This window comes from Marmota monax, unplaced genomic scaffold (assembly GCF_021218885.2).
Source record: "Marmota monax isolate L192 unplaced genomic scaffold, Marmota_monax_Labrador192_F-V1.1 WCK01_AAM20220418_F8-fsc00035, whole genome shotgun sequence".
NCBI classification, from domain to species: Eukaryota; Metazoa; Chordata; class Mammalia; order Rodentia; family Sciuridae; genus Marmota; species Marmota monax.
In genome coordinates this window covers 9,882,496-10,000,000 of record NW_026691961.1, presented here as the reverse complement: position 1 = coordinate 10,000,000, position 117,505 = coordinate 9,882,496, and the positions used below count along the sequence as shown (strand labels likewise).

Sequence of the window (117,505 nt, the reverse complement as noted above, 5' to 3'; positions counted from 1 at the left end):
TAACCCTCGGCCCTCAGGGTGGGACAACTTCATTCTTGCATCTGGTTTGTCTTTTCAGAATATCCAGCACAAGACAGTGGCACCGACACATCCACAGCGTCTTCTCCTGGAGAAAATAAGCTCAAGAGCCAGAAGGAACCAGATGGCCCAGAAGGTGATGGGCAGCAGCAAAATGGTGGGGGGGCAGCCAGCCTGCCGTCCAGCCAGCATGAGGCAGGGAGGGGGCCCCAGAAGAAGTCTCAGAGCAAACGGAGGGATCAGAAGGGCCCTGAGATCCTGGACGTGCAGGGAAAACTTCTGGCCAGGAGCACAGGGCTGCCCTCCAAAAGAAGCCTGGCCCTTGCCCAGCTGCCAGGAGAAAAGGAGATTAGGAAGAGTGCCCAGCTCCGCAGGAATGCCAGCTCTGCAGGAAGACTCCAGGGGTTATCCAGCGGGGCTCCAGGAAGGAAAGAATCCAAGAAATCTGAAGTATATCTACATTCAGTGAAGCCGCGACCCAGAAGTTTTGAATTTATCATTCCTTCAGAAGACAGAGAATCCTCAAATGCAGAAACTATTCTGACTTCTCTTGAGAAAATGAAAAATGCAAAACCAGACTCAGCAGCCAGCCCCAGGGGAAGAGTCATTCTGGATGGAGAGGCTACTATGGCTCTGGAGAAGGGCTCCACAAACCCAGAGCATTCCAGGGTCCTAGAAGAGAAAACAGTCATGAACACACTATGCAATGCATTATTGGCAGGAGAGGAGAAATCCATATCACCTTGGGAGGAGCATGGAGTTGGAGGACCAGCAACCCATGAGACCCTGGAGAAGATGAAAGACCGTGTGTTCCATGAGTCCTCAAATCCAGAAGTACCTTCGTCTTCAGGTAAAAAGGGATCCCTGGGAAGATCTGACATCCTTAGGAATGGTGGCCTATAAAGGTATTCCTCCTGAATTTCTTTTTATTCCTCCTACAGTGATATCACTAGAGGATTCATGGATACCTTCTGGGGTATCTTTGCAGTTCATAAACCCTGAAAATGCACATGTATATGCACACATCATCACAAAATGTTGCATCAAATTTCAACTTGTTCTTGGACCCTCACAAATTCTTCTTTAGCATGTACAGGCTTCATGGGCCCCAGATTGAGGATCCAGAGAAAATTGGATAAAAATATTCCCTTCCCACAAATACCCAGGGCTGTTTGTGATGTGACTTGATTCTACCATTTCTCTTTCACTGGGCAAGAAGGAGAGCAGTTGACCAAAACCATAGGTCTCTCTTTTTGAGGAGTTAGTCATCAGGATTATGTTTATTCATGAGTAACAGAAAACCCCAAATCATGGTAGCTTAAGCAACACAAACTTTGTTCTTGTTTCGCACAAATGACACACAGTAACATACATTTGTCTGTGACAGATACATGGGCCAGACCCCCAAACTTTACCAGCTTTGCTCTGAAATTCATGGTTTCAGATGGTGACATCCTCATTCTAAGCAGCAGGATGGAAGGGCCCAGGGGAATAGCATCACTTAGGGAAGGTTTCTAGAAATTTCTAGAGGTTGCTCAGGACACCTCCTTTTCATCCCTTTGGCTAGAATATGTTCAGATCATCACTCCTGACTGCAAGGGAGGCTAAGAATCTGGGGTTATTAGGGTTGGAGGAAGTCATCAATTCTATCACAAGGGAGGAGGGGATGTGTTTCCTGAGGGTCACTAGAAGTCTTGTTTACAGATATGATGTGAATTCCTGGGACAGTGAGTGGGGGGAGAGACAGACTTATGTATTGCATATGTTCCTATTTCTTCTTGTGTCTCCTGTCATTTCTGCTTTTATGGAGTTACTGCTACTGTCTCAGAGCTACTCATAACTTATTCTTCATGGTGAAATATATGCCCTAAAGCCTTAAAAAGTCCCCTTCTTTGCTTTCATTTAGTACTTCTTGAACTTGAGTGTGAGCAGTGATCTGTTTGCTCCTTCACACAACACATTCCAGCCTCCAGGCACTCTGCAGCAGATGTGGAGTCTGTCCACAAGAAAGGCACCACATCCCCCACAAGTTACAGGCAGCTGGAGAGGTTTCAAGTAGCAAAGCAAATACTGTCCAGGATTTCTTGCTCTCTCTTGTTTCACCCACTAGACCCATATCTGTGCAGAAAAATCTGTAGCAGAGGGATGTGGGGCTTTCTTAGAATGAATGCCCAAGAATCCCAAGAACCAGAAAGAACCTAAGGCCTAGCCCTTGTTCTCAGTTCCAGGGGTCTGTTGGTTGCCTCACTGAATGGAAGGCAGGGAAAGATGTGCAAGGAAGTGGACAGATCTGAGAACTCAGGTGTCCTCGGCACAGGTTCACTCTCTCATAAACTTGGATTGACCACTCAGGAGATTTTTCCATTGCCATGTCCCCAGGGAGGCCACAGGACAAGGCTGCATTTCCCCTTTGCCACACACCAAAAGGAGATCTGCTTGCTGGTACCTGTGTGCTGGATTCCTGCAGCTGCCCAGTTGCTTCAGGGGAGCCTAAGACCCCTAGAAGTCACTTGCCTAGCTGCCAGCAGTGCCAGGCCTCACTCAACAAGAACAGCTCTGGAGGCCTGAGCCCTGAGCCCCTGCCACAGTGCCAGCGCCACATGAAGCAGGTGCAGCTGCTCTTCTGTGAGGATCACAGGGAGCCCATCTGCCTCATCTGCAGGCTGAGTCAGGAGCACCAAGGTCACCGGGTACGCCCCATTGAGGAGGCTGCCTTGGAATACAGGGTAGGTGCTTTGTACCTGGAACTTGGACATCTTGGGCCTTGCTTCATTTTCCTAACCACTCAGGGATATGGGTGCATAAGCCAGTACTCTTGGGCTGTGTGTGGCGAAAACTATACAAATCAGGACAGCAAAGAAGGAATCGGCCTGTTTATGTTGCTGGGAAGTCCAAGGGGATCTTTTGGGATTCAGGTGTGATTGGATCCAGGGGCTTTCTCAGGGAGTCACTGGGACTCTCTGTCACCACCTCTTGGCTCTGTTTTCCTTGGCAACAGGTTCAGTCTTCCACTTTCCTGAGCACCCTTCTTCATGTTCTTGATTGCAGCACCCTTAGCTTTGCCCCTGGAAGCAAAGTTGGCACCCTGCTAGAGTTGGCACCAGCTAAGGATGACGGGAGACAAGTGTAAGTATCTCAAGAAGTACTCTTTCTCCAGGAGAAAATTCAGAAGCAGCTGGAGCATCTGAAGGAGTTGAGGAAATCTGGAGAGGAGCAGAGATCCCAGGGGGATAAGAAGACAGAGAGCCTCCTGGTAAGCCAGGTGCATCCTATGGTCAGCCCTTGCCTCTTCATGTCTGCAGAAGGAGGTAGGGGACAAGGAGTGAGCAGGGGTCCCCAAGATTCTGTTCTGGTTCACAGGGCAGCAAAAGTGCGCAGTCCTGGGCTGCAGTTGTGGCTCAGCGGTAGAATGCTCGCCTAGTACGTGAGAGGCCCTGAGTTTGATCCTCAGCACCACATATAAATAAATAAAATAAAGGTATTGTGTCCACCTACAACTGAAAAAAAAATACTTTTAAAAAAATAAGTAAATAAAATAAAGGTATTGTGTCCATCTACAACTAAAAAACACATAAAAATAAATGTAAAAGGATGGGGGCTGGGGATGTGGCTCAAGCAGTAGCGCGCTCGCCTGGCATGCGTGCGGCCCAGGTTCGATCCTCAGCACCATATACAAAGAAAGATGTTGTGTCTGCCGAGAACTAAAAAAATATATATATATTAAAATTCTCAAAAAAAAAAGTAAAAGGATGGGCACTCCTCGGGGGCAGGAAGGTAATGGTATTCAAGGGAAAGTTTGTCCCTAGAGAGATAAACTACCTCGACAGAGAGGGGCTGTCTCCACGGACCCTGTGCAACAGTCATGGAAGCCAAATTCACCTACATCCAAACAGATGGATAACCACATTCAGAACCACTGTTGAGACTGCCTATGCTCCAGCACTTTGGAGGAGGGGAGAGGCCCCTACCCTGGAACATGGTATGGGGGTCAGTGCCTTGACCATTTATGACCCCACAGCCTGTGCCATTTTTGTGCTGGCTTTCAAGGCAGTGGTGTCCGAGTTTCCCATGGCCACTATACACAGGTATTTATTGCCTCATGCAGTTGTAGAGGTCAGAAGTCTGGAATCAAGGTTGGTTGGGAACATTGGTTCCCTCCCTCCTCAGCTTGTAGATGGCCATCTTCCCACCTGGTGTTCTATCTATGTGTGTGTCTGTGTCTGAGTGTTCCCATTTTATAAGGACATAATCATACTGGATTAGGGGCCCACCCTAGTCCATATGATTACATTTTAATTAAGTACATCTGCAAGGACCCTACCTACAAATAAAATCATTCTTTAGTACTTTAGGGTTAGGATAAATTTATATATAAATTTAGAGGGGAAACAATTGAACCTATAATGTTCGATATAAGAGCACTTTACAAGAGCTAGCCCTTGTTCTAGAAGGTTCTGGAAGGTTCCAGATAATATTCCTGCTCTGGTCCCCAAGGTGGGCTTCTAGGGACTCTCTGAATACACATGTTCACCCATAATATAGATCTCTATACCTCCCTCTTCTCTGTTCCCCAGAAACAAACTGAAACCCAGAAGCAGAGGATCCGGTGCCAAATGAAGCAGCTGTGCCAGTTTCTGGAGCAGCAGGAGCAGCTATTTGTGACCTGGACGGAGGAGCTGGGCCAGACCATTGGCCAGGTCAGAGAGACCTTTGGCACTCGGGTGTCCCAGCACATCTCCCGCCTCAATGAGCTGATTGGGGAGTTGGAAGCCAAGCAAAGCCAGTCAGAATGGGAGATCATGCAAGTGAGTGCATCTGGGCCTGGCCTTCCCCTGTCCAGTGTCCAATAGGAATGCAGGCTCCCATCACTCCCATCTGCTCTGCCCAAGCCAGGGAGTAAGGCCCTTGAGGCCTGGGTGGGACATGGTCTTGGTGACCCATGTTTGCCACGGGCTCCCCTCTGTCAAGGTCTCTAAGGAGCCCAGAGTAACCCTGGCATTGCCCAGAAGAGATGAGAAAGGCTTAAGTGCAATTCCACTGCATTGCAGTGGGGCTGCCACCAAGTGATTAGAATTATGACTGAGGAGAAATATTCCAGCTTACTGATACTCCGGAGCTGAGAGTCTGGTAAGGATAGGGAGCAGCTTAAAATCTAGGAGTCCAGAAACAGAGGCTAGGAGTCAGCACAGCCTCTAGGAGACTGGTAATGGAGAGCTTCCCTCTTTTCTCTCCTAGGACATCGGAGTCACCTTGCACAGGTACAGACAGGTTCTGTGGAGTCCCCTGGGGTATCTTGCAGGAAGCATTCGGGCAAGACAACTCTAGGTGGGACCTGGGAAGCCTGCAGATTCCTGGGGCCTTCCTGGATTTGCACAGGGGCTACCAGAGCCTGGACAGGAGGGAAGGAATGGAATGGAAGACTGAGGAGATTAATTGAGCCTAGTCCTGATGAACCAAGATGGTGGCTTCCTGAGAAAACTCCCGGATGAACTGTGTCCCATGAAATCCACCTTACATAAACTGCCCCTGCAGAGCCACCTATGACCTCAAGGAGGGAAGCACTTTCCAAGAGTCTCTGAGGAGCCACTTTAGAGGTGGGCAAAGCCCATCAGGCAGGGAAGGGGAGAGGAACAAGGAGGAGCCTGCATTTTGGAGCCAGCCTGGGAGCTTTATGAGATCCTGGTATCCACAGCCACACCACATAGATCCAGGTGTCTGAGAGTGGGACCAAGGCATTAGAAGGGTTTTAAAAAATCTTTTGTGGTACATAAAATTTACCATCTTAACCGCTTCTAAGTGTACAGTTCAGTGGCATTAAGTGCATTTGCATTTGCACACACAGCACACCATCTATCTCCACAATTTTTCACCTCCCCACACAGAAATGCCATGCCATTAAACACTAACTCCTCACTCTCCTCCTTAAGCCCTGGACAACTACCATTCTGCTTTCTGTCTTTATGAATTTGACTACTCTAGAAATCTCATGTGAATGGGATCATATGGTATTTGACCTTTGGTGTTTGGCTTCTCCCCCTTGACATAGGGCCTTCCAGGTCAATCCATATTGTGGCATTTGTCAGAATTTTATCCCTTTTAATGCCAGAATAATACAGCATTATATTCGGGTATCACACCCTGTTTCCCCACTTGTCAGTTGGTGGTCATCCTATTTAAAATTTCTCCACATCCTCGCCAATACTTGTTATTTGCAATTGTTGATGTTTCTATAACAGCCATCCTAATAGCTATGAGATGGTATTACATTATAGTTGGGTTTTTATCTATTATTTCTATTTCAATACAAAACATATAGAAATATAATTAATTTGACTTAGCAGTCTGAATTCTGGTAATATCAATACCACTTTAAGGCCTCTATTTACACTTGTGATTTTGATATCAGTGGTTCTTAAACTTTCCAGTAGATGTCAATTTGCAGCCAAAATTGAGGACCAATATCAGAAATCTAAGTCCAAGGAGGATTCTGCATAGCACAGATTGGGCTGGGTGTGCCCCATGAAGATTGCACCTCACTTCCAGCTCATGGGGACCAAGGCCACCCCCTTGCTTCAGTCCTCTCTGCCCAACAATCTCTTGTCTCTAGGGCCAAGATGATGACTGTCCCTGAGCCATGGGCTGCTCCTCCAGAAGTGAAAGAAAAGATACAACTGCTCTATCAGAAAGCAGAGTTTATGGAGAGGAGCACACGGTACTTCATAGGTAGGTGGGCTTGGAGGAAGATGAAAGGGGCTCCACTTCCTTCCCAGGATCCTCTCTTCTCCATTTCCCAAGGCCTTTCTGACTCTGCCTTCAATTTCTCCTCATCTGTTCCTAGACAGCAGACCTAACTGAAACCTTTCTCTACTCCCATTCCCCCTTTTTAGAAACACTGCGATCAGAAATGGAAATGTTCGATGGTGAGTGTGGTGGTGGAAGTGTGTGCTGACCAGGGATTATTGTGATAGTTCCTTATGGGCTTAGGGGCATTGTTTAGAAGAGAGAAAAACACCTGAAACAAAGGTGGGAGAAAAGTTGTGGTAGGCCTCACAGCTCTGCACAGTCCTTTGTACCTGCCTCATAGTCAAATTAGCCCACCAGACCAGTCTCCCAGGTGGGTATGGGTGTCTGGGAGGCCTCGGGTTATACCCAAGAATAGGATTCAGAGCTTGGAGCAAGGGGATACTTGTCTTTCCTGTGGAAACAGTGTAATTCAGGCCCCCTGAATGGGGAGACTCAGAACGCTTTCTCCTCTTTCTCCTCTGTAGTTACAGAACTGATGGCTGCTCAGGCACATGCTGGTAAGTGTCCAAAGTCAAAGCCAGTGGCCTTGGCCTGCTGAGTCCCTGTCTGTCCTCCACGACAATCTAGAAAAGCAGCCCTGTCCCTGTTTCCTGGAGTTGTGGAGAACCTGAGGGGATGTTGCCTACACACCCCCAGCTTAGTATTCTCTCCACAGCTAGTGTAATCCTGGATCCAGCAACTGCCCACCCTAACCTTGTCTTCTCTGATGACATGAAGAGTGTGAGACTTGGAAACAAAGATGAGCGGCAATCTGACAGCCCAGAAAGATTCGATAACTGCATCACCCTGGGTTCTCCCAGTTTCTTCTCTGGCTGCCATTACTGGGAGGTGGAGGTTGGAGATAAGACAGCATGGATCCTGGGAGTGTGCGAGGCATCCGTGTGCAGGAAGGGAAGCATGACTCTGTCACCAGAGAATGGCTACTGGGTAGTGATGATGAAGCAAAATGAGTACCTGGCCTCTACCTGTCCTCCAACCCGTCTGCAACTGAGAAAGCCCCCCAGGCGTGTGGGCATCTTCCTGGACTGGAAGAAGGGAGATATTTCTTTTTATAATGTAACAGCTAGATCGCACATCTACATATTTACTGGTTTCTCTTCCTCTGGACCCCTTCAACCTATCTTCTGCCCTGGGAAACATGATGGAGGGAAGAATATGGGTCCTCTGACTATCTGCCCAGTGAGTGGCCAGGGGCCCCACTGACTGCCCAACACTGCATTTCAATTCCAGCTCTTTGCCTGTGTTTGCACTCATGCACTCAATAGTCACTAATGATATACCCACTGGGTGCCAGTTACTGCAGGGAATGTAATGAATTTAAAAAAATAGTCCTCTTGTCCAAGTTGCTTGCCAAATCACAGCAGAACTAAACTAGGAATGCAAATACTGGCAAATCAAGGATGAAGATATCAAAGTACCAATGATGTACAGAGGGTATCAGAGAAGAAAGTACATGGCCATTGTATGTTAAGTCCTTGGATGAATTTGCACTCTAATATTCTTCTCTCCTTTTCCTCCTCATGGCAAGGATATGTCCCTCTTTCAGTCTTCCCCTGTCTTGAGAACATAGAAAACCAAGCAGACTGGATTGTTACAAAAGTACATGTGTACCTGGGTTAATGAACTATGTATGATTCTTAAAAGAGTATTGAGTGGACCTAATAAATTAATTAGATCATAATTGCATCTGATACTCAGATGATCACAGTGGGGTCCCATTCCCCTACTGCTTACCATAAAAGAGATGATGCTGTTACAGTAGAAAAACACTTAATACATATTCCAAGTGCTAAATTATTCTGACTGGTTTCTATCAGAAAATCTGTGAGCTTATGTAATAGTAGATGTTCTGGTTACATATGTCCCCCAACTCACCCCCCCATTTAGAGAGATGTAAAGAAAAAGGATTAATAAGAAAAATGGTGGCTCACACTTGTAGAACCAGCTTTTGGAAAACTAAGGCAGGAGGATCACTTGAGCCCAGGAGTTCGAGGCCTGGCTGCTAACAATTTGACCTTGTCTTAAAATAAATAAATATTTTTTCTTTTTAAAAATTTGTTTAAATAAATAGTTTTAAAAGAAGAAAAACTCAAATGAAGATCAAACTTCAAACTCCTCTTATCTCAACTCCTCTATCTTCACCCTTACAGTCTAGACTGGACCCACAGGTTCTCCATCATTAGGACCCCAGCCTGCAAGCACATCCTCTGCTTTCCGCTTGGAGTTTATTCCACCTATGGAATCCACGTGCCCACACACCTCACGAGCACTGTGCTGTTCCCCATGATTGATATAATTTGTCACTGTTTCTTTCACTTAGGATAGCATTTTCAACATCCATCCTTTTGTAACATGTATCAGTGCTTTATTCCTCTTTATTGACAAATTAAAATCCGCTATATGTATATACCACATTTGGGTCATTCCCACTCTTCAGCTATGATATAAATTATGCTGGTATTTGTTTACATTTTTGTGTGGACACATGTGTTCATTTCTCTTGAATTTATATTGATATTGACAGATGAAACTGCTTGTTCTGCCAAAGTGTTTTCCAAACCTCTGGACCATTTTACATACCTGCCATGTATGTAACATACATATGATGCAACATACATAATCTACAGGCTGTGAAATAAAACAGACCCCATTATAAACATTGTTTTCTTTTTTTCTGTTGCAAAAAAAAATGTATTTGATTATTTGAGTAAAATTACAGTGTCTCTGCTGTTAGTAAGTATTAAATGTTAAAGAAAATTGGTTCCTCTTTCTTTTCAACTTTCCAGGAAAGTGCATGTAGTGGTCCAATTTTTTTTCCATACCTGATACAAAATAAACAAACACTATACCTGCTCTCTTGATCAAGAATCGGCATTTGCTCTTCTAATGAAAGTGATATTTCTTATTGTATATAAAGAGCATCATCATTTTCTCCACTGAAGGTTGTTCAGATGCCATACTTGGCAGCACTGTGAAATTTCAGCACATATTTTCTATGGTGAATATACCTACAAGGCAAAATGTTATGTCTCAGTTTCAACTACCAAAACAACACTCCATTTTTTTTTCCATAAAGAATTCTGCATGAGGGCTGGGGATGTGGCTCAAGCGGTAGCGCGCTTGCCTGGCATGCATGCAGCCCGGGTTCGATCCTCAGCACCACATACAAACAAAGATGTTGTGTCTGCCGAAAACTAAAAAATAAATATTAAAAATTCCTCCCCCTCTCTTTAAAAAAAAAGAATTCTGCATGCTATTACATTACAGAAACTTGTATTAACACTGAAGAGACTCAAGTAAAAAGCACAATACAAAGAGCAGTTCAAAATGGAAATGATTAAATCTACAAACCAAAAAAAAAGGAGGTTGAATTTTAGAATAAAAAATGAATCAAAACAAAACCCAAACCTTTTGAAGAACCAGACTGTTCAGTCTGTACTTCCAGTTCTTTCCTTAAATTTGTTTTAAAAGATTGGACAATGTGTTTGCTGATAAAATTTTGCAGCAGGATCAAAATGTACATTTATATACAGACTTTTGAAAAGACCTAATGCATCACAGGCATGGCAGGTTCATAGTAAACTAGATACATAAAATAGGTTAATGCCAGATTAAGACGGTCTAGCAGGGAAACTTGCAATTGCTATAAATGTTACAGCAAGTTTATAGCACTCTTGTCAATTAGTATTTAGTTCAAAATACAAAGGACCAAAGTTAATGCTTGCATTCTGTTCTCAAAGCAATGTTATATCACTAATAAATAAGACTTCTTAGAACTCTAGAAGTTGAACAAGGCCCCAAAGTACGTCTTCATAATGTTGTAGTTCATAATCCTCGGGGACCAAAAGGTAGGGAGACAAAACAAGGGGTAGGAGGCCACCATAGGTCGCATTCTGAAAAGGAACCCTATGTCTCTAGTACACAGCTGCTTTAACTTGTGACAGCGTCTTTGCTGTCCTTCCCAAAGCCGGTGAAGCAGAAGCTGGTTCGGTTCTTGTTGCTTGCCATCTTCTCTAGGGAGGCCAGGGGAGCACTGGTCTCTGAGTTCTGGAACTTCTCCAGATCTCCCTTCAGTCCCCTAATAAGTGAGCGGCTCCTGATGCCACCTTTCTGAATGACAGCTTTTGTCATTCAGAACAGTGGTAGAAGAGAGCGCTGCATACAGATTCTAGAAATCGGAAGGATCTCCGCTTCCTGACCTCACTGCCAGATCTGGAAAGTTTCTGGGAGCTGACAAGATTACCTGCTAGAACTGTCAGGGGCCATGCACAGAGAGCGGCGACCTGACGCACAGGGGTGACGCTCCACCTGTGTGCGCCCAGGTGTGCCTTCTCGCAGCAGGGCGAGTCCACTTCGGGTCGGATTGGAAATGTGGAGGCTTCGCCTGCTTCCTCCGCAACGTGCTAGCTCAAACATCAGCTGGGGCAGAATAAAAAATCACTAAGAATAAATCTCAAGATTTATTCGGCGGCAGCTCCCCCGCCCTCCCAGGCTCCCCAGCCGCTATGCAGCGTCCAGGTGTTCTGCTGTAATTCTGTTCTTTTTAAAATCACAATCATTCTAGTATGTGTGAAGTGGTATTATTGTGTTTCCGGTTCTCTTCTCGGTTCAGCATTTAAAATATTTTAAATGGAATTTCCTTTCTTCACTTTTATTGCTGGATGATTAAATATTAATTAAATATTAACTCACCTTCAGATATCTGGGGTTTTCCAATGACAAAAGTAATAATTTTTAAAAATATTTTAATTTTTTAGTTGGAGTTGGACACAATACTTTTATTTTTATGTGGTGCTGAGGATCGAACCCAGGGCCTCACACTTCCTAGGCGAGTGTTCTACTGCTGAGCCACAACCCCAGCCCCCCAAAAGTAATGCTTGTTATTTGGAAACTTACAGATTTATAAAACAAAAAGTAAAAAAAACAAAAAAAAAACTCTAAATTGGGCACAGTGGTGCACACCTGTAATCCCAGTGACTCGGGAGGCTGAGGCAAGAGGATCACAAGTTCAAGACCAGCCTCAACAACTTAGCGAGGTCCTAAGCAATTTAGTGAGACCCTGTCTCAAAATAAACATAAATAAATAAAAATGACTGAGAATGTAGCTCAGTGGTAGTGAGCCTCTGGGTTCAATTCCCAGTAATGGGGGAAAAAAATCCCCTCTAATCCTACCCTTTGGGAATGACCACTATTAATTCTTACTCTATATTCTTTCAGTTTAAAAAATGCATTTTTAAATTTTATTTTGGTGCTGGGGATTGAACCCAGGGCCTTGTGTGAGGCAAACGCTCTACCAACTAAGCTATATCCTCAGCCCATTTTATTTTTAAATGACATTATGTTTTACACAGTTGGCCTTTTTTTTTTTTTTAAATTTCTTTCTTTTAAATGGTTGTATTTGATTCCACAGACTAAGCATATAATAATTTAACCAACATTTTGACATTTTAAACAAGGTTTTATCATCTCTATAGGCTTCTTTTTTTAATATTTATTTTTTAGTTGTAGCTGGACACACTACCTTTATTTTATTTATTTTTATGTGGTGCTGAGGATCAAACTCAGGGCCTCGCATGTGCTAGGCGAGGGCTCTACCGCTGAACCACAACCCCAGCCCCCTATAGGTTTCTTATTCTGAGAATTGAATATTTGACAAAAATTATGGACATGCTACTTTTAAGAAAGGGCCATATTTTCCTCTTAAATAATTGTATTAGTTTGCTTTCAGAACACTGAATATTATTATTGTTGAGAATCGAATATTTGACAAAAATTATGGACATGCTACTTTTAAGAATAGAAAGGGCCATATTTTCCTCTTAAATAATTGTATTAGTTTGCTTTCAGAACACTGAATATTATTATTGTTGCTATTTGGCCCTTTTCTTTTTTCCTTTTTGAAGATGTCCTCTCTAAATTGCTTGAGGCTGGTCTCAAACTTCCAATCCTCCTGCCTCAGCTTTTGAATTGCTGGAATTACAGATGTACACCAACACATCCAGCCTGAATGTTATTTTTTATGAGGAAATGTGACTTAAAATAATAAAATACAAGATTACCAAAAAAATTAAATAATTCATTTTATTTTTAAAAAAAGATTTTTCCATTTATTATTTTAACTTTAATTTCTTTAATTGTATATGACAATGAGCATCTTTTCATGTTAAAAGGTTAAGATCTGGTGTTATTTCAAAACCATTGATGGTATCTATTTTACTGATCAGTTTTTAAGAACAGGATGCCATTGAATTTAAAAATATTTATCATTCTATTTATCTTTTTTCATTTTCAGATTTTTTTTATTTTTAGTTACTGAATTGATAGTCATTAAATGAAATGAGACAATTTTGAAAAGTTTATTCCCCTCTATTTCTACCTTCTACTTACTAGTAACCATATTAATAATAGTCCAATGTGTATCCTGCCATACAAACATACACAGGGTATTTTCTGTTTGTTCCAAAAATGTAAATATGTGTTATATACATATTTCTGAACTTGCTGTTTTTCATTTAATATTCTTTTATTTGGGGTACTGAACCTAGAGGCACTTTACCACTGAATTATACCCCCATTCCTTTTATTTTTTGTTTTAAGACAAGGTCTCACTAAATTGCCCAGGCTGGCCTCGAACTTGTGATCTTCCTGACTCAGCCTCCTGAGTTACTGGAATTTCAAGTGTGTCCCTCATTTAATGTCCCGTGGCCACTCCTCCAGGTCTATATGAAGTTCTGGTCCATTCTTATTCATAGCTATAGTTTCTGGGGTATGAATACTCCACTTTATCCAACTATATCCTTGCTGATGAACTTGCATGTTGTTCTAGTTTCTGTCACTACCAAGAATTCTACATGAAATTTCTTGAGACTAGATTCACAGATGAGATTGCCAGAGTCATAGGGCACATATCTGTACTTTTAGTTTTAATATATACTACAAGATGACTTCTCACATCTCACAACCAACAGAGTGTCTATTTTTTCATCTTCTTCATTGCTTGACAGGTGAAAATGGCAGTCCCTTTTTAAAGTGATAATCTTGACTACTAGTGAGATAGGGAAATAGAGGAAAATAGGTGTGGAGAAACAATTCAGGCAGACAGCTTATGAGCTAGGCTCACACAGAGGATGCTTCTGATTCAATCACAAGTATTCTTTCATCGTCTGACTGGGCAAACCAACAGTCCACCTAACCACAAGGTGTCCACACTCTTGAGGCAGGTCCAGCTGGTTTCTCTCACAGGCACACTAGAATCTCCTGACTTTTATTTATTTTTTTTAGTTTTCGGCGGACACAACATCTTTGTTTGTATGTGGTGCTGAGAATCGAACCCGGGCCGTATGCCAGGCGAGCGCGCTACCGCTTGAGCCACATCCCCAGCCCCTCTCCTGACCTTTTTTATTTTGGGCTCATTAAGATGGATTAGCATGTATATTCACACACCCCTTAAATGCTAACAAAGCTGAGCAGGGTTCTACTAAGGGACCTCCCAATTCCAGAGAACTGATCCATATTCAATCCCTGCTTAATTTCTTTCTTTTAAATGGTTGTATTTATATTATTTCCCTTAAACAACATAAACCACAACCCACATGTGGCACCACTTGTCTCTTGAGTATTCCCACACTCCCCCTAATGTGTCTTTTGCAATAACCTCTTCCTCTGTTACTGAAACCTGACATGTCCTGAAATTCCTTTCCATGAAGACCATTAAGAGAAGTTCAGTTCTACTCTGCTCCAAGACTTGCTCAGACTCTTGACTGGTGACAATTTGGTGGTTAAACATCTTTTCAAATGTTAATAACTTGAGTTTTCCTCCTCAATTAAATGGTTGTGAATAGAATTTGCCTTTGTCTTTTGTCAGTTGGCAGGGACTCATTTCCTGTTGGGAAAGTCCAACTCTTTGGCTTTTGTTTTACAATTATTTTGCAGTCTATTAAGGTGTTTGACTTTGTTAGCAGTTTTTTTTTTTTTTTTTACTGTTTAACAATATACTCACAATCAGACAAAGATATTAAAACACAAGTGCAGTAACAGGGATGGGCCAGAGAGGTACTATACTATATTCTCAGTGCACTAGGACACTGAGAATCCAGAAACAAAGCAGCCATTGTTTCCTATGCATCTCAGTGCAAAGACAGGCAAAGTTTGGGATGTGTGGTGTTGAACAAGAAACAGAGGAAGGGGAGGTACCACTTCTATTTGTACTATATATAGAAGAAAATGGACTAATGTTCAAGGAGATCTAAGTAGGCAGTGGGAACTCAGTCCAGGTAGGTCCTTGACCTACATTACTGGAAAGAATTTCAGAATTCATCAAAAGCAGGCATAAGCTAATATTTATTAAAGGACAGCAAAGGTACACACCTCACAAAGGCAGGTTGCAGATGCCCTTCACCTCTCAGAGAGGATAAGTGATGCACCCAAGGTTGAGCTCGCTAACTACATACATAATTTTCCTGAGAAGAAAAGAGCAGGTTCCCAGGCAAACTTTTGTGACCATCAAATATCATGTCAATCATTTGATACTTGAGTTTCATAATGTTTATTCTTGGTCAAACAGTTTAGCCATAAATCAGTTATGGGTACATTGTGTAGGTTTTTAAATTTGGTGACATTTAATTTTTTTCTAGTTGATTTGGGTACAAGCATATGCTCAGGTTTTGTTCATCCAACTCAAGAGACAAGCATGGCTGGTCATGCTCATAGACTTGGGGTCTCTACCTAGTGAGGGCCTCTTTTTCTATCTCCCTCAGAGCCCACATATAAAGATACTCCCATACACTGGGGAAAGAAAAATATGCACAAGATTACATTTTACTTATACTCTAGTTTCTAGGTTTGCCTCACATTGAACTCTACTGTTCTCATCAGTGTTCTTTTATAGAATTTCATTTTTTTAAGTATTTATTTTTTAGTTTTAGGTGGACACAATATCTTTATTTTTATGTGATGCTGAGAATTGAACCCAGTGCCTCATGCATGCTAGGTGAGTGCACTACCACTTGAGCAACATCCCCAGCCCTAGAATTTCATTTTTTATATGTAGTATAACAGAACCCCTTTGAAATTAAAAACCCTTAATGTTTTTGCTTTCCGTCTTCCTGATAACTGCTTTTGAAACTGAGAAGCTAGGGGCTGGGATTGTGGCTCAGCTGTAGAGCACTCACCTAGCATGGGCAAGACCTGGGTTCCATCCTCAGCACCACATAAAAATAAAGGCATTTTGTTGTGTCCATCTACACCTAAAAAAAAAAAATTAAAAAAAAAAGAAACTTGAGAAGCTAACCCCTGTTCCAAATGCATACCGAGGAAACTAAAAATGAGACATATTTCTGACTAGCACAGCCCAGTTACATATGCATATATGTATGTATGTGTGGGTATGTCTCTGTGTATGCCTTTTGTCCCACTATACCCCCTCCCCTCTTTATAAAGATAATCTTGAGACACTGAGGAACTCCCCCCACTCCCAGAAGAGATTTAAGACAGAAAATGTTTTTATATCTTCCTCACATACCAGCTTTGAATAAACCTGTTTTCCTACACTAACCTCTGCCTCTCCAGCTTTAGTGAAATGCTTTTTTTTTTTATCTCTGGCAATATATCAATGGGGGTGGGGTATCTTTCTTTATTCTTAGGATAGACAAGTTTTGCTAGCATCATTTATCTCCCAATAAGTTAAAATGCTACCCTACCCTATGTGTGTGTGTGTGTGTATTCAATTTTTGCACATGCAAGTCTTTCCTGCTATTCCATTGGTTTACTCATAGTTTAAACCATACTGTTTTGATCAAAGGTTTTGTTATTGTTTGATAAATTTTGATGTCTGAAAAGCAGGTTATTTATTTTTCACAATTTATTTAGTGCCACGTGGTTTTCATCCTTTTCTTCATAACATTTTAAGCCATGAGTGAGTGTAAGGATGGCCTTAGCCTAAGCAACTCCATTTTAAATAAACCTGCAGTCTCACCGGGAAAGTCATAGAGCCCTCTGATATGTCATCAGGCATAGCCTGATAAAACAAGCACTTTCCACAACTCTGATAAGAGTCAGAGTGAAGTCACTCGATATAAACATGTCATTTGCCTTAACCCTAATGAGAGTCAGAAGGATAATATCAGGGCAGAAACCACCAGACCATATGTCCTCTCTAAGATGTAAGATGTCACTAATAAACCTGGTAACAGCTGACAGGAACCAAAAGGGCATGCAGAAGCCCCAAAATTGAGTATAAATAATGGAACAAATGAACAAACATTCAAGCCAGCTGATACCCATATGCCCACATCCCAGAGAGCATGAAGAGGACCTGGACTGGCATCCCCACTCTTCTCATCATTTGCCTGATCCTCTGCATCCTGCTCACCGCACTCAAACTCTACAGCAGCCTCTTGACCCTGGTGAGAAAGGCGACTTCTCCTTACCACCGTCTCCTCATCCAGCAGTCAATTCCACACCAGAAGCCTCCATCTGTTCCTGACCTGATCACTGCGATCTGAGTGAGTGTGCATCTGTTGGACTTAAGGCCTAAGACTTTAAATCTAGCACTTAATCTTAACATGCAGAGGGAGTGTCTGTAATAGGTCTGTCATGATTAAGTGTTTGCAGTGCTTAGAGTTAGCACTAGAATTGTTTGCTTTTAATTGATCATGTATATTGAAGTGCCCAGCATTAAAGACAACCATTTCCTTGATTAAGAACCTATACAAACAAAACAAAACAAAACAAAAGAACCTATACAGGGCTGGGGTTGTGGCTCAGCGGTAAAGCACTCCCGTAGTACATATGAGGCCCTGGGTTTAATCCTAAGCAACAAGTAAAAATAAATAAATAAAACAAAGCTATATATAAATTATAACTACTATACAGTAAAATTGTATTGAGTGATTTGAGTTTTGAGTAAATAAAACACTGAAAAGGGCAGAAGCACGTGGCGATTCTTTCTCGCTCTCCTCAACTGCAGATGTCACACTTTTGCCCTTGGCGACAGTGAGTCAGCTATAGCTAGCTAAGAAAAGCACTGGTTTTTATTTTTATCTTCATCATCCTGCTGAAGGCTTGATGTGACATGGAAGTTGTCCTGACTCTGCCCGGTGCCTCACTGGGAATGAAATGATTACGGAAAAATGCAGAAAGAAAAGTTGCTATTCCACCTCTACGGAGGCTGAAATTGAGAAAGGAAACGGAAACGGCTTGAGAAGGTGGGGCTAAGATTTCTCAAAAGGTGCAGGTCCAAATGCAGGGTAAAAGTTGGCAAGCCAGGGGCTGGGGATGTGGCTCAAGCGGTAACGCGCATGAGCGCGGGGCGCTGGGTTCGATCCTCAGCACATTAAAAGAATAAAATAAAGATGTTGTGTCCACTTAAAAAAATAAATATTAAAAAAAAAATCTCTCTTGAAAAAAAAAAAAAAAGTTGGCAAGCCGGGCTTGGGGAGGGACGTCCAGCTCTGCTCTACGGGCCGCACAGCACCAAGACACGGCCAACCCACACCCGCCACAGTCCGACCGGCTCGGCAGTTCCCGGCCTGCCCGGAAGCTGCGGTGCCCCCGCCCACACCTTCCGGTGCAGAAGTCAACCGGCTTCCGGTAGGACCTCCGCCCTGTCCCGCCCCAAACACCGCCTCCTTGTGGTCTCCCATTGGCTGTGTGGCGCAAAACTACGTTTCCCAGTAGGCCGTGGAGTCATGCTGGCTGAAACGGGAGGGGTGTACCCCGTCATGGTGGATCGGAGCTAGCCCCCTCCTTTCCGTCTTCTGAGCGGAACAGCGGAGAGAGCGGCGCTCGCCGGCCTGGCTCTGCCTCGCGCCCTGAGGGCTCTGGCGGCTGACCTCGAGCCTCGCCTTACCGGGCGCAGACTGCGCGCTCCGAGCGGGGAGACCAGGCTTCCCCGCCGGAAGCGAGTCACCGGACGTGGCGTCACAGATCAGGAGGCAGCCGGCCTCCCAGAAGGCACCGGCACTGGGCTGTCCTCCCAACTGAAGGCGGCGCGTTCCAATAGTTGCCGGCGTCTCCTCTTCTCTTGCTGGTTTCCTGGTCTGTCAGCCGTGCTCAGCAAGCTCCTGGGGGCGAAAGGGTCCGAGAGGTGAGGGCTCTGAGGGGCGGGAGGCAGGCGGAAGCGCCAGGTGCGATCCATTGCAAAGATCTAGGCGTGTAGGAAGCCGGTGCGCGCCCCCGGCAGTGCCGCCGGCCGAACTTGGCCATCGAGCTGTTCCTCGACCGGTGGGAGAGACCCCAGAGTGGGCCTGGCCCTGTCGGCCCCGGGGTGATGTTCCTCGTCACTCTCAACAGGGATTTGGCAGAGCAGTCATGTGGCCTTTCGTTTGCTCCCTGGGAGACATCAGCCACCTCCAAAGGGTACCTGAGCTGCGGCCTGAGGGGCCAACCACCAACCTGCTTCTAATCATTCGCCCTCGGGGTTGGACTCCAGATTTTTCTGTCTTCCAGCCCATTTCTCTCTGTACAAGCATAAGTTAAACTACTTCCCAATGGATTTTGCACTTCATATTTCTGGGGAAGATGTCCCTTGGCCTGCCGGCCGCCTTTACCCACTTCTCTTTGGTTCTTGAGTTTTGATTTTTAATTTTGGAGTCTTCCTTTCAGACCGTCTTTAAAAATATGCTATTCAGGGACCTTCTGTTTCAGATACGACTTCCCTTTCCCGCTGTCTTTGCTTTCTGGTTTAGATCTCGTGTGTCCTCACCACCCAACCTGTATATTGGAGCATCATCATGCCCTGCTTTGTCTTGTGGGTAATCCATGGTTTCTCTGTCTGCAGCTTTGCTCTCTGGCAGATTTTCTTCCGTAAGAGGTGGCTCTAGAATCCCCCAGAAACGAGTGTGGTCTTTTATTGCAAGGCATGATGACTGCAAAAGTGGTTCCCATATCCCCAAAGCCAAAGCAGTCCTTTATACTGAGAGTTCCTCCAGACTCCAAGCTGGGCCAAGACCTCCTTCAAGATGCCACTAGTGGGCCCAAGACCATCCACCAGCTGGTGCTGGAGCACTTCCTTACCTTCTTGCCCAAGCCAAGCCTGGTCCAGCCCAGTGAGAAAGTCAAGGAGACCTTGGTTATTATGAAGGATGTGAGTTCAAGCCTTCAGAACAGAGGTGAGGAGTATGTGCTTGTTTCACTAGAAGAGACGGTGGGTGGTACTGGGGGCTGAGACAGACTTCTATGTTAGTCAGAATTAAGAAGAGGATGATGGGTGTTAAAAAGGGAGCTAATTTTAATATGTTGGGGGTACTTGCTTTCTTCTCAAGCTAGAGATTAAGTGATATGACACGTGTGTGTAAAACCACAGAGTATGAGGTGTGTATATCTTTCTGTATTGTCAATTTCATCCAAACATTCTGGGGGGAATATCTTTTTAAGAATAAGGAAATAAGATGAATTATCAACTTGACTTTAGTTTATGTGTGATTTTAGAGATTTTGTGCTTTCTTAGGGCATCTTTTCACTTTGCTGAAAACCCCAATCTCTTCTGTAGTGACTCTCTCTTGGAGATTTTGAAAGGTGTTTAAGGGAATTCTTTTCATAATGAGAAGACACCAAAGGTTCAAGACCTGGGGTTTATGGCTTAACTTTTTCAGGGCTCACTGGAGAAGAGAAGGCTGTGGATTGCCTGCCAAAGGAACAAGGACAGCTTGGCTTGAATGTGTAGGCCACATGTCTGTATTAGAGTCACTGAGTTTTTCACTAACTATAGCTTCCTTTTTTCCCAGTGCAACCTCGTCCCTTAGTGAAGCTTCTGCCCAGAGAAGGAGTCCAGCAGAAACAGGAGACAGTGTCTCTGTGTTTTAAAGCTGACTCTGAGGTGGGTTTAGTTCTACCACTCACTGTCTGAGTGCATCACATTCTCTGCTATTGCAGCCTTCCCTTCTTGGCCGACCCATGCATAACCTTCTTGGGAGCCAGTTTTCTTGGATGTTTCTTTTCTGCTTTCTTCTGGCTCCTCTTAGCCTGGCTGTCCTATCTCTACTGCTCTGTGTGGAGTTTATAGATCTCTTTTGCCATCCTTTTCTTTGATCTTTGTACCTAAGTCTTCCTTGCCACAGGGCTGCTAAGGAGCCTCAGTTACTAAGAAGAAGGGGGCTTCTTGTTCTTTCAGGAGCTGGTGGTCTTTGAGGATTTGAATGTATTTCACTCCCAAGAGGAATGTGTGAGCATGGATCCTGCTCAACAGCCCACATCAGAGAAGGACAGTGTTGGAGAGATGATGTTACTAAGTAAGAAATCAAGTATTTTGCGTATTCAGATTGTGTGCTATAGCAAAAGTGTGTCCTTCATTTCAGGAACCTTTGAGGTACTATTCACACTTGCTAAAGCACAAGCACATTTGTGTTTTGTTTTATTCCTTGTGGCAGATCCTAGCCACAAAATTCCAGCTGTGGGTGGCCATTTTCCCTGTACTTGAAGGCACTGAGGGAAGAAAGGACTTCTTTTAGTAAGCAAGATCTGCAAACCAATGGAAAATGTGGGCAGACTGTTTTTGAACCCTTTTTCTGGAGTTTGTTCTCCCAAGTATATTTTGAATTAGTGTTTTCATTGGACACATCACTATTTTACGTCCCTCTCTTCTCTCTCTTTTTTTTTATGTTTAGTAGGTGTGATGTCCACTAGTGTAAGTGAAAGTATAGCTCACTTTCAATAAAAATAATACCTAACACTGTACTGAACACTTATATGCTAGGCATTGATCCATATACTTTGCATGCATTTATTGTTTTATGTACTTCTCACTTTATTACTATGGGAATTGTTATTACTATATAGATGACAAACTGGAGTAAAGAAGAGGTTAAGAAACTTTCCAGAGGCTCATAGAGCTATATCTCCCACCCTTTTTAAATTTTTTATTTTGAGACATTCTCACTAAGTTGCTTTGGTCCTCACTAAGTTACTGAGGCTGGCCTTGAACTTGCAATCCTCCTTCCTCAGCCTCCCATGTGGTCGGGATTACAGGCATGTGCCACCACCCACAGCTGAAGCAGGGATGTGGACTAGGGGAATCTAGTATCAGAGTTTGTAGTCATGACCCAGAGCTGTGTGGCCTCTTGGCCACATTCTCATAATTTTATCAGTTTCCTGTAAGGTCTGTTAATGGGACTGCCTTTATTTGTCCTTATTTTCCAAATATCCCCAGTGCTACATGTGAACTGATTTGGAAGCAGCCTTGCTGTAACCTGCTTAGACATGCTTCAACTTTCCTATAGAAATATGTTGCCACCCTAGAAGCAGATGCCTTCTGTTTTCCTGAGTGCCTAATACTTTTAACTTTTCCCTCATCTGAGGCTGAAGTTGAGCAGAGAGTAAGATGGGGGAGTTGCCTGGAGTCACACAAATCAATTATTACTGTAGAACCCTCAGCTGCATTGAACTGTCTGCTCAGGGCCAGTGATGTATAATGGCCTCCCACTGGATGCTTTCTCAAATATATTCTTTATTGTAGAGATAAGTATAAAAATATTAGATTTATTACTCTGGGTTTTTCCTGGGTCTTGGGCAAAGCTAATATTATTTTGTATGACTGATTATCAGGTATGTTGACAATCCTTTAGCCGTGTACTTTGGAGCCCTAAAACCTAATCTTCATCTTTCCCACCTCCCTTTCTCTGCCCATACCTTGAAGGTTTAAACTTAGAGTCATTCACCAACATTTCATAAATGCTACGTGCTTTTTCCTTAGGCAGGGTTGGAGTTGAAATTCAGCATGTTACAAAGATATGTAATGCTCCATTCCTGCCTTCTACCACCCTCCTCCAATGTGGTTTGTCAGACAAGTTGATTACTTTAAAAGATAAGCAGTGTGGAATTTGTGTAGATATGAAGAGCTGTCAAAAGGTTAAGGTAGGATTTAGATCTGGTGACGGAATTTGGAAGATGGATTTGATTTTAGATGAGATTAAATCTATGGCAAGAAATAAAATTATTGTCTTCTGTATCTTTGTAAATTGGAAACTGGAAGACAGAAGGATATAGAGAATTGGAAATCAATCAGCATATAAGTGATGGTTGAGTCATATTTAATCATTTGCAAAGGGAAAAGTATAATGGTTGAATCTCATGGAGACAGGAGCCAAAGGAGAGTCCTTAACATAGGGAATCAGAGAATATGTGTATCAGTCCAAATGAACTGCATAAAGCGGGTTGGGGAAATAGCTCAGTTAGTAGAGTGCTTGCCTAGCATGCACAAAGCCCTGAGTTCATTCCCCAGCACCACCAAAAAAACAAAAACCACTAACCCCAAATGAACCGCATAAAAATAGGTGAAAAAGGTAGGACATTTAAACAGATCTCAGTAAGAGTTCTTAGTTCTTATGGGTCCTCTCCACTATGGTAAGAGAATAATACACCTTTTCCATATTGACACGTTGGCTAAATACTATGGAACAAAAGAAGACTGAGTATGTTCCAAAAAGTAGAAATAGTACATTAGAATCCATTACAATTTAGTATAACTTACAACTAGAAATTAATAATGAAATCTGAAAATAAAAGTTTCTTCTGCCAGAAATTTTAAAACTGTTAAGCAAACTTGGGTTAAAGAGAGAAATACAAATAAGAATTGCATAATTTTTCTAAAAGACACTATCAGAATCTATGATGTAACCTAAAATGATGTTCAAAAGAAAAATCATGGCCACTAAATGTGTATTAATTTAGAAAAAAGACAGTAGATGAACCTCGGATTCAAAGTTATAACAACAGTAGGGTAGATTTAAAAAGAATATAAGATTAGAAATTAATGAGTTAAAATGAGGGAAAAGCCTGGGAAAATAGAGTAAGTAGAAAAATGTAAGGGGCTGGGGATGTGGCTCAAGCGGTAGTGCGCTTGTCTGGCATGCGTGCGGCCCGGGTTCGATCCTCAGCACCACATACAAAAACAAAAGATGTTGTGTCCGCCGAAAACTGAAAAATAAATATTAAAAAATTCTCTCTCTCTCACTCTCACTCTCTCTTAAAAAGAAAAATGTAAAATTTTCAGAGGAAATTAGAATTATCAAAAAATTAGCCCCCGACTCAAGAAAGAACACCAACTTCCAACAGTTTCACAGAAGATTTCAGGCAGTTCAGTTTCACTAAAACTCCCAGAGTACAGAAAAAGAAGGAAGATTTACAAATTCTATAAAATTAGTAGAACAAAAATACCAAAACTTGATTTAAAAAATTGCTATAACCAAGTAATATTTAGTCTGGGAATGCAAAAGTAACTTAATAAACTATTAAGAATTGAAGAAACAGCTGAGTATTGTGGAGAATATTTGTAATCTCAGCAACTCAGGAAGCTGAGGTGGGAGGATTGCAGTTTGAGGTCAGTTTCAGCAATTTAGCAAGATCCTAAGCAACTGTCTCAAAAAAAAAAAAAAAAAAAAAGCTAGGTTCAATCCCCAGTACCATAATTAATTAATTAATTTTTAAAAACTACCTCTATTTATATGGTATAATTATGTAACTGGAAACCTCCAATGAATGTCTAAAAACTTACTACAAATAATAAGAGCATTCAGTAAGCAAAGGAATGTGAAATAAATGAACAAAAATCATCAGATTTTGTAATGCAAAAGAAAAAAATCATTTGAAAGGTGTGGTGGGAGACTCTACTAAAATAGTAACATTAACTACCTAGGAATAAAGTTATTTGCAAAATATATGAGGAAACTTGGAAAGGACACAAAAGTAGAAGAAAAATAGGTTCATTTTGGCTTGTGGTTTCAGAAGTTTCAGTCCATGGTTAGCTCTTCTCACTGTTCTTGGCCCTGTGGCAAGGCAGCACATTGGACAGGGAGTAGAAGCTGGAACACAGCTGCTCACCTCCGGGCAGCAGGAAGCAGAGAGGAAGAGGCTGGGGTGTCAATATTCCCTTCAAGGGGACACTCCCAATCATCTAAGGTACTTCCACTAGCCCCCCTCCCAAAGGTTCTGCCACTTCCCATATCACCACAGGCTGGAAACCAAATCTTTAGCATATGGGCCTTTGAAGGACAGTTAAGACCCAAACCATATCACTCTGTCAGATATTAAAACAGCCCACAAAGTCTCCATAATTCAAACAGTGTGATATTGGCACATGAGTAGATGGATTCCAATGGGATGGAATACAAAGTCCAGAAATGACTGCAAATACATATAAAGTCAGATCTCATGTCAGCAAAGTAAACACAGAATTTTATTTTATAATTTTTTTATTTATGAGTTTGTTTGTTTGTTTGTTTGGTAGTATCTGGGATTGAACCCAGCTTCACTTTACCTCTAAGCTATATCCCAAGCCCTTTTTTATTATTTTGAGACAGGGTCTCGCTAAATTGTAAGCTACCCTTGAACTTGCAACCCCCTTTCCTCAGCCTCCCAAGTAGCTGAGATCATAAGCATGCACCACTGCCCCCAGCAAAGAGGGACTTTTGGGCAAAAGGTGTTGCGACAGGTGAGAAGCCACTAGTGAATCATTACCTTACTTAACATTACCAAGAACTCCAAAGGGATCAAAGGTCTTTCAAGCAAACTAACACAAAAAACAAAACCACAGTTAGAAAATATGGGTGAATTCTTTTGTAACCTTGGGATAGTAAGGCTTTTGTAATTAAGGTTCAGAAGTCTAGCAGCTTTGAAAGAAAAATAATAAAATACATAAAAATTAAAACTTGTGCATGGCAGAATAAGAAAAATATATAAATAAAATACAATATATTGGAGACAGTGTTTGCAACTGAGGCAGAAAAAAAAAAGTCATAGAAGAATAGCCAGCAAACAAAACTTTGTGAAATCTTGAAAGACTGATGTATTTTTTTTTCTGGTTTTAATGTGGAGTTATAGAGGAATAGTTCAATTTTTTAAAATATTAATTAATGATGATTGACAAATTAATGATGATTAAGTTCTATAATAATTAATTAATGATTAAGTTCTATAATATATAAAATTTATATATTTATGAAATTAATAATAAATTATTTTGCATAATTAAAATTACAGTGATGCATTGCTTTATACCTGTTAAACATTTTTAAATTTCATATTGGCAAGATGAAGTAAAACTGATAACTCACACAGTAATGGTTATATTGACATTGATACAGTGCTGGAAAGTAGTATGGTAATTCATCTCAAGAGCAGTGATGAGCTAGATCCTGTGGGTGCATGCCATAATCCCAGTGACTTTGGATGCTGAGGCAGGAGGATCACAAATTTAAGGCCAATCTCAAAAACTTAGCAAGACCCTGTCTCAAATTTTTTTTTAAAAAAGAGCTGGAGCCAAAGCGTGGAGCAGGTGGAGTGGGCAGCGCAGGCCAGAGGCAGGGAGTGCGGGTGGTCATAGGGAGTTTTTTGGGAGGGGGGCTGGGGATGTGGCTTGGAGTTGGAAAAGAAAGAAAGAAAGGGTGGGGGAGAGAAGGAGGGAAGTAAGGGAGGAAGGAAGGAAAGAAGGAGAAAAAACAGTGTTAAAAATTGGCATATGCAGGACTGGGGTTGTGGCTCATCGGTAGAGCACTCACTGTACGTAAGGCATTGGGTTCGCTCCTCAGCACCACATAAAAATAAATAAAATAAAGTATTTTTAATTTTTTTTAAAAATTGGCATATGCTTTAACCCAGCATTTTCATTATTCTAAGATAGTAATCTAAAAATAATTAAAAAGAAAAAATCTATTGAAGTGAAACTGCTATAATGTAGCAGAGATTTACATCCCATCTTGTGGATCAGTCACATGAAGGGGTTGGTTTCAACCTTTTACTTTATCCTCCATCTGTTCTCCAGAATTTAGAGCTTACTTGTCACCCCACCTATTCACAATAGACTTTTCCCACTTTGCTACCTGCTTTTTATAATCTATTATTTTATACAGACATTATTTTGAGCTATAATATAAAAAAAGAGAAGGCTATATATCATAAGTATACAGCTCAGGTTTTCACAAAATGTACACAGTTATCTAACACCCATAATTATTGTTCTTAGCACCCCAGAAATTTCTCTTGTCTCCTCCCAGTCATTACTCCCCTTCCTTCCCAAAGAAAAACTGCTGATTTCTAATGCCATAGTTGCATTTTATTGGTTGTAGTAAATTCTTTAATAGCCAAATACCAATCACTTGTGTGAATATGCAGTGCCTTCTTTAATTTTGGCCATTTTGAATTGTTTCCAGTTTTTTCTTTCTTTCCTTTTTTTTTTGGTGGTGGTGCTGGGGATTGAACCCAGGGCCTTGGGCATGTGAAGCAAGTGCTCTATTAACTAAGCTATATCCCTAGTCCTCCAGTTTTTTTCTTGTATATGATATTGTAAAATTGGTATAATATTGCACTGTTTAGCACAGTAAAAACCTAAAGCACTTCATTCTATCACTAGACTCCAAAGATTATGAACCGTGCCCTTTATTATGCATATCCTTTACCCCTGCCCCACCCCCCCCGTGTCCTTAGCCGAGTGCTCCTACACAGAATATAAGATCAGTATGAACTTTGTGCCAGTTGAGAAACAAATATGTGAAATCTTTTAGTGCATTCCCACTCACTTTTTAAGAAAAGTGAAAAGAGGACTGTGGGAGACAGACTGACAGTCATCTATCATGTGCTCAATAAGAGTAGAAAAAGAGGGTTAATGATGGTTATCTGCCAGACTTCAAATATCAGACTTTCAAGGTTATTGTTTCATAGGATACCCAGCTTGTCTTTTCCTGCCTAGTATTGTTCTGTCCCTCAAATTTATTACAGTTTCTGTTTCCACAGCCAATGACAGTCCTACAAGTGAAGATCTTCAGAAGGGAAATTGCCGAGAAAAGTCTTTGGATGGCGATGGAGTGGATTGTTCCTTGGTCTCTGAGCAACCTCCAGGTAGCCAAGAAGAAAGACTAAATACATCCATTCTACAGCAAAGGAAAGTGAGAAATCTTTTAGTTACCATTGAAAATGATACTCCACTAGAGGAGCTCTCGAAATTTGTGGACATCAATGTTATTGCACTTACTCGAAGTCGGAGAACAAGGAGATGGTACACTTGTCCACTGTGTGGGAAGCAGTTTAATGAAAGCTCTTACCTTATTTCCCACCAGAGGACTCACACTGGAGAGAAACCCTATGACTGTAGCCACTGTGGGAAAAGCTTCAATCATAAAACAAACCTCAATAAACATGAGCGAATCCACACAGGAGAGAAGCCTTATTCCTGTTCTCAGTGTGGGAAAAACTTTCGCCAGAATTCTCATCGGAGTCGCCATGAAGGAATCCATGTAAGGGAGAAGGTATTTAAGTGTCCAGAATGTGGGAAAACCTTCCCAAAAAACGAAGAATTTGTGCTTCACCTGCAGAGTCATGAGACTGAGAGGCCATACGGTTGCAAAAAATGTGGGAGAAGATTTGGTCGGCTGTCAAACTGTACCCGGCATGAGAGGACCCACTCTGCATGTAAGATCCGAAAGCAGAAATGAGATTGGGAATCATCCTTCCTCAGCCTGAGAAGTTTCACAAGGCTGCCTAAAAACACACAGATATGTGAAAAACCTCATTATAGCCAAATTTGGATAAATACCCATGTTGGCTAAACCTCAGTTGTTAGAAAATTCACAGAGAGGGAAATATCTTCAAGGGCTATACCTCAGTTAGCATTCAGACTTCCTGGACTAAGGAGCTTTCTTTGTGAAGTTGTACAACAATATGTAGGTCACAGATCCCTTTCCCAAGAATTTAAATTTGAAAGAGTCTGGGGCTGCTTACATGCAAGGTGAGCTGGACAGTCACATCTATTGAAATAGATCTCTTTTCCCTTGCATGGGAATTCACACCTGAGAAAAGAGAACACAAAAGTCTATCTGGAATTGATCTCCCAGAAAGAACCAAACTACTGGTTTGTTAAGTCAACAGCTTCTAATAACAGTTCCTATAACGCTTGCATAACATCCTGATATGGCTTGAGTGTTGAATTGTTTACTCTTTGATATAAGAAAACTAAAGCATTTGAATGTCAAAAGACTTACCCTTATTTGTAATAGTGATCTAAAATAATTATTAATTTCAAAAACATTTGCAATTTGGGGCTAAAATGGGCTGTTTTATAGAAATCCTTTTCACACCATAATTTGAAGGTCTCTCTACTATTCTTGATTCTTTACAGCTGTTAATCTCAGACAGCTGTCTCATGCCTCTCCCTTGCCAAAAGAGGTTCAGATCACTCAGGTCTGACCAACCAGCACCACTGCTGTCTGGGAAAACTCTTCAGGATCTTTTCCCTTTGTGATCCAAGGTCTTAACTGCTAGGAAGGAAAACCTGGATGCCGCAGTCTGGCTGGGCACAATCAGGAGCCACTTGTCAAAAGAAACTAACTTTATTTTTAGAACCACACACGACAAACAAAATAGTCTCTCAGGAAAAACCCTCAGAGCCTCAACTGCCACCACCGGCTTTCCCCAAGCCTCTCTCTCCCACCCAAGCTTCTCTCCACCTCCCACAATCCTCCTGCTCTTGAGGCCGATTGGCTGGGTCACATGGGCGGAGCCAAAAAAGTCCCCCAATGAGCAGCTCCGTGGTCTGAAAGGGCAGGGAAACAGCCCAATGAGCATCACCGCAGAGGAGCCAATCAGCTAGATGTTGCTGGGGCCGAGGAGCCAATCAGCTAGATGTTGCTGGGGCTGCTGTGAGCCAATCATCAGCCAGCAGCTGGAAGTTTGCTGGCAGCTGGAAGTTTGCTGGGGCCCCTTTGGCTGTGGCTCTCAACATCTCCCCCTCTCTGTTTAAACAACAAGCATGTGGCTTAGGGACCGTGCCTGTTAGGCAGTCCAATTCAACATATGGTCCTTACCCGTCATCGGATGAACTGACCTCTAGGCGTCAGCCTCCTGTCTTAGGTTGGTACCACTGCAATTGGATCATACCCGTCACTGACTACCGGTCCAGCATACAGCCATACTTGTGGATAGGCCTTTGCACCTGTGGGGGGGTGAGGTTCTTTGCCTCACCTCTGTTGGCCCCCAAATTTTAGACCATCACTAGTAGAGGAGGATGCAAAATGCCATGACATTAAGCCAATTGAGGGCTCCTTTGAAAAATTGTACCACCGGTGACACCATCAGCAAAAATACTCCAGCACTACCACAATTCGCTGTACCAACAGATAGTTCACAATGCATACAGGTGAGCTCACAATGTGTCCAGGCAAGTTCTGCAAGCAGTTCAGTGATGGCTATTGTAGAAGCTGTAGATTGGTTTTATCTTTGACTTCACTAGCACTGGGATGAAGATAGGAATTCTGGCAATAATGGCTAAAGAAAAAATTATGTAACATTACAGAAGGCACTAAAAGAAAACAATTTTCTTAACAATTTACATTGTCTTCACCGGCACTGGGATGAAGATAGGAATTCTGGCAATAATGGCTAAAGAAAAAATTATGTAACATTACAGAAGGCACTAAAAGAAAACAATTTTCTTAACAATTTACATTATCTTTAAGAGAATTATTAAATATAATGAAAAGGAAAGGTAAAAGTAAACAAACAGATCTGTTAACCTTCTTTTTTGTTTACATATTAAAACAATCCTCAACAGTTGTTTACCCAATTTAAATTAAACCATATAAATCACGTGAAAAAAAAATATTTGGATCTATTTTATCATGAGCGCTCATCATATATGATATATGGACATACATACATTCAAACATATAACACAAAACACAAGTGTGCACACATAATATAATACATACAACACATAACATTATAGTAAAGGCCTTATAACTTTTTACAGGTGAAATCTCCATTGCAATGTTTAAAAACTCTATACTCAAAAAATAGAACTGATCAGCAAAACATTAACCTAGGTCTGTATGAGCTCAAAAAACAAAATAGAACTTCATGATATGACAAAGGGCAATAATAAAATAGATATTGAAAAAAGCGTCCTGGTTCTGTTGCAGATGTAAGAATAGCCAAACTGGAGTTTTGGATATCAGTTGTTATGGATTTGAGCCAAATCATCTTCTTTTTGGTCTGTAGAAATCGCTTTAGTTAATCTTTCTGGAATCCAAATCGGCTGCTGTTCTCCCTGTGGAAACACATAAACAGACCCCCGACTCCAGACAATCACTGGGTCAGGACCTTGGTTAATCTCTCTGGAATCCAAATCGGCTGCTGTTCTCCCTGTGGAAACACACAAACAGACCCCCGACTCCAGACAATTACTGGGTCAGGACCTTTCCATTGTCCTGTTAGAATATCCTTCCAAAGTACCTTGGGCTTATGTACATTTTTTGGACACATATGCCTTTCCGCAGCACTAAGTCCTGATGAATCCAAATTTAAAAAGTTGAGAGTAAAAAGGGTTATTTTAAGTTTATCTTTGGGGAATATATACCCCTTCCCAATTCCTTCTTTTTGCTTTAATAAGTACATTTTAATAGTTTGATGAGCTCTTTCAACTATGCCTTGTCCCTGTGGATTGTATGGGATTCCTGTTATATGAGTAATGCCAAATGTTGAGCAAAATTGTTTAAAAGAGGTAGAAGTATAACCAGGGGCATTATCTGTTTTTAACTGTTTTGGAACACCCACAGTGGCAAAATTTTGTAAGCAATGAGCTATAACATCTTTAGTTTTTTCTCCGGCATGAAGGGAGCCCATCAAAAATCCAGAAGAAGTATCAACTGTAACATGCAAATATTTTAATTTTCCAAATTCTGGCAAGTGTGTGACGTCCATCTGTCAAATATGGTTAGGTATCAATCCTCTAGGATTGACTCCAAGATTAACTTGTGGTAAAAAGGTCACACAATTTTGACATTGTTTTATAATTTGTCTAGTTTGTTCCTTAGTTATTTTAAAACGCTTTTGTAAAGTATTAGCATTGACATGGAACTTTTTATGAAAATTTATAGCTTCTTCTAGTGTAGAGAAAATATGTATGTCATGTGTAGTTTTATCTGCTAAATCATTGCCCAAACTAAGGGCTCCAGGCAATCCTGTATGTGCCCTGATATGTCCTATAAAGAATGGATCTTTTCTGTCCCAGATTAGACTTTGTATAGTGGAAAGCAAAGAGAAAACAGTAGAAGAAGGGGAAATCCTACCAGCATCTTCAAGAGATACTATAGCATTAACTACATACTGACTATCAGAAAATAAATTAAATACAGAATCTTTAAACATCACAAAAGCTTGTAAAACTGCATTAAGCTCTACCTTTTGAGCTGATTGTTTGGGTACTAAAAATGTAAAAGTTTGATCAGGGGTAACTACTGCTGCTGTACCATTATTTGACCCATCAGTGAATATATTTGGAGCATTCATGATAGGTGTTTTTCTTGTCATTTTTGGAAAAATTACAGGATGCAATGACCAAAAAGACAATAAAGGATTAGATGGTAAGTGGTTATCAAATGAAACATTAGATTTGCACATGATTATTGCCCAAGTATTTAACTCATTAGCTAACTCATCAATTTGATTCATAGTATATGGAGTAATAATTTTATTGGGAGAAATTCCAAACACTCCCTTTGCTGCTTTTATTCCTTTGAGTATTAATTGTCCTACAGCCTCAGGATACCTAGTAAGAATAGTGTTAGGAGAATAAGATAAATGTATCCATAATAATGGACCTTCTTGCCAAAATACTCCTGTAGGAATATTTTTTGTTGGTAGTACAATAAATAATAAAGGCAAACTTATATCAATTCTATCCAAATGCATATTTTCCATATATGTTTCAATGATTTTTAATGCCTTTCTTGCTTCAGGCGTTAACATTCGGGGTGAATTTGGATCTGATGGACCTTTTAGGATATCAAATAAAGGTCCCAACTCTCCTGTTGGTATACCTAAATAAGGCCTTATCCAATTTATGTCTCCTAATAACTTTTGAAAGTCATTAAGTGATTTGAGTTGATCTACTCGTATTTGAATTTTTGGTGGACGGACCATGGTTGAGGATAATAGAACTCCTAAATAATTAATTGGAAAATTTAATTGTACTTTATCTATTGCTATCTCTAGATTATAATTTTTTAATAAGTTTGTAAGTGTGGCATAACATTCTAGCAATGTGTTTTTATCTTTGTGTGCTAATAATACATCATCCATATAGTGAAATATTTGTAGTTCAGGATTTTGATTTCTAAGTGGCTGGATTACTTTGTTAACATAAGTTTGACACATAGTTGGGCTGTTAGCCATCCCTTGAGGGAGTACTTTCCATTCATATCTCTGATCAGGACCTTCATGATTCAGTGCAGGGATAGTAAATGCAAAACGTGGACTATCCTCAGGATGAATTGGAATTGAAAAAAAACAATCTTTAATATCTATAACTAAAACATACCAGGTTTTTGGCAAAGCAGACAACTGAGGAATCCCTGATTGAGCAGGTCCCATAATAACCATCTCATTATTAATGGCTCTTAAATCTTGCAATAATCTCCATTTACCAGATTTCTTTTTGATGACAAAAATGGGAGTATTATGGGGAGATACAGAAGGTTGTATATGTCCTTCTGCTAATTGTTGTTTGACCAAGTCATGGGCTGCTTGTATCTTTTCTTTAGTCAGGGGCCACTGAGGAACCCATACTGGTCTTTCTGATTTCCAAGTACTTTTATTGTCTCAGTGGCCCTTTCTGAAAATCCAACCCATGTCTGTCTGTTCCTTGATCTATTTGTATTGGTGCTGCTATACCTTGTTCTTGTTTTTCTAATCTTTTTCCTTTCCTAAAACCTTGTCTAGTCATAATAGTGGGTGCATTTTGGTTGATGTTATTTGTTAATGTCAAACCTAATTGATCTAGGACATCTCGTCCCCATAAATTTACGGGAAGATGATCCAATACATATGGCTGTATAGTTCCTTCACATCCTTCAGGATCCTTCCAATCTAATACCATTGCACTTCTATGGGGATTAGTCGCCACTCCTAGGCCTTGAAGCGTTTGAGTGGCTTGTTGTAACGGCCAATGTTTTGGCCATTCTTGACGAGAGATGATGCTAAGGTCTGCACCTGTATCCAGTAGCCCATTAAATTCATGTCCTTGAATATTTAGTTTTAGCATGGGGCGAGAATCTAAATTTAAAGAAAGCATAGCCCAATCTACACCTGTGGAGCCTAATCCCTTGGAACCTCTTTCTACAGTACGACTGGAAAATTTATCATGTAGGCTGGGTATTATTAGTAACTGTGCTATTCTATCTCCTGGTGAAATTACTGATATACCCTTTGGAGAACTGGCTATAATTTTTATTTCACCTTCATAATCGGGATCAATTACCCCAGGACTTATCATAAGTCCTTTTAGAGTAGAAGAGCTGCGTCCCAATAATAAGCCTACTGTTCCTTTGGGAAGAGGTCCTTTCACCCCTGTGGGAATGATTTGAACTCCCATCTCTGGAGTTAGTACTGCTCTGGCGGAGGCGCAGATGTCCAACCCTGCGCTCCCTCTGGTTTGTCTGATGAGGGATCTGATGGACAGTGTGTCCTGGGCACTACCCTGATGGGGTTGCTGGGTTCCTCCAGTGCTCCGTATATTTGTGGTTTGGGGCCCCGGAGCATTGGGCCCCCCTGTCCATTTTTTGGCAATGGAGCCCGATGCCTTTCTCCACGATATCGTGGATAAACACCTGGTCCTTGTTCGTTTTTTGATAATGGAGTACCCTCTATGGTGGTTTGAGAACGGCATTCATTAGCCCAATGTCTCCCTCTACGGCATCGTGGGCAAATACCTGGTATTCTACTCCTTTGATACCTAGTTTTGTTAAACCCTCCTCCAATGGGGCAATTTCTTTTAAAATGTCCTGTTTGTTCACAATTGTAGCATGTTCTTGGCCTGGCATCTAAAGCCTGTTTTACTGCAGCTGCCACAATTTGCCCTTGTTCATTAATGTCTCTGGCATCTAAAGCCTGTTTTACTGCAGCTGCCACGACTTGCTCTTGTTCATTAATGTCTCTACATAATTTAATATACGTGTTTAAATCTTCATGTTTCCATGGTCTAATGATATCTCTGCACCAACGATTCGCTTGCTCATAAGCCAGGTGTTTTAGTAATGGCATTGCTTGTTCTGTATTCCCAAAAACTCTGGTAGCTGTTTGAATAAGCCTATCTACAAATTCAGCATAACGTTCATTAGCTCCTTGTATTACCTTAGATAATTGACCTTGTAAACCTCCATGTCCTTGTAAAGTCTTCCATGCCTTAATTGCATCTGCAGCAATTTGTGCGTATACGCCAGGATCATATGCAATTTGTTGCTGCTGATCCTCATAAGGTCCCTTTCCTAACAACATATCTAGATTTCTCTGAGGATAACCAGCTGCTGCATTTCGCCTAGCCGTCTCCTTGCAAAATTCCTCATTGGCAACCTTCCATAACAGGTATTGTCCTCCATTTAGCACAGCTTTACACATATTAGCCCAATCTGCTGGCGTCATGTTCAAGTTGTTAATGGATTCGACCAAGCTTACAGTGAAGGGTGCTTGAGGACCATAGGTTGTTACAGCCTCTTTTAGCTGCTTCACTGTTTTGAAATTTAAAACTTGGTAAAATCGCTGCCCTCCTGCCTCAAATACAGGGCATGTTAATATTTGAGACCTTGTCTCAGGATCCCAACTATCAACTGCGGGGGTTGGGGGCCTCCCAGCATATGGAGGTGGCGCTGTTGGTTGGACACTTACGCCCTCTGGTGATAGAAAGGTGTTAGTAGCAGTCTCCTGTAGAGGTGGTGCTGTTGGTTGGACACTTACACCCTCTGGTGATAGAAAGGTGTTAGTAGCAGTCTCCTGTTGTAACTTTCCCCCTGATGGCTTTTTCTGTTTTACACTTTCTTTCTCTGTCTGACTAGCTTGAGAGACCTTCTCTTTTACTTGAATCATTATGTCTTCTTCTTCCTCTACCATTGTCTGAACTGAAGGCTTTGGACTAAGCAAACAAGATATGAATGTCCACAATGGCAATGTGCCAACTGGCAGAGTCCCTGGGCTTTTCTTTTCTATTCTTTTTAAATCTTCACCATGATGGTTCCATTGTGATATATTCAACAACTCCTCCTTAAAAAGCCATGGGCTACATTTTTGTATTGTATCAACGTATGCCCTGACTGCTCTTGATTTTACTGGGATGCCTCCTTCCTCTAACAATTTACTTAACACTCTTTCAGTTTGTTTTTTACTAATTTCTGATCCCATATTTCTACTATAATACAACCCAACAAGATGACGCCAAACAAAACCGAGACAGAATGAAATAAAAAGGGAACAACAAAAAGTCATTATAGCCTTTCTATCCTCCTGACATGTGCATCCGTCCTTTCTCCCTATCTGTTCCTCAGACGTAAATAGTTTTTCCTCAGATGTGAGCGGTTTTTCTTCCGTCTCACTCATCTCCAGGGACAGGCAACTTAAAACAAAAGTGAAGCAAAATAAAAGAGGAATCTTAAAATGGCTACCCATCCTCTCGCCCTGCCCTCAGGGGTGAGCAGTTTCACTTACCCTCAGTCGCTCCCCGTACGGGCCACCAAATGCCGCAGTCTGGCTGGGCACAATCAGGAGCCACTTGTCAAAAGAAACTAACTTTATTTTTAGAACCACACACGACAAACAAAATAGTCTCTCAGGAAAAACCCTCAGAGCCTCAACTGCCACCACCGGCTTTCCCCAAGCCTCTCTCTCCCACCCAAGCTTCTCTCCACCTCCCACAATCCTCCTGCTCTTGAGGCCGATTGGCTGGGTCACATGGGCGGAGCCAAAAAAGTCCCCCAATGAGCAGCTCCGTGGTCTGAAAGGGCAGGGAAACAGCCCAATGAGCATCACCGCAGAGGAGCCAATCAGCTAGATGTTGCTGGGGCCGAGGAGCCAATCAGCTAGATGTTGCTGGGGCTGCTGTGAGCCAATCATCAGCCAGCAGGTGCTGGCAGCTGGAAGCTAAAGAAAAGTAACAGACCTACAGACAGGAAAAAGTTGGCTTGGATCCACAGCTAGGCATAACCTCCCTTAGGCTTAATTCCCCTTTACACAGTCAACAGACCTTTGAATGGTCACTACTTCACAAGGCAAAGTGTTTAGAGACTATGCCTTTAGTGGTTAGCTCCATTGTCCCTCAAGAAATGGGATTCTATGGGTCTTCTTGTAGTGGATGGTCATCATCCTTCCTCCTGATAGCCAGGCCCTCCTGTGCGATCTGCCTGGAGTCAAGAACAGTGGTGCCTCAATGGGACTCGTCCTGCATTTTGATTAGGGATTCTTGGTCGGTTTTGGTTTTTTTTTCCCAAAGTTTTACTTGGTTATTCTGTCTGGAATGGGTTCAGCCTATAAGCCATTTGGGAAGATTTATTAATTTTCACAGATTTTTGTTTTATACCCAGAAACATGCCTTCTTACTTAGTTACAGTATTCCTGTGCAAATTTTTCTATTTTTTTCACTTAAATTCTATCCAGTTTTGTTATTTTTCATTTTTCAAATTGGTTAATTCTCTTATATAGGAAAGTTTTTAAAAAATATTTGTGTGCCACCTCACTGAATGGTTTTTTTCAATAATTTCTCAGGAAAAGTTGTCTAGTTCTGTTTGTGGTAAACATTTACCATCTACAAATAATAGTTTGTTCCTTTCTGCCTATTGGTATTTTTTTGTTTCTGTTTTTATTTTTTTAACATGATTCTAAGGTTTGTTGGTACAAATTATTCTGAAAAAAAAAGGACACTTTATGATTCAGTTCATCATAGGAAATCATAATTTCAAAACAAAACAAAAATCCTAAACACTTAAAAACAGAAAAATTGCCCTTTATATACTTCCTATATCAAGTCAACAGTGATCTTTAAAAGAAGGGACAAAACTGGCTACCCACACATTCTAGTGATTCTTTGGAAATCCCCACACACTAGGATGGGGTCTCCAGGCTGGTTCTGCCTGGGCCATTGTTGCCTGGTGCTGATGGGGCAGGCCTGCTGAACCTGGGGCTCCTCCAAGGGTACCTGGCCTGACACCTTCCAGTGTTGGCCTGGGTCCCTGGAAATCAAGCAAATTAGCTCAGTAAGGAGCTCATTAACACTTGAGTAAAAAAGATGAACACAGCCATGACAAGTTTCCCAATATAGCTGCAAGCACAAGCACTAGAGAGTGTGAAGAAACAAAGATCCAATTCCAAACACAACTACAAATGGAAAACATCCATTCCCAAAGATGCTGTGCTGGAGTGTCCTGTAAGGCAGAGGTGGGAGGACAGACCAGGAGATCTAACAGTGCATAGGTAGCTACAAACTGATGAGCACTAGATTCTAGCAGTTACAGGTGGGTTTTCCAAGAGGAAAACATAGCTACAAGACATGAAAAAAATGTTCAGGCTTACAAGTAGCCTAAGAATTACAAATTGAAGAAGACAAGATGTCTTGGGGGGGTGGTTTTGGCAAAATATAGCTGACAGCTGAATCCACCCACACTATGATAATGTTAAAAACCATTATTCCTTTTCTCAGCCATTTATCATCTATGTCATCTAAGAAAAATCATGACATATAACTCTAAAAAATTAGAAACCTAAATGGTTGGATAAATATAAAAAGTTACAAAGCTAATAAAATTTTCGCTAACCTTAGTTGACAGGGTGGGTCTCCACTTTTTCCATTCTCTCTTGAGTTCACATCAGTTTTACCTCCAACCCACCATTCCCTGAACTGCTTTTGTCAGGGTCACCAAAGATATCCGATTTCCCCAAGTACAACATCCAAATATCAGTTTATTTTAGACTGGCATTTGACATTCTTAATCATACCCTTTCTGAAACTTCCCCCACTAGTTTCACAGGACCCTATTCTCCCCTGGCTTTGTTTTTTTGTTTGTTTTTGTTTTTTCTTGACTAGGGATCAAACTCAGGGGTGCTCTACCATTAAGCTACATCCCTAGCCCTTTTATTTTTTATCTTGAGAGGCAGGGTATTTCTAGTGGCTGAAGTTGGCCTTGAACTTGTAATTCTCCTCCCTCAGTCTTCCAAGTGGCTAGCATTACAGGCCTGTGCCACCACACTCGGATTTGTTCTGCATTTACTGAAGCCTTTAATCTGTGGTTTCAAACTTTGCTGCCCATTGAAACTACCTGGAGGGCTTTTAAAAAATATATGAAAGCTCAGAGAACACACTAGACCAATTAAATTGGAATTTGATGGGCACAGACATTGATATTTTTTAAGACTATTTGTAAAAATTAATGATACTTGCCAAAGCATAGTAAGGAAGGCTATTAAGGACCATCATGATAGGGGAGAGAAATGGCGTTCAACTCCAAATACAGCACAAACAAGTGGAGATTTATAGCCAAGTAGTATGGTCAGGTTCAGTAGATGAAAATTCGCTAAGAGGAAGTGTCAGGGGCAAGGGACATTCTGACTAGACTGACTTGACAGGATTCTTGCCAAAAACAAACCAGGGTGATCAGACATCTCCTGGGGATGGTGTAGAATGAGGGACCTGATCACATTCAGGATAGGATATTCTTGGTAAACTGACCTAGTAGAGTTCTTTTGTTAAAACAATTTTACCAAAAAAAAAAAAAAAAAATAGATGGGCCTAGGAGAAGTCTGACTAAAGTTTGGCTAAGCAGAGAGTCATTGTCAGCTTCCAGGTGATACCAGTGGTCAACCAGGAGACACAATTCTAAATTTTGAAGGGCCCCAGGGCTCAGTCCTTAGCCCACTTAGTGTCTTTTCTGTGAGGTTTTCAACACTAAGAGCACAATAGAATTATCAAGATAGTTTCCAAAATTACCAATGTCTGGGTCAAAGCCCAGAGGATATTATTCCATTTGTCTGGAACCAGATGGAGAATTGCTGTCAGTTATCTCACCCAATTTCATGGTGCCAAGGACTGTACATATAATTAACATTCGGAATACTTCATCTAAGAACAGCAGAACACACAGTCTTCTCAGGCTTACGTGGAACATTCACCAGGACAGACCACATTATAGGCTGTAAAACACACCTTAGCTAATCTAAAAGAATAGAGGTCATCCAAAGCATACATTCAGGTCACAATGCAATCAAACTAAAAAATCAATAAGGGAAAGATAACTGAAAATCCCAAAATGTCTAAAGATTAAACATCATTCTTCCAAATAACGGGTCAAAGACAAAGTGTCAAGAAAATTTAAAGATATTTTGAACAAAGTCCACATGAAAGTTGTGAGATACAGCAAAAGCAGTGGTAATAGGGAAATTTATAACAAAGAATGTACATATTAGAAATTCAAAGTTCTAAATTTTGTTTGTATGGTTTTACATTAAAGCTTTTGTCTGTGACAAAAGACCAAGAAAATCAACTTAAAAGTGAGAAAGGTTTATTTTGGCTCACTTTATTCCATGGTCATTTGGCCCTGTTTCTTTGGGCTTGTGGCTGCACAGTATATCATGGTGGGAGGAGTATATCGTGTATATCATGTGCTGGAGGAGACCTGTTCGTGTCATGACAGCCAGGAGGCAAAGAGGAAGGGACTGAGATCCCAATACTTTAACTTTCTTCTGCCAGGCCCCACCTCCTAAAGGTTCTGCCGTCTCCCAATAGCACCACAGGCTAGTGGCCAAGTCTTTGGGGTACACTCCAGATCCGAACTATAGCAGAAAGCGTCCACCTTAGGAAACTAGATAAAGAATGGCAAATTAAAACCAAAATAAGTAGAAAAAATAACTAGTAAAAGGGCAGAAATAAATGAATTAAAAACAATAGAGGAGGATCTGGGACTGTAGCTCAGTGGTAGAGCACTTGCCTAGTATGCATGAGGCACTGGGGTTCGATCCTCAGTACCACGTTAAAAAATAAAATAACGGCATTGTGTCCATCTACAACTACAAAAAAAAATTTAATAAAAAAAGAAGAAAGTAAATAAAAATGAAAGCTTGTTCTTTCACAATAAAATCAGATGGTATAGAAAAAGAAAAGAGGGAAGATTCAAATCACAACTATCAGAAATGAACTAGAGACAACTACTGATCCTTTGGAAAGGATGAAAAGAGAATATTATCAAAAACTTGATGGCTATAAACTTGATAACCTAAATGAAATGGAGTAATTCCTTGGAACACAACCTACCAAAACTCAATAGGAGAAATAGATAATAGGCTTATATCTATAAAATAAATTTAACAACTAATAGCCTTACAAAACAAAGCACAAGGCCCAGATGGTTATACTGATGAACTTTACAAAACATTTAAGGAAAAAAATCATGCCAATTCTTTACAATCTCTTCTAGAAAGTAGAAGTAGAAGGAATGCTTCCTGTCTCATTCTATGAGGCTAGTATTACCAAATACCAAAAACAGATGCAGACCAATGTCTTCCACAAACGTGCAAAAAAAATTCTCAACAAAATATTAGCAAATTAAACCTAACAATGTTTAAAAATAATTGCATACCAAGACAAAGGATTTAGTCCATGTTTGCAAGATTTATTCAATATTCAGAATCAATTTTATCGGGCTGGGGATATAGCTCAGTTGGTAGAGTGCTTGCCTTGCATGCACAAAGCCCTGGATTCAATCCCCAGCACCACACACACACAAAAAAACATCATAACAGAATGTTATCCATCCCCTGAACAGGCTAGTGAAGAAAAATATTTTTATTAGTTAACAAAGTTTCAAAAAGAGTTTTAAAGAGAGTCCTGTAGTTATCCAGGCTAATGAAGAAAAATCGCATGATAATATTAATAGATGTAGAAAAACATTTAATAAAACTCAACATTCATTTGCAATTTTAAAAAATGCAATCCAGACACAGGGAAACTTAAATGGATAAATAACATGCACAAGAACTTAATTCTGACATGATACTGTGCAAAGATCGGGAATGAGGATATGCCTCTCACCACCCCTATTCAACTGAATATAGGAAGACCTATAGACATGCAAGGACAGTGAACCCTTAGTGAATTCAGGAGACTTAGCCTTAAGCATCAGTGCTTGCTAACATTGGAAAAGACAGGACCACCAGACATTATGTGCCTTCTAGTTGAAGAACACACCAGCCTCTGTGATGTGGTCTTGTCAAAAAATTACAGTTGAATCTGATCAAGCCTCTAGATCCAAATCCCATTTAAAGGAAATAGAGTGGACAGAGAGGAAAGATTTATGATGAAGATGCATTTATTAAAATCCAGACTGTGGGAGATTATACAGAACAAATAGATCAGTTTCTTCAATGAATGTATTGCAAGGATAAAAGATATAGAAGGGTAACTTATAGTTTAAATGAGAATCTAAATAATAGTTAAGGGACATAACAACTGATTGTATTGTGCAGGCTCAAAATCTGGATTCAAAAATCTGGAAGAAGACTTTCGTGAGAAAAATTGGAAGTTTTTGATAAGGTTAAATAGTTGCTATTATTTTCTAAGGCTTGATAAGGATATCTTTTTTTTTTTTTGGTGTAGATGGACACAACACAATGCCTTTATTTTTATATGGTGCTGAGGATCAAACCTGGGTCCCGCCCATGCCAGGGGAGCGCTCTACCACTGAGCCACAATCCCAGCCCCTGGTTGTTTTTTTAAAGAGAGTCCTGTAGTTACGGATGTAGTAGTAGAGGACTTGCCCACTCTGTGCATGACCCTGGATTTAAACATCAGCCCTGCAAGAAGACTGGAAGGGAGAGAGATACACAGAGAAATAATTATAATTATTAAAGATACACAGATAAATAATTATAAATGAAATGATGCCTGAGATTTAAAAAATGGGGGGAAATATTAGCAAATTAAACATAGAGGTAGAAAGTAAACAGTATTTCTGTGAGTGGATAATTACTGCACTTAAGTAATGTGTATGTGTGTAGATCAACTTATCTATGCTGTCTTGTGTATATTTTAAATTTTCCACAATGAAGTATTTTTGTTGAAAATTCAGTACTTAGCTAGGAATGTAGCTCAGTGTTAGTGGCTTGCCTAGCATAAATAGGGCTCTGGGTCCTGTCTCCAGCACTGCAAAAATAATCAGTACTGTTTTATTAGTTGACAAAGTTTCAAAAAACTTAAAATGCCCAGGAGTTAAGAAAGCAACCTCACTCCCTGATAGAAAACAATTGATCAAAACTTTTTGGAAGGCATTGTAAATATGTATTAGTGTCAACTATCATCCAGACTAAGAATTTATCTCCAAGAAATAATCAAGGACGCCTGCAGGAATATATTTTGAAGACTGGACTAAGGACATATTATTTATAAATGTTGAGAATGAATGGGAGGTTGACAGCCTGACGTGTGAGGAGCTCTGCTGGCCCACTACCCAGTGAAATTGGTGCAAATTAGCTTAAAAAGCAGCCATAGCCTCTGAAAATGGTCCTAGTGGAAAACAGCAGCAAAAGAAAACATCTATCCAAAAAAAAACTATGAAAATTCAATGAGAAAGGTGAGACTGGTATTGAACCAAGACCATTCCAGCCGTCTACATTAACAGCTCCGGGAGTCAGAAACTCCATCTTGAGCCGCAGCATCTAACAAAGCAGGACAATCTCTCCTGCCATCTCCAAGCTACAGGGTTTCATTCTCAGAATGAGCTCTGCACTATAGCATTCCTCCTGCTGCCCCCAGCTGCCTGCTGCTAAGTCCCTGGGGAGCACAGTAAACAGTTCCCTCCTTCCACTCAACTCCCACAGGCACATGGCATGCTGAGAATACTGTAGCCCCAAAGGCCCTTCCTTTGGATCAAGGGACTGGGTTTCAAGCAATGAGAGGCAAACTAAGAAGACCCCAGGCTGCTGCATCTCTCTCTACCCACCAAATTCTCAGTGCCCAGAGGGAGTGTCACTCAGAAAGCATCTTGTCATTGTTCCCACCTCCAGCTCCAGAGTTCTGACTTGGAGATTTTTGACTGGAAGGAAAAACAGGTCATAAACAGCTCCTAATCTCTTTCCAAAGAAACTATCTTAATTTACAACAGTGCATGAAGTTTAAACCTAAGGGCACTCTCAAGAGCAGTGGAGGTTTTGTTGAAAGAATTAGGAGGACATTCTTGGATCTAATGGTACAGCCCAGACTGTATAGGCTAGCTAGTTTGCCAGGGAAAGCTAGAGAATAAGATAGCTGGGAGGAGCCTTCCCCAGGGTTAGAACAAATATCAAAAAAGACCACAGAAACTATTCCTTTAAAGGAGTCTAATTTGGTTAAACTCTTTTGTAGAGGAATTTATGCTCTATTAAAATAGTAGTGCAATTATCTGTAAATTACTGCATTTAACAACTAGTGTGGTCATCAAGAATGTAAGAGAGCCCCACCCAACTCTAGGTCATCCCAGGGTGATTGGCATGCCCAAACTTGCACTTCCATGAGGAGTAACATCAGAGGCTCAGTGCTGTCAATTTAGAGGTTGGAGGATTAGATTTCATAAAATAACCTAGCTGTTGCTAAATAAACAAACAAGCAAATAACAAGAACAAATCCCTGAGGAGAAGGGAGAAGTACCCAGAGATGCTACAACATATCTTTTAAAATGTCTAGTTCCAACAACAACAACAACAAAAAAGTAGAAAATATGCCAACAAACAAACACCCCAGAAGATTATGACCCACACACCAAAAGAGCAGGACCAGAAATTGCCTGTGAGAGTGACCTGGTATCAGATTTACCAAAAATATTTCAAAGTGATAGTTATTAAAATGTTCACAAAACTAAAGGGTAGTGTGATTAAATAAGTAAATAAAAGTACAATGACAATACCACATGAAATAGGGGATAAGGAAATAGAAAAGGTGAAAAAAAGAGCCAAATGGAAATTCTGGAGGTGGAAAGTATAATAAATTAAAAATTCAATGCAGGGCTCGACAGATTTGGACTATGTATTGGATGGTTTTCCATCACTGTGACAAAATACCTGAAAAAAATCACCTTAAAGGAGGAAAGATTTATTTTGGCTCATTTTCATTGGCTTCAGTTCATAGTTGTCTGGTCCCATTGCTGTGGGCTTGTGGTAAGACAGAACATCGAGGTAGGGAGCACATGGTGGCGCAGAGTTGCTCACCTCATGGCAGCCAGCAGAGGGAGAGAAAAGAAAGGGGCCTAGGACAAAATAAACTCTTCCCAGGTGTGTTCCCAGTTACCTGCTTTCTCTAGCTAGGCCCACCTACAGTCTCTACCACCTCCTAATAGTGTCATGAGCTGGGGACCAAACCCTCAACATATGAGCCTTTGGGGGACATTCCACATCCAAACCATAATAAACTGATGGAAGGAAGAATTAGCAAACTTGAAGGTGAAGTAATTAAAGATTATGCAAGATGAAGAACAGAGAAAAATGAACAGAACCTCAAAGAAATGAAGACAACATTAAATGCACCAAATACGCATAGGAGTACTAGAAGGAGGGGGAAAATATTTAAAGAAATAACTACTGAAGCTGGGCATGATGGTGCACGCCTAATCCCAACAGCTTGGGAGGCTGAGGCAGGAAGATGAAGAGTTCAAATCCAGCCTCAGAAACTTAGAAAAACCCTGTCTCAAAAAATAAGAAGGGCTGGGGCTCTAGTTCCATGGTGGAGCACTTGCTGAGCACTCATGAGGCCCTGGATTTCATCCAGTATTGAAAAAAAAAGAAAAAAGTCTAAATCAAGGCTTTTATTCTTCCAAGACAGTTAATGTTTCACTTACAAAAGACAAACACTAAGTTTCCCACAGTAGAAAAAAATGGAAAGGATTTTCTTAACAAGTTTGTTCCCTCCATGATTTTTGAAGCTCTTATTTTTTTTTCAACCAAGAGATTTATTGGGGGGGGGGGTGCCCAAAGGGGAAGAAAAGGAGAGGAAGAGAGCAGCCTGAAGTTCTTATTTTTGAGTAGATAAAAGTTTCATGGTAAGCACTTTTTTAAGGGCCCCTTTCAAGTCTCTGTTCCTCAGGCTGTAGATGAAAGGGTTCAACATGGGGGTCACCACTGTGTACATCACAGCAGCTGCAGGGTCTTTCTCAGCTGAGTGGGAGGAGGAAGGGATGAAATACAAAGATATGATGGTGCCATAGAAGAGAAAAACTACAGCCAAGTGGGAGCTGCAGGTAGAGAAGGCTTTCCACATTCCCCTTGTGGAGGGGACTCTCAGCACAGTGTAAACAATAAGAATATATGACACCAGGATGCAAATAAATGGAGCTATCATTAATAGCCCTGCTTCAAAAAGAATTGTCAGTTCATTGAGGTGTGTGTCTGAGCAGGAGAGTCTCAGGAGGGGAGTCACATCACAGAAGAAGTGGGGGATGGCATTGTCTGCACAGAACGAGAGCCTGGCCATCAGCAGAGTGTGCAGCAGAGCATTCAGATTGGCGATGACCCAAGATCCGACCACCAGCAGGACACAGAGCCAATGGGTCATCTTGGTTGTGTAATGTAAGGGGTGGCATACAGCAACAAAGCGGTCATAGGCCATCACGGCCAGGAGGAAATTGTCCATGTCAGCAAACACACAAAGAAAATATATCTGTGTGAGGCACCCAGAGAAGGAGATGGTCTGCATCCCTAGGATGTGATTGGCCAGCATCTTGGGGACAGTGGTGGAGGAGAAGCAGATGTCCACAAGGGACAGGTTGCTGAGGAAGAAGTACATGGGGGTGTGCAGGCGGGAGTCCGTGCTGATGGCCAGGATGATGAGCAGGTTTCCCAGGACGGTGGCCAGGTACATGATCAGGAAGAGCAGGAAGAGGAGCCGCTGCTGCTGGGGCTGCCTGGAGAGTCCCAGGAGGAGGAACTCAGAGACGCTCGACTGGTTTGAGTCTCTCATGGTCTGAGCCCAGCTGCAGAGAAGAGAAACAGGTCAGAAACAGAAGCTGAGGGTTAGATATAACAAGTCATGCTCCAGCCTTGGTCATGTTAAGGAAACCTGTATTAGAATTGCTGATTCCAGATTTTGTTTCTACACCTTGAGCTTCCAACTCTCAGTCCTACATGGTGCTGCTCCCACTGGACTCTTCCTTTTGTTTTACAAAATATAACAAAAACAACATTCACAGCCCTTCTCTGCTTTTAGGTTGGTCTCTGTTAATGTTCCCAGGCTTTCCCCCACAGGTTGGTAGCTCACAGGGACAAGAAAAACAGCTGATTGTTACTGTGTTTACCTCAAGTTCCAGCCAATGGACACGTGGTCCTTGCTATTTCTTCCTAAATGGAACATTTAGCAAGGGAGGCCTCAGAGAACATCACTCATTAGTAAAGAAATATTAACATCTTCCCTGTTAGGCTAGTACCTAGAGGGGTCAAAGCGATTGCTATCCCATAAGTCACCTTGGAGTTGCTGGTCAATGTTTCTCTTTATTCTAAGAATTAGAAAGACTGAGAAATACAGGCAGGTTCTGGGTGAATGAGGAGCAAATATTCATAGGCTTATCCCTCCATGCAGGGAGTCCATCTGGGGAAACCAGACAGGTATTTACAGTAGCATCCATGGCCACTGGGATTAGACTCCCTGAGAGTCTCATTAGAGACAAACAGAAAGTAATTGCCCATCTACTTCCTGGCGTCTGTGGACCAGAAACAGTGACAAAATGTACCATCTAACTCCTGAAACTTGATAAAGCAATCTGGGTGGAAAAAATTCCCTGGGACCTCCAATTTCATCATCTTGCTGAAGAGTCCATAATTAATAGATTTTTCTACTTATTTTCTTATCTTGAATAAGATTTTGCAATGTTGTCTGAATTAAATGCCCTTTTAAATTTTTCATATCTGGTTCTTTACTATGTAAAGTTGGTGACACATTTGCAGATAAGCGACTTGAAGGAGTGGGAGGGGTAGCATTACAGAATTGGGCTTGGTTCTTCAAAGCATTTCGGATAAAGGGTAACCTTTTTGTATTTGGGGGAGATTATCAGGAGAGCATAGCATGCTATAATTGAGGAACCCCAGGCTTGTGTTAATCAGCTTTTCCTCACTGACCAAAATACCTGACATAAACAGCTAAAAGAAGGAAAGGTTTGTTTTATCTCCTGGTTTCAGAGGTTTCAGTCCATGGTTGGTTGACTTCAATGCTTTGAGCCTGAGATGAGGCAGAACATGGTGGTGGAAGGGCATGGGGCAGAAGAAAGCTGTTCCGCTCATGGCACCAGGAAGCAGAGAGGGAAAGAGAAGAAGGGGCTACAGATATGAAATACACTTCCAGGGCATGCCACCAATGACCTACTTCTTCCAACGCATGGCCCAACCTTCTAAAGTGTCCATTGCCTCCTAATAATCCATTCAGATTTAATCCCCTAATGGATTAATCCACTGATGAAGCTAGAGCCCTCATGATCCAACCACTTCCCAAAAGTCCCACCTCTGTTCATTGCTGCACTGGGAACCAAACCTTCAGCATATGAGTCTTTGGGGTTCATTTCATATCCACACCATAACAATGCTCCTGGAGTAAACTTCTCTTGAGATGACTTCCCAGCCTAATCTACAGGTCTTCAGAGGCATGGACTCCAGAAGCCTGATTTATACTCCCTCACACCCTCCCCAGTGGGGATTGATGATTGGACTGGGGAAACTTGGACTTGGACTGAGGGCTGCCAAGTCATGATCAGTGGAGTTTGGGCTGTACATGTAAATCCAGAGGCTTGCAACTTTCTCCAGGCTGACTCACAGCTGAAGGAGCAAAACCCATAGATAAGAGCAAAATACATGCATGCACGCGCGCGCACACACACACATAATACGCATGCACATACACACACATGCATAATATACATGCACACACACACACACACATCAGAATAAGAGATGAGAATGTGGAAGAGTGAGGCACAGCACACAAAGAAGAGCTCATGTGGTAAGAGAGGAAGCAAGGGAACAAGAGGAGCCCTTACTCCAAGAAGAGCCCAACAACCTGGGTTCATGCACTGCCAGCTCCTGGCCAATTTCACCCTTTTAAGGATATCCAGATTGGACATTGGGCCTTCAGTTCCTTCAGAACTATTCTGGAAAAACAGAAAATAGGAGTCCAGAATACCTCCATGACCTGTGCTAACTAGAAAGGGCAGATACCTAAAGGACCCAGAGCAGTGGAGTGGGGAGGACTCCTAGGACCTTCCAGGTGCCTGGGTTTGGTGGGCACCAGCCCCATGGTGCCTTTTCATGCCTCTTCAGGGTAAAAGAACCAGAGCCACCAGCTGTAGAGCAGAGGCCCTGCTCCATGTCGGGATTCCCAGCCAGCAGTACTGTGAAAGATGGTGTTATGTGTGGTTTGGATGTGCTTTGTTTCCCAAGGTAGAGGAATCTTATTTTCAGAAAAGGGTCTGGACTCCAATTTTACCCCTCTAATAGAAGTAGATACATTAACCCCCACACCCTGGGAAAAGACCAATTTCTCAATTCACACAATCTAGCAACATTAGATGGAAGATGTAGGAGAATGCCGGGCAAACCCAAACCACGACAGCCCAGGTAGAGACTTTATTATGAAATATTAGAATTCCAGCAGAGAATGGACTAAAAAGACAAAGGCAGTATATGCACAAGAGAATGAATATATGACATTTGTGAACTTTGGACATGGCTGACACCATTGGGTAACTGAGATCCTCTGTCAACAAGAGGAAGAAACAGGACTCTGTGATAATAAAGGCCAGTGTGATTTCATGGAAATAACAGGAATGTGACCCAATTTCCTCCCCTGCTGTTGAAGTGGATCACACCAGTTATCTATAGAAATAGTAAAGGAACCAGATTCCTGTAATCCCAACTACTCAGAAGCCTGAGGCAGGGGGATTGCAAGTTCAAGGTCAGCCGGGGCAACATATGGAGAGATCTTGTCTCAAGGTAAAAAATAAAAAGGATTGGGGTTGTATTCAGCAATAAAGTACTCCTGGGTTCAATTCCCAGTATTCGGAAGGAAGGAAATGTTAATAGATGCAGAGTTCTGTAAGCCTGATGTTTGCTGCAGTGTAATTTACACTTGTGGGGAATTGAATCTGCTCAAAGTTGGGAATTAGCCAAACAAGTTATAATACAATCCACCTTATGAAATACCAGACAACCATACACATCACATTATTAAGGTGTTAGATGACTTGGGAAGTGATCAGTGGTAAAAAATCAGAATGCAAGACAGTAGACAATTTGTAGCCAACTTGAAGTCAACTTAAGTGAAAATTATTTTCATGTGCTTTTAACGGTATTTTACAAGTTACTTTAATTTTCTTCCTTAAGCTTTCTGAAATATTTTACAATGTGCAAATATCATATTTCAATTGCCACATATAATTTTAAAGCCTCTTGCTCACTTAAGTATGTCAAATTGAAAGATGGTATTTGTTCATTCATCTATTCACTAAAAATAGGTCACATGTGTGATTTGTGTTGGAGCCACGCGTTGCATGGGGCACCCATGGTGCACAATGTGTCTGAGTCCTAAGATTACATCTTTGAGAGGACCTTGAAGATGAAGCAGGAAAGGGAAGAGGAAGGAGCCATAGCAGACTAGATGGCCTCACATGTACAGTAACTCAAAGAGTAGTTTTCTTGGGGAGTTGGAAAAGGGAATGAAAGTCTCAGCCCAGGAGAACTGGCAAAGGCTTCAAAGAACAGGAGACAGTGGCTTGGGTCCTGGAGGTCCAGGGAGGGTTTGCTCCATGGAAAGGAAGACATCCTGGATGGGCAAAACAGCAAATGATGCTTTTCCCCTTGAATCAAAGGTGTATATTTTGCTAAATATGCCTCCACTGAGTAAGATGGTCAAATTGGAGGATGAGACACTATTGTGAGGTGGCTTCAGATTCTAAGTGAGAACCACGATTGTGACTATGGCCAAACTACCAGCCTTTCAACACAGTGTTTTGCCCCACAGAGAACTTCTAGGGGCTCTATTTTTTACCTCTGTTGGGTTCACACGCATCAGACCTCACCTTGAGGGTTTCCGGACTCACTCTTTCTCGCAAGCAATCCTAAGAGACATCCACAGCAGCATGATGATCAACTCAAAAACCATGTTAGAATCTCTGGGGAACTGGAAGGAAAACACTATCACCAGGACTCACCCAGAGATTCTAATTTAACTGGCTGAAGTTTGGCTAAGCATCAAATAGATATTTTCAAAGCTCCTCAGATGTTACTAACATACAGCCAGGACTGAAAACCAGTGTTGTCAATTCTGAGAGCATTTTCAAAAGGGAGTAAAAAAAAATGTGTGTGTACTGTGTAGATTGTCAGAGGGACAGCATTTAGCAAGGAAATGCTTGACTTTTCTGTAAAAGCATTTAAAGCACAGGAATTAGAAACAAATATCTTTACCTATGTAGGATAGCAGTGTTGAAGTTAAATCAGAACTCACTGAGTGTATTATACCAACTTCTTTGAAAAAACTTTGAGAAATAGATCACTACATTTTGATGAGTTGACAAAGATCTTTGGGCCTGGGAATGATAGATAGCTCCATGGTGCTTTCATCAGTAAGACCCTATCCTCCCGCCCACCGCTTTTCTTAGAGCCCCCTTCAAGTCCCTGTTCCTCAGGCTGTAGATGAAAGGGTTCAGCATGGGGGTCACCACTGTGTACAGCACGGTGGCTGCAGTGTCTTTCTCAGCTGAGTGGGAGGAGGAGGGGTTGAAATACACAGCGATGATGGTGCCATAGAAGAGGGAGACCACAGCCAGGTGGCAGCTGCAGGTGGAGAAGGCTTTCCACCTCCCCCTTGCGGAGGGGACTCTCAGCACAGCACAGGTGATGTGGATGTAGGAAGCCAGGATGCACACAAACGGGGTGATCATGATCAGGGCGCCCTCAGTGAGAATCATCAGCTCATTGAGGTGTGTGTCTGAGCAGGAGAGTCTCAGGAGGGGAGTCACATCACAGAAGAAGTGGGGGATGGCATTGTCTGCACAGAACGAGAGCCTGGCCATCAGCAGAGTGTGCAGCAGAGCATTCAGGTTGGCGATGACCCAAGATCCTGCCACCAGCAGGACACAGAGCCGGTGAGTCATCTTGGTTGTGTAATGTAAGGGGTGGCATACAGCAACAAAGCGGTCATAGGCCATCACGGCCAGGAGGAAATTGTCCATGTCAGTAAGTCCAAAGAGAAAATACATCTGTGTGAGGCACCCAGAGAAGGAGATGGTCTGCGTCCCTAGGATGTGATTGGCCAGCATCTTGGGGACAGTGGTGGAGGAGAAGCAGATGTCCACAAGGGACAGGTTGCTGAGGAAGAAGTACATGGGGGTGTGCAGGTGGGAGTCCGTGCTGATGGCCAGGATGATGAGCAGGTTTCCCAGGACGGTGGCCAGGTACATGATCAGGAAGAGCAGGAAGAGGAGCCGCTGCTGCTGGGGCTGCCTGGAGAGTCCCAGGAGGAGGAACTCGGAGACGCTCTGGTTTGTGCCTCTCATGGTCTGAACCCAGATAAAGAGACAACAGCAAATTCAAAACCTACATAAGGATGTTTAGGATGTGATCAGTTTCCAGGCAGGCCCACATTTGCAAATCTGTTCAGAGTTGCTAAAATAGGGTGAACCCCACCCAGCATGTACAGTTTCCAACACTCCACTCCAATGCTCTTCCTATTTGACTTGCTGATTCTTGTTTTGAATAGTTTTTAAAGAATTTTTTTTCACAATACCTTTCTTTATTTATTTTTATGCAGTGCTGAGGATCGAAACCAGTGCATCACAGGTTCTAGGCAAGCACTTTACCACTGAGCTACAGCCCCATCCCCTTGTTTTGTATATTTAACGCCAAAAAAGCACAGAATCTCAGACTGTGTGTCTTTGCTTACATTTCTCATTCTCTGTCCACCACCCTTCGTAGCTCATAAAGAAGCAAAAGAAATGGCTTGTTATTAATGAGTTTCTCTCAAGTGACAGCCAATGAAGTCAGGACGACTCTACTACTTCCTTTTTCTGTCAGATGTGACAAATGAGGTTCCTGAAAGAAGTCCATGTCTTTAAACAAATATTTATATCTCCACTACTGCGACCTTACCAGGGAGCTTGGAACTATGGCTACCTGTTTCTCTTTACCTTGACATGACTGGCTAGTGCTGCTCTGTTTTGTAGAGACTGGGGTCTTGGAAATGTCAGCAGGTCCTGAATGAGTGAGGAACAGATATTCGTGGACTTAGTCTTTCCTGCAGGAATGCTGTGTGGGGCAATCTCAGGGCAAGCATTTACAGAAGCCTCTTGGCCACTGGGACCAGATTCCCAAAGAGTCTTGTTAGAGACAAGCAGAGAATAATTGTGCCACCTACTTTCTCAGCCCCTTTGGACCCAACAATGATGACAAAGATTATCATCAAAGTTTAGAGGTAGCCGGGCACGGTAGTGGTGGCACACGCCTGTAATCCCAGTGGCTCAGGAAGCTGAGACAGCCTCAGCAAAAGCAAGGCACTAAGCAACGCAGTGAGACCCTGTCCCTAAAGAAAAGACAAAATAGGGCTGGGGATGTGGCTCAGAGGTCAAGTGCCCCTGAGTTCAATCCCCAGTATCAAAAAAAAAAATTTAGATGTAATTCTTTGGTCAAAAACTAAAGATATTAGAAATGAATTCATAAGATATAGACAAATCTGTATGAAATCCCTTGGGACTTCAAGCCTCATTACTTGGGTGATGTGAGTCTGTGCCCACTGATGTGCAAATTAGTTGTTTATCCCCTTTCTTCATTCAGTCATGGGTGTATTCCTGTTTTTTTGCAATTCTTGTTTCCTATGTCTGTACACCTTCGGAGGAAGATTACTGACACCATATCTTCTCCACTTGGAAAATGGGAATAGTAAGAACACATGACTTAGATGGGCTTAGTCTTTGAACATGTTTGAGATAAAGGGCAGCCTAACCCTGACAGGCTGTCTCTGTAATAACACGGCACACTATAGTTTACAAACTTCAGGCTTCTGGAGTAGATGTCTTTCGGATGTCTCATAGTTTACTCTTTACTTGTAATGGAAACCCCTGGTCAACACCGGCTCAGTGGGGTGAGTGGGGCACTGTGGAGTTGTTCAGCTGGGGTGTTGAAAACTGGCAATTGAACCTTGGCATTGATCTACCTGGGAAGGAAGTTGTGAGCTTAGATTTTGCAAGATGATATCCAGATTAGTCTGAAAGCTGAGAATCATCTACCACTAAAAATCCTAGCATCTAGGAAGAAAGTCTTTCATGAAAATAGCTTTTTAAAATATTTTTAGTTGTAGATGAACACAATATCCTTATTATTTATTTATTCATATGTGGCTCTGAGGATCAAACTCAGTGCCTCACATGTGTTAGGCAAGCGCTTTATCACTGAGCTACAACTCCAGCCCAAAAAGAGTTTTTTTTTTTTTTTTTTTTTTTTTTTTTTTTGCTATACTAGTCAGCTTTCTGGCACTGTAACAAAATACCTGATAAAATCAACTGAAAGGAGAAAATATTTATGTTGGCTCATGGATTCCGAAAGGTCTGTCCATGGTCTTTTTGTCTTGCTGCTTTCAGCCTATAGGACAGGGAGCATGTGGCAGAGCAAAGCCTGTCACTCTGTGGTATCTGGGAAGAGAAATAGAGAAGAAGAGGCCAGGATCCCAATATTTTCTTCAAGGACATGCCCCTGGTGACCAAACTTCCTTCTATGAGGCCCTCCCCTAAAGATTTTACCACTGTCCAACAGCGCCATCTGCTGAATCATGCCTTCCCCATATGAGCCTTTGTGGATGTTTAAGATCCAACACACATAGTAGCGTTGCCCAAGGCATCCGCCCAGCAGCATTTTTCAGGGCTCCTCGTTAGCAAAAAGCAAAGGGTAACTGTCCCCACTGGGGGTACGTGCAGAAGGTTAAGAAAGGACTTGAGTGGAGTCTTAAACTTGAAAGGGAGATTTCCATACAGGGGAGATGAGGAAGGGAGAAAAATGGGGGAGGGTGTTCTAGGCAAAGGGAAATAGATGAGCCCACAAAATAGCCTTGCCTCTTTGGGGAAAAGCAAGTAATATATCTGGAATTAGAGTGGAAAAGATCGAGCAGCTTAGAGGCTCCGCCACACTCTACTCACTGCACAAACATCCTTAAAGAGAACATCTAAAAGCAACTGTTGCCTCTGTTCACAAAACATACAGAACAGCCAGAGAACCTGGAGAACTGTCTCCCACCAAACATGTAGCAATTTACACTCACAAAGTGTTATGGGGTTTTTTTTGTTTGTAGTAGGGAACAGAGGTGTCCATTACAGACTGCTCTTTCTAGGAGTACGGTGTATTCTCATGCACTGAAAGCTTTTTTTTTTAATCTTTATTTTTATTCTTTTTTTAAAAAATTTTATGTGGTACTGAGGATTGAACCCAGGGCCTCACGCATGCAAGGCAAGCACTCTACCACTGAGCTACAACCCCAGCCCCTGAAAGCTTTTTTGAAAAGAAGATCCTGATTCAGCAGGAAAGAACCTTTCATCCAAGTAATCTCTTTCAGAAAGTCTAAGAAGCAACACAAGCCAAAATGAGGTAGAGCTAGGAATACTGTCACTAAACAAAGCATGCTTTCAGAGGGAAAAAAAAGATGACAGAGGACAAAGATCTTCCACCACGAGAAGATCAAACCCAGAGTGAGTGTATAACATTCATGAATTCCTATGCAGTCCAAAACCAACAGTAACTCAAAAGGTAAAAGCTATGAACACATAACTGAATGTTAGTTATTAGAGTTTACAAATAAATGAATCAAGAGGAAAACAAGGTCTCTGAATCTTCCAATCTTCATAGATACCTATTTGAATTCTATTTTATAGATATAGATTTATCGCAGGGAAAAAAAAGTTTGATAGATGTCTGTTCCACATAAAGAGACCCCCAAAACACAGAGGAGGTTGCAAAGGAAGAAAGGCAACCCTGAAGTTAGCACTCATGGGGAAAGCTGCCGAGACCCAGTGGGGTTATCCACCATGGGTGGGTGTATCCACCATGGCCCCTACTCAGTTATTAATAGAGGATAAAGGGAATTTGAATGCAAATAGCAGTAACCTGAACCTTAAGTGGGTCTTGTGTGGGCTCCTAGGAATGTAGGTCATGGACATCAACACTGCAGTGGACAGGACACAGCAGACCCAACAAGATCTAGCTTCAGGAGCTGCCTTATGTGCTACCAGATCATCAGACCAAACCAGTAGGTGCACTCAATTTCCAGTGTTCTCTCATTCATAGTGTGTTCCTTTCTCTCCCCCTCCCTCCCCCTTTCCTACTGGACTTTCTCTCTCCCCCTGGTGGGATAAAGCAGTGCTCTTGACTCCCTTGACTGAGTTCTGGGTGCTTTAATTCCAAGAGGGAGGCACTGGTTCCCTGCCAGTAATGGCAAGTGAGGTTGGGCAGAAATAAAGAACAAGCAAGAAAGGATGGTGATGTTTATTTTTGCTCCAAGCTGAAGAAATAGGTCACTCAGGCTTCCTGTGGCAAATAGGAACACAGAGCTCTCACACAAGGAAGCATGCAGCAGCATCATGATATTCCAGAAACAGATGAAATTGTTCCCTTGGGAATGGAGAGGTTACAATGTGTCCAAGCGAGGGAATACCATGTCCACCAAAATCACATTCCTAAAGCTTTACTGAGGAAGGAAGAAGGAAGTGGAGAATAAAAGCCCAAAATTATGTGGATAAATTGCATTCGGCTTCCTTCAACTATATTCCCAGTATAGAACTTCAGTATTCTTTGAGCAATAGGAGCCAGTTTAATTTAAATTCATGTTATGACTTTGTTGTTTCAGTGTGTGTTTGCTTCCTCCTTTCCTCTGTTCCCTCCTCCCTCCCTCCCTCCCCATCCCTCTCCTTTCACTCTCTCTTCTCCTTTTTCTTTTCCTCTCGTCTCTACTCTTTCCATTTTTGACAAGGGGTCTTGCTAGTATTCCCATGCTAGCCTAGAATGCTCCTGGGCTCAAATGATTCTACTGCCTCTAGCCTCCCAAGTACTGGGAATCCAGCCACTGCCAGTGAGTATTACCTTTCAAATATCAAAAATTCTATTTTCAATGAGGAGAGTTTAAAAACTTTTAAAGAATGTCCATTTTAAAAGTTAAGGCAGGGGGCTGGGGATGTGGCTCAAGCGGTAACGCGCTCGCCTGGCATGCACGGGGCGCTGGGTTCGATCCTCAGCACCACGTAAAAATAAAATAAGGATGTTGTGTCTACCGAAAACTGAAAAATAAATATTAAAAATAAATAAATACAATCTATGCTAAGCCTCAGGCTAGCATCATTCTGAATGGAGAAAAACTGAAGGCATTCCCTCTAAAATCTGGAACAAGACAGGGATGCCCTCTCTCTCCACTTCTGTTCAACATAGTTCTCGAAACACTGGCCAGAGCAATTAGACAGACGAAAGAAATTAAAGGCATAAAAATAGGAAAAGAAGAACTTAAATTATCACTATTTGCAGATGATATGATTCTATACCTAGCATACCCAAAAGGCTCTACAAAGAAACTATTAGAGCTAATAAATGAATTCAGCAAAGTGGCAGGATATAAAATCAACACGCATAAATCAAAGGCATTCCTGTATATCAGCGACAAATCCTCTGAAATGGAAGTGAGGACAACCACTCCATTCAAAATATCTTCAAAAAAAATAAAATACTTGGGAATCAACCTAACAAAAGAGGTGAAAGACTTATACAATGAAAACTACAGAACCCTAAAGAGAGAAATAGAAGAAGATCTTAGAAGATGGAAAAATATACCCTGTTCATGGATAGGCAGAACTAACATCATCAAAATGGCGATATTACCAAAAGTTCTCTATAGGTTTAATGCAATGCCAATCAAAATCCCAAAGGCATTTCTTGTAGAAATAGAGAAAGCAATCATGAAATTCATATGGAAAAATAAAAGACCCAGAATAGCAAAAACAATGCTAAGCAGGAAGTGTGAATCAGGCGGTATAGCGATACCAGACTTCAAACCATACTACAGAGCAATAGTAACAAAAACAGCATGGTACTGGTACCAAAACAGGCGGGTGGACCAATGGTACAGAATAGAGGACACAGAAACCAATCCACAAAACTACAACTATCTTATATTTGATAAAGGGGCTAAAAGCACGCAATGGAGGAAGGATAGCATCTTCAACAAATGGTGCTGGGAAAACTGGAAATCCATATGCAACAAAATGAAACTGAATCCCTTTCTCTCGCCATGCACAAAAGTGAATTCAAAATGGATCAAGGAGCTTGATATCAAATCAGAGACGCGCCGTCTGATAGAAGAAAAAGTTGGCTACGATCTACAGTCGGTGGGGTCGGGCTCCAAATTCCTCAATAGGACACCCATAGCACAAAAGTTAATAACTAGAATCAACAAATGGGACTTACTCAAACTAAAAAGTTTTTTCTCAGCAAAAGAAACAATAAGAGAGGTAAATAGGGAGCCTACACCCTGGGAACAAATCTTTACTCCTCACACTTCAGATAGAGCCCTAATATCCAGAGTATACAAAGAACTCAAAAAATTAGACAATAAGAGAACAAACAACCCAATCAACAAATGGGCCAAGGACCTGAACAGACACTTCTCAGAGGAGGACATACAGTCAATCAACAAGTACATGAAAAAATGCTCAACATCTCTAGCTGTCAGAGAAATGCAAATCAAAACCACCCTAAGATACCATCTCACTCCAGTAAGATTGGCAGCCATTATGAAGTCAAACAACAACAAGTGCTGGCGAGGATGTGGGGAAAAGGGTACACTTGTTCATTGCTGGTGGGACTGCAAATTGGTGCAGCCAATTTGGAAAGCAGTATGGAGATTTCTTGGAAAGCTGGGAATGGAGCCACCATTTGACCCAGCTATTCCCCTTCTCGGTCTATTCCCTAAAGACCTAAAAAGAGCATGCTACAGGGACACTGCTACATCGATGTTCATAGCAGCACAGTTCACAATAGCAAGACTGTGGAACCAACCTAGATGCCCTTCAATAGACGAATGGATAAAAAAAATGTGGCATTTATACACAATGGAGTATTACTCTGCATTAAAAAATGACAAAATCATAGAATTTGCAGGGAAATGGATGGCATTAGAGCAGATTATGCTAAGTGAAGCTAGCCAATCCCTAAAAAACAAATGCCAAATGTATTCTTTGATATAAGGAGAGTAACTAAGATCAGAGTAGGGACGAAGAGCAGGAGAAGAAGATTAACATTTAACAGGGATGAGAGGTGGGAGGGAAAGGGAGAGAGAAGGGAAATTTCATGGAAATGGAAGGAGACCCTCAGGGTTATACAGTGGAGGGGGTAGAGAGAGAGGAGGGGAGGGGAGGGGAGAGGTGGGGAGGGGGGAGGGTGGAGGATGGGAAAGGCAGCGGAGCACAACAGACACTAGTATGGCAATATGTAAATCAATGGATGTGTAACTGATGTGATTCTGCAATCTGTGTATGGGGTGAAGGTGGGAGTTCATAACCCACTTGAATCAAAGTGTGGAATATGATATGTCAAGAAATTTGTAATGTTTTGAACAACCCACAATAAAAAATTAAAAATATAAAAAAATAAATGAATAAATAAATAAATAAATAAAAAGTTAAGGCAGGCTAAGCACAGTGCCTCGTGCCTGTAGCCCAACTGCTCAGGTTAAGGGTGGAGGATTGCAAGCTTGAGGCTAGCCTGGCCAACTCACCAACCCCTGTCTAAAAATAAAAAGGGCTGGCGGTGTAGCTCAGTGGTGGAGCACCTGCCTAGCACATGCTAGACGCTAGGTTCCACCACAATAAAAATAAAGTCAACAATACTCATTAGTTTGTTTTTGTTTTTCAACTGAAGATGATCATTGTCCTTGGTCTAGGAGCTGCGCCAACACTTGGAGATACCACGGGCGCAGGAGATGCATTTGGGCCTGAGGGAATGGGAATCCACAGAAAGCCCTTGTGGAGGAGACAGAATAAGTCAAAGAATACTTGAGCTGGGAGAACCGAAAGAGGGTAGTCAGGGGGCTTCACAGGGGAGCAGGTGCCATTTGACTTAGTTCTTGAAGGCGCCGGTTGCAGTTGCTACTTAGAGAGGAGAGCGGGGCTGTAGGGCTGCGCAGAGGGAGCAATAAACATCGGCTTATTTCCCCGACATCAAACACAACACAGCACCCCTAACTAAGGTCAGGCGGCCATTCAGCAGGTTCCTGAACACACAGCTAAACCCGCCTCTAAGATCAGACCGCCAATCAGGACGCTGCCTGGGGTTCCCAAGCATGTTTCTGCACCCCTTGAAGCTCAAGCCATGCCCCAAATCAGGCCTCTAAGTCTCATCCAAAACGCTATCACCCCCTTTAGTCCTAATAGTTCACTCCGCGGTATTTGGTCTATATCTCAGAACTAATCCTGTGACCGTTTCTGTGACCAACCTTTCTGATTGACTATTATAGAGGACAAATCAAGGACGCTGAGGTAGACCCTCCACTCTGCCTGCATTCTAGAATCACAAGAGATTTTTTTTTTTTTAATCTCACTGTTGGGCCCCATCCCAGAGATTCTGGTTGATTGGCACAGTTTTGGGTTTGGGATACTGTAAAAGCTTCCTGAGTGATTTCAGATTTCAAAAGCACATGTAGCATGACGTTCCAAATAGCCATCTAAAAAGGAAAAGCTTGGCTTGGGCGTCAAACCACCGCTGCATCACACTCAAGTGGTAAAGAGCAAAGTTGCTTGGAATGAGATTCATTCTTGATTCTCTCGTCACAAAGAAAATGTCCTACCGCCCACCGCTTTTCTTAGAGCCCCCTTCAAGTCCCTGTTCCTCAGGCTGTAGATGAAAGGGTTCAGCATGGGGGTCACCACTGTGTACAGCACGGTGGCTGCAGTGTCTTTCTCAGCTGAGTGGGAGGAGGAGGGGTTGAAATACACAGCGATGATGGTGCCATAGAAGAGGGAGACCACAGCCAGGTGGCAGCTGCAGGTGGAGAAGGCTTTCCACCTCCCCCTTGCGGAGGGGACTCTCAGCACAGCACAGGTGATGTGGATGTAGGAAGCCAGGATGCACACAAACGGGGTGATCATGATCAGGGCGCCCTCAGTGAGAATCATCAGCTCATTGAGGTGTGTGTCTGAGCAGGAGAGTCTCAGGAGGGGAGTCACATCACAGAAGAAGTGGGGGATGGCATTGTCTGCACAGAACGAGAGCCTGGCCATCAGCAGAGTATGCAAGAGGACGTTCAGGTTGGCGATGACCCAAGATCCAGCCACCAGCAGAGCACAGAGCCGATGGGTCATCTTGGTTGTGTAATGTAAGGGGTGGCATACAGCAACAAAGCGGTCATAGGCCATCACGGCCAGGAGGAAATTGTCCATGTCCACAAACATGAAAACAAAATACATCTGTGAGAGACACCCAGAGAAGGAGATGGTCTGCATCCCTAGGATGTGATTGGCCAGCATCTTGGGGACAGTGGTAGAGGAGAAGCAGATGTCCACAAGGGACAGGTTGCTGAGGAAGAAGTACATGGGGGTGTGCAGGCGGGAGTCCGTGCTGATGGCCAGGATGATGAGCAGGTTTCCCAGGACGGTGGCCAGGTACATGATCAGGAAGAGCAGGAAGAGGAGCCGCTGCTGCTGGGGCTGCCTGGAGAATCCCAGGAGGAGGAACTCGGAGACGCTCTGGTTTGTGCCTCTCATGGGGCTGGAAACCTTGACCTGGAGACAAAGATGGATAAATCCCAAAGCTTGGGACGTGGTAGTTAAGATGAGGCAATTAAGAAGATTGCAGGGCTGGGGCTGGGCTCAGTGGTGCAGCACTTGCCTGGCATATGTAAGGCACTGGATTCGATGCTCAGCACCACACATAATAAATAAAATAAAGGTCCATCCACAACTTAAAAAAAAAACACAGAAAGATTGCAGGAAGAGAGTATGGAACCTAAGTAAGACATTAGAGTTTTGCTCCCTGGGTTTTCTCCAGTGACCACTCTCTTTGGGCCTCTATTCCTTTGTTAGAATAATGAAATAATTTCCTTGTGGATCAGTGGACAGCGTCTCTGGAAGGACACCAGGGGGTTGTGACCGTAGATTTGTTGTGAAGCATTTGTACTGTTTGAACTTTCTACCAACACCTTTTATTTCTAAGAAGTGAGATAAAATACTACAGATAGAAGAATATTAATAGAATTTCTAGTATTTATAATGAGTTCTAGAGAAGATGTAAAGTGGTTTCCTAGAGAATGTCATGTACCAAGCTTTTAGCATTGAGTATTAGTGTCATCAATATCATTAGTGCTGTTGCCTTAGAGAAAATAACTCCATTTTATCTTCTGATATTTGAACATTCCTGACATGTGCTCTGAGGATTAGATCAGGAGCAGTTGATAACTGCTGCCGGAGTAATAATGATAATATTGCTGCTTCTTTCTGAACTCACATTTACAGAGCACTTTAAAGAGGTCTGAATCAGGCTTTCTTGGCTATTTCCACTGATGTCCCTGAATCTGACTTGTAAATTTTAAGTGGAAATGACGCAGAGGTATGGGCATAAATAGCCCATTTCTATTCCCCAGTCAGGATCTCAGAAAAAAAAAAAAAAACAGACAGATATTGATCATGATGGGTGATTATAAGGTACTGCCAATGATCTCAGGGCTATTTTTATGGCTCCACTTTTTTAAAAAAGTGGCCAAGAACAGTGGCACACACCTGGAATCCTAGTGACTCGGTCCAGAGGCTGAGTCAGGAGGATCACAAGTTCAAGGGCAACCTCAACAACTTAGCAAAACCCTGTCTTAAAACAAGAAATAAATAGGGCTGAGAGTTTAGCTTAGTGGTAGAGTACCTCTGGGTTCAATCCCCCCTAGTGAAAAAGGAAGGAAGGAAGGAGACAGGATTAAAGAGGGAGGGACAGAGGGGAAGGAAAGAAGAAAACTGAGGAGTGTCCTGTGAGGCTTCACTGCTGACAAGCAATTATTGTTGAAGGCCCACTAATCTGACTCTTACCCAGAAAGAATGGTTGTCCTCACGGTCACCAGATGTCCTGGTCTTGCTTTGTTTTTTCAGACCTGGACAGAAGTTACTGGTTTGAGGGAGGGGGACTTGTCCTTGGGGTTTTCAGGCTAAGTTTGCATGAAGAAGCTGCTGGAGTGCCTGCACTCAGCCCCAGTGCAAGAAGGACATGCAGGAGAGTCACAGGGTAAGTGCTTTACAGGAACTTCCATGGCCACTAGGGCCATATTCCCTAAGAGCCTTGTTAGAGACAAGTGGAGAGTAATTGTCCCTTCTCCTCTTGGGCTCTTGGTGGCCCAACACCATCAATAAAGACGTGTCACCTGCATTGTGTAATTTCTGCCTTGTAGTTGGCAACGTTGAAAATGATGCAATCTTGGAGGAAACCCTTATGCTAAAGAAAATTCACAGTTCTGTATTGTATCTCCCACTCAAGCTGGGATGGTGTCCTTATTGGGAAATGTACCGTGAGATTAAAAGAATATCTTTTGTATTTTCATAGACCTGTGTGCAATTTCCAGATCCATCATTACCAGTTATTACATGCCATTGGGCAACCAGCCTCTACTTGCACAGGGGTCCAAGGAGGTCCCTTCCAGGAGGCAGTGGGACCTCAACTTGGCCGAGACAGATTCTTGACTTATACCACAGAAAAGAATCTCAGGATGTGTCAAAAGCAAGGCAAGCAAAGATGTATTCAAGTTTAGCTAAGCAAAGTTATACACATGCCAAAGGCAGGGAACAGATGCCCCCCTCGCCTCTTAGAGGAGATGAGCATCCAGCCCAGCACTGTGCTTCCTGACTCCACATGGGGCTTTCCCAGGATGCAAAGTGCAGGTTCCCAGGCAAGCGTTCCTGAAGATCAATCCCCTGTTGACCACTTCATATTGGGGGTTCAGGTGGTTTCTCTCTGGTTAAGCAGTCCAGCTATAAGTCAGCACAGGAACACTGTGTAGCTCTTTGAATCTGGTGACATTTAAACAGATTATGTTTTTGTCCTGCTTGATCTGGTGCAAGCACATGCTCAGGTTTTGTTCAGCTAACTGAAGACACAAGCATGGCTGGTCATGCTCATAGATCCCATCTTCATCTGATAAAAGTTTCTTCCTTTCTCCCTGAGAGCCCACCTATCTCATTCTTTTAAGGAGGGGTACTGAGTATTTAACCTAGGGGCAATTAACCACTGAGCCACATCCCCAGCCCTTTTTTATTTTTTGAGACAGGGCCCCTCTAAGTTGGTGAAGCTGGCCTCAAACTTGTGATCCTCCTGTTTTAGCGCCTGAGTCTCTGGGATCACAGGTATGCACCACCACATGTGACTTCACCTATTTCATTCTGTATTAAAAAATCTCACCACCTGTAGAGTGGAGAGACAATATTCACCTCATAGAGTTGGGATGACTCAATGAGATAATTTTTGTTGAACATCTCATAACTCCTAACCTCATCAATGTGATGGGCTAGGACCCAGTCACTAAGCAGAGACTGCAGATATTAAATCATATATGCATCCTTTACTCTCCGCTAAATACGTACCATTTGGGAATAGTGCCATATACTTATTTTCATATGTCAATAGTCATTTTTATAAGGGGTCATATGATAAGTCTTTTCTTCTATATCTTAAATTGGGATAAATGAGAAATGGGAATCACTGTTGGGTCTATTTATAAATTGGTGGAACATGGACTCCAATGAAGAAATGAGAATTCTTGATTCCAATAGGTATCAAACTTTCCTCTACAGTTGTTTTGAAGGCAAGATCTGACTGTAAGATGTCCGTAAGACATTTGATCTTATACGTCATAAATTCCTGGATTGACACACTAAAGAGTCAGTCATAAAAACCATATACCTGCTGTGGTGCATTGGCATACTCTTGTAATCCCAGCTACGCAGGAGGCTGAGGCAGGAAGATCACAAGTTCAGGACTAGCCTCAGCAACTTAGTGAGGACCTAAGCAACGGCAAGTTGTTGTCTCAAAATAAAATCTAAAAAGGGCTGGAAATGTGGCTTAATGGCTAAACATTCTTGGGTTCAATTCTCAGTATCAACACACACACACACACACACACACACACACACCCCTTGAGTCAGAAGTAGCAGTCAAATCCTTTAAGTAATGTCTTCTGAAAACCATGTGTTCCTCTGACTAATCTTCTGTGGTGGCTCCCAATAACTCAAGACTAAAACTTCAGGGTTTTAATGAGCTTTCACATCTTCATCAGACACAAACTGTTAGACATCAAGTTCTGTCTATCCTGTCTCCAGAATTGGCCACAAAACAAACCCATAAAACTAATTATGAAAGATAAAGTGGGGAGAATAGCAAAGGCATTATTTGCAAGTGATAGAAAACCAACCCATATCAGCCTTAGGAGAAATGGAATCTACTGGTTAACGTAATTGTAAAGTACAGTGTCTTCTTAGAAAGCCTTTGTGTTTCAGGAAGGGCTAAATTCAGGGACCTGAATAATGACACCAAAACCCTGCGTTTTTCTCTCTCTCTCCACTTTGTTTTCTTCTGCTCTATTTCATTCTGTAGACTCTCTCCACGTGGCAGCAAGATAGCTGTTTCAAATTTACATCCTCCTAGACTAACAATCACAGGGCACGTAGAACTTCTCTCTACCAACGTTGACCTATTAACCTCAGGTAATGCTGTAATCATCTCTTCTTGGGTCATGCGACCAATCCTGAATCAACCATTTTGAATGGGAGAGTGGGATATTCTGGTCCTCCTGGGTCATAAATCCAGTCCACACACTGCTGCCATGATGTGCTCCCTCATCACAGCCAATATACATCATCAACTCCAAAGCTGTGAGCCTTTTCTCCTTGTAAGTTGACTATCTCAGGTATTTACTCTAGAGGTGGAAAGCTGATCAACACATACATATTCCATGCGAAAATACAGTCCATTATCACCAGAACTAAGTGGGTGAGGATAGGGCCTCCCCAATCAGGTCTGAAGAATGGATATGGGAAGGAAGCTCCATGAACCCAAATTCAGAACCACAATCCACTAGCATTAGCTCATCAGCAAGGCTGAGCAAAGGGGTTGGAGAAGGAACTTAGCACAGAGAGATAAACTAGTAAGCTGTTTTGAAAGTTGTTCAGAGAACTTGGAAAAACCTATACTGAAAGACAACTCAACATCAATGAATACCCTCAACACCCAGATCTTGGTTTCTAAATGTCATTCCTTGAAAAAGGATGTCATGTTGTGTCATTAGCTACAAGGGAACCTGGAAAAGCACATAGTTAGCTTGTAAGGCTCCACAGGAAAAGCAGAGAAGGAAGGAGGGCTAGACTGAATACTGACTGAGCCAAACTGTAGCCTGACATGTATAGTCTGCCTAACTATAATCTGGAAAAACATGTCAAAATGATCATGGCAAGACTGAAAGTCATTGGCCAGAGGAAATAACTGAAGATCTTCAAACTGAAAAGGAAAATGATATCAAAAGAAGTAGCTATGGGGCCAAGGATGGTGGCACATGCCTGTAATCCCAGCAGTTTCGGAGGCTGAGGCAAGAGGACTGTGAATTCAAAGCCAGCCTCAGCAACAGGAAGGTGCTAAGCAACTCAGTGAGACCCTGTCTCTAAATAAAATACAAAATATGGCTTAGGGGTTTAGTGCCCCTGAGTTCAATCCCTGGTACCTCCCCAAAAGAAAGCAGAAAGGGGGAGGGGGCTCAGTGGTATAGCACTTGCCTAATGAGGGGTGTAGAAAGAAAGGGGCAGGTTCCAGGTCAGCGGCCATCGCTGCTTGTCCTTTCCATTCCTTCCCACCTTGAGCTCCAGGCCTCCAGGTGAACCTAGCAGGTGGCTTCACCCAACCACAAGCTGCGCTAACCCTCCTTTTAGGGTTGGTAATTCTTTCCCCTATTCCAAGAACCACCCTGCCCTGTTTAGGGCAAGGGAGGGTGGCCCAGAGGCACCTGGTCTAAATTTGGTCCTAGACTCTGTAACCCCCTTCCTAGAGCCTCAGGAGCCTCTTTCAGGGAGGACTCCTGGCTTTCTCACACCAGAGTGCTCACTAAGTCACATGCCAATCAGGACAGAATTTGCTAGGCCCCAAATCCTGGACTGCCACCAAGACTCCCCCAGGGAAGTTCCTTCCCACCCCACAGAAACTATAAAGTCCCAGGAACAACACCTGCTTTCCACAGATATTGACCACCTTTGGCCTCCTTTTCCAGGGGCTGGAGTCTTATCTCCACTCCAGTCATCTGGCAGGGAGGTTTGAGAGCCTTTCACAGCAAACATTTACAAAGAAAAGAGCTGGGACTTTGGAGTTACTGCTTGCGGGTCACCCAAGTCAACCAAGATGCACTGACGCTCCTTTCTGAGGCTGAACAATGTTAATGAAACAAACGTTACCCAGCTTTCACCCCACTCCTTCAGTGAAGGATCCCAATCAGGAAACTAAGCCCTAAGCCCCCAGGTTGGCCTTCCTGCCTTAGTCTGCACAGTAGCTGTGGGACCTACAACTGACAGCAATTTTTATTATTTTCTGAATGCTTTTGCCCCAGCTTGCTTTCTTGCCATTGTTGTGATTGGAACATCGCTGTTTATTTTCAGGTTAAAGATTTCCCTTTCTAATGGTCCTTTTCAAAGGGAGGTTTATCTGCTTTTTCACTCCATAATATCCTTCACCTGTTTTTGTAAATCAAAACTTCAGCGGTCCATTAAAGGAACCAGGAACTGGACTACCCCAGGTGGGACTCGAACCCACAATCCCTGGCTTAGGAGGCCAGTGCCTTATCCATTAGGCCACTGGGGCAACTGGTTAAAGATCCTCAGAGTATATTGAAAGGAGTAACCCATACCGGTGGTTAAAGTGGCTCAGGATTGGATGTTTATTGAAAAACACCTGGCTGAGTCCCTACAACATTCTAGCCTCAAATCAAGTCGCCAAGGATGCAGTAGAGAACTTGACATGAAGCCGGGCGCCCGCTGAGCTCCGCTGCAGACCGCGCTCTCCTCTCCCTGGGTGCGTTTCGCTCCTCCACCCTACGGACACCCGATGGACACCCGCTCTACCGACACCCGCTGGACACTCGCTGTCGAGGGCCTCCCAGGCTCCCGAGCCCATTGGATTTTCCCTCGGATGACGAGCCGGCGAGCAATGAGTCTCTGCCGGCTTGGTCGGTGGACATTGGCCCTTAGGCTGCCCTCAGGCGGTGCTCCCCAGGTCCAGCGCTTGACCTAGACCCAGCAGCGCGCCCCGCTAGGAAGGACGGGCAGAAATAGGGAGGCGACCCCACCGGATCCCCTGAGCCTCCAGCACAGGCCAATGTCGGCGCCTTCTCAGCCGCGGGGTGCGCGCAGCCCCAGGCTGGACGCCACACCCAGAGCTTGACCCGGGACACCGGGCGGGGGAGTGCCGAAGGTTCACCTCGGACCTTGCTGTTGAGGCACCCGCGCTCGAGGGGCTGCGGAGCTGCAGACAAAAGCCCTTCCCCTTGCGGTTGCCCAAAGCGATCTCCTCGACATCGTGGGCACGACTCCTGAAAATCTGCTGGAAACCTGCCCTTCTTACTCTTGGTAGCTTGTAATTTATCCAGAGGTGAAAACCGAGCAGAATCTGGAGCTGCTCGAGATCGCGTGCCTCAGGGAACTTTTGGGCACCTCAGAGGGACCACTCCTCGCATCACCCCAATATCATTAACATTTCTGACCCTGGGGAAGAGTCAGCCTTGGCGATTTAGAACCCACGCGCCTGCGAGGCTGGGGAGCGTCCTTAAGGGGACCGGGACCCTGGCTTCTTGTTGGAGCGCGCTTCCCTTTCCTATGGACGAGATCTAGGGAGCAGCAGCTCACCACTTAAAATCCTTTGCGTTTCAGCAGAAGGCGGGAGAAAAAAGAAGCTCGGGTGGCTGAAGGTAAAGCTGAGCACTAGCTGGTTCATTGGGGCCCTCTTTTTCCTGTCCGGGCCTGGAAGATGGAAGAACGACAAGCGATCCCTGAGCTGACCGGCTCTACGGGTCACTCTGAGACAAAAGAACAGGTGACAAAACAACTAGAGGCTGGCGATGGTGAGCCACATCTGTCTTTACAGATTATTGAAAAAAAAAAAAAATGTCCCGGTTTGGTGGCTCAGAATCAGGGATTCCAGGGCAAGAAGATCGCAGTTCATAAGCCAGCCTCAGCGATTTAGCAAGACTGTGTCACAATCAGGAACGGTTGAGAGCTTGGGCCGTGGCTCAATGGCAGAGCACTTGCCTAGCACGTTTCAATCCTCAGCACCACATTAAGGATAATTAACTAAAGGTATATCATGTCATGGGAAAAAGGGGGAGAAAAAAGGTTTGGGAATGTGGTTCCCCAAACGTCAGTATTGACAAAACTTCTATTTAACAATACCAGTTGTCTTGAAGACAGACAGTCTTATATTATGGATCTTAAGGTATACTTATATATTATATTAAGGTATACTTTCAAGTGCCCTACAATATTTTTACCAGGTTGGTTCTTACACATTTGTTTTCTCTCCTTTTTTTTGGGGGGGGTGGGGGTGGGGGGGTGGGGGTGGATGGGGTATGGTGAGGGTGGTGGTTTAGCTAAGGATCAAACCCCAGAGAAACATGCTGGGCAAGGAATTCTCCCCTGGAATCCATTGGGGCAGTGCAGTGGAGGTGAGCCTGAGATGTGATTATGTTCTGCATAAGTCCTAGAGAGACACTTGAGGGACCCAACGCTTTAGGACACCCCTTTCCCCAGGCCAGACACTTTCCAGAAAAAGCTGGTGGCCAGATCCTAATGGAGTGTATTTCTGTGGACACTCATCTTTTCCAGCACACTCATCTTTTCAAGGTGACCCCGGCCACCTGGAGAAGGTCCTGGACCACTGTTAAGGCTTTGGTTTTTTGTTGTTGTTGTTGTTTTTGTTTTTTGTATTTTAATTTTTTTCAAAGATATAGCCAGGTGGGTTTTTTTTTTTCTTTTCTTCTTTTTCTTTCTTTCTTTTTTTCTTTTTTTTTTTGAAAGTAGATACATATTTAAGGAAGAATGCTGACTATCTCCAGAGGGAGAGACAGCCTTTTAATTTTTTTAATATCCAGCATTTTTTATTGTTTTTAGCAAGAGGATTGTTCCCAATAATCCCACCCATTCATGTCAATGAAAACTTTGAGACTCTCTGAGAGTGCTTTCTTTTGTGGTTTCCTTAAAGATGTTAACAATTTTTTTTTCAGTACTGGGAATTAAACTAGGGTACTCTACCACTAAGCTGCACCCCCAGCCTTTTTTATTTTTTCTCTTGATACAGGGTTTCACTAAATTGCCCAAATTGACCTCAGATTTTGTGATCCTCCTATCTCAGCTTCCAAAGTAGCTGGTATTACTGACATGAGCCCCTGCCTGGGAGCCCTCCTGCAGGTCCCAGGAGCAGCAGTAAAAGTCTAACTGTCAGAAAACTACCTGGGCCTTTGAAGGAGTGCTCCGGGATTCAGATCATCTGCATCCTAAAAAGGGGACCTCGTAGAGGAGGGCTCGTCCGGGATTTGAACCCGGGACCTCTCGCACCCTAAGCGAGAATCATACCCCTAGACCAACGAGCCACCAGGAGAGGGTTCTCTATTGCTCCTTAAAGCCCCAGGTGTCCTGGGGCAGCCCAGCGGACAGCAGAGTTTCAGATCCGCCTAGCGAGAAGTTCAAGGTCACGGAAGAGCCCAGCTCCCGGGACTCTCCCAGTTACACAAAGTGGAGTCCCCTGTGTCCCCTCAACCACCACCAATCCGATGTCGTCCAGGCCCCTCGCAACAGCTGCTACCACAGGTGCGCCGCTTCGGGGTCACTTCACTAAACTCACTCCCTGCCGCAAAATATTTCACCTGTCCGGAGTTACAAAGGGACTCCCAACTGAGAACAGAGCAGTGACACCAAGACACTTGGGACATATGCCCCCCAGACTCTGGGGATATAAACTCCGGGCTATTTCAGGACTCCAAGGTAGTAAGCATACAAAAGGAAAGCAACCGCCCAACGTGGGGCTCGAACCCACGACCCTGAGATTAAGAGTCTCATGCTCTACCGACTGAGCTAGCCGGGCTTCCTTAGCAAGCACTGCTGGCTGTAGAAATTGGCCCAATGGCCTGAGGTTGCTGAAAGCCCGGCTGGGTTAAGAAGTCGATCTGAAGATTTGGGCCAGTCTTCTTCTGAAGTCCACAGCTGCATTCGCCTTGATGCCCCCTCTGCACCTTCCAGTACCACCCCTCAGCCACCCACCACCAAGATGCAGCACTGAGGAAAGGGACACAAGGGTGAAACCTAAGACTGGGGATGTGCACAACCTGTCCCTATAAGCCCACGCAGGGCCCTACCTGGGGTAGGTCCAGGGGTAACATTCCAAGATTCCCCTTCCGCAGAGCCTGGATTTCACCCCCAGGATCCCAGCCCACACCCACAATCTAGGCCTCTACACCTCAGGGAGACAAAAGCCCAGGAACCCTGGACCCCACCAGACCACAGGAAGGAAGCCACCAGGCAACAGCGCTCTACCCCGGGAGAATCCAAGAGACAGCATGCGGAGAGCCGGCCCTTAATGGTGCAAGAAGGGCCGCTTCTTCACTGCCTCGAACTCAAACCAAAGGCAGTGGGCAGGTTCAGTTTCAGGTCTTTTTTTAAACTACTTTTCTAGACGTCCTATTTTAATATCCAAATCCAGCACTGGGCTGTCTCAGGGCGTCAAAAAAGTGGGCTCGTCCGGGATTTGAACCCGGGACCTCTCGCACCCTAAGCGAGAATCATACCCCTAGACCAACGAGCCACAGAAATTCTGGCGTTAGATACTCTATATGACCCTTATGCGCCCTGGGGCCAGGCGAGTCGGATTTCAGAGCCGCAAGGAAAAGCAAGTTCAGCGGAGGTGGCGACAGAGGGCGCCCAAAACCCCAGCCTCTCTTTGACATCCACCAGGTGGGGAGCAGCCCCTTCGCCTAGGGGTGTCCCCTAGGTCCTGGCGGATCGGCTCTGAGCAAGGGATTCGCGCGCCCCCGCGCCGCAGCCCTCGCCCTGGTCCCTCCTGGTATCTACGGTGGAGAAGACGCAATTCCCGAGAGCGGGAAGGCTGCGTGGAGGGTCCTCGGGCCGTGACCACCCGGACACCCGCTTCGGCCACGCCACGGCCCTGCGGTGTGGCAGCCGAGAGTGGGCAGCCAACTCCTGCTGGGTGCAGAAGTGCCTCGCCGGGCGCCGCTTCCTTTCCACCCTTCTCTTGCCCCAGCGCGGCAAGAAAAGAGCCCCGACAAGGAGCCCCGAACACAGGAGGGCGACTGGACTAGCCGCGCAGCGCCCCACCTCCGGAAGGGGTGTCCCGGGGGCAGGTGGGTCACGCCACCTACCCCGCTCCCTAGGCGGGCCAGCGGTGTGCTGTAGCTCTGTCTTTCCCGCGTCCAGCCCGGCAGGAGTGAGCTGGGCGGGTCTCTGCCCCTCCCCTGGAGCGCAGAGCGCAGTCCCTCCTCCCCCTGGTGAGAAGTTCCCGGGCCTGGGCGTGAGCGGTCCGAACCCGGTAGGACACCCCTGGCTTTGACAAACCTGCTTCTCCTTGAGCTGGACAGGCCACTTCTTCCACTGGCGCAATAGACCACCCATGCGGACCTGGAGTTCCCAGTGCCATCCCGACCCATGACCAGGAGGTTGAACCTCAGTGCTCTACCGACCAAGGGGTGTGGGGGGGGGGGGATGGCGCCATCTGGTCCATCTGTTTTTTGATCCGAGGCTTCAGGGTAACGTGGCTGCTCCTGAAGAGACTTCTTGGATCCCCAACATCACCCCTACCGCACAGGGCCAGACCTTGGGGACTGAGCTTCCAGTTGCAGCCAAAGTTCTGGGGTTGCAATCAGGGGAAACTGAAGTCGGAGAGGGGACCTCGAATCACAGAACTGTAGGCGACCAAAACATGTCCCCTCCTCCTGAGGCCTCGGACCCGGACCAGCCTCTGCGCTGAGGGCTCGGTGGGACCTTTGGGGTTTGGGGATGGGGGCGCGGGACTCTCTTTATACCTCGCTGACTCCTCCCCTAGCCACAAACCACCGCCCCACCGCAATCTGCCGCAGGCGGAGGGCTCCCCAGGAGAGCAGTCTTCCTCCAAAGTGCCTTCTGCTCACCTAACAGCCCCTCGCGTTTTTGCTGCTCACCCGCTTGGAGCAGGAATTTACCCCTCCTCCAGTTCGCGGGGAGCGCTCTTTCTGGGACTGCATGGCTCTGTCTCCTCCTGGGCTGGTTCACAGGGAAATTGGAGTTCCATCCAGGACCTAGTTGTAAGGATGGGCTCAGCCTCTCTGGAAATCAGTCCAGTCCAGGGAGATGGGGACATTTATGAAAGAAGGGTTAGGAAGCGGTTATAAGTGGGAGGCTCGTTGGTCTAGGGGTATGATTCTCGCTTCGGGTGCGAGAGGTCCCGGGTTCAAATCCCGGACGAGCCCTGTGATATGAACCCGTCACTTAGTTTAATTATGCTGCTTTTTTGAACCTCGTTATTAACAAGTATGTGTATCTATTGATTTGATTCCAGACCCTGGACAAAGGCAAAAAGTCCCGCCCAACGTGGGGCTCGAACCCACGACCCTGAGATTAAGAGTCTCATGCTCTACCGACTGAGCTAGCCGGGCAACCTACAGAGCCCCTCCTAAGAGCACATAGCCTATATTGTTCCTCTGGGAAAGTACCCAAAATCCCCTAGAAAAAAGGGAAGGCAGTCTGATACAGATGTACAAAGGAGTACAACCTCCCTGGACTACCCATGTCTGGTGCATGGAGGCCCAGGGGGGCTGAGCTAAAAGAGCATTTCCCCTGGGAGCCAAATGAAACCCCTCCAAGCACTTCTCCCTTCTCCAGAGGGGAAACTTGGGAGCCACTTTTAGTCAGTGAGGTCAGGGTCACAGGGTCCAGGTCACTAGAGATAGATGGAACTCCCTGTATCGGCTCCTAGGTGGTGGGTCTCCTCTAGGTCTGCGACAGGTCCTGGGTCCAAATCCCACACCAGCTCTCACTTTCAAACTCTAATTTCTTGTCTGACCCGCCCCCACTCTCCCCACCACACCCCCTTGCTTTAGGGTGGGCAGCATGGAGTGAACCAGGAAGGTGGTACCCCGGCATTGGGTAGAACTAGGGCCTTCCTCCTTTCCAGCCAGCTTCTGGAACATCCACCAGCCAATGAAAGAGGGCAAGTGCTCAGGGGTCTGGAGTTGGTCCACCCCAGAGATGCCCCTGCATGGGAAGGACTGCCGCACAATGCAGGGACCCAAGAAAAGACATGGCACTTTGGGGAACCTAGAGCCTTCGGCAGATTTGTAGGTCCAGCCCAGGGCAGGACGGGCTTTGCAGAGAACAGAGCCTCTGAGTCTCCCTGAACTCTGGCTCCTTCGCTGGGGCAGATGAGACTCAGCTTGGCTCAGGGCTGGGGTTGGTAAGTCAGAAAGGCAGGAAAGCCTTAGTGTGGGTGGCACAGGGAATCCCCTGCGGTTTTTCGACAGTGCCCAGCTCTGTTGTGACGCAAGTTACCGTGCCTCCACTGGGCTGGAGGGAGGTCTGGGTTGTCGAGGTACCTCAGAAAATGGACACTTGAGCTCCAGACCGTCCTCCTCTGCCTCTTCCCCTCAAGGCTTCTAGTATAGTCCTAGCTGGGCGAGGGTGGACAACAACGGGACCAAACCAATGTCAAGAATGCTGCTTGTGTTGGCTTGTTGGTCTAGGGGTATGATTCTTGCTTTGGGTGCAAGAGTTCCCAGGTTCAAACCTTAGACAACCTCCACACTTTTGACCCTTTGACACAGAGCCAGGGAAGAACTAGGGTTCATCAGCAAGACTCCAGACCTGAGCTGCCCTGATCCTTTCTCACTTCTCTTTAACCAAATGTCCCACTGGTTTGGCCCAGAGGGAAGCAAGGAGAGAAGGGTGTCTCCCGGTACTGCAGGCTCCCATGTCTTAGAGTATTTCTAGATACCCAAAGCTGGGGACACCCTAGAGAATGGGCCTAAATAAAGCAGATTTTTGTTGACCCATACTCCCAGGCCACACTGTATCTCTCCTCTAAACAGTGCCAGGCAACTGAGGGCAGAAGTTAAAGGTCATAAGGACCACAAGCATAAGGAACTGTTTGGCTTAAGGAGGTTTTACTTGCTTTAGATGTAAACTGTCACTCAGCATGGTGGCACACACCTGTAATCCCAGCGGCTTGGGAGCCCCAGGCAGGAGGAACTCAAGTTCAAAGACACTCAGCAACTTAGTGAGACCCTAAGTAACTCATGAGACCCTGTTGTAAATAAAATACAAAATAGGGCCGGGGATGGGGCTCAGTGGTTGAGGGCCCCTGGGTTCAATTTTTGGTACCATATAAACAATCCCAGATTCCACCCAGGCAGCCACCTCTGGACAGGCAGTGTGAGGCCTGGCTATAATATCTTGCTAACTGTCTGGGGTCTTGAGCTTTAAGTGTTGGGGACAACTTGCCATCTTCCTGTTTCAGTGTCCCAGTTCCTTAGGATTACAGATGTGTACCACCACACCTGACCCTCCAAATCATTTAAAATGGCTCTAAAAATCAGTCCCTCTACTCCCCTGTTCACCTGTGAGCAGGGTGAACAGTGGGAAGGCCCCCCACAGTGATTTGGCCATCTAGAATGGTCAGTCAGGAGAGCAGGTCCTGAGGAAGTTCCCCACACCAAGCTGGGTCAAGACGTTGAAGGGACCTCTTCCCTTAGCTCTGCCCCTGCCCTCTGCTTCCCCTGAAGTCCAGCCTCAAGGCCGTTGCCCTTGAAAAAGTCACAAAGCTAGATGGAAGGGGAAACGTGGGACCGGCCAGGAGTTTGCACACACAGTACCCAGGGCTCTCCCTTTCCTTCCCCAGCCGGGCTTCCTACCACCACACCACTCCCACAACCCCACTAGCCTGCCCTCCAAAGCGCCACGGTGGTCGGTGGTCGGTGTGAGTCCTCCCAAGGTGGGGCTGGCCTCCCCGCCCTGCCGCCGGCAGAATTCTGACACACTGCCTGGATTAGAACCTGCTTGCCACAAGCTTTCGGTTAATGGAGAATGTAATCCGTGGGTAAAGTCACCAGGAAGGTCTCCCAGGCAGCAGGAGCAAGAGGAAAGCAGGGAGGTAGTTGGTCATGGGCCTCCTTCTTGCCTCATGTATGAGTAAAGCTGAAACAATCTAGCCTTGCACTTTTAAACATTTCCGGGCGAGGACTGGACTGAACACGGAAGAAGGGTTAGGGGTAGGCTACAGAGCTCTGGGAAAGACCAAAGCTCCCCAGCAGGAATAGTCGCCGACTGGGGCCAAGAACACTAGTCAGGGGTAAAGGCAAAGGAGGGCCCAGGAAAGACCCTCACACTTCCTGGGCCACTCTGGTTGGAGTCACTAGTGTGCCCGACCCGAAGCCTCGCACTCACGCTGCACTGCGCCTGGTCCTTTGAAAAGGAAAATCCGAGGACCAAAGTCCTGGGCCCTCCAGGAGTCTCTGGCCTGGGGCAGTGGAGGCAGGGAAAGATCCACAAGTTCTCTCAGGTGCAGGCCTCTTTGAGGGTATCCAGAGGCGCCCAGAACTGGGGGAGGCCGAATAGAATCCGAGACCCGCAGAGCCGCAGAACCACGATGACAGGGAAGTGGATGCTGTAGCATTTTCCCGGCTGAAGCGGGAAACACTATGCAAACAGACACCCACTGTTGCATGCTCAAAAGGAGCGTGGAGGTGACCAGAAACAGGCCAAGGAGTGTGATTCCCGCTAGGAATGAGGGAGGTCGCGGGTTCAAATCCCAGAGGAGATATTACTTTGGCAAGTGAGATACCACCATCACCATCACATGGTGGTGGGAAGTTAGGTTCCCCGCTGCACTCAGGACTGCCTGACCCCTGTGATTTTGACTGTGTGTTCCTGCCTTCTGTGTTACTCCTTGCCCAGTGTTAGAAATTATTCTGATGTTGGATCTTTAAGATGAAGATCAAGAGGGACACAAGATAGAAATAAACCTTCTATTACTCAAAGGCCTAAGCAGTCCAGGGAATGCCTGCCTGAAGGGCACACAGAGGTCAGTAAAAACTACAGCAAGGTAACAAGTTGAACACACCCACAGAAACAAAATGTAAGAGATCCCAGCAAGCAGCTCCCTGAAACCCACATCCTGAAAGAACCCCCACATGCATCCTGCCACTACCTCAGAGACACCCTGGAAGCCTGCGACACACCCTGTTTCTTGCAGAACTTGCTAACCCTAACCCACTCTTGCAAGTCCATAAAAACCCCAAACCCCTGAGGACTCCGGCTGACACAGCTCTTGGAGTCTGGCTCCTCTCCTCTCTTGGAAAGTGAATAAAATTTTTTCCCCCACCTTAAAAAGTAATCCCAGACGACCCCTCCTCTTTTCCTTCAGCAGCGGGGATTGGGGTAGAATTCAGTGTGAACCTTGGGTGATCGATATAGGGGCAAGAACCCCGACTTGCGCGGGCGCTGACTCCACCTTCCCGCCGAAGTGTAGTTTGACCCCTGATGCGCTGTCGCCTCTTTCCCCCCCCCTTACTCAGACCACTGTCCCTTCGGGTAGGGCCAGACTTTCCTAATCTCTGAGTCCTGAGTGGGAGCTCCAACGTGAGTAGTTTGAGGGACGTGGGGCGCAGCCTTGGCTGGAGACTCGCTCACTCCACGCATCCCTCGGCGGCTCCCAAGCTGTTTTTCCGCGCCTCGGCCGCCAGGTGGTGCTGCGGGGCTGGGAAGCGGCTCCGTCGCCGCATGTATGGCAGGGGGCGCGCGAGCGAGGCGGTATCTGGCCCGGGCTTGCGTTGTCGCCTCTGTCAAGGACCCTCTGCGGGCCCGTCCTGAGAGGACGTCTTTTCAAATGGTCCCCCGATTTGGCCCCAGAAAATCTGATTTCTCCTCACTTCCTGGGATCTGAACAGAAACTACGGGGGCCACCCGGGCGTGAGACCCAGTGCCTCTGAGGTCCAGCATGACCCCATGGTGGACGCAATCCATGGTGGCCCAACTGCCTCTGTCCACACCGGGAGCAGTAAAAACACCCTTCCCCTCCCAGCCGGGGGCTGTCGGCAGAGGCCTGGCCATACTTGGAAAAAGGCAACACTCGCCGACACAGATGGTTTTTAATTATTAAACTAAGAAAATGACTCTAGACAGCTCAAAGGAAGCACATGTGACGTTTACATGCCAACAGGTGGAATCCGGAGGGTTTGTTAGATCATATATGGGGGGATAGTCCCTTGCGTTTAAGGCCAGGGTCAGCGCGTCGTGGGCTTAGCTCGCGCAGGTCCGCGTCGCTTCCTGTCCACGCCGCGGGACTGGGTCTTGTCTTCTGTCCCTAGGTCGGCGCGCCGCCCCACTCCCTTCCCGGCCCGGCACGATCCCGCAGTCCCTGACTGTAGGGTTTCCACGGTCTGCACGCCCGCTCCGACCGAGGCAGCGTGGCCGGATGTCAGAAATCGCCCGGGAGGTTGGCTCCTGGCAGTTCCTTGGCGCCCAGTGTGTCCCCCGGGGATACCAATAGTGACTACGTGTGCAGTCTCCTTTTTCAGGGTAGTGACCTGACTCGTTATTTTGAAGACTTAGAGCAGCCGGGCTAGCTCGGTGGGTAGAGTAAGAGACTCCTAATCTCAGGTCGTGGATTCCAGCCCCATGTTAGGTCCCCTTTGGCCAGCTCTCCACGCATCTCTTTCCTGTCTGAGCCAGGCCACTTGTTTTCAGTTACAGAGCAGCCCTCACCACAAAGCTCCCTTTGAAAGCGCCAGACTTTGACTTCTTGTCTTACAGGGACTACCACTACTGGACCTTAAAAATTGGGCTAGTCTGGTATTTGAACCAGAATCAGAAAGGGGCCACCAGCACACACACACACACACACACACACACACAACCCTGAGGTAAAGAAGGGACACTGGTGTGGGCAGTATATGTCCTGGACCTCTTGCCTGTGTTCAATTCACCTGGCTAGGGCAGTAATCAATCCTCAGGTGTACAAGAGTACAAGAGGGTCACTCTTCCAGCTTAGGATACCCCAGTTTCCACGAAAACCCTTAGTCCCTGCCTGTATTAGCCATCTCCTATTTTCTGCATTTTGAAACTTGGACATCAGGGCCTCACTCATCCTGGAGGGACTTCTCCTTCCAGGCTAGCAAATTCTTGGAGATAGCAAACAACTCCTTCCAGATTGTGCACTTCAAATACAAACCCACCCACACAGAGGCCACAACACTGATCACCTCTTTTATTGAGTTCTGGTACTCTGGGCCAGGACTCACAGCCTGTGTCACCCAGGGTCGGGTATCAGACAACTAGGGACAGACTCCACACCCCGGAGCCCCCTGAAACTATTCAAGCTAGTCAATTTTAACCTGCTTATCTTTATAGTCCCATGAAATCCACAGTACGGGCTCTTGACTAGTTATCTCACCCCTTCTCCATTATGTTCTCAATGGCAGTTGTCTCCTCTGCAGGTTGCACTGTTCCCGAATTACAGCAAAACCTATTCAACTGCTGCGGTTCTTCAGAGACCAAAGGCAGGAGAGCCCTGCACTTCCACGGTGACCCCTTCTTCTTGGCAGCCCCAACCCAGCGGCTCTAGGCCTCGGCGCGCTCAGACTCTGCCGCCGTTTCCTCCCCTTGGTTGTGCAAGGCAGCCTCTCAAGAGGAAAAGGACGTTCACATCCGTGGGCTCCGCCGGAATTTGACTTATGGTACCCAAAGGAAATTACCCGCCCAGAGTAAGTGCCATCCCTGGACACCCCCCCCCCCGTGGTCTGGCACAGGACGGGGACCTGTCCAGGAGGCGGGGAGGTGGGTTTGCCCTCCGCTCTGTTGCCCAGGTTTGGGTTCCGTTTCCCCAGGGGAATCTAGAACTTCTAGGTCCAAGAATCAGACTGGGTGAGGCCCAGGCCACGCGAGGGACAGCTGGCAACGCCGAGAGGTCGCAGGCTTTCGGGAATGTGCTGTGCCTGAAAGAGTCAGCGTCCCCTGGGCACAGGATTTGTGGGTGGGGAAAAAAAGCCGGGCTCGTCCGGGATTTGAACCCGGGACCTCTCGCACCCAAAGCGAGAATCATACCCCTAGACCAACGAGCCGCCGTGCCGGGACACTCTGACGCTGGTCCTTGGAGGCCGGATCCGGCGGCTCCGCCCCGCTCCTGCCAGGGCTTCCGGGTCTCGTCCGGGAGCTAAAGACCAGGGCCGCCGCCTGCGGGGCAAAGGAGCCAGCAAGGCCCGCGTGAGCTCTGGGGTCTTTCCGGGTGCACCCCAACCCAGATACCTCACCCCACGGGGCACCCGAGTCGGGGATCCTGAGCAGGGGACAAGGGACTGCCACCTCCCGACCGGCCGGCATGGGCGAGCTTCGAGCAACTGAAGGAAGCCGGGATCCCCCCGGACCCCACGACTGCGCCCCTCCCCTGGACCAAGACCCCTGCTGGCCTGGGCGTGGCCCCGAGACCCGACGCAGGGGTCAGAGCTGGGTCAGGGGCCTTTTCCTCCCGCGCGCGGCCGTGCGACCCTCCCAACGTGGCCTCCTCTCGCCCTGGAGTCAGCAGCTCAGCGCAGCCCAGGGGGGCGAGGCGTGCTCCCGCGGCGAGGTCCTGAGCCGCCCCAGGGAAGGTGGAAAAGGAGGCGTCGCGGGTGGGTTGACCCCGGTTTGGGTTCCTCTCATCGCGCTCCCTGCTGGATCGCCTGGCCCCCGACCTTCCAGCTGCCTGGAGCTGCAGCGGCCGCAGACACCCGACGCACAGCAGACCGGGGCCTCGCGGCACAGCCCAGGCCACACGAAGTGGACCCACCAACTCAACGCTCTGGTTCTCGGGTTGCGGCCTGTCTATGACCCGGGCGGTCCCCCATAAGTTAACTTGGAAATCATGTAGAACTCCAACTAGCGAGTAGGGAGGGGCGTGGGGAGACCGCCCGGCTAGCTCAGTCGGTAGAGCATGAGACTCTTAATCTCAGGGTCGTGGGTTCGAGCCCCACGTTGGGCGTAACTTTTGTCGGGGAGAAGCTAACGCCGACTGCACCTTAAATACTCCTTCCAGATGTCGGCTTGTTCACCGCATTTAATTCCCGTTCCAGACGCGAAATTAGCTGCCACGTCGGGGAAGACAGACATATACGTTACCGCAGGCTCCAAAATCTCTCTTGGGCCACGAAGCACATTTTTTTTTTTTTTTAAACCAAGGATTGAACTCAGGAGTGCTTAACCACTGAGCCACATCGCCAGACCTTTTTTTGTATTATTTTTAGAGACAGGGTCTTGATGAGTTTCTTACGTCCTCGGTAAATTGCTGAGGCTGGCTTTGAATTTGGGATCCTCCTGCCTCAGCCTCCCCAGCCAGGGGGGCATTGCAGGCCTGCGCCACTGCGCCCTGCTTGGGCCGCACATTCTTGTCTCATGATTTTTCATATATTTTAAAGCTGAAATTCACATAAATTTCTACATATACACAACTACAATGCACCAATTTAAAAAAAAAAAAAAGTGTGGAAATAGAAGAAAGAAAAAAAATCTCCAGGTACACAGAGCTATCAGGAGGACCCTGTCAGTGTTGTAGTACTTGCCCCGACAGGGACTCTGCTTTTAGGGACTTCTTTGAAAGTTCTGTTATCCCAGCAGTGGTTAACAGGCCAAATCAAGAAGTAAAGCCAGTTGGGAGCCATCTAGAGTTCTGTTACTTACAAGGTTGAGCCTCAACTGTAGAATATCATGTTCAGAGATCCAGGGCCTTGTTAAATATCTTGCAGCTACAGGGTTGATATTGTTTTTTAAAAAATCAAACACACATTTAAATTCTCATGTTGCATAATGACAAAGAAAATTGAATTTGCAACTTCAGGAGCTGTTTTGTGTGAAAGGTATGGCATTAGTTAGGAAAGTGCAGGGCCAAATGCTTGGGGACATCAGGGTGGAAAAGTATTAAAAAAAAAAAAAAAAACAGAGAAAATAGTATATAGTATTATGTGCCCTCCTGACCCTCAGGTTACACCATTATCAACTCACAGATAGACTTGTTGATCTGTTTCCATCCAGCCCATGATTTTTTTGGGGGGGCGGGGGTTGGGGTGGATACCAGGGATTGAACCTGGAGGCATTTAACTCCTGAGTCACAACCCCAGCCCTTTCTTTGTATTTTTATTTTGAGACAGGGTCTCATTGAATTGGTTAGGGCCTCCCTAGTTTGCTAAGGCTGGGTTTGGAATTGCGATCCTCCTGCCTCAGGCTCCCGAGTTCAGCCCACGATTTTAAAGCAATTTAATCTCTAAAAAATTACGCGTTTATAAAAGACAAAGAGTTTTTCAAATATATGTAACTATAATACAACAGTAGTACACGTTGGTACTGAACATTTTTTTTTTTTATCAAGTAGAATGGATGGTTCTTGAAATAGTGTAAAGGACACAAGCATTCCTCTCTCAAAACTGAAAATACTTCTATGAAAACATCCCTTGTGTCGAAGGGTCCAAAACCCCCGGTCTTTGCCCCGGGGCAGACAGTGGCTATATACGCAGAGACAATTATCTACACTTTCTTTGCTACTTGTCTTGGAGAGAGGCCTAAAAAGGCAACTTTTGTACCCCGGGTGGGACTCGAACCCACAATCCCTGGCTTAGGAGGCCAATGCCTTATCCATTAGGCCACCGGGGCTGACAAGTTAAACGATTTTCTGTTCTAGAACCAGTCTTTTCCTCATTTTTGGTGGTTCCGGCAAAATTTTGCTCGGCTCTGTGACCTCATTCTGGCCTTTTCCTATCCCCCGACTTCGATTCTCGATCTGCTCTCCAGTTCATCATCTCGCCCACTCCCAGGCGTCCTTGGGACCCAGCTGTGCAGGAGCTCGAAGACATGCGACACTAAGTTTTATTTAGGGATTTAGGGTTATCCATCGGCCTAGGTGGTATGCAACTCGCTGGGGGAGCCAGAGATCCCAGGTTCAAACCAGGATCAGGCCTTTAATCCAGGGATACCCCTGCAACACGGGGACGGCTGGTACAGGAAACAAGGTGTCTGTGAGGCCCAACGAGGGAGGGCGGGCACCATGAATGTCCAGTGCCCCGCAACAGACCAGCACCTACCCGGAAAGGCAGAGCGTCCTGTGCGGGGGCCGCGGGGGGTCTCCGCCCCGGTCCTCCTCTCCCACTGTCCCTGGGGCTGCATGTTACCTGGTGGGGCCCCTTTGTTGTTGTTGTTGCTTATTTTGTCGTTTTAGCAGATCGCCAGCCCAAAGCCTCTAGCTTCCCTCTGGCTCAGCCGGTGGAATCTGGGAGTCGCAGCCGAGGCAGGGGGCTCGAGCCCCACCCGCTGCCTTTGCGTGGCTCTTCTCTTCCCCTTTGGGTCTCTTAACCTCGGGAAGTTCCTCTACCGGGAGTTCTTACTAAACCACCGCGACGTCACAGCCGCCCGCGGAGAAGGTGACTCCGCACGACCCCAGGTCGCCCTCGCGCCCGCGCCTCTGCACTCGAGCTGAAGCGGCCTTGTCGCCGGCGTTGTCCTCGCGGTGGGGCACCCGCCATTGGCCACGGAGGGTTCGTTAGCCAGAGTCCTTGGAGAGAACGCGGGCTCAGCAAGTAAATTCTCCAAGCGAAATGTCAGCTCAACCTCGGTCAATATTTAAAATGTTGGGTGTGCATTTACACTAACCATAAGGTCCCCTCGTTGCCAGAAACCGAGATGATCTATCGGCTTTCGTCCCACATATTTTAGAACGGTGAGCGTACGTCAATAGAACTGTTATTTTTGTCATTTAGAAGTGTACAATTCAGTGGCCTTAATTAGATTCAGATTGTTGTGCAACCATTATCACATAATTTACTAGGTTTTCAAATGCACATATCCTTTGATTCCCCTGGAGCAACTCCCCACCGCACCCTCAAGGAACCCTCCCTCGCCTGTCAGTTTTCATTGCCTGAACTGTAAACCGCAGAGCTCGCTGTTGAGGATTCTGCGCGGCTCTGCTCGGCAGTGCGCGGGGGTCCGGCAACCGCCTCTGGTCGCCCGTGCTGTAACCTTGACCCCGGTCCTCAACTGCAGATGCAGGCTAGGGGCGATTGGGGACAAAGCCTCAATGTAGAGTGTGTACTGAGGGAAGGAAAACACTTCTGTGAAATTAGAAAAAGATTCCCCGCAGCGACCACGAAGGGACTCGAACCCCCAATCTTCTGATCCGGAATCAGACGCCTTATCCATTAGGCCACGCGGCCCCACTGCCTCAGAGGCCTCAGTTTTTTCTATAAAGCATATTGAAGCGCCTGCGCATTGTGCCCACGCGCATGCTCAGAGTGGAAAAAGACTTACCCTTCGTGGCAAATGCGGGCGGAGTTCTCAGTGGGGACGCTGCGCAGGTTTTGCACCCCGCCGAGAGTTCGAATCAGGATGAACCTGGAGGTCCCCAACCTCTCCCAGCTATCTTCTCTGGCTCCTAGAAACCCTTCTGACTTCTTCCCTCACCTGCCCGCCTTCTGCTCTGCGCTCTCCTGCGCTCTCCCCGTCACTTCACTGGTGAATATGCAATCGTCTCTTTCAAGAGTAGCTGAGTCCGCCAGGAAGGCAGAGGCGGTTTCTCCTTCATTTCCATGGCCCCAGCGCCAGGAAGAGAGGGATGTACTCCCGGGCTGGTCCTACTTCCAGCCCAGCCCAGCCCACGTTGGTTCCTAATTCCGAGACACAGGGCACAGGTCCCAGTCCCGCTTCTGGTTCCGAGGGGCACAACTGCACCTTTACCAAGTGCCAGCACTTTACATCCATCATAACACTTATTTCACAGATCCCCGAGAGCAAGCACTGACCCACGCAAAGCAATCATTAACAGGTATTTATTGAACGCCAATTAAACGCCCATGCCCAGGCTGCCCGCCCCTTTGTCCTGAAGAAGTCAAGGAGTGGATCGGGCGGCTGTAGCAGGGCCCTTAGGCCTGCAGGCAGAGCCTGCGCCGGAGGGAGCTGCGGATCTCCAGGCAGGCCTTGCGGAGCTCATTGCAGTCTGGCCCCAGCACGTCCAGCTCACACACCCGCCTGTTGACCTGAGGGGCCACACTGAGCCTGTGCCCAGGATTCTAGGCACTATGGGGATCAGCCTGGCTCCCGTTGCAGCCCTTGCCTGCTGTTTTGTAAGGCCTGAAATTTCAAGTGCTCCTTGCTCACCCTCCAGTTCCCGTCTAAGCCAGACGAGCTGAATCCCACTTAAACATTAGGCTTCACCTTTCTGCCAGCCCACATAACTTTTTTTTTCTGCATAAATATTCAAATAAGCCAATTCCATGCTCCTGCTTAACCAGGAACATCTCACCTCTTGTCTCTAGGAAGCCTGCTTCCCACAGTCCCTGCTGGTTCCCTGTTTCCCAGTGCATCTCCTGTAGCCCTGCATGGCATTCAGTGTCCTCCCCCCCCCCCCAGATTTCAGTATATGTGAGTACCAACTGCTGCTGCTCGCATCTGACCAGTGCCAGAGGTCCTGAGTTTCATTACCTAAGACTGTTGAGGGCAGGGAATCCCCCTTTCATCAATGGGGCTGATGGGAGGGGCTCAGGAGAAAAGTCAGTCAGCCCCTATCTCCTGGTCACCCCCACACACACACACCTCGGTCAGCAGCTCCAGGAGGTCTCCCCTGGGGTTGGCTCTGAGGACCTCCACCAGCGTCTGGACTAAGTCAGAGCCCTTCTCATCCCGATAGGCCACACAGTCTAGGTCAGGGAGTAAGGGTCAGAGTAAGGCTCAGGCCCCTGCCTCTGTCTCTCAAACCCAGGGACCCACTGTGACCAGACATGGAGGACAGCAAGCACAGAGGATCCAGAGATCAGGCCAGAGAACAAGGTGTGGGGCAGGAACTTCTTGCATTTGGACCAAGTTGTTTCTCAGTGTTTGCTGAGTGACTATATATACAGATTCAATATTGAACAAACATTTGCTGTGGATCTACTAGGTGTCAGGCAGGGCCCTGAAACAAACAGATCTTCCCTGCCCTCACAGAAGTTCCTGCCTGGAGGAAATGGTGCACGTGCACAGATGGCATTTGACATATGCACACCATCATTGCTATTAATGAGGGAAAAACTGTAGAAAGGAAGCCGGGCATGATGGCACATGCCTGTAATACCAGCAGCTTGGGAGGCTGAGGCAGGAGGATCAAGAGTTCAAAGACAGCCTTAACACACTTAACACTTAGTGAGGCCCTAAACAACTCATGAGACCCTGTTTCTCAATAAAATATTAAAAAGGGGTGGGATGTGGCTCAGTGGTCAAGTGTCCCTGGGTTCAATCTCTGGTACCAAAAAGAAAAAAGAAAGAAACTAGGGAAGGAGATGTCTTAACTGCAATTGGGCTGGTTACTCTACATCCCAACCCTGGCTACCACTAAGGCCAATCCAGCTCTCAGAGCAGGAAGCTGGGCCCAGTGTAACTACATACTTCTTACCCTCAGTGGCTGCATAAACTGTCAGGATGTCTGCTTGATCAGAGCTTCCTGAAATGGGGCCCCTGGAGGGGCTGCCTGCAAGAGAAGTCATCTCCAACCACCAGCATCCTAGGCTCCCGCAGGCCCAGGTTCTCCCCATCTCCTCATCAAGGGCACCACAGGGCAGTGGAAAGACAGCTGGAAATCTAAATGTCAGCCCTTTGTTTATTAACTGTAACCTCAGAGAAGCTCAATTAAGGGGAGTAGCACTCACCTCCCAAAGGCCTTTTCAATTTTTTTCCTCCCTTTCTCTTGGCAAAGAGTGGGCAGAGGTGAGAGCAGAACACCAGCTAAGAGCCCCGGAAATGCTCTCTGAACAGTTCCTACCCTGGTACCAGACCTGTCAAACCCAAGCTATGGAGGGAAGGCAAGACCCACCTTGGGCATCAGTATGGATCTGGAGGACATCTGCCTGTGTAGGGATAGCTGGAGGTGTCCGAAGCCAGCGCCAATACCAGGGGAGAGCCACTGGCCCCACACCAGCGTCCCTGTTTCCTAGAGGGGTGGTCAAATATCTTCACTCAGTGGGTACCAAGCATCCAGACCTGATGTGAATAGTGGGGCCAAGCAAGAACCCAATGGCCAGAGCCCCGAGTCAGGCCTGCTAAGCTGGAAGTATTCAGAGTGATGAAAGACCAGGCTGAGGTCAAGGGCTCAAGTCTGTAGTCTGTCCTGTAGGACAGGAAAACAATGCTCAGGCTTCCTGGAGAAGGTAGACAGCAAGCGTGGGAGGCTGAGGGCTGACAGAGGAAAGCCAGAGAAGGAGGCAACTTGGAGGCCGCTGCCCACCCCTGACAGGCTTACCCCCACAGCAGGCCTGTAGCAGGAAGATCTTGGGTCTGCCCCATAGTGCTCGGCAGTGGCTCAGCTCCTGTACCAGTGCCTCTGGCTGCACCTCTTGCCCGTCAGCCCCCAGCAGTTGCCCCTGTGGCCCCCCATGGGCCATCAGGGCCACAAGGGCACAGCTCACAGGGCCTCTACAGGTGTCCAGCCTCTCTCGGAACTGAGCCAACTCTGCCTGGAACCCCTGGAGTGGGGACAAGGTTGAGCCCTGGGCCACAGCCTCCCCAGGCCCTGGCTGTCCTCCAGGAGGCTGAGATGTCTTCTCCAGTGTCTGCCCACCCAATTTCCATCTGCCTCCAACCTCAGGCCCAGGGAGGAAGCCCTAACTCCCTGTTACAAGTCCTGGCATGGGCTCACTAGAGGTGATGTGGAGGTCTAGCTTCCCAGAGCTGATTCTCCTCCTGTCCTAGTGAGGAAGAAGTGCAAAGGCATGAGGAGAGGGTAGCAGGATGATAAATGTCCAGAAACAAAATCACAGAAGGCAGGAATACAGCTCAGTTGGTAGAATGTTTGCTTCACATGCACAAGGCCCTGGGTTCAATTCAGCACCACACACACACACACACACACACAAAAAAAAAAAAAAAAAAAAACAGAGCTTTGAATTGGGGAGCAGAGACCCAGTCAGCAAGGGAGACCAGCCTCTCCAAGGCAGGAAAGTGACTGCCATTCATGCAGCAGGAAAGATAAAGGATAAGCCTATGGGTGCACTTCCTGTGGGTGATATGGGAGAGGCCCAGGAGGGGATCCCCAGAGTCCTAGGGGAGGGGTGTCCTTTCTTCAAAGGTACCACCAAAAGTTCTGGGCTTCCCCTCACCTGAGCTGTAGGGTCCATTCTCAAGGTGATCTCGAAACCCAGGGACCGGCACAGGTCCCCCAGTGCCTTCACATCATGCTGTGCTCCGGGCCGGTCTTGGATCACAGCCAGGAGGAGGGCAGCCTTGACCCCCAACAGGTCATACTGAGCCCTGGGACTGGGTTCTGGCTATAGAGAGGTTTGAGGCACATTCAAAGTGGTCTAAGGGGGCTCCAAACTCCTAGCCTTCCCTACCTGGGCATGGTCAGGCTCCTCCCACCTGCAATGGCAGCTGTTTGAAGGAACCCTGCCTTACCTCAGGCATCCAGGGCTCCACACCTCCCAGGCATAGTACTCCCCTCAAGGAGCTCTGAAAGAACAGGCAGTAGGTGTCCCCAGTAGACTCTTCAGCTACCCTGCAGAACAGCTGGGAGTGTGGGACCCCAGGATACCTAAGAGGGGCTTCTCAGTGAGGGATCTCAGGGGAGGGGCACAACCCAAGCAGGTGACGGGACCCTGACTCCAGGGAAAGACTTGGCAGATTCCTGGCTACTACAGGCTCTTGGGGGTTAACTGCCAGAAGGGAGGGAGGAGGATGAGGAGGAAGGATAGTCCTAAACAAGACCTCAGGTCTAGTTCAGGCTCTAGGTCATTGACTTCCCTGGCCTCAAGTGGACAGTGGCTGTATCATTACCTCCTGCCCTGCTTCAGGGATTAGTGTGCACAAAGGCAGGGACCTCACTAGAATGGAGCAGGCCTATGGAGGAGGGCTCTCCATAGGCATTTTCCTGTCAGAGCTATGGAGAAGAGCTGAGGCCTGAAGGATCACCTACAGGATCACCCAGCCACCACCCAACTGCGCAGTGAGAACTTCAGACCCCAGGACCAGACCTGAATCAGTCCCAGTCCCTCAGTGACATTAATCACTGCCTGGATGAGTGTCAAAATGGACAGCTGGAAATACCAGTTTGGATGCCCAGACCACAAGGAAGGCCACTGCTGATAGCCTAGGAGGGACAGGGAGGCATGCCACACAGAGAGAGCTGCTTGGACAAGGGCATGGAACGTGAGGCAGCCTGGATGTCTGGGGGTCCCATGTGAGGCAGAGCTGTGCCCAAGGCCTATACAATGTGTAGGCAATAAAGGTTTGTAGAATAAATGGGGGCCAGGTATGTGAAAGAATTTAACTGGAACTAGCTCAGGACAGCACAGTAGGGCCAGGGTGACCACAGGACCACCATTGCTTTCTAAGGCCTCCACCTCTGTCAGCAGTCGCAGCAGGGACCAGTGAGGAGAGCGGCCACAGAGCTCCCTCAGGCCAGTGCAGCTGGTGGAGAAACAGCACAGGGGCATCCTGTTGGCCAGAGTGGGGAGCTCTCCTGCCCATCCTCTGCCCCAACTTGTCCACCCCCAACCAAGGTCCCTGCCCAGACACTTACCACCACAGCCACTTGAGAGCAGGAGGAAGACTTTGGGGCAGCCCCTCAGAGCCCCACAGCGACTCAGCTCCCGGACCAGCAGCTGTACGTGCCTCAGCTGCCCACTGGGGGCCACTAAGGCTACAAGGGCACAGCCCACAGGTCCCTTGTGGGCATCCAGCTGCTCCTGAAACCACACCAGCTCCTCAAAAAAGCACTAGGGCAAGAGCCATGGCCTGGCCTGAGTCCATGAAGGTCCCAAGTGAGATGGGTGCTGGGGGTGGGGATGAGGAATGAGGCTTACCTGAACAGAGGTCTTCCTCTTCTCACAGTTTTCAAAGCCCAGGGACCGGAACACACAGTCCAGGGCAGCAACGGTAGCAGTGGACACCCCATGGCTGCTGAGTGTCAGGGCCACTCTTGAACCCTGCAGGCTGTATTCCCCCTGAGGAGGTAAGGCCAGAGCTGGGCCCGGCTGGGGCTCTGCTGGGTGTCTAGAGCAGGCTGGGCCAGGTGTAGCCTCCCATTACCTTTCTCCCCAGGCTGTCTTGAGCATCAGCCAACTGTGAGGCCGCCTGCAGGGTCCCAGCCACCAGGAAGGCCATGGGGGTCAGGTGGAGCTTTGTCTAAGCACCAGCTCACCTCCTTGGTCCTGACTCACAGTATGCTAGGTCCCAACTCTTGCCCTTTCCACAGACTGTCTCCTATCAGCTCTGTTTATGACCTGAGTTGGACTCTGCCCCCAACCCCTGGAAACTTGGGCTCCACTCCCCCAGCCCACCTCTGTTCTCTCGCTCCAGCTGATGACTTCCTGGCTGACATTGATGTGCAACACATGAGCCAGAAACCTGTGCCCAGTTCTATTCTTAGCACTTGGCTCACATTCCTATCTGATCTTGTTACACCAGTGTCTCCTTTTGGAGACAGCCACCGCACTAAAAATGCTCTCATACAGCCCCCACCACTCCTTACATCCCTAACACCCACATACACACACATACACATGCAGACAACAGCTCTGAGCCCCCAGAGGCCAATATCACTGACTGGAATCAGCCTTGTCTACAGTTCCACCCTGGTTGCTTCATCTGGGAAATGGGGACAGTCATGACCACAGATGTGCTAAATTGGGGGCTGGCTGAGAAAGGGTCCCAGGGCAGAGGCTGGCACAGGCAAGCCAGCTAGTGAGGGACAGGAACATCTTATCCTACCTGCTCTCACCTCTCCTCAGATGGGCCTGAGACAGCACCAGGAAAACAGGAAGGGACAAGGGTAGAAGGAGGAGCTGTACTCTGGTGACCACTGGCTCTGACCAGGCAGCCACCAGCTCTGCACAGGCCACAGTGTGGGCCTGGGCAGGGGGGAGGTGGTCTTTCAAGGGCTGCCTGGGGAACAAGGGCAGGGCCCATTTTGCCCTGTCAACCTTTTCCCCTAAGACCCTTAAGCACAAGACAGCTTTAGCTTCTGGGACCTAATGAGCAGCAGGAGTATTTCAAGCAACCAAGACAGCCCCTTTCCAGCCCCTTGCCCATTTCATCAGTGGGGCAGAAGAGGGCCTGATAAACACCTCATGTCCTGCTTGGCCCCCCACTCTGCCAGGGCAGAGAGGTGGCCTAGACCAGGGCAGGCACTGGCTGACACAGTGGAATGAGAAAACCAGGGTATATGACTGCCCTTAGGGATCAGACCCACCTACCAGCCCAGGATGTGGCTCCACCTGCTGACCACACAACACAAGCCAGTAGTATGACCAGGCCAGGAGGCCAAGGGTAGAATTCCAGGTACCCCATACCCACAGCAGACACCTAAAGAGAAAACAGGCTGGGCTCAAGAGTAAAGTGCTTGCCTAGCATGCATGAGATTCTGGGTTCAATCCCAAGTACTTAAAAAAAAAAAAAAAGACACACAGACTAGAGAGAAGTTTCCACATTTATTCAAACCCTTCTGGAACCCTCAAAGTTGAGCTCTCTGGGAGCCCCTAGTCTGTATGTGTTATTACACATACAGACCTGCACAGGATACAGACAACAGAATGGAATGCAGTGCTTGAGGAGTCAGCAACAAGGTGCTGAGTACTGATGGAGCATTAGTGTTAAGTACCACAAAGAACATGCCTCTGGAAAAGTGGACAGTAGGGGACCTCTACCCATCCTGTTCTTGATTTCCTGGTTGGCCTCCAATTGCCAGAGCCACTGCCACCACCTCCAGAAAAGTAGATGGGTGGTTCTCAGGGGCCTGCCGCGGAAGGGTGAGTCTGCCAAGAGCAAAGGTAGGCAGCCTCTGTGGCCAAGCCAGGTCTGGAAGCAGGAGGTGATGATAGCTGAAAAGCTCCTGTGGGCACACCCAAGACCCAGATTCTCCTAGGTGTGGGCTGACTGTCCCTCCCAAAGTCCAGCAGCCCCTGGTGCCAAGGCAGGTTCTCCATACCCACTGGAAGGCACAGGCTGGTAGGGCAGAGGAGCTGGCTTACAGACCCACCTGAGAAGGTAGGGAACAAAGAGACACTGGCCAGGCAAGGCTGAGGGGGTCCTGGGACATAGCCCTAGGCCCTGCCTGAGTCCTCAATTACTTCGTGCCCCAGCCAGGAAAGTTCCAGACTCCAGGAAACTAGAGGTCGGGGGGAACAGAGCAAGAAGAGGAAGACAAGGTAGCAGAATTTCCACTCAATGGGAGCAGGGCCGGCTAGTTCTGAGGGATGCCCCTGCCCCTATGCAGGCCTGGCAGTGGTGGAAAACCAGTGGAGAATCCTCAGTGTGGACAAGGAGGGGTCACAGGGAGCACCTGCCTTGCTCATCCAGTTCCCATTGGCCACTCACCCCACGGGCTGGGCCATCTTGGCGTGCAGGCTCTGGTGGGCAATGAGGTGAGCACGCTGCTTGAAGCTCTTGTCACACTCGCCACAGCCGAAGGGCCGCTCGCCAGTGTGAACACGCCGGTGGTCCAACAGGTAGGAGCGCAGGGAGAAGCTCTTACCACAATCACTGCAGCCGAAGGGCTTCTCGCCCGTGTGGATGCGTTGGTGGTCTGCCAGGTAGGCGCTGCGGCTGAAGCTCTTGCCACACTCAGAGCAGGAGAAGGGCTTCTCACCGGTGTGCACACCCTGGTGACGCACCAGGTCAGAGGAGCTGCGGAAGCTCTTGTCGCACTCGGGGCACTTGTGTGGCTTTTCACCTGTGTGTGTGCGTTGGTGCCGTGCCAGGTCCGAGCCCCAGCGGAAGCGCTTACCGCACTGCCCGCAGCTGTGAGGCTTCTCCGCAGCTAGGTCCCGAAACTGACGCCTGCGAGTGGGTGGCCGACCCCGCCGTACCCCTACCAGCTGGCCTACAGCTGCTCCTGGCCGGTTCTCACTCTCCCAGGCCTCAGCCTCTTCCGGGCTCCAGGATACAGACACCTCACTGCCTGTCTGGCGCGGAAGCACCAGCACTGCCTCCTCCAGTTGGGTCTTCGAGCTCTGGCTTTTGAGCCCCAAACCTGCAAAGCGGGAGGAAGCAGCCTCTTCAGTCCTACTTGGTTCTAGAGTTAGTGCTGAGGCAAGGAAGAAATGCAGCTCAGGGAAAGCTCCCTGGCTCTGAGGTTCAGACCTGGGTCAGACATGCAAGCCCCAGTTCCCTCATCTACAAAACGAGATAGTGATGAAAAGCCAGTAGAAGAGTGGTTACGAGTGAGCCCCAGAGGGTGGACCCTCTGGGCAGATCCTATCTGCAGGGATGCCTCCTAATCATGACCCTCCACTAGGTCCCTTACCCAACCAGGTCCTTAACCCATCCAAGAACCTTGCTTCTATACCTGGAACTAATGGTCCACTCTCAGAGCTCACTGAATGGATTCAGCTTGATTTTGTGAACCACCCATTCTTGAACTGGTAGAAATGGAGGTATTAAGCAATGTGGTCCCCTCACTTTACAGGTTCCAGTTCTCCAAATTCAAAAATACACAGTAACTTCAGTCAGGGAAGGATCTCAGCCAGGTTCACAGGTTAGTATCTGGCTTGGAAAGGGACCCCAAGTGTGTGGCTTCAAATGGCAAGGTGTTTGGACTGAGTGCAGCCCAGCCCTGTCAACATTCTTGCAGCTGGTGAGCCAAGGTGGCCTCACAACAAAGCCTCTTTTAACTCTGTCCTTTAGTGTGCAATGACTTCTCTGAGTCTCAGGTCCCTCATCAATAAAATGGGAAGAATATTTCAATGCACCATGTTGTGTGAATCAAAGGAGAAAATGTCCTTATAAGCACTCAGCACAGGCTGGCACATCTCAAGCACTTGTCACAAGATATACCTGTACAGGTACAGAGAACTGAACATCAGCACAAGAAAGGAATCAAACAGGGCTCTAGAAGAGACCCAGGAAAAGCCCACTTTGGAACTGGCCAAGGGAAGAGTGGGAAGAAAGACTGGGAATGGCAGCAGGATGAGGGGCCCACCTACACCCACTTACCCAGGGCAGCATTCTGGGAATTCTCCCGCTTTATGTCCCAGAAGAGATTCCTTTGGGCAGGGTCCAGAGAACCCCATTCTTCCCGTGAGAAATAGAAGGGAATGTCTCCCAATGCTACAGGTCCCTGGAATGAGGAAGGAAGATTGGGCTCAGGCTGCCTTGCTCAAGTCTCCCAGGCAGCTGTGGGTGGGGACAGGGTGAATCGGATGAAAAAGGGCTACAGGAGAAAGCAAGGAACATTTTATAAACTCAGCAGTGCCAAGGGTCTCAGAGAAGACAAAGGGACTGGTAACTCACATGGACCCCAGAGGCAAAGCAGGCATCTGTGGTCTCTCTGGTATTATCCTCTTTAAGAAGAGCAGGAAGCTGGGCTGAAAGAAAAGAATGGCGCCTCAGGGAGGCCACCTCAGGCCTGAGACTGAGATCTTAGTCTCCCCTGCACACGTGCACATGCACAGACACACATGCACGCACATACAGATATACATGTGCACATATGACTGGGCTTCAGAAAACAGAAACCCCTGGCTGCTACCTTCAGGGCAATGCTTGAGAAGGAACAAGGCCCCTGGCCAGCCATTCTACTTTTCTTTTTTAAATACTTTATTTCATTTTTTTTTAGTTGTAATTGGACACAATACCTTTATTTTATTTTTATGTGGTGCTGAGGATCGAACCCAGGGCCTCACACATGCCAGGCAAGCGCTCTACCGCTGAGCCACAACCCCAGCCCTGCCACCTACTCTTGTAGAGGCTTACTTACCATTGTGGCTATGCTGCTCCTGGGGTACAGGCGGCTGGCTCCATGCCCCCACCATCAGCAGAGGCCCCCTGGCCTGGGATCTCTGGACTGCAGACTCAGGTTCCACTTCCTCTGAGGGCACATCCTGTGCAGGAACCACAACATGCTCATCAGCACCGAGATCAGACGGGGGAGACAGAGTTTAATCCCTGGGAAGGAGACACAGGATATGTCCCTCAGGAGGCTGGGGTGTTGAAAAGGAGAGCAATATGGAGCCCCATGAAAACCCCAGAGGAGAATGTAACACCAGGCAGTGCTGTGTGCCCAAAGATACTCCCCATCAATCATGATGCAAGAACCAGCCCTACTGCCAGGTCAGAGCCTCACACCAACAGATCATCAACACCTCCCCAGATGCTTCCAGTCTCAAGGACCCTACACACCACAAGACAGCAGGGTGTTCACAGACAGCTCTACCTTCTCATACCCTTCTGGAGCTCTCATGCATATCACTGTATCCCCAGGGCCTGGCCTAGAGCAGAACATGAATATACATTTGCAGATCCTAATGAAGTTGAAACCTTTTTTCTGGAACAAGCCCACTTTGCCCAGTGAAACCACCAAAAAGAAAGCAATCATATTTATTTTGGACTCGTCTTTCAGAAAGGCAATATGTGTTATATCATGCTTTTGTGCTTACTCCCTCGGGCTTAGGGTCTCCCCTACCCTGTGAGCCTCCTGGAGATTCATCTCCATGGACATGGCCACTTCTCTTCAGCTCAAGACCATCTGGATCTGGGAGGGGTCCCTCACCTGCAGCCAGGCTTTCACTGGCTGCTTCTGTAGGTCTTCCACCAAGGCCACAGCTTCCTCGCCACTCCCTGGGAGCTGTCCCCGCACCTGGGCCTGGATCTCCCCTGGCAGCACTGTCAGAAACTGCTCCAGCACCAACCGCTCCAGAATCTGCTCCTTGGTGTGCAGTTCAGGCCTAAGCCAACGGCAGCAGAGCTCCCAGAGCTGGCTGAAGGCTTCATGCGGCCCACCCACATCCCCATAGCAGAACTGACGAAAGCGCTGGCGGCAGGCCTCAGAATCCTTGCTGTCTTCCTGCTGGACAGATTCTTGCTCCCAGGAGGAATCTTCCACCTTCACAATCAGAAGTCCTTCTCCCTCCTCAGGAGCCTGGTCCTGGTGCTCCCAGGGGGATGCCATTCCCCTGGCCTAAAGCTCAGGGCTGGTCGGCCTCAGCTGACCCTTTCAATCTCCCAGAGGGATCCCCTGTGGTGGCTGGGCTGGCATCTAGACACACACTCCTGGGGAAAGAGCAAACCAGCAGGATTTGGGGAAGGGTGGAATACATGAGCAAACAATCAGCTAAAGGGACATCCAAGATCCAGGGACTCCAGTACCCATCCATTGGTGCCCTGGAGCAGTTTTTAGGCTTTACTCTAATGCCTTATTCTGTTTTTTTTTTTGTTTTGTTTTGAGGGGGGTAGCTACTGGGGATCCAACCCAGGGGTGCTTTACCACAGAACTACATCCCCAGTCCATTTTATTTTTTGAAGACAGGGTCTCCCAACTTGTCCAGACTGGCCTCAAACTTGCAATTATCCTGGTTCAGCCTCCCTAGTAGGTGGGAGAGTAGCTGAGATTACAAGCATGTACCTTGGTGCCTGGCTATGTTTTGTTGTATGTAACAATCTTTCCTACTAATAGAGGTCCACACCTCTATCGCCAAGCCTGGAATAAAAACCCTGGGTTTTTTCTGAGTCACTTGATTACAAAACTTAATCTCACTCACTTGTACTACTACTAGACCTACTACTGATATGAGCATATTTATGTTTATATTTATAGCACTTAATGTAAATGTTCACATTTTATGGCAAAAAATACTAATGTATTTGTTGTTTGTAAAGATTCATTGAACTAAGGACATTTTTCCATGTGTATATTTCAATTAAAGTTTTTAATTATTGTATTTCAGTGTTGTCCCCAATCCCTTTGTAGGTGTTACTTAATATACCATAGGGGCATTGTATTATCTTTCTCAAATTTGAAAACTTCTGAATCCCAAAACATATCTGGCATTGGGGGTGTCAGAGAAAGGCTTTAAAGATGAATGTGTGACATATTTGGACTTTGTTACTCTTTACACTTAAACTGCCAAGTTACATTTTATGTTGTTAACCTTCAAAATTCTGATAAGTGTATTCTGAATTTTTTAAAGCAATAAACACAAACATCTAAAAAATGGAGAAATTTTAAAAATATACAAATACATAGAAAAGAAACTCCCTTTCTCGATGTGGTTGCAACTCTCCCTCCTCGACAGTCTGGCAAATGACGTCTCAGGTCTTTTCCTGTGCTTTTAATAAAAATGTTATCCATATAAACGGAAAAAAAAAGTGCTTGATGTGTTGTATTACATAAATGAGAAGGTTTCTTTCATTAGGAGCACTATGAGCTTACGTGGTATGGGTGTACTTGGGTTTCTTAACCAATACCCAAGTAATGCATTCGAGTTGTTTCCAATTCTTCTCTATTACACACTAAGCACTTTATTCACTCTTCTGCTCTTCACGAGTCTCTTGAAAAGTACGCGCGCCATTCTCGTCCTCCACTGACAGGAGGTCTCCCCGGAGAGGCCAGGACTCACTCACCAGGGTCGCACGGCAGGACGCGGCAGGCGGGTACGTTGACCCGGCCGGAGCCCCGCGCTGTCCCCTAGCAGCCTTGCCTGCGCGGAGCTGAAGAAAAGCGGGCGCGCAGGGGCGTCTGCCCGGAGACCAAGCGGGCAACAGGGGCGCTAGGAGGACCCGCACTTCCCAGCGGAGCACAACCCCTTCGGCCTACGCCTCAGGGCGCGGGCCCGGGCCACCCAAGGCTCCGCTCCCGACCTTGGAGCCCGGAGGCCCGCGTCGCCAGTCCCCGCCCCCGAGACACACCACCCACAACCGCCCTGGTGTCCCCAGTTCCGCTGCCAGTCCCAGGCGCCGGAAGCCCGCGCGGGGCTCGCCGGGAAACCACGCGGCGCATGCGCCACTGCGAGTCGCACTATTTATACCAAGCCGGGGACCGGAAGTTTTCCGACGAACAGCCAATGAACAGGGAGAATTCCTAGAGATGGCCAATCAGCAGGCAGCAACGCTGCGTCAATACCCAGGTACCGGAGGCGAAGGGCTTGGGTGTGCTTTTTGGTTTGCTCTCCCTCCCTTCGACTGCGCTTTCCTTTTGCTTTTCTCTGCGCCTCCGGCCCTTGAACAGTGGAAAGAAGAAGCTAGGGCTGGCCTGACAAGCGGAGACCACACCTGGCCCAGCCACGAGTGGAGCGCCTGTTCCACCGGAAGGGGTGCGCTGGGGAGGTTTCCTCCTTCCGCTCCAGTTTCTTGGCTCCAACGAGTAGGTGCAGGGCCCGGGGGCCGCGGCTCCCTAGACACGCTTCCGGAACCCTGGGTCCCACTTCTCCCAAGTCTTTCGCTGCCCTGCGGTGTCCCAGGCGGATCCCCGCACCCTCCCATCACAGCTCTGTCTGCGCAGAGCTGAAGAGCGGAGGGGGACCTGGGGCCCAGAAGCGTCCAAAGCTGGGGGGGCCGTATCCGCGAATCTCAAGGTTTTTGTTTTCTTACATTTGGACCCGCTCGCACCCTCTCCATGCCTCGAGATTTTAGGCTCAAAATTTTCAGAAGTGAAAAGCGCTTTCTTTTTTCGGTCATGCACGTATTGCATGCTTGATGTAGAAAATAAAAAAAGATTGGAAAATTATAAAGGTATCCCTTTGCGTGAGGTTAGCTTCCTCACTCTGCTCAAATGTCACCCCCTCAAAAAGGTTTTCTCTAACTCTGAACAATCTCTACTCTGCCTTATTTTTCTTCCTGATGTTTACTGTTTGACATCACGTATTTGTGTAATTGTCTCTCACTACTCAACTGTAAGTAGCTACATGAGTGCAGACACTTTTTACTACCTTGCCTTGGGCACCTGAAAGTGTACCTGGTACGTGATAGGTGATCAGGAAACACTGGTGGGATGAATGAAGTTTTTTTTTTTTTTTTAAACAAAAATCCCTAATACAACCATCCACAAATAAGCACTATTCATGTTGTATGTGTTCTTACAGTTGTATATCTATGACCATATTTCTAAGACAAATCAGGAATCACTAAGTCATATTCTGTTGATTCAATAGTATAGATATCTTTTAGTGTCAGTATGTTCAAATAAAATGTATCAGTTTTGTAAGCTGCATAGTATTCCACAGCATGGAAGTTCCATATTTTATTTAAAGCACTCTCCTTCCAGTAGGATAGGGGAAGGGAGGAGGGGAGGCAAAGGCGAGGTATTGGGGAATGAAACTCACTATATTATGTTGTGTGCAGGTACAAATATGTAACAATGCATTTCACTATTATGCATAATTATAATGCACCAAGGTCTGGAAAGAGAAAGTAATTTAAAAAATAGGATCGGACATGGCTAGAGTTGTGGCTTGGTGGTAGAGCACTGGCCTAGCTCGTGTGAGACACTGGGTTCAATCCTAGGCAACACATAAAAATAAATAAATAAGGTCAGTGTTTTAATCTACAACTAAAGAAAAATATTTAAAAAAAATAGGATCAGACATACAAACAAAAAACAAAGTACCCTTGGACGTTTAGATCATTTACAATTTTTGGAATTTACAAATAAACCTGTATATATACCTTAGTGCATTTGTTTGAACACCCTGCTACAGCACTGACATTTGATTGAATTTTAAGTCTGTAGCTTAATATTGGGGAGATACAATGTTTTTACAATAATGTTTTCCCATACAGAAATATACATTTGTAATATATTTTAGTAAAATTTTGTAGTCTCCTCATTTGTTCTTTTAAAAAATAGGTCGTTTCTTTTTTTCAAGTTCCTTTATAATTTTGTGGTTGTGAATATTTTTCCCCATTGTATTATTTACTTCAAGCAGGAGATTAAAAACATGTAAGTAGTGGGGCTGGGGTTGTGGCTCAGCGGTAGAGTGCTCACCTAGCACATGCGAGGCTCTGGGTTCAATTCTCAGCACCATATAAAAAATAAATAAGTAAATAAAGGTATTGTGTCAACCACATTAAAAAATATTTTTTTAAAAAAAGTGTAAGTAGAGCTCGGATTGTAGATCAGTGGTAGAGCACTTGCTTAGCATGTGTGAGGCACTGGGTTCAATTCTCAGCACCACATATAAAACAAATCAATAAAGTCCATTAATAACTAATAAAAATATTTTTCTAAAAAAACCACCTCAATAATTTGAACAAAATCTGATACAAAGATTTGTTGTTAAATCACACACACACCCAAATGTTACCTACTAAAAGAGTCTCTAATAACAGTTTCAGAAGTAGCAACTTCAGGAAGCAAATTCTGCTTTTAGGATGAGGGCACAAACTCAAAACTTCCCCCCTTTTCAATTCAAGGCGGAGATTTGGACCTCTAAGAGCCCACCGCTGTGACAAGTGCACACAGCTGGCAGTCAGGGAAAACTTGCTGGAAGTGAATGCCCAAGGTTTCCTCACCTTCTCTCTATCGGCCTGCACTGGGAGACGGAAGTCCCTTTCTCCAGCTCCGGCCTTACAGCGTTCTTCTAACGCCCTCTACTGGCAAAGACTAATAAATGGGCCAGCATTTCAGGACCATTAAATTTCCATTCAATAATTTAGAGAAGACAGCAAGTCAATCACCTGGTCCTTCCTGGCTTAACCAAGGGCAGATTTTTTTTTTTTTTCTTTTGCACTATAAAGCAATAGGGTGTGTCTCTGCGTTAGCGCATTGGACGATGTAGAGGCCCTGGCTTGAGCGGCACGTGTTGGGACAGCATGGCTCCATGCATTATGTGCTGTGGAAGGTGACCAAGTGCGCTTCCCAGGTAGGCATTAAGCACCTGTGAGGAAACATGGGCGTTTCTCCAAAACTGCAGGCACTGAGCGGTGTTGGAGCCCTGTGTCCCTGGGATGGGAGGCTATCACTGGTTGCAAGTTTAGGAACAATATTCTGTTTTGAGTTGACAAATACAAGCTGTAATGCATTTCTCATAGTGCCTATCCAGCCTTCATGAGCCATCCACTGTTCACCCCATCCTTCCCAGGTCCCTGGTGGCCATGTTTGCATTATGTGAATCTGTCCCACCAAATGGACTGCCATGGGGAAAGAGATAGTTGTTTGACTCAGACTGAGTTCACTAGCTCCTCTCTACTTGGAATCGAGAACTGGGACTAAGGGAGATTCCAGTCACTTTTCTGTGTTGTTGCCCTGTAGAGTAGATTCATGAACTGACAGTGTTCTTTCCTCTTGTTTTCTATATACAAGATCAACTGAGATTGTGGCTCAGAGGTAGAATGCTCGCCTACCACATGTGAAGCACCGGGTTTGATCCTCACCACCTCATAAAAATAAAAAAGATATTGTGTCCACTTATAACTAAAAAATAAATATTTAAAATATCAGTGAATAAGAATGCATCAACAGGGGAAGATGGGAGTGGCCTGAGGGAGGCCACAGGAAAAAAAAAAGAGACTGGAAAAGCTTCCTTGGTCCCAGGCCCTGCCTGAGACCTACATGTTCCATGAGACTGTCTTGTCTCTTTACAAAAAAAAATCCCCCTTTTGTTTTTGCTGGCTTTCTTTGTGTCAATCAGAGAGCCTTAAGCATTACATGGTCATTGGCTACACGAGTACCTTCTTGCTTGTCATATGTATGACCAAAATAGTATTTTACTTGCTGCAACCTATTAATGGCAAGTTGCTGGAGTTTTTTGGGGTTTGTTTTGTTTGTTTGGTGGTGCTGGAAATCAAACCCAGTGTCTGGTACATGTTTGACAAGTGCTCTTCCACTGAACTATCTCCAGCCAAGTTTTTGTTTGTTTGTTTGATGTTTGGTTTTGGGAGGGTACCAGGATTGAACTCAGGGGCACTAGACCACTGAGCCCCACATCCCCAGCCCTATTTTGTATTTTATTTAGAGACAGGATGTCACTGAATTCGCTTAGCACCTTACTTTTGCTGAGGCTGGCTTTGAACGGTGTTTGTTTTGTTTTTAAACTGGAAATGAACCCAAGGGTGCTTTACCACTGATTATATCCACATTCCTTTTATTATATTTTGAGATAGTGGCTCACTAATTTGCTGAGGCTGGCCTCAAACTAGCAATCCTCCTTCAACCTCCTGAGTTGCTGGGATTACAGGCCTGCGTCATTGCACCCAGCTCCAAATTGCTATTTTTGAGGGATCAAGCACACTAGTTTTCTAATATAAATTACCAAAAACTTGGTGTCTTACAACAAAACAAATTTATTATCTGACAAATCTGAAGACCAGAAGACTGAAATTTATCTCATTGGGTCCATTTCAAGATGTCTGCAGGGCTAGTTCCTTCTGGCAGCTTTCAGAGAATTCAACTGTCAATTCCAGTTCGTAGAGGTGCGGGCTTATGGCCCCTTCCTCCGTCTTCAAAGTGCATCATTCACTCAGCTTCTGTCAGCACCTCTCCTCTCTCCTGTAGTCAAATCTCCTTCTGACCCCCTTTTATAAAAACCTTAACATTCCAGCATGATCTCTTCATGTTATAATCCTTAACTCTATCACATCTACAAAGATTATTTTTCTAAATAAGGAAACATTTTTAAGTTCTAGAGATTAGGAATACTTTGGGGTTATTACTCAACCTACTCTAACCCATAGAGGATCTTTTCAAGTTACATGGATAGTACTTCAATTTATAACCTCAAGTGGAATAATTAAAATTGCAGCTCTGAGCCAGTGTGGTGGCCCACACTTGGGCAGCTTGGGAGGCTGAGGCAAAAGGATCATGAGTGCAAATCCAGCCTCAGCAACTTAGCAAGGCTCTAAGGAACTCAGTGAGACCCTGTCTCTAAATAAAATACAAAAAATGGCTGGAGATGTGGCTCAGTTAAGTGCCCATGGGTTTAATCCCTAGCCAAAAAAAAATGTGCCCTGAAAGCAAACTAATGAGCACTTGAGTTTCCATCTTTAAGCACCACTACCACTGAGCTACCCAAATATATATATATATATATATATATATATATATATAAACACACCCAGTTGTGCTTTATCACTGAGCTCTATCTCCGGACCTTTTTATTTTGAGTCAGGGTCTCATTAAGTTGCTGAGGCTGGCCTAAAACTTGTGATCCTCTTCCCTTGGCCTGCGTATATACCTATGTGTTTGTATTTTTTCCCCTTTTGTGGTTCTGGGGATTTATCAAGGATCTTGCACATGCTAGCCAAGTGTGATACCACTAAGCTACATTCCCAGCTACTCTGTACATATATTCTTTTTTTAAAAAAGAAATTTAGATGTTGATGGACCTTTATTTTATTCATTTATTATAGCGGTGCTCAGAATCAAACCCAGTGCCTTGCACATGCTAGGCAAGCATCTACCACTGAATCACAACCTCAGTCCCAGTACATACATATATACATATACATATATATATATATATATATATATATATATATATATATATAATTTTTCTTTTGTTCAGGGGATCAAGCTCAGGGGCACTCAACCACTGAGCTACATCCCCAGCCACATCCCCTGCTGTCTCAACCTCCCCAGCTGCTGAGATTACAGGTGTGCACCACTGTGCCCAGCTAGAGGACATACTTTCTAATGAAGACCTTGTGTTATGATTCAAATGTGATAGAAACACAAAATAATATAAATGTTCAATGTATTAGTTATCTATTGCTGTGTAACAAATTTCTCTGAAACTTGGTGGTTTAAAATAAAAAATTGTTATCTGCAGATGTGATGGTGCATGCTTATAATCCCAATGGCCTGAGAAACTGAGGCATGAGGATTGCAAGTTCAAAGCCAGTCTCAGCAACTTAGTGAGGCCCTAAGCAACTTAGTGAGTCTGTCTCAAAATAAAAAAAAGGATAGAGAGGTGGGACTGGGACTATGGCTAGTGGCAGAGCAGTTGCCTAGCATGTGTGAGGCACTGGGTTCCTTCTTAGCACTGCATAAAAATAAGCAAATAAACACATTCTGTCCATCTACAACCACAAAAAAAAAATTAAAATTGACTGGAGATAATTGTAGATGCAGAATATTTGTCATAATTAAACTGTGAAAAGCCCCCCACAAATAAAATAAAAAGAGGCTGAAAATGTGGCTCAATGGTTAAGTACCCCTGAGTTCAATCCTTGGGACAAAAAAAAAAAAAACATTATCTCACTCAGTTTTAAGTTCTGGCTCAGGATCTTTTCAGATGTTGCCATCACAATGTCAGTGGGAGCCCCAGTCATCCTTGGATCACACACATAGCTATTGGCAGGAGACCAAAGTTTCCCATGGGGGCTTCCCTACAGGACTGCTTGAGTGACACACTGTTTTTCCACTATGCAACCCATTTCAGTGCCTGTAGAATACAGGCAGAGGGCAGGCAATGATTCAAGACCACAGTTTGCTCTGGCATGGGGCACTATTGAGTGACCCATTTCTAAATAATGTAAATATGTTCCAGGGGGGGGATGTGGCTCAAGCGGTAGTGCGCCCACCTGGCATGCGTGCGGCCCGGGTTCGATCCTCAGCACCACATACAAACAAATATGTTGTGTCCACCGATAACTAAAAAATAAATATTAAAAAAAAATGTTCCAGTTTTGGATTGGTTGATCTGCTCTGTCAGCCATATAACCCAAGACATAATGGAGCTTAGTGCCAGTGGCTGGTAAAGGGATGTTATATAGAAGGCTTATCAGGATGCTATAGATGAATGATAATATAAACCTGTTCCAGTTACTGATATGTCCCAGCTCCAAATTTTTCCTTCAGTTGCCTGCTAAATAAAGTGAACTCCGCCTCATTTTCCTTTGCCAACTGACATGATGTTAGGCTTTGTCAGTAAAGGGCACTAGAGAAACACTGTAAGAGGATGGGGTTTCTCTTCCAGATTCTGGTGTTCACTAGGAAGACTTCTGCAATACCCAGGGGCTCCCCAGCCCAAGCTCCTGCGGCCTGGGAGGTGTCTGTAGCCGGAACTCCCACAGTATGAAAACATGTACTTCCAGTACACATTCCAGCAAGCAGCACCTAGGAGCTAGACGCTTTTCCCACAGTTCTGGTTAGATTTGTAGCAGAGACAAAGGTGTCTGATGAGACATTGCTCTGCGATCATCCTTCAAGATGGATTTCTAGCAAGTTTCACCTGTGGATACAACAGCCATTTCCCTGAAACTCAGTGAGCCTCAGACATGCCTACTCCACTGTTTGGGTCTCAGTACAGGGACAGGGAAACCGTCTTCTATGAGTGCTCCAACTCAACCCAGGTTGTGGCTGTTGCTGCTATCTGCTGTGACCCTATGACTTAAATAGAGGTCTTCTCACTAGTCAACCCTTTTCTGAATGCAATCTTTCACAGCTAATAATTCCATACATAAAAATTTTCCTGTTCAAATTGTGTGGTGATGCACACCTGTTCAAATCACTGTTTTCTCTCTTCTGTTTGGACCTGTCTGATAATTAGTACAAAGTGGTCTCAGGAGACAGGAATGTCATTTCAGCTCCTGGAACACCCATTCCATTTGCTTGAAACGTTCTTCCTCCAAAATCTTACAAAACAGCCTTTTCTCAGCCTTCAAGACTCAGTTTAAATGTCTCCTTCCCTAAAAGGGTTAGTTCCTACCATCTTCTACTGCTTCGCCTAGTCCCTTTCTTTCTGGCATTCGCCACTACTAGTAATTAATGTGTCATTTCTATTTGTCAATTTCCTCCGCTGACAAAGGCAAAGGTCTTGCCTGGCTTTTTCGTCCTCAACTTTTAGCAAAAGACTTGGAATGCAACCGTTCATTTCATATTTGAAAATAATGGAGATAAACCGGGCGTGGTGATGCACACCTGTAATCCCAGTGGCCCCGGAGCCCGAGACAAGAGGATCGTGAGTTCAAAGCCAGCCTCTGCAATGGCGAGGTGCTAAGCAACTCTATAAATAAAATACAAAATAGGGCTGGGATGTGGCTCAGTGGTCGAGTTGAGTTCAATCTCCGGTACCAAACAAATCTGGAGGAGATAAGGCAGCAAAGCCCCTCTTGTTCACGTTTCTTGCCGCCCTAACCTATCACAGCATCAAGAGCCACGTCCATCAAGAGCACCGCGCGCGTCAGCAGCTTCCCTGAAGATGCCTACATATCCTTCCCGGCCGCACCCACGCCTGCCTCTCCCGCGGCAATACCCTGGGCCACTGCTTGGGAGCTGGGAAGATGCAAAACTGCGAGCGGGAGACACGGGTCTCACGAGTTCGGAGCAGATGCCAGGACTCCCTCGGAGCAGAATACTTGCAGGCGGTTGTTTGGACCGGAAGTGGCCGAGGGAAGTCGGAAGTGGTCCGGTCCCAGCCCGGCACCTAGACATCGCAGCGCTGGACTCCGGAAGTCGGCGGTGGGAGGGCTGTAAAGACTCAGGGGTCACGGGGAAGCCCAGCACCCGGGTCGCTAGTTCCTCTGACATCCGACGCATGAAACCTGAGCGCTTCAAAGGTAGAAACTCAAACCTTTGCCAGGGGAAACGCCGCAGTGGGCACAAACGTTAGCCGCGATTGGCCAGTTCTGCTGGAGACGCCCTCGCCCCGCCACGATATTTGATTGGTTGAGGGCATCAGGGGCAGGGCTTGCGGTTCTAGAGGTCCGGCTGTGTGGGGAGATCCAGGAGGAACCTCATCAGCTCCGAGGAACGGTCCCCGGCTAGAGATGAGCAGAGGCCGACGACCGGGCCGGCCAGGCAAGGCGGGGAAGCCAGCTGGGCCCTGAATACAGGCCGCAGGGAAAGAATGGGAAGCTCAGACGGAAACCCCCTGCTCCCTTCGCTCTCCAACCTCTCTTGGCGGCGCAGGTCAAGGGTAAACCATTCAGGTTGAGTTCTATAGTGGTGGAGCAGCTGGAATGTAGGATGTGAGCATAGGCCAGGCCAGGCCTCTCAGCCGCCTCACCCTCTACCCAGACACCAAGATGGTTCTCTGGCTTTCTTCCCCTAGTCTCCCACCCATCACCCATCCAATTATGAGTACACTTGTATCTGATACTAGAGGCCCTTCCACAAACCAACCCCAACTGCTTCCTCAGTCTTATTTGCTCTTATAAAATATTTTCCAAAGTGCCACCTTCCATTGTTAACATACTTTTGCCAGACCCGTCCCAGAATGGTGGCTTCTAGGCGGATGGGCAGAAGTGGACCTAGCCTGTAGAGATGATGTGCAGGTTACTATCCATGGGGCCCTTGGAACCACATCCCTCTGCACTCTGCCGTAAGAGGGGAAACATTTCTCCTGGATATTGTGATCTGAGCTATCCAGAAGCCAGAGTGAAGATTATAAATGACTGCCTGAATCATTCCACAACTCTCCGGCTGGCTCAAGTCCTGACACCTGGTCTCCAATGGGTCAGCCACACAGTCTGAGGAACTGAAATCAAAGTAGGCAATACTCACTGTGCAAATGGGACCTCTGTGCTAAGCTACTGTGACAAGTACGGACGCTTCAAGTGTCATTTTAACAAGCCTCCTTTTCACCTGTTTCCCCTTCACTAAAAAAGCTCCCTGACAAGCCAGGTGCAGTGATGCATGCCCTAGTCCCAGCTGCTTGGGAGGCTGAGACAGGAGAATCGTTGAGTTCAAAGTCAGACTCACTCAGTGAGACCCTGTCTCTAAATAAAATACAAACTAGGCCTAGGGATGTGGCTCAGTGGTTGAGTACCCCTGAGTTCAATCCCCACTACCAAAAAAACCTCCCTGACAGCAACTGCTTTACAAGTGACAGCCCCCCTCAGCCTCTCACACTAAGTCAAACAGAGGAATCCCATTTCTGGCTGACTAGAACTATGAGGATAAGCTGAAGGAAGCAATCTGCTTGCTTTCAGCAAGACTCCACCAAAGCTTGCTTGGCTCCACCAGTCAGCAGCTCATCTGTGTCCAGCTGATTGTATGCCCCAGACCACCCCCATGTTCAATTGAATCCAATGTCCCTGGTGGTCAAGACCATTGACTGTTCTACTTTTTTTAGACAGTCCTGCCTCATAATATTACTAGACAGTAAACAGAGACACATGGAAATAAGGATATTTCTTACAGGATAAAACACCAAACTGGGAGTCATGGTCCATGCCTATAATCCAAACTACTCCAGAGACAGAAACAGGAGGATCACAAGTTCAAGGCCAGCCTAGGCAATCCAGTAAGACCAGCTTGGCACAGGTGTCTTAAAAAATGGCTGCGGATGTATCTTAGTGGCAGAGTGCTTGCCTAGCATGCACAAGACCCTACTGCAGAATGAATTTTAAAAATACGTGAAATGGGCTGGGGTTGTGGCTCAGCGGTAGAGCACTTGCCTAGCACATATAAGGCCCTGGGTTCAATCCTCAGCACCACATAAAAATAATTAAAGGTATTGTGTCCAACTAAAAAATATTAAAAAAAAAAAAAAACATGAGACATCCGATGCAAATATGACACCAATTTCCAGCTCTCTGGTTGTATGATTCTGGGCAAGTGACTGGACTTTTCTCTTATCCTGTTTCCTCATTTATAAAACTCAGATAATAAAATCCATTCAACTGCAGAGAGTAGAGGTGATATATATGGGGGCTTGGCCCCATGCCTAGAAGTTAACAACTGGCAGCTATTGTTACTATTCCCAGTCATCCTGTGCAAGCCATTACAATCCTTAGGAGCTGGAGCCAACCAGGGCTGCAGGTATCTTGGTGGCTTTATAAACAAGTAGAGTCTCTGTGGCCTCCCTGATGCAGACATTTTCATAGTCAGCTGGTATGAGTTGAATGTTACTTTAGCAGCTGAGCCACAAGTATAGCATAATAGGCAGAATCTACTCCTTCGAAGAAAAAGACAGTGGGAAATGGAAGCCACAGAGGTTAAAACAGAAGACTAGGACTAAAGTAGAGTCAGGCAGGGACAGGTAGGTAGGACAAATTACAAAGAACTTACAAAGGTCAACTAGGTAAGAAGCAACAGAGAAGAGGTGACAGTAGATGCATAATGGACCAGGAAGCAAAGTGGTACCTGGTAAGTGGCCCCAATGGAAACGGAAGAAAAGGGCCAATCACAAAACAGCCACAGTGCCTGAAAGGAGATGGGGACAGCAGGAAACACTGAGCAGAAGTTTTCAGACTGGCTATGTCCAACTCCCACTTCCCAAAGAGAGGAGCCAAAGAAGAGTCCAGAGATTAGTGTGCAGTGAACTTTCTTGGGATATGATGGCAGCAGCAGACATCCCCACCAGGGGTCCATTTACAGGAGTGGCTGGCTTCAGACTTGGAAACCTGTCTGCATTCAGAAGCCTCTGTTCATAGATTTATTCCAACGTTCTAAAATGGGCTCTGGCCAAAAGGACCTCAAACGTACTCAAGGCTGAAGATAAGGGTGTCCAAAATAAGAGCAGGTGAGTCAGGGATGAATGAGGACACGATTGACCCAGGAGCCCCCCACTCCCCGGGGTTCAACAGTGCCCACAAGACAGAGCAGTAGTCCACAGCTTGAATTCCAAGGTCTTTAATTTTCCCTAAGTGCCTGTGCCTTCTCACCCAAGCTACTCCCACGTTGCCATGCCCCACCCTGCGCCTGTACCTCCCAGGCTCCCTTCCCTCAACCCTTGGCTCCCACCACCTCCACCAAGGCCAGGAGCAAAGGCTGTTGCTCCTACACAGGGCCCAAATTCAATGGGGCTGTCCCAGCTGCCCTGGGTGCACTGCCCCCACCCTAGGTGGGAGCAGGCGGGGGTGCAGCCAGAGCCCCAGCAGCTGCCGCTCCCAGCATCAGCATAGCCAGGGCCTTGGGCCCAGTAGTGTGGATCTTCTCATGCCGGTGGAGATTGGAGCGCCGGCTGAAGCTCTTGCCGCAGAGTGGGCAGGAGTAGGGCCGCACGCCGCGGTGAGTGCGCTGGTGGGCGGTGAGGTGCGAGCTGTGGCTGAAGCTCTTGCCGCAGTCGAGGCAGTGGTAGGGCTTCTCGCCAGTATGCGTGCGGTTGTGTGCTATGAGGTTGGAGCGCTGGCTAAAGCACTTGCCACACTCTGGGCAAGGGTAGGGCTTGACGCCAGTGTGGGTACGCTGGTGGGTGACCAGGGCTGAGCTCTGTGTGAAGCACTTGCCGCAGATGGGGCATTTGTGCGGCTTGGCACCGGTGTGGGTGCCCTGATGCGTGACCAGGTCCGAGCGGCGCGTGAAGCGCTTGGCACAGCGGTCACACACGTAGGGCTTCTCACCAGTGTGGATGCGCTGGTGTTGGATCAGTGTCGAGTGGTGGCTGAAGCTCTTCCAGCACGAGGGGCAGGTGTAGGGCTTCTCACCGGTGTGGATGATCTGGTGCTGGATGAGATGCGAGCTGCGGCCGAAGCGCTTGCCACAGTCTGTACAGGCGTAGGGCTTCTCACCTGTGTGCGTGCGCCGGTGTGTCACCAGGTGCGAATGCCAGCTGAAGCTCTTGCCACACTGCTCGCACTTGTAGGTCTTCTTGCCTAGATCACTATCAGGGGCCAGGCCCTCCTCACTGCTGTCTGTGGCACCCTTCTCGTCCTTGTTGGGTTTTTCTGGGTCATGGCCCTCCAGTGCCTTCACAGGAGGGGCTGGATTTGGCTCTCTTGCTTCCAGAGGAGCCAGCTGTTCTGCATCTCTGGCGGACAGAGCGTTCTGACCGCTGGCTCCCTGCTGCCCACACTGCAGGACACCCCCTGGGGCCCACCGGGTTTTGGTTGGCAAGGGCTTCACATCCCCTAGGGCTCCCATGGGTGCAGCTGGCACCTCCTTCCCCACCTCCAAGGTTCCTGGAGAAAGAGAGAGGGTTTCCAGAGAGACAAGCTTCTGGAAGGGCCCCAGAGGGTGGGGAACCCACAGGAAATCCAGGGGATGGATTCTGGGAGATAGGAAAGGGGAAAAGGAAGTAGGGGAAATCTGGAGCCAAGAACCACCCTTTAGGAAGGAGCCATCTAGTGGCCCTGCACCCACAAAAAACAGAAAGTCCGTATCAACAAGGAGTACCCGGGAATGACTGGGCAAACGGTCCTTCCCCAGAACAAGGCACACACCAAGTCCCTCACCTGAACCAGGGCCTCTCTTCTCTTCCTTCTCAGCTCCTGTCTGCCGGCTGGAGCTGGCAGCCTCGCCCTTTCCCTGCACTTGGGGGGCCCAGAGAGGCCTGCTGAAGGGAAACCCTATCCAGAAAGAGGACACATTCAGCAAAGAACTTCTGGAGCTGCCAACTGTAGACATCATCCCTCCAAAAACTAATGAGGCAAGAGGGGCAAGTGAGGGCTGGGGATGTGGCTCAAGCGGTAGCGCACTCGCCTGGCGTGCGTGTGGCCCGGGTTCGATCCGCAGCACCACATACAAACAAAGATGTTGTGTCCGCCGAAAACTAAAAAATAAAAATATTAAAAAAAAAAAAAAGAGGGGCAAGTGAGGCTCCAGAAACATGAGGCAAAACAACATGCGCTCAAAAATTGCTTCAGGCCAGGCAGGGATGGTGGCTTATACCCATGATCCCAGTGACCCAGAAGCTGAAGCAGAATTGCAAATTTAAGGCTAGCCCCAGCAAGTTAGCAAGATTGTCTCAAAACACAAAAGAATGAAAAATGGGGCTGAGATTGTGGCTCAGCAGTAGAGCGCTCGCCTAGCATGTTCGAGGCCCTGGGTTCGATCCTCAGCATCATAGAAAAATAAAATAAAGATATATATATGAAATAAAAAGGGCCGGAGGCAGTGGCACATGCCTGTAATCTCAGCGGCTCAGGAGGCTGAGGCAGGAGGATCCTGAGTTCAAAGCCAGCCTCAGCAACGACAGGCATTAGGCAACTCAGTGAGACCCTGTCTCTAAATACAAAATAGGGCTGGGAATGTGGCTTAGTGGTCAAGTGCCCCTGAGTTCAATCTCCAGTACCAAAAAAAAAAAAAAAAAAAAAAAAGAATTTAAAAGGCATCTGGGAACATAACTCGGTGGCAGACCACCTGGGGTTCAATCACCAGTACCAAAGGAAAAAAAAGGTGTGTGTGTGGAGGGGGCCTGAGGTGCAGCTCAGTGGTAAGCTACTTGCCTAACATGTAAGAGACCCTTAGTTTAATCCCCAGCACCTTAAAAAAAAATTTCCTTCCTATCCCCTTTCAGGGTAGCACCCAACTATACTCCTCCCAATGCTGAGCCAACTGACTCCTGATTCCCTGAATAAAGTCTCAGAATCTGAAAGGGAGGAGCCCAGGTTCTGAGGCCAGGTGAGGACAGCAATTCCCTTCCCTTGTCACAGTCTCCAATCAGTGGGCCCAGTAGCCTAAGACATTGGAAGGGCTATCTCACTCCTGAACTTGCATGTGGCTGGGAGGGTTGGAGGCTGCAGAAAGGCCAAGTGGGAGGGCCTGGGACAAGGGGCCAGGTACACTGACAACCAAGAAGTCATGAGACCAAAGGGCCCATCTGCCAATTCCCTGGGGTGAGAGGCCCTGGGAATTCTAGTTAAGTCAGTAAGACAGCAGAGGGGCCTTGCCTGTCATGACTTGTGGGAGAAAAGGGATTTTTTGGATCAATGAAGTGGGTTACAGCCTCTCTGAGGCCTGCCCTGGGGCTGCAAATAGATGCTAAGTTCTTTCTGATCTCCCAGGATTTGCCTGGACTTGTTGGTCTGGCCCTGAGGAATATTAACAACGGGTAGTATGCAAGCCTAAGATAATTATAGGAGTGAGGATGACTGGTATGATCCCACAGAGATCTCAAGGCTACACTGAAGTCAAGGGTGGAATTGCCAAACGCCCAGATTGCACCTGGACTAGCAGGTATGCAATGGCTATTTACTGAATGAATGAATCACAATGAAGACCTCATCAAATTCTGTCAAAAAAAAAACTAGTCTGCAAATAAGGAGTAAAAACCTGGGACTTAACTACCTGCCATCAGAGAAACCAAGGGAGCCCCTCTGAGAAGCACATGCTTCCTGGGCTCCCTAGAGCCTATAGGGCCTGAGAGGTTAGCTGATGCCACCCACAGAGCAGCCCACAGACCTAGAGTCAAGCTCTCTGCAAACACCTGCAAAGCTGGGGCTTGGAGAAGGAAGACAGAAATACTGGGATAAATTAAAGCAATGAAAGATTGGAAGAAAAGCAGAATCCTCAGATCAGTACTGTCCAAAATAGCAGCCACCAGCCATGGCTACTCAAGCTCCAATCTGAGTTGAGCAAAGCTAAAAAAAAAAAAAAAAATTAAAAACTCACTTGCTCTAGCCACATTTCCAATGCTCAACAGCCACTGGGTTTAGGGACACCATTCTAGTGCAGATGCAGAATATTTCAATCCCTGTGGAAAGTTCTACAGAACACTACTGTCTAAATTAACAAAGTGGGGAAAGGGAGCAGAACTGATGTGGGGGGCCAACAGGGAGGTAATGAGCCTACCACAGGTGAGCCCTCACCCAAGGCCAGCCCATTTCTCTTCTGTAGCACGTCCCTATAGAAGTTCTGCTGGGTGTGGTCCAGACGTCCCCACTCCTCCCGGGAGAGGTACAGAGCCACATCTTCAAAGGTCACTGGCATCTGAAACAACATGAAGCATGCTATAGACACAGTGGGGCAAACAGAGACACCAAGACATGTGGTGAGATTGCAGCCTCCCAACTGCTGCCTCCAGCTACCCTGACCTGATTGTCAAATATAAGAGACCTTTTTGGGGGAGAGTTGTTTCAATAACAAAGCAGTACTACTTAGGGACCACAGCCAAAGCTCAGGATCTCCTTCCTCAGCTCAGACCCTAAAGGAAGATTCACACATCAGAGACCCATCTCTCCACTTCCCTCTGCTTTTCTTCCAGCTGTGGCCAGAGTGACCGAAGACCCTAAGCCTGGAAAATGGTATTCAGATTCCAGCTACACTTCAGTGAGAGTCCTGAGCAGCAGGTTCCAGATCCAAGTGGGAAGGTCAGTGAGGCCATGACTTTACATGTGGAGCCAGCAGATCTGGAAGGGCTGAGCACCAAGTCGGGATCTGGGAAGGCCCTGCCTCCACTTGGGCAGCTAGAAGAGGAGGCAAAGAGACTGGCATAGACACTCACCTGGGACCAGGCAGTGAGGAGCGCTGCGGCCATCTGCCGATCTCGGGTCCTCCCCTCATGGGAAAGCATGGGGATCCGAGAAGGAAGGGCTATGGGAGGAGAGTGGTGACTGACTCAAACTGCTGGATGCTGCTGCTCACCCAGCCACTTCAAACTCCACCCCACCCCAAACCAAAAAGACAGGCAGGCATATGCACAGGTAGACATCTGGGTCCCTTTCCAGGTTAAGGACCCTCAGCCCTACCCAGGCTGGGCCTCCACCTTCCCCACAGTTGCTTATCCAGGCGCCTTTGTCCACATCCCTCTCCTACCTCCCCCAGGCAAGAAGAGAGCTTTCTCCTTAGGGCCAGGACTTAGAGGCACCCAGTCCCGTGCACTTGGAGCCCTGTCCTCCTGTGAGGTCCCCTCAGAGTGCACCTCTTCCGGCTCTGTCTTAATGTGTGGTATCTTCTTCTCCAGCCCAGAGAGCATTTCTTGACAGGAATGCACATGACCTAGAACCTGGGAATGACAACCCACATCAGAACCCGGATGGCAGAACTCACACCCACATGCAAGAGACAGCTTGAAGGGCTGACCTCGCTTTCTCCCTCCAGTTCACCTCCCAGCAAGGAAGGAGTGGCAAGAGATGAAAGACTTGTCAAGCCATTGCCATAGTACACATAGTACTCAGGGGCACGCGACCACTGAGCCACATCCCCATCCATATTTTGTATTTTATTTATGTGTTTGTTTGTTTATTTATTTTTTACACAATACCTTTATTTTGTTTATTTTTATGTGGTGCTGAGGATCGAACCCAGGGCCTCACACATGAGAGGCAAGTGCTCTACCACTAAGCCACAGCCCCAGCCCCACTATTTTGTATTTCCTTTAGAGCAGGGTCTCACTGAGTTGCTTAGTGCCTCGCTTTTGCTGGGCTGGGACTGGCTTTGAACCCGCAATTCTCCCACCTTACCTTCCAGAGCTGCTGGGGTTACAGGCATGTGCCACTGCGCCTGGCTGCTGTTGTTTCTTTCTTTCTTTCTTGTTTTTTTTGGTGCTGGGGATTGATCAAACTCAGGGACTTGTGCATTTGAGGCAAGCACTCTACCAACTGAGCTATATCTTTAGCCCTGGCTGTTTTTTAATACATGATAAAATCAAGTAGATTGGGTTAAATAGTGTCTCTTCAAAATTCACATCTACCCTGAAGCACAGAATGTGACCTTATTTGGAAAAAGGGTTTTTTGGTGGTTGTTGCTGTTGTAGTCCTGGGGATTAAATGAGGCTGGAAAATGGAAAATGAGATAATCAAGCTAAGCATCTCAAGATGAGCCAGGCATAGTGGTGCATTCCTATAATCCCAGCGGCTCAAGAGGCTGAGGCAGGAGGATTATAAATTCAAAGCCAGTAAGCAATTTAGCATAGCCCTAAGCAATTAGTGAGACCCTGTCTCTACATAAAAAATAAAAAAAGCTGGAGATGTGGCTCAGTGGTTAAGTGCCCCTAGGGTGGGCCCTAAATTGGATGAGTGAGGTCATTATAAGAATAGAAGACAGGGACTGGGATTGTGGCTCAGTAGTAGAGTGCTCACCTAGCATGCATGAGGCACTGGGTTCGATCCTCAGCACCACATAAATGTAAAATAAAGATATTGTGTCCAACTAAAAATAAATAAATAAATATTAAAAAAGGAAAAGAATAGAAGACACAACTGAGTGTGGTGTGCACACCTGAGATCCCAGCAACTCAGGAGGCTGAGGAAGGATGATGGCAAATTCAAGGTCAGCCTGGGCAATTTAACAATTTAACAAGAACTTGACTCAAAATAAGAATTAACTACTGTCATGTATAACCAATTGGAACAAATTTAAAATTAAAAGGGATAGGGTATTTTAAAAAAAGAATAAGGGCTAGGATATAGCTCAGTGACATAGACATAGCACTCCTGAGTTCAACTCCTTCCCCACCTCAAGAAAAAAAGGTAAATAGAAGACACAGAAACACTGAGAAGGAAACAGAGATGGAGCAATGCTTGAGCCAAGGAGCATCAGGAGTCACAGGAGGCTAAAAAGGGTGGGAAGAACCTCTCCCCAGGCCAAAAGCCTCTGGAGGAGGCCTGGAGCAGCTGACAGCTTGGCTTCCAAGACCAGGAGAGAACAGATCCTGGTTGTCTTATGCAACCCAGTCAGTGGGAACTTGTTTCTACAGCTACAGGAAACTAACACCCCAAAGCCTAGGAATTAGACAAAGGCTCACAATCAGGCCTCTCAAAAACTCTGGGCAAGGCATATATATCCTCTCACTGAGAGAACCTTGGTGGTTCTCATGTCACTCAAGGCAAGGCTGGCCTTGTATTGGGAGTCACACCCATCCTTGCCTCACCCTCCCCGGTGTGTGTGTTCCAGGGGAAAGACCAGCTGTCAAGAGTGTCCAGGGCAGACCTAACAATGCCCTGACTGGCCTCTGAGACTCAGCTGCTCTGTTGCCTGCCTAGAACAGTCATAGGGGCATACACATGTGAGAGAAAGCCACCCACTCTAGAAATTTCTGGATAAACACAGAGTATGGGTAATTATTATTATTATTATTACTTTGTGTAGACTTGACGAATTCAACATCAACGGAGAATGTCGATCAGCAAGGCTTGTCAGGTTCAAGGCACACATAAAAAGCTGTTATGAAACAATGGTAATAATTCTTTGAACTTCCACAGCATAAAAACGGTAGCACTAGTGTGGCGCAGTGGCATACACCTGTAATCCCTGCAGCTTTGGAGGCTGAGGCAGGTGGACTGTGATTTCAAAGCCAACCTCAGCAAAAGTGAGGCGCTAAGCAACTCAGTGAGGCCCTGTCTCTAAATAAAATACAAAATAGGGCTGGGATGTGGCTCAGTGATCTAGTGCCCTTGAGTTCAATCCTTGTAACCTCCCCCAAGAAAAACAACAACACGGAAGCACTAATACTGGATGTGAATTTTTATTTATAACCACTACGACACTAGGCCAGAGGACACAGGCTTCTCTGACTTGAGCTCTAGTTGTGGGAGTTATCATTTCATTATCAAAAATTATGATCAGTTATGAGCTGACACTGCTTAGATGAATCTCATCCCATTAGCTCCTCCAAGATAGGAGGGAATGACAGGTACAGAATCTGCATTTTACAAAGGACAGAGCTGGTTCCCACAGGTCAGAGGACTGGCCTGAGTCACATGCCTTGCCTGCAAGTGACTCAGAGTCCTCCAACCCCAAGGCCAGAGACCCCAGTCCTCCACAGATGGTAATTACATACACACACACAGGCAGCAGGTGGTGCAGGCAGGACTGGGAGCTCAGACCCAGAGAGGTGAAGAGAAATGTCTTGGGGAGAAGGAAGTGGGGCATAGAACAAGTAGGCACAATTCGGAAAAAACCTCATTGGAGGACCCCACAGAACACCCCTGCTATTCCATGTGCCTGTTGACTACCTTTATTCACTGAACAAGGCAAAACAGTTACACCATAAATGCCAAATAGAAGGTATTTCCCATCATGCCACCTTCTCTCCAATATCTCCAACCCACTTCCCCCATCCACCAGCCCTGCACCCCCAGTGAGTCTAACTCTTCCTTTGCCCAGATACCCTGCTTAGAAAAATCATCTTGTCCCAGCTTCTTTCATGGCATACCTCTGCCCCCAGAACTTCTTACCTCCTGGGCTCTCTCCTTGTTCTCAGCAGCCTGGATGCTTCCACCATTTGCAGACATTTTCTATTTGAGAGTTAGGAAGAACAGCAAGTTGTTTCTCCTGCTTGCTGGCCAAGCCCCCTCCTGCTTTTGGCCATGAGCCTGAAAGAGCAGAAAGAAATCAGTCATCTTCAAGTGCCCTGAACAATCTCCATGCTGGACCAGACTTTCCTGGTCCTACCTGGTCTGCTAGATCCTATTCAGCAGTCCTACTTTTCTATCATGTTTTTAGTTTCCTGCTTTAAAAAAAAAAAAAAAAAAAAAAAAGGTACAAAGATATTGTGTACCCTATGCTTTGTTGCTGAGCCCCACATTTCAGAGCAAACAGCTCAGGGAAAGTGGGGGAAAATTGAAATGGTGGTTCCTGTCATCAAGAGCAGAAAATTCTGCAGAGATCCTAC

General features: G+C 46.0%; 8 protein-coding genes and 10 non-coding genes across 33 annotated transcripts in view; 4 read left to right on the top strand and 14 right to left on the bottom strand.

Annotated features, from left to right (window-relative positions):
• Nucleotides 1–9,479, top strand: part of Mefv (MEFV innate immunity regulator, pyrin) — a 19,205-nt gene extending 9,726 nt beyond the window's left edge. The window contains exons 3-11 of the mRNA XM_046443738.2: nt 59–868; nt 2,398–2,744; nt 3,176–3,271; nt 4,593–4,823; nt 5,254–5,276; nt 6,626–6,741; nt 6,906–6,938; nt 7,287–7,319; nt 7,478–9,479. Of these exons, the coding sequence (XP_046299694.1) occupies nt 59–868; nt 2,398–2,744; nt 3,176–3,271; nt 4,593–4,823; nt 5,254–5,276; nt 6,626–6,741; nt 6,906–6,938; nt 7,287–7,319; nt 7,478–8,025 (2,237 nt within the window). The 3' untranslated portion in view covers nt 8,026–9,479. The remainder of the gene's footprint in view (nt 1–58; nt 869–2,397; nt 2,745–3,175; nt 3,272–4,592; nt 4,824–5,253; nt 5,277–6,625; nt 6,742–6,905; nt 6,939–7,286; nt 7,320–7,477) is intronic.
• A 9,167-nt stretch (nt 9,480–18,646) lies between these two features.
• Znf200 (zinc finger protein 200) lies at nt 18,647–28,833 on the top strand. 2 transcript variants are annotated; one of them, XM_046443720.2, is made up of 5 exons: nt 18,649–18,907; nt 19,601–19,931; nt 20,547–20,638; nt 20,933–21,050; nt 27,544–28,833. In XM_046443720.2, exons 2-5 carry the CDS (start codon nt 19,682–19,684, stop codon nt 28,239–28,241), a joined length of 1,158 nt encoding a protein of 385 aa, XP_046299676.1. In that variant the 5' UTR covers nt 18,649–18,907; nt 19,601–19,681; the 3' UTR covers nt 28,242–28,833. The 2 variants fall into 2 exon arrangements, with proteins under 2 accessions (XP_046299685.1, XP_046299676.1); XM_046443729.2 differs by lacking the exons at nt 20,547–20,638; nt 20,933–21,050 and having other exon boundaries at nt 18,647–18,907.
• Nucleotides 28,834–45,528: 16,695 nt separating this feature from the next.
• LOC124080064 (olfactory receptor 1361-like) lies at nt 45,529–46,540 on the bottom strand. The gene has a single exon (XM_046425933.2). It carries the CDS (start codon nt 46,529–46,531, stop codon nt 45,587–45,589), a length of 945 nt encoding a protein of 314 aa, XP_046281889.1. The 5' UTR covers nt 46,532–46,540; the 3' UTR covers nt 45,529–45,586.
• A 4,630-nt stretch (nt 46,541–51,170) lies between these two features.
• On the bottom strand, nt 51,171–52,106 carry LOC124093605 (olfactory receptor 1F1-like). Its single transcript, XM_046446142.1, has one exon. The coding sequence runs from the start codon at nt 52,104–52,106 to the stop codon at nt 51,171–51,173; it is 936 nt and encodes a 311-aa protein (XP_046302098.1).
• Nucleotides 52,107–60,395: 8,289 nt separating this feature from the next.
• Nucleotides 60,396–63,621, bottom strand: LOC124092231 (olfactory receptor 1F1). 2 transcript variants are annotated; one of them, XM_046443704.1, is made up of 2 exons: nt 63,595–63,621; nt 60,396–61,313 (listed from the first exon to the last, which is right to left on the bottom strand). In XM_046443704.1, exons 1-2 carry the CDS (start codon nt 63,619–63,621, stop codon nt 60,396–60,398), a joined length of 945 nt encoding a protein of 314 aa, XP_046299660.1. The 2 variants fall into 2 exon arrangements, with proteins under 2 accessions (XP_046299660.1, XP_046299669.1); XM_046443713.1 differs by lacking the exon at nt 63,595–63,621 and having other exon boundaries at nt 60,396–61,331.
• Nucleotides 63,622–67,361: 3,740 nt separating this feature from the next.
• Trnar-ccu (transfer RNA arginine (anticodon CCU)) lies at nt 67,362–67,434 on the bottom strand. Its single transcript has one exon. It is a non-coding gene; the product is annotated as a tRNA-Arg (tRNA).
• A 2,707-nt stretch (nt 67,435–70,141) lies between these two features.
• Nucleotides 70,142–70,213, bottom strand: Trnap-agg (transfer RNA proline (anticodon AGG)). Its single transcript has one exon. It is a non-coding gene; the product is annotated as a tRNA-Pro (tRNA).
• A 418-nt stretch (nt 70,214–70,631) lies between these two features.
• On the bottom strand, nt 70,632–70,704 carry Trnak-cuu (transfer RNA lysine (anticodon CUU)). Its single transcript has one exon. It is a non-coding gene; the product is annotated as a tRNA-Lys (tRNA).
• A 645-nt stretch (nt 70,705–71,349) lies between these two features.
• Trnap-agg (transfer RNA proline (anticodon AGG)) lies at nt 71,350–71,421 on the bottom strand. The gene has a single exon. It is a non-coding gene; the product is annotated as a tRNA-Pro (tRNA).
• Nucleotides 71,422–73,006: 1,585 nt separating this feature from the next.
• Nucleotides 73,007–73,078, top strand: Trnap-cgg (transfer RNA proline (anticodon CGG)). Its single transcript has one exon. It is a non-coding gene; the product is annotated as a tRNA-Pro (tRNA).
• Nucleotides 73,079–73,191: 113 nt separating this feature from the next.
• Nucleotides 73,192–73,264, bottom strand: Trnak-cuu (transfer RNA lysine (anticodon CUU)). The gene has a single exon. It is a non-coding gene; the product is annotated as a tRNA-Lys (tRNA).
• Nucleotides 73,265–79,648: 6,384 nt separating this feature from the next.
• Trnap-ugg (transfer RNA proline (anticodon UGG)) lies at nt 79,649–79,720 on the bottom strand. The gene has a single exon. It is a non-coding gene; the product is annotated as a tRNA-Pro (tRNA).
• An 823-nt stretch (nt 79,721–80,543) lies between these two features.
• Nucleotides 80,544–80,616, top strand: Trnak-cuu (transfer RNA lysine (anticodon CUU)). The gene has a single exon. It is a non-coding gene; the product is annotated as a tRNA-Lys (tRNA).
• A 1,588-nt stretch (nt 80,617–82,204) lies between these two features.
• Nucleotides 82,205–82,277, bottom strand: Trnar-ccu (transfer RNA arginine (anticodon CCU)). The gene has a single exon. It is a non-coding gene; the product is annotated as a tRNA-Arg (tRNA).
• A 1,480-nt stretch (nt 82,278–83,757) lies between these two features.
• On the bottom strand, nt 83,758–83,830 carry Trnar-ccg (transfer RNA arginine (anticodon CCG)). The gene has a single exon. It is a non-coding gene; the product is annotated as a tRNA-Arg (tRNA).
• A 596-nt stretch (nt 83,831–84,426) lies between these two features.
• On the bottom strand, nt 84,427–90,822 carry LOC124092175 (putative caspase-16). 5 transcript variants are annotated; one of them, XM_046443643.2, is made up of 9 exons: nt 89,667–90,820; nt 89,158–89,581; nt 88,035–89,045; nt 87,740–87,907; nt 86,884–87,106; nt 86,458–86,574; nt 86,041–86,115; nt 85,206–85,309; nt 84,427–84,649 (listed from the first exon to the last, which is right to left on the bottom strand). In XM_046443643.2, exons 3-9 carry the CDS (start codon nt 88,041–88,043, stop codon nt 84,536–84,538), a joined length of 810 nt encoding a protein of 269 aa, XP_046299599.1. In that variant the 5' UTR covers nt 88,044–89,045; nt 89,158–89,581; nt 89,667–90,820; the 3' UTR covers nt 84,427–84,535. The 5 variants fall into 5 exon arrangements, with proteins under 5 accessions (XP_046299599.1, XP_046299625.1, XP_058435265.1 ...); XM_046443669.2 differs by having other exon boundaries at nt 88,035–88,088; XM_058579282.1 differs by lacking the exon at nt 86,041–86,115 and having other exon boundaries at nt 89,667–90,822.
• A 225-nt stretch (nt 90,823–91,047) lies between these two features.
• On the bottom strand, nt 91,048–97,292 carry Znf213 (zinc finger protein 213). Of its 2 annotated transcripts, none has more exons than XM_046443610.2 (6): nt 96,784–97,292; nt 95,125–95,624; nt 94,333–94,456; nt 93,867–93,940; nt 93,570–93,693; nt 91,048–92,607 (listed from the first exon to the last, which is right to left on the bottom strand). In XM_046443610.2, the coding sequence occupies exons 2-6, from the start codon at nt 95,521–95,523 to the stop codon at nt 91,949–91,951; spliced, it is 1,380 nt and encodes a 459-aa protein (XP_046299566.1). In that variant the 5' UTR covers nt 95,524–95,624; nt 96,784–97,292; the 3' UTR covers nt 91,048–91,948. The 2 variants fall into 2 exon arrangements, with proteins under 2 accessions (XP_046299566.1, XP_046299576.1); XM_046443620.2 differs by having other exon boundaries at nt 96,975–97,292.
• An 11,556-nt stretch (nt 97,293–108,848) lies between these two features.
• Nucleotides 108,849–117,206, bottom strand: Znf205 (zinc finger protein 205). Of its 9 annotated transcripts, none has more exons than XM_046443530.2 (7): nt 117,069–117,205; nt 115,972–116,052; nt 113,707–113,896; nt 113,396–113,484; nt 112,761–112,881; nt 110,406–110,519; nt 108,849–110,132 (listed from the first exon to the last, which is right to left on the bottom strand). In XM_046443530.2, the coding sequence occupies exons 1-7, from the start codon at nt 117,123–117,125 to the stop codon at nt 109,072–109,074; spliced, it is 1,713 nt and encodes a 570-aa protein (XP_046299486.1). In that variant the 5' UTR covers nt 117,126–117,205; the 3' UTR covers nt 108,849–109,071. The 9 variants fall into 9 exon arrangements, with proteins under 9 accessions (XP_046299486.1, XP_046299552.1, XP_046299512.1 ...); XM_046443596.2 differs by having other exon boundaries at nt 108,849–109,742; XM_046443556.2 differs by having other exon boundaries at nt 113,773–113,896.
• Between the last annotated feature and the right edge of the window lie 299 nt (nt 117,207–117,505).

Excerpts from the sequence above, each read along its gene's own strand:
- Znf200 (XM_046443720.2), top strand. The coding sequence starts at position 19,682 with ATGATGACTGCAAAAGTGGTTCCCATATCCCCAAAGCCAAAGCAGTCC. Across the intron at positions 19,932-20,546 it reads TTCAAGCCTTCAGAACAGAG|TGCAACCTCGTCCCTTAGTG; the intron begins GTGAGGAGTATG and ends CTTTTTTCCCAG. Across the intron at positions 21,051-27,543 it reads TGGAGAGATGATGTTACTAA|CCAATGACAGTCCTACAAGT; the intron begins GTAAGAAATCAA and ends CTGTTTCCACAG.
- Znf213 (XM_046443610.2), bottom strand. The coding sequence starts at position 95,523 with ATGGCATCCCCCTGGGAGCACCAGGACCAGGCTCCTGAGGAGGGAGAA. Across the intron at positions 94,457-95,124 it reads CAGTGAAAGCCTGGCTGCAG|GATGTGCCCTCAGAGGAAGT; the intron begins GTGAGGGACCCC and ends GTTCCTGCACAG. Across the intron at positions 93,694-93,866 it reads GCTTTGCCTCTGGGGTCCAT|GGACCTGTAGCATTGGGAGA; the intron begins GTGAGTTACCAG and ends TCCTCATTCCAG.
- LOC124093605 (XM_046446142.1), bottom strand. The coding sequence starts at position 52,106 with ATGAGAGGCACAAACCAGAGCGTCTCCGAGTTCCTCCTCCTGGGACTC.
- LOC124092231 (XM_046443704.1), bottom strand. The coding sequence starts at position 63,621 with ATGTCACCAGATTCAAAGAGCTACACA. Across the intron at positions 61,314-63,594 it reads CAGATTCAAAGAGCTACACA|AGCGTCTCCGAGTTCCTCCT; the intron begins GTGTTCCTGTGC and ends GGCACAAACCAG.
- LOC124080064 (XM_046425933.2), bottom strand. The coding sequence starts at position 46,531 with ATGAGAGACTCAAACCAGTCGAGCGTCTCTGAGTTCCTCCTCCTGGGA.
- LOC124092175 (XM_046443643.2), bottom strand. Across the intron at positions 86,575-86,883 it reads GCTACAGGCCTGCTGTGGGG|GAAACAGGGACGCTGGTGTG; the intron begins GTAAGCCTGTCA and ends CCACCCCTCTAG. Across the intron at positions 86,116-86,457 it reads GATCCATACTGATGCCCAAG|GCAGCCCCTCCAGGGGCCCC; the intron begins GTGGGTCTTGCC and ends CTTCTCTTGCAG.
- Znf205 (XM_046443530.2), bottom strand. The coding sequence starts at position 117,125 with ATGTCTGCAAATGGTGGAAGCATCCAGGCTGCTGAGAACAAGGAGAGA. Across the intron at positions 116,053-117,068 it reads ACAAGGAGAGAGCCCAGGAG|CTTTTTATGTGTGCCTTGAA; the intron begins GTAAGAAGTTCT and ends GTTTCATAACAG. Across the intron at positions 112,882-113,395 it reads TCCTCACTGCCTGGTCCCAG|ATGCCAGTGACCTTTGAAGA; the intron begins GTGAGTGTCTAT and ends ATGTTGTTTCAG.